The sequence below is a fragment of the Mytilus edulis genome, chromosome 3, assembly GCF_963676685.1.
Source record: "Mytilus edulis chromosome 3, xbMytEdul2.2, whole genome shotgun sequence".
In the NCBI taxonomy this organism is placed as follows: Eukaryota; Metazoa; Mollusca; class Bivalvia; order Mytilida; family Mytilidae; genus Mytilus; species Mytilus edulis.
Genome location: NC_092346.1, coordinates 68,165,196 through 68,307,967, shown reverse-complemented (window position 1 = coordinate 68,307,967; position 142,772 = coordinate 68,165,196). Strand labels below are relative to the sequence as shown.

General features: G+C 31.9%; 2 protein-coding genes across 2 annotated transcripts; both read right to left on the bottom strand.

Annotated features, from left to right (window-relative positions):
* Window positions 1–6,819: 6,819 nt before the first annotated feature.
* Window positions 6,820–8,832, bottom strand: LOC139515402 (interaptin-like). Its single transcript, XM_071304973.1, has one exon. It carries the CDS (start codon window positions 8,830–8,832, stop codon window positions 6,820–6,822), a length of 2,013 nt encoding a protein of 670 aa, XP_071161074.1.
* A 22,136-nt stretch (window positions 8,833–30,968) lies between these two features.
* LOC139517213 (follicle-stimulating hormone receptor-like) lies at window positions 30,969–116,609 on the bottom strand. Its single transcript, XM_071307967.1, has 9 exons — window positions 116,311–116,609; window positions 50,336–50,407; window positions 48,113–48,199; window positions 41,717–41,791; window positions 40,881–40,970; window positions 39,453–39,521; window positions 37,622–37,690; window positions 35,369–35,443; window positions 30,969–33,502 (listed from the first exon to the last, which is right to left on the bottom strand). The coding sequence occupies exons 1-9, from the start codon at window positions 116,484–116,486 to the stop codon at window positions 31,192–31,194; spliced, it is 3,024 nt and encodes a 1,007-aa protein (XP_071164068.1). The 5' UTR covers window positions 116,487–116,609; the 3' UTR covers window positions 30,969–31,191.
* Window positions 116,610–142,772: the final 26,163 nt, after the last annotated feature.

Genomic DNA, 142,772 nt, shown 5'->3' with positions numbered 1-142,772 from the left:
AATTTTAGAAATTAACAACTAAAGGTCACTGTACAGTTTCTGAAATAAGCATCATCTGGAACTTATTCTCTTTACCAAAAGTTTGGAAAGCCAAAATATAAAACTTAGTCGTACAAGTAGGGCAGAACAATATAAACCATCCAAGGTCATTTTTGTATGAGAACATAGGGATATCTTTGTGAGAACATAAAACTGGTTAACTTTAACCCCATCACATTTTGTGCCTGTATCAAAATTCTGACTATCTGGATCATATTTCTCATTTTTTATTCAAGGTCTGTTTTAAGGAGGACACAGGTGTTTGTTGTTATTGTTGACTATCCAATATTTTTTTGTGTAAAGAAAAATTGTTTATTACCCACCAAATTTTGTGCCTGTACAAAGTTGGGTGATTTGGACCATGTGGTGTTCATTGTTTTTTGTCCTTTTTTGTAAGTCTATTTTTAAGCAAACAAAGGATTGGTTGTAGTGTTTTGTTGTTGTATCCAATATTTAATCATTTCTATGTATGACTGTTTTATGTATAATTTGCCTGATGGGAGTAAGAACTTTACCTTAAGTTGAATTCAATTTTTTGTCGAGCCTGCAACTTTTGTTGCAGAAAGATCGACATAGGCGGCTACGGCGGCAGTGTTAGCTAACTTCTTAAAAGTACTTTATATTTTAGAAGGTAGAAGACCTGGATGCTTCATTCTTTGTAAATAGATGCCTTATGTTACGAACTTTCCGTCAGTCACATGTCCAATGTCCTTGACCTCATTTTCATGGTTCAGTGACTACTGAAAAAAAAGTTAAGATTTTTTGTAATGTTAAATTCTCTCTTATTATAAGTAATTGGATAACTATAATTGGTATGTGCGTACCTTGCAAGGTCCTCATGCCCTTCAGACAGTTTTCACTTGACCTCGACCTCATTTCATGGATCAGTGAACAAGGTTAAGTTTTGGTGGTCAAGTCCATATCTCAGATACTATAAGCAATAGGTCTAGTATATTCGGTGTATGGAAGGACTGTAAGGTGTACATGTCCAACTCGCAGGTGTCATCTGACCTTGACCTCATTTTCATGGTTCAGTGGTTATAGTTAAGTTTTTGTGTTTTGGTCTGTTTTTCTTATGCTATATGCAATACATGTCTAGCTGACAGGTGTCATCTGACCTTGACCTCATTTTCATGGTTCAGTGGTCAAAGTTAAGTTTTTGAGTTTTGGTCTATTTTTCTAATACTTTATGCATTAGGTTAACTATATTTGGTGTGTGGAAATATTTTATGATCTATGTCTGTTACTCAGGTTTTATTTGACCTTGACCTCATTTTCACGGTCCATTGCTAAGTGTTAAGTGTTTGTGTTTTGGTCTGTTTTTCTTAATTTATAAGCAATAAGTCTCCTATATTTGTTGTATTGAAGAATTGTTAGCTGTACATGTCTGCCTGGCATGGTTCATCTGACCTTGACCTCATTTTCATGGTTCATTGATCAATGTTTCGTTTTCTTCATTTCTTGGTTAATGTTGAGTTTATGTGACAGTGTAATAAAGCTTTATATTTAGGTCTATCAACATAATATCAATGATTACTAAAGAAGGCGAGCCATTTCAGTGTGTGCACGCTTGTTTTAGAAGTGAAATAAATTGAAAGTGGGAATGGTTGGATGAAGCATTTTATCAAGTTCTGCACAATATTTTTAGCAGTATATAAACTATTTTTTATAGATACCAGGATAAAAATTAGAACATCAGAGGCACTTTTCCTGTTCAAAATCATTATCACTGATTCTCAATTAAAATGCTAAATATAGCAAACGAAGTGTGAAGTTGAGCATTTAGGACCTTACATTCGAAATGTTTTGCCAGATACAGCTAATGATTTATATTCGTTGGGTGGAAAATCACAAGTATCTGGAATTGTTATGTGTCGTATATGTACAGGGGCGGATGCAGGAATTTTCGAAAGGGGGGGTGCTAACCCAGGGCAAAAGGGGGGGGGGGGGGGTGTAGGGGGTGCAAAACATATGTCCCGATACAAATGCATTGATCGGCAAAAATAAAGGGGGGGGTGCGCACCCCCGGAACCCCCCCCCCCCCCCTGGATCCGCCACTGATGTAGGTCATTTCCTAACTACTTATTTATGGTACTCTTTATCTTCATTGTTAATAATTTTTTTCAAAAGAAAATAAGAACAAAAACTGGAAATTTATACACTTTACCTTATTTGAATATGAATTATGTCAATACTGAATACCTGGCTACTGAGTGGATTATATCCTTAGAGACTGATCGTTCACCAGAAGCTGAAGAGTTCCTATAGTAACACAATTTAACTGTTTAATATTGTTTCTGTATGCACAACTCATTTTTTAAATGCATATAGGTTGCTTCGAATTGTGATTTTGTATCACACATTCTCTTTCAAATGAACTATACAATAAACTCATCAAAGATACCAGGATTGGATTTTCATATTTGCGCCAGTTTAGTTGATTTGTTATGTAATTTTGTAATTTTATTAATTACAATGTATACATGTCAGTATCCTTGCTATCCAAGAATAGAAAGACAATGCTTCCTTCTGCCCTTTCTGTGTTCCACATAACCCTTTTCTATGTTCCACTATGCCCTTTCTGTGCACCCTCTCCATATTATGCTCTCTTCTGTTACCTTGTTACCTTGTTACCTATTCTGTACTTTCCACCTTTATCAGATGAACCACTTCAGTTGGAATATCCTCTTGAAGTGTAGAATCCCTTATATTCACTATTGGATTAAAAACATCTTCTTTATACACTTATATACACCGCCACCACACTTATTTAAAAGTATTCAAACTGTATATACAGTCATATTTTAAAATCTAAAACTTGATAGATTCATCCATTGTTATTTTGTCCTTTATCTCACTTGAGTCTCTCTCCTCATCGATAGAATATATATACATCACATCTATCCACCATGCACATAGACTGTGAAACTTGCTCAGCTCAGCAAATGTCTAATTCACATTCCTTATACTTAAACATACTCATCAAATGCAAACTGTAAGTCCTAACCCTTACACTTATACCTAGTATATACCCCTAACCAAAGAGCCTCATTACAGAGTAATTTATTCTTAAACTTAAGGTAATGAACCATTACATTGTTATTTGTACTTAAAACTTAGCGACAAATAAACATTTAAAATCTAAAAATAATATGTAAAGTTATCACCTATCATATAAGCGTTAAAAAGACCACCTAACTTTAACAATCAGTTTAAATCTTTGCTTATCATTATCATCTATACCACACTCAAAAAATAAATTTCACTATATATGTCTCTTTAACTTGGAAAACTATATGAACAGTCTTTATAGTAACAAGCTAGTTCTCTTCTGATGTAGACCAAAACATAAGCTGCTTGACAGGCGCTCAATAGTTGTCCATAATTGTTTTAAAAACTGGAATTTTGTACAGTCCACTATTAATTGTAATAGATTATCTTCAAAGTTAAATAAATCATCCACAAGAAGAGCATTTATCTTATCATTTAGTAGATTTCTTAGTAGCATAATGAATTTCCTTCTCACTCCTTCCAAAGAGTTACATTTTATAAGAAAGTGCATTAAGTCTTCAGATTGTTTAAAACACAGAGGGCATAAAGAACTTGTTCTATTTCCATTAAATTTTGATCGATCAGCTTGAAGAGTGTAAATCCCACTTATTATTTTGGCTTTGACACATGCTCTTTTAACGGATAAAAGTTCTGAACCACTACTCTCCCAGATATTATGAACTACACCAACTTTAAAGTTATCAACATTTAACATTTTCATAGATACTTTTGTTCTAGCTTCAAGAATTAAAATGTTTTTCCAATAGTCATTCACTGCGTTATAAACCAATTTTTTCCAAATATGCTTTTCTGGGACTAGATCCAGTACCTCTATAGGAGATGGCAATTCATACATTTCTGTTAATTTTATAATTTGAATAAACCAGCTTTCAGAGTCTCTTGTTTTCAAAGCAAGCTGTCTTTGAGCGATACTGCGTTCAACTGACCCGTGATTATCTGCAATGTTACGAAATAGGGAAAGCATTTTTTTGTGGATTTCAGATTCTATAGGAAGCTGACCAGTCAGGACTAAGACAGCAGAATTCGCAGTGCGTGACGGCAGATGCTGGATTTGTTTCAACAATTGTATATAATAAACAGATAGTTTTGCTATATCAGTTTTTGTTAATCGAATAATATCCAGGCCATACAGTAGCCTCGGAATGACAAAGCACTTTATCATGTGAACTGAGACCTTCGGATTTATCCCATTCAGGCCATAGAGACCAGCGCCCATCAGTGCATATACTGTTTTACGAGCAGTTTGTATTCTATCTGGTACAACTTCTTTAACTCCAAATTTAGAATTTATGTCCCTTTTTATTCCTAAGTGGGTAGCATTAATTGGTGTATTTAACTTTTGGTCGTTCATATACCAGGAATGTTCTGACTTGTCTCCTATTTTCAATACACAGGATTTCTGTTCACTAATCGAATATCTAAATTTATTTGCATGGTCCATTTGAATATTAATCATAGTTTGTAGTTCATATGGATCATTAGCTATCAATGTAACATCGTCTGCTACAGTTGGAGCACCACAGTATATTGAACCTATGTACGACCCAATTTTGTTTTCCTCATAGATTTTCAGTAAAGAGTTAATAAAAACTTTATACGCAGTTGGAGACCAAACACCTCCTTGACGGACGCCTTGTTTTTCTTTAAACCCACGTGAATAATTTCCTTCCCATTTTACTTTTGTAGTTAAGTCTTCATACCATGCCCTAAATAATAGCCAATTATCTCCAGATATGTTCATTTTATGCATTTCTCTAAATAGGCCAGCATGCCATACTATATCAAACGCTTTTTTAGCATCAGTTAATCCAATATATATGGGTAAACGTTTTTCTTTAGCTTCTATTCTTAGTTCAGTTACAACCAGCCCCGCTACAGTAGGGGATTCCCCTTCAGTGAACCCTTTTTGTAATCTACTTTGCTGATTTTTAATAGAGCTTTTGTTACGGGATAAATGTAGCTTTTCTATAGTTTTTCCAATAGCACTAGTTATAGTTATACGTCTATATGAATTTGGATCTTCTTTTGGTTTTCCTCCATTTTTAAACAGAGGGCATCCTATCCCTATTTTTAAATTATTTGGGACAGCAACAGTTTTAAAAATCAAGTTTATCAATTTAGTTAGTATATTTACAACTGTCTGTCCTCCATATTTCAAGTGTTCTATGGTGAATTTATCAACATCTGGAGCTTTTCCATTTTTAAAAGATAAAATACATTTATTCAATTCGTACTCAGTCACTTCCTGAATCGGTTCTCTTGTACTTAAGAAAATATCAGTTAATATTTCAATGTCATTATTAACCAAATTGAAAAATTTACTATCGAATCTATCTTGCACAGATGGCGAGGCCAAATCTTCAAAGTATTCAGCCCAAGCTCCCAGAATAGAGGCTGAATTATTATACAGTCTATTGTTAACCTTCAAAATTGAAGTTGTGGATGACCTTGCATTTCTCTGCTTATTTACTAATGCGAAAAATTGTTTATCATTATTCTCATTTAATTCCATAATTTTGGTATACGTATTTTCTCTTTTCTCAGCAGCCAATCGTCTTTGGGCAGAACGAAGTTTTTTCTTTTGCACTTTCATTCGAATATAGTTAATGCTAGATTTATTATCTTTATTACCTTCATTTTTCCATTTCCAATAGTAAAATTTACCCTCCTTAACAATTTCAGTCATTTCTGGGGTCCAGTCCCTTTTCCTCTTACATTTCTTTTTCCTTTTTGGGCATAGACTTTCAGCAGTAGTCACAATAATGTCAGAAAATTTTGTTAAAATGTTCTCTATATTTTCAGCAGTTTCAACCACAGCCACATCACTAAATTCAGTTAATCTCTCTTGAAGTAAATTTTCATATTTTTGTTTATCAATTTTATCCCATTTTATACGTAAAGGTCTAGGATCGCTAGTGCTAATATCCATCCTTTCAATACAGCAGTTAATTGAAATCATAATTGGATCATGAGTGGATAGATTTTGAAATTCACGATTAAATGACAAATATTTCTTGACCATTGCACTAGTTTCTACAAAATAGTCAATTTGAGATTCATCTCTGTTATTGAAGTGAAAAAACGTACTCTGCTTTTTGCAAGTGGAAGGTATTGACAGTCCATTAGATTTTAAGAATTCATCAAAGACAATGTCACGAGGTATTTTACGCTCATTTCTATGCAGTGAGGCATTCATGTCACCTCCTATAATTATGTCAGAAGTAGGCAGATATTTTTTTATCATTTCACTTAGCTCATCTAGTACAGTTTTAAAATCTTCAATAGTGATATTTCCACCTCTAGTTGGCATATAGACACATATTAGCACAAGTGGCTGTTTTATGTTGAGACGTATAGCTATTACTCTATTACATCCATCCGGTAAAAGTTCAACAAGATTTTGTAATTTTTTGTTAACACAAATTGCAACCCCAGCATGCCCCCTCCTCCTTTCAGTTGGGTCATTTGTCTTATCATCATCAAAGCATTTTACAAGACATAAAAAGTCAGTTAAAAATTCCTCTAAAACTTGTTTTTCCCTATTATGTAACCAATGTTCCTGTAACATAATTATATCAGCTCTTTTCTCTAGCATAGATAGATACATATTATTAGATAAAAAACCTTCAATGTTAAAAGATAAAATGTTCAGCACGCTATCTATACTTATTTCATTATCATGAGGCTCTTGTACATGTATATCCTTTCCTACATTTTTGTGGATTGACCCATTGTGGGCATCATTAAATTGTCTCTCTGTGTGCAACCCAACTTTTCCTGTTGAAGACGTTGGAACCTCGGCGGTACTTGTTTCATTTGCTTTCTTGGGGGTATATATATTTGCTCCGATTTCTCGTGAAATCTTTTCCTTGCTTGTGTTTGACATTTTGATTTCCCCCTGGAATGAATATTCCCTAAAAAATTATCACTATTGTTTGTTTGACCATTAACCACAGAATTGGTCTCATTTTCACTACCACTAGTATCAATGTGAAGACTATTGGGTTGGGATTCATCGTGCCGAAATGACATACCCCCACTAAAATCTGCAAAATCATTCTGAAATTTACAGTGCTTGTTTTCACTATGTCTATCAAATTGAGACCTTTCGTTTCTACTGTACTTATTAGCATTATTTTGCCTCCCTCTATTTTGCCTTTGTCGAGACCGTGTTGATTGATTATTGTTGTCAAATCTCAAGTCCAACAGTTTATCACTTAGATTACTTATTTTATTATCTTGTTTACAAATTTCCAATTCCATTTGCCTCATCCTCTGTTCAAGAAACCAACTTTTTAAGTTTTCTGATTCGGATTTATTACTATTATCACTAAAAGGACTTTGCCTGTTAAAGTCCGCATTCACGCTTGAACTTTGTTTTTGTTTTTGAATTAACAAAGAGTGTTCTAAATCCCTAATGTCATTTTCCAGTTTTATAGCATACGCTCTACTTGCTGCAAGCTCTTTTTTCTGAGTGGACACTTCTGTTTGTAACTTATAAATTTGACTGTCCTTTTGCTTGATTCCTTTATCTTTATGAGTAATTTCTAATTTTAGAGAGATTATTTCTTCTTTTAAAATGTTTGAACCCATTTGTACGGAACTATAGGAGCTATCACTTCTTGAATTGTCCTTATTTATATCCTCATCATTTGTGGAATTATTATTAGAAAACAGTCTATTGTCTTTATGTATTATAGTAACACCAGAAACAACCGACCCCCGAGCCATGGGGTTAATATCAGCACTTGAGAGGGACGATCTTGGCATTTCTTCCCCCTTATTTGAGTCATTACTATTATCAGAGATAGACCCTCCTGCTACACAATCAGCCTGCAAGGCTCTCAACTGTTTGCAGCTTATACAGATATACTCTGCTGTTAAGTCATTTTCAATTACATGAATGTCACTTAGACCAAGTTTTTCACAGCTATAATGGACCCATACATTACATATGTCACACTCTACTGCCTTTGAGTCATTTCCACAGACCTTCTTACATGTTGGACATAAGATGTCACTTTGAATAGTTTTTGACTTAATATTAGAACAGGTCCCCACTGTCTGTTGTTTAGAACTAACCATTGACTTCTTACTTAAAATCTGTACCCCTTGCTCATCTTTACTTGCTGTGTCCAGATTACTTTGTTGCGTGTTATCTAAAAACATTTTACAATATTCTCTGATTTGATTGTTTATAAGACTAAATTTGGAGTTACGGTCAAGAATACACAATATGTCCCCGAGAGCAGTGGTTATAAATTCCTTTATATATGATTGGTTGCCATTCAGAAGGACTTTTGTTGTGGTATTAAAAAAGTTCAAAACAAATAATTTTGTGCTTCCATTATGGATCGCCAGTGATTCAGATACAATGGCACCTAATTTATCCTTAGTCTCAGTCTTATTTATCTGCAGACCAGTGTTGTTTACAACTGACTGTGTTATAACTTTGAATTCTTCATAAGCAGCAGCAGAGAAGATAAGGACCAGATTACCTGGACTTATTTCAGTTTTTACTGTATACAACCGTTCGGCAGCATCAAGCTTCTTGCTAACAGCCTTTCTTTTATTTAATTCATAATCAACAGTTTTTTCATTAATACTACTATTACTATTAGACTTCTTGTTTTTTGTTGCAGTATTAGATACAGTTTTACAGGGAGTAAACAATACTTTCTTGCCTTTAACTCGGTCACTTCTTCTTCTGGCAATTTCCATTTTACCCAACAAAGAATTTAATGAATGTGGTAATAGATTTACACAAAAATATTTTGAGCAAAAATAACTTATCTGCTAACATGTGCTACATCAAGGACAGTTTAAAAATTAAAAACTGATTATAAAACACTTTATAGTAACACAAACTTAAAAGTAGAATTAACAATTCAGAACAAAATATTGGAACGGGATCTGTTGTTGGCTGAACAAAACGCGCACCTTGTGGCTAAGAAAACTTTCGGTGTCGATAAAAAGAGAGGCCCCTCATGGGGGGGTCCTAGTAATCACATAATCACCATTTTTTTGCCAATATAATCACATAATCATTAAATATTTACTTATCTTTAGTAATCAAATAATCATAAACTAAAAATACAGTCCTAGGTAATCAAATAATCATGAAATATTTGGCTTAATAATCAAATAATCATTAAAAAAACGGCCAAGTAATCACATAATCAAAAACCCCATGAGGGCCCTCAAAAGACTTCATGTGATAAATCAGATAATGATAGGAATAATTGCCAAGCGAAAATTAAAGGTAAAGATTTTCCATATCTATTGTTCAAAGACAAACAAAAACGTAAAGCAGTTTCGGGTGAAGCAAGGGCCGCTAAGGATCGGGTAAAATACGATGTGCCATGGCCACATGAACATGCCCAAACCAAATCATTGAGTTATTCCGATGAAGACTTCGGATTCGTACAGTTAGTTAGCGGTGAACTATTTATTATGCACAACATAGAAGAACAAGCCATTTCAATGCTAAGACAAAAGCATTTAATTAATCTGTTATATCTTGCCGAAAAATATCCTTTTACCGAGATTAAGGATTTTCATGCCGAAGTTTTGCGTTCGGTGGAAGGGGTCACAAACATTGGTCTCATACGTTTTCAGAAGAACAAGGCCGCACTCTCGTCTCCGCCCTTAAAATTGACCTTAGAGGAAGAACTGAACGATAATAATCGCAATCCAATTTGCTGCTCCTTCCAAGCAGCAACTAGCCATTCTGTGGATCAATTTGGAGACTATTGAGATGACAAATTATTGCATATATCGCTAATTAATATTATAATTTAAAAAAAAAATTATAATACATATTAATGATGATATTGTGAAACCTCCTGTTATGTCAGGTGTGATTGCTTCCCCTGTTGTTTTTTTTTTTTTCAGGTGTGTACTATATTTATGAGTAACAACTCAAATATTTTGATATTATTTTTAACCCCCTGCAGTGTCAGGTGTGATTGCTTCCCCTGTTTTTTTTTCAGGTGTGTACTATATTTATTAGTAACAACTCGAAATATTATGATATTATTTTTAACCCCCTGCAGTGTCAGGTGTGATTACTTCCCCTGAATATTCAGGTGTGTTCTATATTTTAAGAGAGAGATCATATTCCCCTGCTAATGCGGTCGTGTTTTTGTGTGATAACTCCGAATATCATAATTTTGCAAAACTCTTGCAGTGACAGGTGTGATTGCTTCCCCTGTTTTTCAGGTGTGTACTATATGATATAAAAGAGATAATATTCCCCTGCAGATGCGGGCGTGTTACTGTGTATGATTATCCCCAAGTTCGTTTAGAATATCTTTGAGGCAGATATGTTTAGTAATATTATTATTATTTTTTATCTATAGGTGAGTTATAAGTTCACCTAGACTAAGTAGTGTTTAATAGTGTGATCACTAGTGCCATGATTGTGTAGTGTAGAAGTCCCCCCTTTCCCTCCGCTGTATTTACAAGGGTGTCTATTTATGACTGAAATTATCCATATTTTTTTTAATGCCTTTATTATGCATGATGTAGCACTGATTTTGACACTGTTGTCAAAGATAATAATTACATGAATTACACATGAATTACAATGTTGTTGATAAAAATTTAGTTTTACATATTTGTCATTTGCTTGATTAACGAAATTATTATCATGTACAATGTCAAGCTGTATGAAGGGTATCCTTCTTCTATTGAATTGTCAGACTAAACAGGATCATGATTACACACAGGTTTTTTTTTTTTTTTTTTTTTTTTTCCCTTTCTTTCCTGTTTGGCGACTTCGTTTGGGTTAAGGTGCTTCATATTCACACTTGTTCATTGTTGCTTATTGATACCATGTTTGGTATAATTGTATATTATTGCATTATTATAATAAAGCACCTTTCGCCAAACACTATTAGTTGTCAATTGCGTACAATGGGAGGCAACTCTCATTGTACCTAATTGATAACGCCGTGTACTAGATTTGCCTCCCCTTGTTGCGTCATCAGTTGTCAATTCAAACAAATCAATTTAACTTCTGCCATTAAATTTCGAGATAGAAGACTTTCAATTCTCTGAAATCCTATACTGGGCCCCAGGAGCGTAGCTGCCGTTAGGCACTTTAGGCACGTGCCTACACATAATTTTTTCACAAATATTTTTTTTGGTTAAAAAAATTAATAAACAACGTTATCTGTAAATGAATTTAACGCCAGTGAAGTTGTCAAAACTCTTTAATTATCAAATGTCATCTGTACACTAGTCTCTCGTTCTTAGTGAATGGAATATTGGAGAGAATTGAATGTTTTTATGATTTTACCCTATATAGAAACTGTAAACTAGAGCTTTGGTTCAGATCATTTCACTTCTATCAACAAAAACTTGAATAAACCACAACTTAGACACATGAGTTTTAATTAGTTGTTGTTAGTTTTCAACTAGCTTTCCACTTTGTCTTCATCCGACTTGCCAATGTTGGTCGTCCATTTGACTGCAGGATGTATAAATACGCAGTCACGTCTGGTTAGAACGGGAACATTAAATCCGATGCCTAGTAGTAGAGAGAATGCCACTATTTGAGGAGTTCGTAGTTGGTATACCGAAAGGCAAAATTTCGGCTCCTATCCAAGAATCCCTCATTTTCCAGTGCATGGCATTTTCAAATTTCCAGACCTTCGTCCTGGACGACACCTATTACAGGACCTAGCTCCCTGTTGTATTTAAATAAATATCATGAAAAAACAGAAAACGTAACCCTACGTTTAATTTGGTTTGAAGGGGACAAAATGTCGGACATTGCTATTCAACTGGGATAATAAGAATTTATTTTAAAAATTCCTGATTATTGCATGAGGCGAAAGTGTGATCTTTGTACAAAATACTAGTATAAGAATTATTTACTTTCGACATGGGGATTGCTCTGGAATTCCCTTTTTTGGGACAATTTAACCAAATTTACGGCAACCTTTCGTGTATGGGACACATAATTTGTATCATCTTGATCACTTTTTTTTTATTTCCGTCTTTTCGAGAGAAAAAAATCGACATTACGTCATCGCCCAATTATGAATTGCTTGTTCTAGACAAACTTTTATATCGTTTGGTAATAAAATTTATATGTTTTTTACGGTATTCAGAATTTTACAAAACTAAAAGTGTAACGCGGGACAAGGAAATCATATTGCAAAATAAAGGTTTTATTGATTTTTAATTAATGAAAATGGTCTGTTACATATACAAAATTGCAATAATCTGAAAGAAGAGTTTAAAAGCTATAAAATGATATACAACACTTTATAATATCAATTTTTATGTTTAAAAATTAATAAGATGAATGTGTCTTGTCCGTGATTTTACCAAAGTAACACCAGTAGCGTGCGACGTTTCATATTGTAAATTTGGGGCTTTTTTTGTCCTGAACTTGCATAAATATTTGACACTGGATGTTTAAAAATCAATCAACTAGCTTCTAGTAATTTTGAGTACTCCGATCTGCGTGTAATGACCACAATTGTTCAAATATCTAAGCAGGTAGGGATTTTACAGTAGAGGATAAAAAAAATTATAAAGAAATACGAATTTCTTGAATTTTGATACGATAGTATGAACAGAACAGAACTTTTGCATTAGGCATCGACTATATGTGTTTGTGTGGCTAGGGTTTAAGAATCAAAAGATTGATGGTTTTTGTCTAGCCAAAAGGATAGTTTTATTTAATAGTAATATCAGTGTTTACGTGCCTATTTTTTTTAAAATAAATGATTGTCACAATATGTACTGTTAATTAAGTTAAACGTATATATCAATCAGAACGGAATAAGTATGAAAATACCAAACAGGATGTACTCACTGCTTAATTAAAATGATACGCTGATCAGGAACATATATATTGTTAGGTATACTGTTCCCAGCGCTGATCTACGCTGGGCAATTATATTTTTTGTTCTTCATATTTCCGATTGTACTGCGTTTATAATTCACCAGTCAGATGTTATGATGAATTATTCATAATTAGTCGAACTTTTCATCATACATGTATATTATAATTATCACGATTAAATAACCAGTAAATTTGATATTTTTGTACATAAAATTTTGCAGCTAAAATGCTGAAACCCGTTTTCCATCGGGGGGCTTCGCCCCCCTGAACCCCCTACCAGGGCTCTGCCCTGGACCTACTGAAGGCCTTGAGCGGCCCACAGACCCCCTAATTGGTTCCTACAGTTGACTGAATACCTAGCTACGCCTTTAAGAAAAATATATCATTGAAACGTTTTAGGAGTGTTACCGTATCACTCACTATCTGTGCTTTACAATTGTATAACTTCCAATAGACACATCAGTGACGCTCTAATAAAAAAAGTAAAAAGGTCAAATAAAGTACGGAGTTGAAGAGCTTCATAAAATTCCGTACAAACAACGGTATATTGCTGGCTCATCTTCATGTTCCACTAAAGAATTGTCCATTAGATTGACTAAAATTCTGTCCGCAGTGAAAGAGGGTCTTCAGAAATACTGTGAAACTGTTTACTCGCGTAGTGGTATTAACCATATGTGGATTCTTACAAATTCTAAAGAACTTCTAGACAATTTTAAATCTCGATCTTCTTCTGAAATTAGTTCTATCAAAACTTTTGATTTTTGAACCCTGTTTACCACCATTCCCCGTGTGAAATGGAAAAAATCGCCTGAAAGAAATAATCCATAATGCCTTTCAACATAAAGATGGTAGCATACGCTATAAATTTATTACTTTGGGATATCATAAGGCATATTTTGTTAATAGTGACAAACAAAAAGGTAAAACATGCTACACAGAAGAACAAGTGATCAGTATTTTTTTGCTGGAGTTTCTTATCGACAACATATTTGTTGAGTTTGGAGGTAGACTTTTCCAACAAATTGTCGGGATTCCTATGGGAACAAACTGTGCGCCTCTTCTTGCCGACTTTTCTTATTTTCATATGAATCGGAGTTCCTTCAGACACTTGTCAAAAACAAGAGAATCAAAGAATCCAGATTATTTAATTTCACTTTCAGATATATTGATGATGTTCTTTCCATAAACAATCCGAACTTTTCTGATTGGGTTCCATTAATATATCCCCCAGAACTAGAAATTAAAGAAACAACAAACACGGCTACCTCCGCCTCATTTTTAGATTTATATCTCGTATTTAACTTATACAGTCATCACAGTACCAGAATCTATGACAAACGAGACGATTTTAATTTTGAAATTATAAATTTCCCCCACCTTAGTAGCAATATACCAACTTCACCTGCATATGGGATATATATTTCCCAACTTGTTCGATATTCAAGAGCTTGCAGGTCTTACTCAGACTTTGTAAAAAGTCACCAGTGTCTGAGCAGAAAGTTGATGAACCAGGGGTATGTCAAAGAACGTCTCGTCCTTTTTCTAAAAAAAAGTTCATCGGAAGGTACCAAGACCTTGTTGATAAATATTCTGTATCAACTTCGCAAATAATACATGATGGTCTTGATGTATAGATTCTGCGTACTGATGTTGTTTATCATCTTAACAACGTATTATATTGTTCTTTCATTTGTCTTTGTTCTATTATTAATGTTACTTTTACTGTTGGATTGTTTTATGTGATATCCATTTAACGTGGCTCGGTACTTAAACATCCCATCTGTGTGTATTATCTTTCATTTTTTGCTGGTGTGTTTTGTATATATCCCCAAGTGGGAGTTCTCAGATATATAACGGAGGAAATTACCTGAACAGAACAGAATATGCGACTTTTTGGCCGAGTTCACTTGAAACTTTCGAGTTCACTTTACTTACTCGGGTTTCAACAATACGATTTTACTTGAACCACTCGAGTTAACCCCTCGTACCCTGGTTCCAACCCTACCACTCGAGTTAACCCCTCGTACCCTGGTTCCAACCCTCACCGAGCCAGGGTTAAACTAGAGAAACTCTTGAATGACGTCAAACCAATGAGAACGTTTTATTGTTTATGCTTGGTCAGGGCCTTACCCTAGAGTTACTTAGAGTTGTTCCGAACTCTGGTGCGTTCACTTGATAATCTATTAACTCTAAAGTCGATTGTACAGTTTCAAGTGAACTCGGCCTTTGTGTTTCTTTGGTTCTTATAACGTGACTCTGTACTTCAAAAGATCCTGTCAGTATGATATTGTTCTATTATATGTCATTATGATATATTTCTATTATGAATCAGAAAATACGTTGAACCACAAACGTCAAAATTATTTAATCGCGTAGTGGAATGATCTATTTGTGGATTCTTATAAATTCTTTATAACTTTTGGACTATTTTAAATCTCGGTCTATTTCTGAAATTAATTCTTACATACTTTGGATTTTTTAACCCTGTATGCTAACATTGCCCATGTGAAATTTTAAAATTGTTTGTATAAACATAGAACGACAAAAATATGTGACGAATAAATTTTTTTGACGTCAGACACGCGAATCAATGAATGTGTTTGTAGATAGATGTTTTTGTGTTCTGTTAAATTGTCCCTTTTTAAATTGTTACAAGATAATGACTGCTGTACCCATATTTTTACTATTTTATTTATTATGTCTGTTTAGTTCACGCATCATTGAAAAAATAACGGAATTTGATGAGACTGTCAACAAAGTGAGAGGTTAAGCGCTATAAAACCAGGTTTAATCCACCATTTTCTACATTTGAAAATGCCTGTACCAAGTCAGTAATATGACAGTTCTTGTCCATTCGTTTTTGATATGTTTTGTCATTTGATTTTGCCATGTGATTATGGACTTTCCGATTAGATTTTCCTCTGAGTTAAGTATTTTTGTGATTTTTCTTTTACGGACCAAAAATTCCTAAAACTTTTGCCAAATACAGCTAAGGCAATCTATTCTTGAGGTAGAACAGTCTTATAATTTCAAAAATTTAAGTTTTGTAAACAGTTATAACCAATAATATGACCATATCAATGATAATTCATGTCAACACAGAAGTGCTGACTACTGGGCTGATGATACCCTCAAAGAATAAAATGTTCTATATACTGTGAACGAATATTTTTAAAGTAGATTTGTTAAATCGCATCACTTGCTTAAAATTTAAAGCTCAAGTACAACTGAACAATGACTTTTATTCGGTCCTTTGTCTTTATATGAAATTCAAATTTTACCGTTAAACTAGACAGATCCAACTATGAAAAAGAGGCCATCATTATGTTGCATTTAGAGCCATTTTGCAAACACTCTTTTCGTTGAAAGTTATATTACTCTTACTTAAATTACAGAGTGGTCAAGTTGTCTCCATGCCGAATTAAAGTTCTTCAAGTACAATCGAAATAAATAAAAAAAAAATCGTGGGAATGTTTACTTGCTTCAAGCATCTCCATCAATTTATTTGTATCATTTTTAGTTATTATCTCAAATTGAAACCAGGCAAACGAATTTGAAAATTTTAATATTCAGTTTAATCTGTTTTGGTTGATGCGTGTGCAAGTGTAATTTTTTTATTTGAAGGAAACATAAAAGCAACATTGGCACAGAGCTGGCCTGCTTTGATTATAACTCAAGTAAACCGTTAATGTATCTTAGCACCCCCTAGAGCTATCAGCTTTTTGATTTATCTGTAAACATGATATTAAGGTGTCCCTTTTGAGACAAATACTGATACAAATTACAGATAAACTTGCAATAATATTCCTTTATTATGCCGTATTAGTTACATAATGTTTATATTCATAATATTTCGTTTGATTGTTTATTTGAATGAAATAGTACAAACTAAGTAAACCAATAAAGGGCAAAAGTTTGTGGCATTGTCAATGCTGGGCCAATAAAGTATTAATTTATAAAGTATTGGTCTAACAATGGACTAAAAGTTAAAATTTCCATACTGAAATATGAGAGTAATTCAATTTGAAGTAGAAGAGGAACTTCTGCTAGAAACTGCTTTTTATTTCTTAGTAAAAGAAGAAGTAGATTTGCCATCAAACCTAAAGAAAGGGATATTTAACCGAAAAGTGCCATAGGAAAAATGTATGTCCAGAAAAAGGAAAGGAAAAAATAAATAAATATAATTATTAAAGAAAGTAAATTTAGAAGAACTTTAATATATACAACACAGGCAGGTTACGTCTTTTCCCAAGTTCAAATAAAAATAAAAATATCATGGGAAAGTTCATAAACGTTTGTTGTGATTATCTGCAATTTTGATTGAAATTTATAAATTAATATTTCTTGGTTTCAATCTTTTTACCGCTATCCTTGGTAGAATCGCTGAGATATAGCTCAATCAATATTTTTGACATCGTTACTATTGTATACATTGTTTTACATTCTATAAGGTGAATTTTTTCCAAAACAAAACTCCGCATGGATCCCAGTCCCATCACTTCTTCAGAACACATTTTACCTGTTTAAAATAGTATTTTCATCAACGGCATGTATTAAAAAAATATTAAAATTGATCTGTACTAAATATAATTTACTATTAAAGAATATCCATAATATACAAATAACTTGTTCGAGCTTGGTATCTAACCACTTAACACTTACAGCTAGACATTGTGTTCCTTAGTTTGTTGTGATATCCTGATGTTGTCTTGTTGTCCTTCATTATACATTTATGATATAAGGACTATTTGTAAATAGTTTCGTGGAATATTAAGAATAGTTAATGAGCAATGTTGGTCACTGCCTGATGTTTAATGGCATAACACTCATTGTCACGAAATATGATGAATGCTTTATTTTTATCCTCATAAATATAATTAGCCTTTGACATAAATACAATTATTTTTAATAAGTATCTTTGAACATTGTCGAAACCCTCCTTCAGTCTTGACTTCTTTCAAAACTACTACAAGGGAAGGTATTGATTTATCTAAAACGTATATACATTTCTGCGGTTTAACCTTATCCGCAATGCCAGGGAATTCTAAAATCATCATTCACGGAGTAAAACTTGAATAATTACATAATGAATTAAATTATTTGTATTCATAAGCCTTTAACATACTAGTTTAAGGTCGCGGCGAATATATTTTGTATAATATTTAAGCTGCAACCCATTGATATTGATTTGTCTAGGAAATAAAGGCAACAGTAGTATACCGCTGTTCAAAACTCATAAATCCATGGACAAAAAACAAAATCGGGGTAACAAACAAAAACTGAGGGAAACGCATTAAATATAAGAGGAGAACAACGACACATCGAGTGAAATAACAAAAAGTGAAATAACAAAAACTCCAAGGAAAATTCAAAACAGAAAATCCTTATTCAAACGGCAAAATCAAAAGATCAAACACATCAAACGATTGAAACACAAATTTTAAATACTGATTGATTCAGTCGACGATTATGCCAGGTATTGATTAGTCTAAACGTGAACAATTGTCTTGTTTTTGTTTTTCTCTCAACCAACCATCATTTTCAATAACGGATACAACACATACAGTTAAGTCTGCTTTAAATGTATTGACTCACCACTAGAAATTGACAATGTGGGTTGGTTGAGAAAAAAACAAATGTTATGCTCGACATAAAATTTAAGGAATTTTACAAACCAAATTTCCACTTAGGAATTTTACGGAAATAAATTTCCACTCAGGAAATATTTGATTTGATCAGATGTTCTTGAAAAACTATATCCATTGAATAATATAAATCATTAATATGATATATTATGAATTACCTCATAAAGATAAACAGACTTGTTAATAAATACGATTAACAGCAATTGATGTAGCAAAAAGCTCCTCTGAAAAAAAATATTGTACATTTGTGCCTGAATGAAAATCATTGGATCCAGGTCCTCAACGATATTTGTATACTAACGTAACTTTTCCAATCTTTGATTTAATTAAATTTTAAAGGGAATTTCAAAAGAAGTTATCACAATAAATAATGGCAACAGTAGTATACCAGTCACAGTTACAAACCAAACCCGGGGAAACACATTAACTATAAGAGAAAAACAAAGGAACAACAGGAACACAGAAGTGCTACAAAAACAAACGCAAACACACATATAAACGAACTATTTGATAACAACTGCCATATTCCGGACTTGGTACGGGACATTTTAAGAATAAAATGATGGGTTGCACCTGGTTTAATGGCATGTCAAACCTACCGCGTAATGACAACGTTAACAAATCGTTAAAACACTGCGTGACAGAAATACGGCACAAACAGACTCAAAAACATTCATAACAGAGAAACGCACACAAAAATAATATTATAATCGACACAACATGCAAACAACAGAACAACAATGTAGAAATTCAAAAAAAATACAGAAAAAAGGTTAGTCATTAAATACCATTAGCAATGCTATTTATGTTCACAAATGCATTTTAGACTGATTAATATATGGTAACACAATCTGTTTTGTTAAACTGCTACACATTCAGGACAAACACGTTCCATTGCGCATTTTTGTATAATTATGTATGCCCCACTCAGGGGCATTATGTGCTCTTCAACTTTGTACTTGTTTGGCTTTATAAATATTTTGATATGAGCGTCACTGATGAGTCTTATGTAGACGAAACGCGCGTCTGGCGTACTAAATCATAGTTCTGGTACCTTTGATAACTATTTGGTCTGTGCGTTCGTTCGTTCGTTCGTTCGTTTGTTCATTCGTTCGTGCGTCCGTTCGTTCGTGCGTCCGCTCTTTCGAGCGTCCGTTCATTCGTCTGTCGGAAGTTTTTGGTTTATATTTTTTGGTCAAGGTAGTTTTGGATGACGTTGAAGTCCAAACAACTTGAAACGTCATGTTCCCAATGGCATGGTCTTTCTAATTTTAATGCAAAATTAGGGTTTGGATCCCATTTTCATGGGCCGCTGAACATAGGAAATGATAGTGCCGGTTCAGGTGAAAGTTTCGGTTAAGGAAGTTGAAGTCCAATATACTTGAAACTTAGTACACATGTTCCCTATGATATGACCTTTCTAATTATATGCAAAATTTGAGTTTTGAACCCAATTTCACGGTCCACTGAACATCCGTGTACTATGAACACATTTTTGTTTATATCTAAGACCAATCCATGAAAAAGTTTTTAATGAAAATAAGCTTTTTCTAAATATTCGTTATTCATTTTTATTATTTTCTGTTTCCTTGAATAAAATTATTTTTCTGTAAATAAATTAAAAAGTAAAATAACCAAAATACCGTACTCAAACATTTAAAACGTAGAACTCATAAACAAATAGCAAAATCAAAACGAATGGAAAACAACTGTCACATTCTTGACTTGATAAAGGCATTTTCTCATGTTTGAAATGGTTGATTAAACATGGTTTTATAGCTAGCTAAACAAAATGAAGATAACACAAATACTATAATGTTATATCTCCTTATTTTGATTTCATGTAATACTAACAAAGAAGATAAACTTAACTTTGATACTAATTTTACACCTTATGCAATTAGTTATGTTTGCTTATTTATTAGATTTTTATCATGACAGATGTGTCTTGGGTGTAATGTAAAGGATGGAGTATACGCAAAACAACAAAATGAATATTGTAAGGAAAACTTCTGCCGCAATTACTGGAAGCAGTCGTAATTTGTTGCTGTTTTTTTTTTATTACGTTTACGTGTAAAGTGTTATGAAACGTTGAATATGAATTTTCTTTGCACGTTTATTGTCTTAAGGTTGATTAAAGAACTCGTATAATTTCAAAAAGGTCAAAACTCAAATAATTTTTATTATTAAAGGGAAATACCGAACAACATTTGACAACATTAATTTAAAAGATATTATATATAAATTACGAATTATTCTTTAAAATATTGCTATAAAGAAAATGTTATGTGCAAAACAGGTAAATGCAAATATGTGCAAAAACGTCCTTATATGAATTCGGAATATTCCTTAAAGTACTTAAGTATTTCATTTAAGTTTATAAAAGCAAATTCGATGTATGTTCTGTGTATAGCTTTATTTTTACAAAAACAAATCACATTTCGTATCTTTTACGCTATCATTTATATTATTTAGAAATTTCATCTCTTCTCTGTGAACTTCCACATTTTCTTACGGTTTCACTTCATTAACATTATATGACATGCCTGTACTAAGATCTTTTAAACAAAAGCATTAAAGTACTATCAATTTTTATTTTGAGGTATACATACAATGAAACTGTGACTTAATTGTTTTACCAGAATTTAGAAATAGCCTCCAAAATTCATATTTGACAAGCATCTTTATAAGCAAGACATCAAATAAAAAATCAACATATAAGTTAAAATATTCCTTTCAAAATTGATTTGCAGTGATCAAAATTGAGATTGACAATTTCCTAATTTGAAAGTTTTATCAAGCTAGAGAACTTTTCAAATATATATAAAAAAAGACAACAACGATAATCTTAATATAGAACATTCTTCCTAACTCACTTGTTGGCATTGAACATTTGACTTACTTTTAAAAACCATAAATGATATAACCATGCGTTTAGCTTACAAAAAAAATGTAATCATGGTATCTTTGACATTGTGAATTATTGCGTGTTAATTTTGACATTTCTAGAAATTTACCTGATAGTATAAACGTCACAAAAATACGCCACTTTTTGTTGCTTTGATCTATTCATGTAATGTGCAATTTAAAATTTGTTTGTAGTGTCCTGGTGTCTTAGCTGTCGTTAATTCATAGGTGTATGTTTTATTTATGTATTTCTCTGTACTGAACGTTCTTGCCTTTTTGTGCACTATATTCCTGACACATAGTGTTGTCTTTAGCTGTATTATTTAACATTACTATATAAGAGTTAGGTTTGGCTAGCTGTTAAACCAGGCTTAACACACTATTTGTTTTTAATGTCCTGTACAAAGTCAAAATTTGGTAGTTGTTATCTACAGTCCCCTATCTATGTTTGTTGGCATTAGCTTTTGTTGTAGTTCCGTTGTTTTCCGGTTATATTTAGGGTATCACCAGCCTAGTAGCCATTACTTCTGTGTTCACATGAAATATCGTTGATATGTTCATTTTTCTGCAAATTTACTGTCGATAAATGTTAAATTAAAGGAAACACTCAAATTTTTCTCCCTCCAGGTCTAGATTGCCTGAAGTTTATTTGGCCCATTTTTTTGGATGTGGTAATTCCAGTATGTAATGCTCTACAACCTCGTTAAAGTCATAAGAAACCTCAAATCAAAAAAAAATATGCATACGTTTTTTATAACTAAATAGATAGTTTTCATTATACAACTTATGTACATATACTTTTTTCTGAGGAAAATTCTTTAATTTGTCCACATTTAGAAGAAGTTTACTTATTTGTAATTGCTTCCTTTCAGGCAGCAATTCGCCGACATAATTTCCGTATGCATAGTGACTTGAGCGTAACCCTCGTCGTAAAAATCCGTTGATCACAATACGCATGGATCTGTCATTAAAATAAACAATTATCTGATTGTACATGTTAAACATGTGCTCAATACCCATGCTTTTTGTTATTTGTTTACTATAAGGTGACAATCGGTAACCTTCGGCTTCAAAACACGGCATTTAATGAGCAGCCATATTTTTTAAATCATAACAGACAGAGAGAAAAAAAATGACAAACGATATATTTGCGCAATAAATGATAAATTCATGCACAGAGGACTAAGTTTATGATATATACATGCATTGGTTCAAGAATTGGATAAACATTATTTTCACCACTCACTCGTTTCATATGATTTTAATGACCAATTCGTTAAAATAATCATTTTCATACGAACGGTGTTTGTTTGCTTTGTACAAAAATATTATTTCATTTATGAATCATCTGGTTAAAATTTTGTAACCCCCCAAACCCGACCCTCTATTTAAATGAAACTCAACTACGTAACTATCAATTTTTCATACTTTAGAAGTTATGAATGACAAATCAAGATTATCAAAGATATTTGTCATAGTGACCATAACTGATTGATTTTATCCAAATAGCATCTTCATACAAGTAATAAAATGAGAGATTTGAGAAAATCAATATAGGTCGAATATAGTTGGAAAATTTAACATCTTGCACGGAATGAAATTAATAGTTTAAGAAATTTGATCATCTACATTAATTCCTATAAAAAGAGTGCTATAATATGAAAATATTATATACATTGTCTTTGTAATTTTTTTTACATAAGCAGGAGGTTTGGCACGCCATAAAACCGGGTTTTACACACCATTTTTGTTTAAAAATGCCCTGTACCAAGTCAAGGATATGGCAGCTGTGATCAAAAAGTTCGTTTCTGTGTATGTTGGCGTTTGTTTTTGTTGCACTTCAGTGTTCCTGTTGTTTCTTTGTTTTCATCCTATAGTTGATGTGTTTCCCTCAGTATTAGGTTATAACCCGGATTGTTTTCTCTCTCATATAGAAAAAGAAGATGTGGTATGATTGCAAATGACATAACTCTCCACAAGAGACCAAATGACACAGAAATTAACAACTATTTATGACTTTTGAACAGCGGTATACCATTGTTGTCTTATTTCGGACGTTTTAGTAGTTACTTGTAGTTACGTTTTATTGGCTAGTTCTTATGGAGTAATTTTTCAGGTAGTTTGATAGATGAAAAAATGCAGTGACGCGTACGATTTTATCTCAACTGTTTTTATCAGTAGTAAAAGTAATTATATATGTATGAGTCTTATTATGACAGAATGATTCAGTTTACAGTATCTTAATGTAAATATTTTTCAAACATAACCTTTAAAAGTATAATTTTTTCCAAAATGTATCTGATTGAATATCTAACCTTGCTAGTCACATTATAAAGTATAATCGCTACATTGTCAACAACATCTTTAATAAAGTAAGTTCATCAAAGGTCATGTATGCCTTAAGTTATAACTTTTTTTCTATCATGGAAATAAGATACAAGCAAGACAATGTACCAGATAAAAGATACTCTCTGCCTTTCTATGTATAAAATCATCACTGAAACACAACGCCATAGAAATATGACTAAAGATATAAATAACAGAAATAAGATTTATATAAATCAGAAGAATTCCTACAAAGATTAACAGATACTCTAGCATCAATTCTATCTTTTTGTATGGTTTCGTGAGAATTGATAGCTCCTGTTTTGTAAGTTATCACAAGTCTGAATTAGTTATTATTCAATTACAATACAACATTTCAGCAAACAAGAAATCGTACAAAATAAAATAAGAACGTATTCTGTTTAACACGATGTTAACAAAATGAATGTAAGACGCCATTTCCAGCCTTTGAAACTTAAAATAAAGCTTTATCGGTTAGTCACACAAGCACACTGGATGAAGAATGAACTTAATTTGTTTTTCATTTGTTGTTTTGTACACAAATCAGGCCATTAGTTTTCTCGCTTGATATACAAAAGAAAATGTGGTATGATTGCCAGTGAGACAACTCTCCTCAAGATACCAAATAACACAGAAATTAACAACTATGGGTCACTATATGGCTTTTAACAATAAGCAAAGCCCATACCTCATAGTAAGCTATAAAAGGCCCCGGAATGACAATATAAAACAATTCAAACAAGAAAACTAACGAAAAATGAGTTGTTTTACATTTGTTATTTTGGGTGTGGGATAGTGTGTTATAATAGCTTATTGCTATGCGGTATGGGGTTTCTCGTTGTTATAGGTTGTACGCTGACCTATAGTTGCAAACCTTTTCCTATTTAGTCTCTGGTGGAGAATGGTCTCACCATACCTCATCTTCTAATTTTTATACTAAAAAGTAAAATTATCACAAAATACCGAACTCCGAAGAAAATTCTCGAAGGAAGTCTCAAATCAAATGGCAAAAAATAAATAAATTAGAAAATGTTGGATTTAACCTGGTTTTATAGCTTGCTAAACCTCTGACTTGTATGAAAGTCGCATAACATTCCATTATATTGAAACCAATGTTTAAAAAAAAACCCAGACATAATAGGTAAAAATGTCAAAATAGAGATACAAAGTTAACATTGTGTTACAAACTTAAACATTATAAAAACAAACAAATCTGTAACAAAGAAAAAAAAATATAGAATAAATAGTAAAAGTTTAAATCAAAAAGACAAATAAAAGAATACTATAAGTCAATATTAAGATGATAAACAACGTCAGTTCTCGGGATCTATACTTTTTATGTATTATTTGTGAAGTTGATACGAATTATTTATCAACAAGGTTTTGGAACCTTCCAATTATTTTTGTTTAGAAGAGGGACGCGACGTTCATTAACATACCTCTATATACTCTATGCTCAGACACTGATGATATTTCACAAAGTCTGAGTAGCAGCTGCAAAATCATGAATACTTAATAATTTGCCAAATATATATTTCATATGCAGGTGAAGTTGATATATTGCTACTTAGGAATGGGAAATTGTTAATTTCAAAATTAAAATCGTCTCCTGTGTCATAGATTCTGTTACTTAGATGACAGTGTTTGTCAAATTCGCAGTACAAGTCTTAAAATGAGGTGGAGGGAGCCGTGTCTGTTGTTTAATTGCCAACTCTAGTGAATATATTAATAGAAACCAATCAGAAAAGTTTGAATTGTTAATGAAAAGAACACCATCAATATATCTTAATGTGAAATTGAATGACCTGGTTTCTTTGCTCTTGTTGATTGTGATAAGTGTCTGAAGGAACATCGACTCATGAAAATAAGTAGAGGTCGTAAAGATGAGGCCCACATTTCGTTCCCATATATAGGAATGCCGACAATTTGATGTCAGAAAAAGCTACTAAATCAATATCAATGTCATAGTCATGGCGTTGTCAGTTTATTTTAGATTTATGAGTTTGACTGTCCCTTTCATATCTTTCGTCCCTCTTTTACGTGTAAAACATTAATGGAGCTTTTTTTTTTAAATCAAAATCCGCACAAATTAGAAATGAAATTGAAAAGATAAAAAGGGTTTCGGTCTATTTTATTTTTATTATCATGTTTATATGACAAATGTTGCGTTTACCTTGGATAAGTAAGATTCTTGACAATTCAAATATTATCACATGTATTTTCATATGTATCAATGATATCAGTCTTGAGTCTTTAAAAAAAGTCGCATTTAAGGCAAAACTGCAATAAACTGCAAGTTTGTTAGAAAATTGTATTTCTGGGGTCGGAATTTACTCATCAATTTAATTTAAACAAAGACTATGTGTAAAATGGGCATCTTTGGATGAATGTGCAAATTTACCATGTTTTTGACAAAATTGTAACAGCACAATTGTATTTCTGCCATACAAATTCCAGATTATGTCATATAAGTGATGAATCTATCAAACATTTTTTTTTCTCCATTTTTAAGAAATATACTGCTGCTTAGAATATTTCATCAACTGATGTCGTGTTCCTTTCTTTAAAGTTTTGTTACTCTATAGTGACTTTGATCTGAAAATAATGAACAAAAGTGACTAGTCTTTATGATACTTTACATGGTTCGGGCGTACCAAATCTATAAGATATTATTTCTATATAAGAAATAATTCAGGGGGGGCTTGCATATATCGTGATTGTACCACGGGTTGGCCCTTTATGACAAATATTTTACCCTGAGCGATAGTATCGCGAAGCGCTCTAGGTTAAGGCATTATTTGCCGTTCCTATAAATAAACGCACTATTAAATTGACGTAACAGAACGGAACTAACTGAAGAAGTGACATGTCTAAACTATTTACAAAAACATATTTAGATAGGTTTAGATAAATCTAAATGATAACTGTACTTTTATGTCTTATATGTATACAAAAAAAGGCTTTTATAACACGTTTTAAATAACATCATTTGCATCATTTACGTTTCCTTGTTGTGATGATTTTTGGTTTAAAAAGCGTGTATTTTCCCGTATAATGCTTATATGTTCTGACGTCATCGTTCTATGACGTTGGGTAGCTCATTCATAAAAACATATGACGTGGGAGTACGATCGGAACAGCCCAAACAATATATTCATATTTTACCACGGGTGTGTACTCAAAGCGTTTGAAGGACGTCATGTTAGAATTTCTAGTATTGGGTAGATAATGCTGCCGGTGGACTACTAGGCCCTTAACAAATTATTAGCTCAGTTTTCAATGTTTATTGAACAACACAATCTATAATATTTAATATACTTTTCTTAAATTTCCCTTTTCGTCATATGATATAGCTTTTCCGAGTATTCAAGAACTTATATAAGTACTTGGGTTTTAAATTTGTGACTTTGAGCGTTACATATTAAGGTCAAATCAGAAAAACACATCGAACGCATATATATATAAGATTATAATGAACAAAAAGGTTCCAACTCCCTCTAGTATAGTTGGCCGTAGACGGATTTAGCTATTATTTTATGAAATTTTTATTCAACTGTTTCGGTTTATTTCAAATATTCGGATTTGAGCGTTCCTGATGAAGGTAAATTTTGAAAAGTGATTCGAGCGCATTAAATGTATCAAGTGTTGTTTTCATTTTTCATAAAGTTTATATTTTGTTAGAGATTGAAATTATTGGAGTTTCATAACTCAAGTAATCAAAGTGAAGTCAGGATTTCGGGAAGTTGTATTGACCATGAACAACATTTGACAACCATTGGGCTACTCGTAAACATGGTAAGACTTATCTTAACCATCAATAAATTTATAGCAATTTAAAATTGTAGACATTATAAAGTATTTCAGTTTATTATCACTTAACCTTCAAATTTGAATTGACCGTGCTTAAATTCTCTTTTTAGAAAAATCATATTTTCAAGCATTTTGCTATAGTTTAAATCTAATGAAACCGTAGCGAAAATTAGAAAGTTCACGAAGGAAAGATCTCAATTCTAAATAATATTAACGATACTAGTAACGTAATAGACACGAAATGTAAATTATTTTGTAAAATTTAAAGCTATACATAGAACATAAATTGATTTGCTTCTATGATTATCATCTCTAATTAAGTACAAGAGTACTTTTATAAAATTTGACTGCATTTAAGGACAGTTTGTGTGCATAAATCTTCATTAAACAACTTTATAACTCATTTAATTAGATATTTTTCTTAATTTGAAATGTCTTGTTGAATTATGTTGCCAAATGTAGGTCGGGGTTCCGCTTTTTATAATTGTTTACTTTTGATCTTTCAGACAACTGTAACCAGATCAGCTAGTAGGCAATGAACGTGCAAAGGAAATTCATATTAAACCTTTTATAACGCTTAACGTGTAAACATGGTAAAACAACATCATTACCTTATATTAAGAATGCTACCAGCAATTGCAGTAGTAGATTTCATACACCATTATTTTTGCTATTATGTGTAATAAATATGTTACACCGATAGACATCTACCATGCCCTTGAAAATTGACTCATGTATGGAAAATTGACTATGTATTGGCTTCCGAAGCTACACAAAACCCCTTACAAATATAGATTTATTCGTCTTCAAGCCATTGTTCAACTACTAAATTGTCTATTCTTGTTACCAGCACACTTGGTACAATTAAAAACCTGATAATAAATTGTTCAAATAAGGCCTTCGAAAATAGTGGAATAAATTACTTTTGGAGTGTCAAGAACTCGTTGGAAGTACTTGATAAATTGCATGCTTATATTGGTGATTTTGAATCTGTTCAAAGTTTTGATTTTTCTACCCTGTAAACCACATTGCCTCACATTCTCATTAAGAAAAAATTCACACACCTAATTAAATGGGCATTCAAAAAATCAGAATGTGAATATATATGTTCAAACTCTTTTAGGTCATTTTTTAGTAGCAATAAACAAAAAAACTATGTTAATTGGACATGTTTTGATACTATATATGCCCTTGAATTTTTACTAGATAACATTTTTGTTCGCTTTGGGGATTCCGTATATCGTCAGATTATCGGAATTCCAATGGGAACTAATTGTGCACCACTTATTGCGGACCTGTTTTTGTATTGTTATGAGTTACAATTTATGACAAAAATAAGCAAAGACCCATCGAAACAACATCTGATAAACAAATTTAATAATACTTTTAGATATTTGGATGATATTTTGGCTCTCAATAATGACGACTTCAGTATGTATATTAATGAAATTTATCCTGTTGAACTTACTTTAAATAAAGCTAATACTAACAATGACCATTGCCCTTTTCTCGATCTTGATATCTATATCACTAATGGAAAGGTGAATACTAAAATTTATGATAAAAGGGATGATTTTTCATTTCCTATCGTTAATTATCCGTTTTTAGATGGTGACGTTCCCTTGTCACCATCTTACGGTGTTTATATATCTACGATTCGCTCGTGTATGTAACAATGTTTTAGATTTTAACGAGAGAAATTTATGTATTACTGAAAAATTATTACACCAGGGTTTTCGATATCACAAACTAGTCAAAACATTTACTAAATTTTATCATCGGTATAAAGATATCATTCGTAAATATAGCTCAACATGCAGACTTCTAATACGTTCAGGTATTTCACATCCAATTTTTTATGGAAATATTCTTTATAAAGCACAAAGGTGTCAGTATTCACCTCAGAAACTTACAAAACCTTTGAATAGACTTATTAAGAAGGGATATAATTACGACACTGTTGTCAAGTCATTAAAGATTGCATATTTTGGCGTTAATATTGAGTCAATGATAAGGTCTTTGCATCGGAACTAAACACATTTATTCTAAAAACAGTTGTTGGCATAACACGGGTTATGTTCTTCTCATATATGTTATGATGGTATGATACTAAACCCCTAACGGGAAGGATTGTGCTTGATGTTCATATGATGAAATCATAATCTTTCAGTCAGTTTAATTGAAGTCTGGAGCTGGCATGTCAGTTAACTGTTAGAAGTCTGTTGTTATTTATGTATTATTGTCATTTTGTTTATTTTCTTTGGTTACATCTTCTGACATCAGACTCGGACTTCTCTTGAACTGAATTTTAATGTGCGTATTGTTATGCGTTTACTTGTCTACATTGGTTAGAGGTATAGGGGGAGGGTTGAGATCTCACAAACATGTTTAACCCCGCCGCATTTTTGCGCCTGTCCCAAGTCAGGAGCCTCTGGCCGTTGTTAGTCTTGTATTATTTTAATTTTAGTTTCTTGTGTACAATTTGGAAACTAGTATATATTTGTTTAGGGGCCAGCTGAAGGACGCCTCCGGGTGCGGGAATTTCTCGCTACATTGAAGACCTGTTGGTGACCCTCTGCTGTTGTTTTTATTTGGTTGGGTTGTTGTCTCTTTGACACATTCCCCATTTCCATTCTCAATTTTATCATAAATGTTTTATTCCTTTTTTTCAATGACCAACGAGATTGGGTTGAATGTGCTCATTGTTATATCTATATTCGAGTAAAGTTGAATATAGGCCTTTTGAAAGAGATGTGACATATGAGTAAAGATACATTCAAACTCATAAGTCGAAAATAAACTGACAAGGCCATAGCTAAAAATAAACTGACAACGCCATGGCTAAAAATAAACTGACAACGCCATGGCTAAAAAATAAACTGACAACGCCATGGCTAAAAATAAACTGACAACGCCATGGCTAAAAATAAAAGAAAGAACAGACAAACAATCCAGAAAACACAACTTCGTAAAATACAAACAAAAATAGATAGTGTAAGTGATATCAGGTGCCGCGGACGGATATGCAGATCCTGCATCACATGTGGCACCAGTCATGTTTCTCATGTTTGTGAGGAAAAGTTGATGTAGAGCAATTTGATTCACTATTAAATGTCGACCTTTAGAATAAAATAGATGAAATACACTTACTTTTAATAAAATATCATTTGTTCACAAATTGAAAACAAAATAACGTTATAACATTTATTAAACAATTAACACAACATTCCAAGCACCACAATATATGAAGAAGAAAGAGAATAAAACAGTTTTTAACTTTAATTTTATGGGAAATGTATTTTTTTAATTGTTTTATTTTTAATTCTTAAATCGAATATACTGCATTCAAAAAATGAAACAGAAAATGTAATTCAAGAGACTGTAATCAGACAAAAGTATATGGTCAATGATGCAATGGTTTTTAAAAGACGAGCTTTTAAAGATGCTTTACTTAATGTTAGGTATAGACTCGGTTTCGTTTTCGTATCACAATAATATTTCATGATCAGTTCATTCAAATATAACGCGTCTGTCATCAAGTTCATCCAAAACCGGACTACTTTTCGACGGACTAGTCACCATATTGTTGAGTTCAAAATTATAATCTCTAGCTAAATCAGATAATATAGAATCACTGGGACATTTTCTATCCATCCCCGGAACAGGAGATTCTCTTAGAGTACAATGTTTCAATAATGTCTGTTGAATACTATCTTCGTCACATTCATTGTCTGTTGTGTCACCTCTAGATTTATTTTTGATATTGTCATTTCCAGTTACATCAGTCAATATTAGAACATCTGCCAACTTTGTTGTCTCGTATTCTTCTAATATTTCTTCGTCTATAGGGTTTATAGCATATTGCTGTTCAGAATCTTCCAAAAAGATACGCTTCTGAAAAACCCTTGGATTATCGTCGCTCATAGAACCGTTTGCAGTGTCTGTGAAATTACCATTTAAGGTCGTATCTACAGTTATGTGCCTAGCGCTCTGGTATTTGTATTTTGGATAGCTGTCTCTTCTAGGCGGAGGAAAAAACACAACATACTCACTAGCGCTCCGAACATAAGGAGGAGGAGAACGTAAACGCCTTTCTGTTTGTCCATCGGAAGATTCATTTAGTACTTTGTCAACTGCATTGCAATCCGGTAGGCTTATTCGTATAGATGGTTGTTTGACAGTATTGTGGAGAAAAGTTGACGTAGAACAATTTGATTCACTATTCGATGGCGACCTTGAGAATAAAGGTTTACCTGTAGATGAAGTACATTTAGTTTTTATTCCATTTCTGTTTGCTAAGCTGTTCCTTGAATTGCTTGTGAAAGTTACTCTGTATCGGTTAGCTCTTTCTGTGCAGATACCGTATTTTCCAAGCAATATGTATAAATCTTTTCGAAATTGCTTCGTTATAATGACATACAAATAAGGATTTGCAAAAGAATTTAGTGGATAGAAAAACACTAATAAAATTTTGGAATTGGTTATGTCAATCAACGGGAGTCCTGCAGACGCAGTTAGACCGAAAAAAGCAATGGGAGCCCAACAAGCAAAGTTTGTAAAGACGAGCATTGCCATACGTTTTGCAATAGAAGCATCGTTGTTACGAACATTTGCATGGCTTCCTCTCACCTTGCAATACATGTTAATGTAGCAACCAGCAATACATAAGAAAGCCACTCCATTTACTACAAGGAGGGAAACGACATAAGCAATGTCAATAGCGTCCTCAACTTTCATTGGAAGACAAATACTTACATGACCGTAACTGCTTATGCCTACTAAAGGTAAGTGCGCCATAAATAAAGCATATAGCCAACCAAATGCCATAAACATCATTGCCTGTCTAATACGCAAACGTTTGGTAAGATGAATAGCGTGACTAATGGCATACCATCTTTCAAGAGTGATTATGGTCAGTGTAAATATTGACAGTTCACATGAAAACACGGTTAGAAATCCTGCTGCTTGGCACCCTCCTTCGTTTTGCCAAATAACAGCATAATTAAAGTACTCATTTAGAGTATGTGCATCAATTGATGCAAGAAGTAACAAATAGACGCCCATCATTAAATCTGCAAACGCTAAATTACACATTAGAAATTTCGTTACATTGAATTTGCTCCTACTTTTGATCAAGACAATTAGAACAACAGAATTTCCAAATAAAGAAGCAAGAACTATAATCCACACAAATATACGTAACCAATCATAACCCATTAAATCCTCACAAGGGTTAAATGCATCTGGTTCTGGTGTACAGATGACTTGACGATAATCCTTCACAACTTGCCCACAGAAAGCATGAGGATGGGATACATTAGACGGTATATCATCAAAATATCCGATGTTTCCTTCCGTTTCAAAATGCGACGCATGGTATTTTGATTTATTGACAAAAGCAGGATTTCCAAAACCAAGATTATCATTCCATACCTCGTCATAAGTATCATTATATATAAACTGACTAGAAAACATATTTCTTTTAAATCTTTTGTTGTGCAAAGATTCATACGTAGATGACTCTACAACACTTTGGTCAAACTTAATGGGTGTCTCTGTGGAACTGACCGACGGGATTGAGCATTCTTGTTGGATACGTCTTTGAAACTCTATGTAAGCTCTCCATTCAGTAGGATTTTGCTTTTCTGGATTTTTGAAGAAGCAGCAATGGTGAGGATAATAGAGTTGTGCTGTTTGAATTCTGCTAAAATGTATAACAGGAGGAAACTGCCTCAACGATTTAGTACCTATCAAGCGTAGCTTAACTATACTCGCTAATCCTTTCCTTGGTAAGCTTTCAATAGAGGTCCTTGACAGATCTCTGTAAATTAAAGAAAAGAAACAAGATTAGTTATCATGAAAAGGTCGTTCAACTCTCAAATAGGTATTACGTAACCAAAATTTATAAATTAAATTTACTATATATGTGGTAGTCATCAGGAAATATTTTCATTCGTATATCTACATTTGATATTGACTTTACAAGAAGTCCCACAATCAATGCATGCCATTCACACAATAGTTAAAGACAGAAGAAAGCGAAATAATTTTGTAAAGAAATTTCTGAAGGTAATAATATATGCATTTAAAATGCAACAGAATCTTAGTTCATATGAGAATATATGGCAGTTTTACACATTGTACCGATTATTGTCCTACTCTTCTCCGATGATATGATTTGTCCATCACATATAATTTCCTACGTTACTATGGGGCCTAGAGGTTGTAAATTCGAATTCCGCACGGGACAGGTGCATTCGACTCCAATTGTAGTTGACTAGAATTGTCAGTTTTCCTACCGAGTTCGGTAGTTCTCTCCGGTCATTCCGGCTTCATCTACCGATAAAAACTGACCGCTACGAAATAGCGCAATAGTGTTTAAAGTGGCGATAAACACCAATGAATGAATCAATCAATCAATCAATAAACGTTATTGCTGATTTATGACCAGTTACTGCCTGCTATTTGCTTTTAGCATAAATAAGGAACGGTCACTTCTGACAAAAAACGATTTTCTTACAGTTTAACATATTGTTCTTATGTAAATGCAACGTATTGCGTCGTTTTCTATCGTCGTTTTGTTTAAATAATCATATGAAGGTGCTTGTGATGTGACTTTAGTGATTAATTGGTACATTTTAATTTCCAAAACGAGACGTTCAATACTAAGCAATATCTAAGTTTTTAGATTAAAATAACAATAATGAAATAACCTAGGTAAGTTGACGTCTTTATTTTTACCTCAATCTTACATGTTGTTGGGACGCAACACCAACGTCTCCATTTATTCATATAACTTTTTTTTCAATAAATTCCCAATCCGATTTTAACATTATTCGTTTTATACAGCAGTGAATATTGATAATTTTAAGTTACATAATCTTCCTAAAGTCATACATAAAAATGAGAGAATAACTTCCAAATTAACTTATCTGACAGAATCGTGTTAAATTAATTCAGTTTGACACATTTTCTTATCTTCTTCTCGCTTTACAAAATGCTAAGTCATAAATTATTCTTTGGTTATATAAGTTGTTTAAATATATAATAAAGAATTATAACGGATATCTAGAACTCTTGATTATACTTTGTTGATGAAATATATTTCCCAAGAAACTTTCTTTTTTGAATATGTTATAAAAATTTCTGTGAATTTCGTTTAGAACTACTGTATCATTTGGGATTAAAGATGAAATACTGTGACAATGGGACTTCATTAGCTTCACGTGGCGTATTCTTAGATTTGACTCTATAATATAGTTTTAATTTATAAAAGACATTTAAGGCACATATTGTACTCGATTGTTAAGGTTTGTCATTTGCTAGCACTGGATAGATACTGTCGGTAATGTTTCGTCATTGACATGATTAAAAAGATACTAGTACATCAACTCTACTTTTATAAATTTTGTAACAAAGAGACCATCTCCGTTAGGAAAAAAATAACCTTCAATTCAGCTTCTAGTCCCTTTAGTTATGTAGATCTTTACTTTTTAAAAGTATTTACATGTCGTTATGGCTTCTGATTTTTTATTTTACGAGCCATTCCGATGAAGGTAACGTAATAACAGCTCATCAGATAGACATAATTAATGAAGCGTGTTTCACGAAATGTTGTTTGGACAATGAATGTTATATCAAATTTTAGGAATAATTTATAGTATGTCCTTCAATTGGAAATACTTACAGATTTTCCAGGATCTCTATTGAATCGAAAGCGTTTTCTCCAATTTCAGTTAATGTCGGATTATTTTGTAGTTGCCTGCAATCAAAATAGATATATTCAGTCAAATTAAGCAGACATGAGTCAATCAAAACACAAATTGATTCAAATGAACCTGAAAATGGGTCCATAATATCAGATTAAAAAGAATTAACCATAAAATTCAAAACTGAAATTTAATGGTTACAATATAAAAAATATTAAGCAGCGGCGCCAAGTGAACACGATACGCCTTGCAGAGCATCAAATCAAAAGAGGCAAAAATAGAATTTGCATATTGGAAATACAGTTTGCCGTACATATTATAGTGCTTAAAATTATTAGTAGCAGTCTTGGTAGTTGTAAAGAATCAATAATCAAATCTGAACAATCTCAAACTTGATGAATTGTACAATAATTATTCGATTTGGTACTCAATAAATAGGATTGTGTAATGAAACTTCGTCTTAATCCCAAATATCTATACAACTCAACAGTAACCACGGGGTTGATATTAGTTGATTTGGAAGTAAACGTATTACCCTAGGTATGCATCACACACTGATATAATTCCAAGCGTTAATCATATAACAATAAGGTACTTTTCTGCACACGGAACAGATAATGCTTACTAAAGACCAAATAGTCAAAAGTAAAATCACAAAAATACTGAACTCAGAGGAAAATTCAAAACGGAAAGTCCTAAATCAAATCGAAATCAAAAGCTCAAACAGATCAAACGAATTGGTAACAACTATTATATTGAAGACTTGGTACAGATCACTTATAGAAAAAACCTCTATAAACCGAAAACATAAAGAATGAGTGCAGTCCAATGATTTTTTTTTCTGCTACAAAAATAAGTTTGTTGTGCTAGAAATATGGTTTTCAGATGGATTTTAATTTCCGTTGACTGGATGAACTTATATAAATGAAAAAAAAAATATATGTCAAAGAGAGAACAGTTGATTTTGACGTCATTATGTCATAACAAGAGAAACGTTTGGAGAAAAATGGTCCTTCGATATGCCTTTTTTAATTTGAAGAACAGTTATACAGATTGAAATCATAGGAAAGTGATGGACGCACATAGATTCTTATTTAATATAACCAAGTTGGATGTTCCTCTTATTATTAATTGTTAATTTTGGGAAAAGCTTGTTTACATGAAATGTGAGTTCATTTTTAATGTCCCCCCTTTTTATCCAATGTGTTGAAAAATCCGGTATACTGGGACTCCGGGGAAAGTCTTGATTTAAGTTTGTATATATTTGACTTTTCGTACTTCCAGTAGCATACAGATTTTTCTAAGTCATGTTTTTAGGAGGATGAGTCGAGTATCTAATCATGGATGAAGGTAATTGATAAGTAAATACTAGTACATTTTTTATTTGTTCCAAGCGTAGTGTTGTTTTGATGTAAAAAAATCATTTTAGTTTTTTATCGGGTTCCCAATGCATTCGAATATTCATTGCCTGTTCTTTTGTTCTCATGTCTCTTTGGCTGTTTTATGCTTTTTTTGCCATTACATTATTTTATTTGGTTGCCACCGATGTGTCTTACGTAGACCGAACGAGCAAGTTGCGTATCAAATAATAAGCCTGTGCTGACTAGTATCTTTGATGCAATTTACAGTTACTTGGTAGATGTCTCTGTTGGTGGAGGTTTCGTTCTTATGTGTTTCAGTGGTGATCAATTTTGTGTTGACATGAAAAATCATTTATATGTGATATTTCTAAATTCACCGTTTTATCAAATGATGGTAAATTCGAAGCACTTAGATTGGTATGTCACCAGGAATAAATTTTAAAACCGTTGCCTTTATTTAAGTCGTATTTTGTACAACAATATCGGAAATTTGTGGTTCTCTTTAAAATCGTAAATGAATTTGCCTTTGTTTTGTATCAAGCGACATAAATGAGTCTTATGTAGACATCACGCGCGTCTGTTAAATCAAATTATATGCTTGGGTACCTTTCTTGAGTTTTATATTTTTTTGCAATAGGTATATCAATCAATAAAAATGAGAATGGAAATGGGGAATATGTCAAAGAGTATAATGCATGATCAGTTTGATAATGTGTCTGATATTTAGTCAGATACAGCCCAAATTAAATAGCTTACTCTTTTCATTTTTGAAATTTACAGAGTTGTTTGCAAGAAATTTAACAATATATTATCCATTCTGTTTCTTAAATGCATTAAAGAATTTAAAAAAAATATATGTATCTTACTTACAGGGTTTTTACCTGCGATTTAAAAAATGCGCCGTCGTAGATCTTTCTTAACTTGTTGTTATCTAGTGTCCTGTAATTTAGGGAGAATAATGATTATGTCATGAAATATTAAAACATAGCGGCATCACTACGAATTAGAAAAAGACTGTATGTAATTAATAGGTACCAGCTGCGTAGCTTGCATAGATTTGAAATGAATGAATGAGATGAGGTATTTTTTTTTTAAATTGTTCTAATTGTTTGATCTTGCTAGCATATTTAATCATGACAAAGCAGAATTTACATAAAGCTTTCTTAAAAACAAACAACAATAAAAAACCTTTTAGATAATAAGATGTGTTCTTTTCCCCTTTCAAACTGAAATTTAACATAGATAATTTTCTTGGAATTGAAATTCGTGTCGAAATAATGGCGTTCACGTTTTTGGCAATTACAATTTATAACGGAGCAGATCTCTAGCTTAACACCAGAGTTTAAGACAAGCGGGATAAATGTTTGTTTGTCTATGTCAATTTCCCATTCTCGATTAGCAACTTTAAATCTGCTGCAGCAAATTGTGTTAACATATCTCAGTAAATAGGATACTTAAGAACAGATTTCACAATAAGAAGATACAATTTCAAAATCAAACACTACTTCATCCATTAAAAAAGATGTTGTATGATTGCCAATGAGAAAACACTCCCCAAGAGACCAAATTACACAAAAGTAAACAATTATAGGTCACCGTACGGCCTTCAACAATGAGCATAGCCCATACCGCATAAGCAGCTATAAAAGGCCCCGAAATAACAATGTAAACCAATTCAAACGAGAAAACTAACGGCCTAATTATATACAAAAAAATGAACGAAAAACAAATATGTAACACACAAACAAACGACAACCACTGAATTACAGGCTCCTTAGGCTGTAACTCAGTGGTTGTTGTTTGTTGCAGTGATACATATTTTTTTTTTCATTAAGCATTTTGAACATACATTAGGTCGTTAGTTTTCTTGTTAGAATTGTTTTACATTTGTCATTTTGGGCCCTTTTAATGCGGACTATGCAGTATGGGTTTTTCTCATTGTTGAAGGCTGTACGGTTAATTTCTATGTTATTTGGTATGTTGTGGAAATTTGTCTCAATAGCAATCAAACTGCAACTCCTTTAAATAGGATGTCAAATAATGACCTATAGTAGTTTGTTCTACGTCTTTTGGTGGAGAATTTGTCTCTTTGGCAATCATACCCTATCTTCTTTGTGTAGGTGAGTTTTACATTTATCATTTTATTGAATCGACTCTGGTTCTTATATTAAATTTTCAAGTACGTCCAAGAAGGGCAACTAATAAACAGATTATTAGTATATAAGTTTTGACAAACAAATCCAATGCGAAAAAAATAGGAGAGACATAACTAAGGTCGTTAATTCACACGAATTAAGTCCCCAAGGGACATTTCAAAATTATAAGATTATTTATATAAATCAGATCAAACAACTTTACATCTATTTTTGGCCAACGTGTGACGTTAATATCCTGTCTATATGATGTACATAATTCCTTTTGTATACATTTGGCCATCAATATGCATTAGAGGAACCTATTTGGAGATTTATTATTTTTCTACCATAGAAACATTATTTGATATTAGCAATGAGGTTTATATGGTAAAAGTTTTAGATCATTTGTTTGTTTTCTTTTTATATGACTTGAGTACTCTTTAAGAAGATTGTGTTTGATAATAACAGTGGACAATTTCACAAAATACCACCAGGACAATTTAAGTAAATACAAAAATGAAGAAATAATTCAAGGATTTACAAATGAAGAAATTAAAGATACTTACAGTATATTCACCTTCACACTTAGGAATGCATGTTCTTTTATTTCTTCTATTCGATTATTAGACAAGTCACTTAAAAGATGAGAAATTATTTTATTTTCTAACGTTCATCCATTAAAACAAAAGAAAAATTGTAACATCCAATTCTCTCAGACGCATAAATTTTGTAACGAGTATTATCGAAGTTAAGAAAATATCACCAATTGATCAGCTTACCACAACAGTTTGTCAACTTAAAACACAACTGACAATTAAGAATTGAACTGGTTACTTAACTTTATTGTAAGTACGAACAAATGGAATCATCAGGACAGAAATATCACTGCTATTTTGAATGAAAGTTTAACTTTTTGTTTTTACATTTGAAGGTCATAAAAAGTAGATAAATAAAGGCAACAGTAGTATACCGCTGTTCAAACTCATAAATTCATGGACAAAAAACAAAATCGGGGTAACAAACTAAAACTGAGGGAAACGCATTAAATATAAGAGGAGAACAACGAAACAACACTACAATGTAACACACACAGAAACGGACCAAGCAACAGACAAAATCCCACGAGAATAACAAATATAACATCAAAACTAAATACATGAATTTGGGATAGACAAGTACCGTGACACGTCTTATCGCAATGTGAATTTACTCAAAAATAAGAGAAAACAAACGACGCAACGTTAAAATGTAACACACACAGAAACGAACTATAATATAACAATGGTCATATTCCTGACTTGGTACAGGACATTTTTAAAGAAAAAAAATGGCGGGTTGAACCTGGTTTTGTGGCATGCCAAACCTCCCCTTTTATAGCCATGTGAAATATAACATTAAGATGACAACTCAACACCACAGGACTACAATATAAATAAATTGGAGAATAAAATGTGTTTAAAATATTATTATTGTGAAAGACTTTTTCGTCACTTAAAAATATGGTTATTTTCGATAAGTCTCATATAAAAAGCCCGAATACTTTATCTAAAAGTACCGGTGTTGTCCATTGATTGACATATTATGGGAAATATCACTGTGTAAGAATTTCCTCTATCATCCTAAGGTGCTTTATAAGTGGTTGGTCTAATAAGTGATCTTAATACTACTGATAATTTTCTTCAGTATGCTGACCAAGTATAGGTAATACGGCTCCAATGGTTCACTTATCTTTTGGTGTCCAAAATCTTGCTCTTAATATTACTAACGGAGTTCATTCCAGGGGAACACATCAGCAAATAGGTATTTGTTACATCGAGAAAAGAAAAAAATGCATGTACCAAGTAAGGAATATGACAGTTGTTATCCATTCGTTTAATGTGTTTGATGTATTTGAACTTGGGATTATGAATTTGCTTAAGGACTTATCGGTTTAATATTTTCCTCGGAGTTTGTTTCTTTTTTTTTCAATTGACCTTATACCTTGATTAACTTACATTTCATCTATTAAACCATTTTGATCTTTATTGACAGTAACAAAATTCTCAAAATTTGGCACACTTGTCAAACCACTGTGAAGTATGTGTCTAAAATAAAAGTGCATAATTATATCTATAATTATTTGTCTTAGCTTTAATATTATTAAATGTCATCTTTTTTCTGTGAGTGTATATGTTTTCTTCAATCTAGTAAGAACCTGACTGTTCAAGATTTTACAAATGTCTTCATGATTTGTAATAAACAGGAATTTAATAAGTTAAAAAAATCTATAACCGTCAGTCTTTTTTTAAAGGAAATTTACGTAATATAAACAGTAGGTATTGTAACAATCGTGCAGTGTTCTTAATAAATGAATCTCTCAAATCGGAACTCAATCCATCTGCCAATGTCATTTTGTGTTTTTGCTAAGTGACAGGAAATGGTGTATATTTTTATTTATAAGTTAACGACATGAAATAATGAATGTCTGTGATATTACAGTAAATTCATATACTAGTTTTCCGTGATTTTCATGTTTCATGCGTATACTTAACGTATACAATATGTTTCTACAACATGTGTATTCAAAGAGAGAAATGGACATATATATTGGGAAGTCTGACTGTAAATAAATATACCATATATATATTAGGGCACATATGTTGTATTCTTTATGAATATGTTTGGTATGTCGGTGGCGTTATTTGGTGATGGTGAATGTAATAACTGTGCAGTCGATGCATTCAAGGCATGAGGTTTTACGATATTGTACTCACTGCCTGATAAAACAAAAATAAATAAAATTGTAATTGTAAAATAACGATTTCTTTTTTTTTTTACTTAAACTTCTTACATTCTGTTAAGGACACGGAATCTGCCAAACACACCGGGTTCAATTGTATGCAGGCGATGGCAACCAGTTATTCCTCTGAAACATGAAAAAAAACATTCATAAAATACTGTAATAGTCAGTATTTTTTCGACGATAATGACAGAAGTTCTAATCTACACCAGTTTAAATTCTTCAAAAAACCTGTCTTTGTCCTAAAGAGGAGTAATGAATGTTACACACTCTATATGGCCTTCCCAATCAGATAGCCAACGCAGTTTATTATAACACAGTGATGACTTCTCTACCCATATTTTGACTATTTTATTTATTATGTCTGTTTTGTTCACACATCGTTGCTAATATAATGGAATTTGATGAGACTGTTGTAAAGGTGAGAGGTTTAGCGCTATAAAACCAGGTTCCATCCACCATTTTCTACATTTGAAAATGCCTGTACCAAGTCAGGAATATGACAGTTGATGTCCATTCGTTTGATGTGTTTTGTCACTTGATTTTGCCATGTGATTAGGGACTTTCCGATTGAATTTTCCTCGGAGTTCAGTATTCTTGTAATTTTACTTTTTATATATTAATTGGGATAGTACCCATCCTTATGGTGGGAGACCACGATATGCTATCTTTGTTGATGAACGTGATAAGAAACAACAATTCATTAGAATTTCAAATCTTAGAACATCAAGTGGCAATGGAAAATGGAAAAAAAGCAATATATTTATAAATATAGCACATGAAGCCTTGGCCAAGAGCAAGATGGAACCGGTTGACAGTCTTATGCAACACCCAAAATCAAAGGGAATATAGAAAAGGATAGTAAGATATCATAAGTATGATAGTTGTTATCCGTTCGTTTAATGTGTTTGAGCTTTTGATTTTGCCATTTCATTAGGGATTTCCGTTTTGATTTTTCTTCGGAGTTCAGTATTTTTGTGATTCTACTTTTTATAAATACTGGCATGAAATATGCCTAGACGATCAGTACATCAAAAAGTATTAGAAAACTTTCTTATACAACTATACTTTATTCTTCATGATATCTGGCAGTGTACAGGAAACAACTCGATTAATGGGGAAAATGAAATACGGAAAGTTTTACAATACGGTTCGTATTAACAGAGTCATTCGAAGGCATGTCAATTTGATTAATTGTGACAATACGTCCTTTTTTCAATAGTTACTGAGCTGAAATAATGAACTTAAAATCTGTACACAGGATGCATAGATCGGGTAAGAGACATAATCCTTTTTTCAAAAGAGCTGTTTATGCATATGTCGCTTTTAATTTCATGGCTAATAAAAATACAATAATCATCGAGATTTGACTAGAAATCATCGTATCAAAGAGTAAAATAACAAAAAACAAATCCGATATACAAGGAACATTTCATACGGAAAGTATCTTAACAAATGACAAAATCGAAAGCTTCAAACATAAAACGAATGGAAACAACTATCATATGCATGAATTGGTACAAACATTTCCTTATGTTGAAAATGGTGGAATAAAACTGTTTTATAGCTACCTAAACCTCTCACTTGTATGACCTTCTAACACGTTATTCAGATAATAAACAACGTCAGTTGCTAGAATCTATATTTCATGACCATTATGTAATATTTGTGAAGTTGCTACGGAATATTTATCCGCAAGATCTTGGTATCTTCCGATGAAGTTTTTTTTTTTTAGAAAAAGGTAGAGACGATCTTTGAAATGACATTGGTTCATCAGTCTTCTTCACAGACACTGGTGACATTTCATAAAGTATGAATAGCAGTTGCAAGCTCTTGAATACCCAATGAGTTGGGAAATGCACATTACATATGCAGGTAATGAGTTGAAAATTTTTCTCGGTATTAATCATTGCAGTTAGAAGAATATATCGGCTATGTGTGCTTTAAAATTAAACATATTGGCTTGAACATTTGATTTCATTATAAAAGAAGCCTTAGGTGCTTGATTGTACGTTCTGTTGAACATGTCACTTGCCTGAATGAACTAATCTCCTTAATGACATTTTATGTAGTCTAGAATATATCTTTGTCACAAAGTTTAGATGTACAAAATAAGTGAAACGCAAAGATGCAGAAATTAGAACGAATGTTCTAATAGATATGGATTCTGTAAAATTTACAAGGACTGAAAAATAAATTTACATGTTAATTACTATATTTCTACTGTCAGTGACGTCAATTATTCTCACGGATGTTCTCTAAAAGCAATGTAAATTGACGTATATGATGTCCCATTCATAATATAACATGATTTAATATGGTTATGCAGAAATAGAAATAAATAGACTATAATATCATTCGCCAACAAGAGTTATTGTGAAATATATTTTATTACATGTAATTGCGCTGTCAAACAGATTAGCATTGGGATTCATATTTTAATATTTTTTCTGACAATAGCCAAAAAATCAACATTCAATTTATTTAGGCGCGGATAAGTTTGAAAATAAATTGCAAATGAACAGCATCTGATTTTACCGGGTTGGGTGCACCCTCCTGACGAGTATAATTGTTGAGCTAAATATTGCGTGAATATATAAATTATAACAACTATTTTCATAACACTAATTAGCGTGTTAGTTACATTCCTAGGCATTTATAAATATATATATCTCCTTGCATATATATGAACATTATTAGCTCTTCGCGTGTTCAGGTACTGATATATGTTTCCTTGGCTTTCAAGTGTTTGAGTTTACACATTCGTAACGCAGACAAAACATGAAAAGCACATCGGACACAAAACATTTATAAATTGCATTATGATAAAAAAAATTGATTATTGTATATTCTTTGGGAGATCTGCTTACCCTTCCGGAGCACATGAGATCACCCCCATTTTTGGCGGGGTTCATGTTGTATCATGTGTACTATTATTTGTCTGTTTATTTTCTATCTACGAGTTTGACTGTCCCTCTGGTATCTTTCACAATCAAACATAAACTGCATTCACAATAAATTCGTACTGCCGGCGTCACACATTGGCGTATACACCGGCGTGCACTAAACGTACAGAGAATATTGACAAAGTCGGTTTACGTTAGCTGCACGCCAGAGGAACGCTATGCAACCGTTAAAAGCACGTTGCATAAGTTTGAAGTACGTCGAAATACAACGGTATACGCTTGGTGAATGCTACAACTCGAGGAAATTTTTCGGAAGCATAAACATTTTCATCCAGCTCAAGCGTGTGTCTAGCGTATACCTTCGAAATCGTTCGACTTTAACTAAAACGTATGCGGCTGTGTTTGTACTTAATGAAATTAAGGTGATCAATCAAATGAGGTTTTACGGTCGTTTTAAACGGCTCCAACTTGTATTAAAATTCATATCATCGAACGAAATTAATTTTAAAATACTGCGTGTAAGAGTTAATTTCAGATATGTATCTATGAATTTCTTATATGCTCTGTAGTACAAAAACACTATTTCATACAACTGTCATACAAGTAAAAGGTTAAGCTAGCTATAAAACCAAGTTTATTCCACCATTTTCTACATATGAAAATGACTGTACCAAGTCAGTTATATGACAGTAGTTATCCATTTGTCTAATGTGTTAGAGAGTTTTATTTTGACATTTCATTAGGGATTTCACTTTTTGAATTTTCCTCGGAGTAGTATTTTTGTGATTTTACTTTTTAGCCTCCATAAACTGAATAACTGAGTTTTATGTCTTACCATTTAAGAAATAACATCAGAATAAACTAGTCACATGTGATAGAAAGCAATTTATTATTCAGTTTTAGAAATTTGAAGTCTACTTAATGCATAATAATCATAAATTTAGCTTTTCCTCCATTCATAGCTACCGTCATTTTAAATCATTTTAATAAAATGTCAGAAGACTTTTTTCTAAATATTCCCAATAACATTCCTACTTTTATTGTTAATGAATCTGTGAAGAACATTACACTCATACATTGATTCATAATTCTCCAAAGTTGACATCTGCATCAGAGCAACCTAATGCTATGAAAAAGAAAATGATACTTTTCCTTGGTAGTTTAATTGAGATCTGATCCGAGCATTTGTTAAGCTTAGTTTGGCAGCGAAACCCCCCCAGAAAATGTCCATCATGATTTAATAAGCGTTGGTGATATGACGTCTGAACAGTAGCATGTTATTTGCCATTAGATCCAATGACATGTCATGGTAACTATTATAGACATGCATTATCTCTAAATTTATTCTATGAACGACAGATATTCCATAAATCACGATTAAACTAAATCTATTTCTAGATTTTAACAAATGCGCGTATTTTCAAAATACGAATTATTTTAGGAAGTTGTAATTTGGTGATATTTCATAACAAATTTATATGTCAAACCTTATTTGAAAATGTCAGATTATTAACGATCACTCTAATGAACGCCTGCATTTGACATTAAAAATAAAGATAGCGCATTTGCTGTGGCATGCAACAACAATTATATTTGATATTGTTATCCGTAAGAACCAAGTGCAAACATAGTTTGATTTAGATAAATAAGAAACCATACTGTTTATCGCTTTTTGTTGTGATTTAGACCTACCTTAATCTAATTAGCTTTAAAGAAAAATAACAGTTGCGTGTTAACGTTTATGTACGATAACTTAACAAGCTTAAACATCCTTTACCAAGATATTTAAATAACCAGCGAACGACATTGACAATATAAAAGGCGGTAGATACCAAGTGGACACCCAAAATAAATGAATCGAAGAATCACTATCAACCGTTTTGGGAAATACGAAATACGACGAAACAATGAACTTATATTTTCTTAAAACTACTTATATTTTCAAAAAACTCTACATAGAAAACTTCAGATCGAGCGACACTAACAGTATCAAAAACTGATGGTGAACGTAGGTCTCCTGGAAGGGTAAGAATTTCCTGCTCCACATGTGTCAATCGTCGATTTGCGCATGCAAAATCAAATCAGTTGATGTCACAATAGGTGTGACTACCAACTACAACTGAAACACAGTTATTCCGTGTGTAAAATTTCAAGTCAAAGAGTTGACTCCAACTTCTCACTTAGTGGTGGCCGAGTGGAATAAGTAGTCGAACAACTGTATCGCTTAACAATCCATTCGTTTGATGTGTTTGAGCTTAAGATTTTGACATTTTATTAGGGATTTTCCGTTTTAAATTTTCCTCTGAGTTCGGTATTTTTGTTGTTTTACTATTCTCTAGGCTGGCAATATTAAGGTTTTGTGTTCGAATCCCACACTTTGCAGGTGCGCTAGACTACAATCTTAACTATAATTTTAAGTTTTTCTACCGAAGGTCAGTGGTTCTCTCTGTGCACTCCGGACGGACTCGTTCATAAATAGCACAACTGTGTAGATAGTGGTGGCGTTAAACACCACCAATCAATCAATCAACACTTGGAATGAAATGAAATCAAACAAAACAAATATTCTACTTTGTGTTCAAAATGATTTATACAGTGTGCCAAAATATTGAATATCGGTCTATCCTTCTTTCCTACCTGATCAAAAATCCAAATCGAAATACACTGTATGTAACAAGATTATGGAAACAACAAGTTCTACAATCTTAAATATTTAATTATCAAAGGAAAGGGATATTCCAATGGGTAGGACATATTGAATAACAATATGTCTTAAAAAATGTACTTTTATAACGATTGATTTCTGTTTTTTTTTTATCATACTGTGAAAAAAAATAAACATATCAATATACGTTGGGTTCTACAAACTGTTGAAGGTTTGACATTTAGACAGACACTGATGGTAAATTATGACGGATTGGGGCATCAATTTAGCCTAAAACAGGTCACCTATGGCACCCTAAAAGAGCTTCAAAATGAAAAGAACGATGCGTTACCCGTCATGAGGCACTGAATTTAAAATTGCAGTATAGACTATTTGTGACTGCATATTTATGCATCCCGCATGAGTACTATTTTGCATCGGTAAAATTAAAATTTGAATATGAACCTAAGTTTTCCTTATCTGTTTGAAATCCATTTTCAATGTCAATGTTCTCTCCTTTGGAATTATTAAATAGAATAAATATTCCGATGGGAAATCAAAATCTAAATGAATTATTAATATTTGGAGTAAAATTATGCATATTCTTTATATTTTAATGGAAGTTAAATATGACTAACATCTCTTACATAACATAGAGTTAAAAGTATTGGTATGCATATGTTTTCACGGAAAGGCAGTACCATGCCACCTATATAACATTAAATATATGGAATCAATGGTGTACTGTCGATAAAATTAACAACGTTAGCAGTTATAGTCAACACAAACAACATTGTTTTTACTTCAGTGGTGCATTTACAAATTCTATATTTTACATAAAGATAAAAAATAATGAAACGATTTAAATTTAATTGTTCAAGTATATATTATACTTACATCACTTTTAGAAAATCTAAATCATCAAAACACGAAGGTGTTAGTTTCTCAAGCACACACGGGCTCTCGTCCAAATATCTAAAAAATCTGAAAATAGTAAAATAAAATTATAAAAGTACAACGGTATTAAAATCCTTGAATATGAGATGATTTAGTGAAACGAACTGTATAATGAGAGCAATTATTTCACTATTGAAATGAGCTGGCATGTCAGTAACCGCTTTTTATCCTTCGTTAATTTATGTTGATTTTGTCATTTTGCTTAGTTTCTTCTGTAACCTGTTCTAGCATCATGCATATTTCTATGTTTTATCTCATTCTACGTTGGCTAGATGTATTAAGGGGGGTTAGATTTCCTAAAACATGTTAAACACCTCCGCATTGTTACCTGGAACCTCTGGCCTTTGTTAGTCTCGTAGTTTTTTTTTTCATTTTGGTTCATCAATGTTTCGGAGTTTATTGTGATGTTCATTTTCTCTTAACTAGTAGACAGTTTGATTTTTGCTGTGTTGAAGACCCATTTATTAACTTGGGCTGTTTTCTGCCCTGTAGTCAGCTTCTTGTCTCTTTGACACTTTCCCTGATTCCATTCTAAATTTCATTTGGTGATAGAAAATTTTTGAGAACTGTTATTTTATCTAAGTTTTGTGAAATAGACCAAGAGAATCAAGTTGACACCGCAAATATCAAAATGACTATTATTTTAAAAAGACAAAATTGGAAAAAGATTTTATAATTATCGGGTGTCTGTTTTAGATATTTTATAACAAATTAGGAGGTGTCAATATCAGTTCTTTTCGGTGAAAAATATAAGCGACATTATCGTAACAATACTACGTTAGAATTTTGAGATAAAGAGAATACTTCAAATGCTAAACGAAAATAGACGGTTTCATATTATTGGGACATGATAATTATAAGAATAAGTGAGGTATTTTACTTTCATTAAATACTGTGTATTTAACGAATTTCCTTTAAAAAATGCATATATATGATACAACTGTATATTTGTCTTAAACGATTGTGGTGACGTCAACCTATTCATTTACCGTGGATTCTTTTCTAGAATCAACGCGTCCGAAATTGTCGCTGAAATGGACTCACCAAATTATATTCAATTGTTTTCTTTGTGTGTCTAATTTCATTAAGTTTGAATTGGCCAATTTACTGATTTCTATTCACTAATGGAATTATTTTAAAACTTTTTTTTTTTGTAAATTCTATATACCTTCACTGGGAATCGAACCCGTCCATGAATTCTGTTACGTGTGACATCAACATCAACGTATCAACGAAACCTCTCGGCTACCAATAGGTTACGATTTAAATGTCTGATTTATATATATAAATGAATATATGATATACATCGGTACAACGGACACACAGGGGTTGTACGTTTATATATACAATAATATGCAATCGTATAGTATGATTGGTAGCCGCGATGTTTCATAGTTAAGCTCAATGAGTTAGAACTTTTCGGTTTAGGTTCGAATCCTTGTGTTCTTTTTGTTGTCCCTATTCGCTAGTTTTCCTGTTTTTGTTTCTTGTTTTGCAAGTTATTGTGGATATTTTGTTTAATAAAAGCGAGTTTGGTCGTTTATTATCGGATCATTGTTGGCTATTCCACATGTTTAAAACAAAAATGTTTACATTCTAGGTGTCCAGTTTTGTTTTGTAAATTAAAATAGTATGATTTTATCTGTTTATCTGTATATTCCTATGCTAGAAAATCGTGATGTGCCTAGAATAAGGCTTCTTGTTAGAAAATCCGGACAAATGCTTTATAATATTTGTTCTTTGTCAAGTTATTGTCCCCGGCTTTGACACATTCCCCATTTTTATTCTCAATCTTATTAGTAATCAGATCGATTATGTCTCATTTTGTCAAAACAGATAATATTCAGATGCCTGATAAATAAAGATCTTTAAGGGCAGACGTGTTGTGTAATATTTGTATTGTTTTGACGATTTATTTGGGATATATAATTTATTGATATGCATCGTTTGTCACGATAACTTGGTTATTTAAACTCACTTACAATACCTTCTAATTAAGAATAGGCTTTAATTTTGAAAAGACATTAACACAATAGTTTAAGTTATATATACAATGGATAAGCGTTGATTCATGAAAAACAAACCATTCGCCCTCCGGGCTCATGGTATTTTTTTCAAGAATCAACGCTTATCCATTGTATCTATATCACTTCACATACTTACATTCTCGAAACCAGAGGAAACGCTTCAAATGCTTTTTCAGGAACTATTCTTATCAATGTTCCACTGAAATATCTGTAAAATGAAGCACAAAGGAACGTTAATATAATAGAAATGTCGCCAAACCAGAGGTCAAAGACTCGCATATCTAATGATCAGTTACAAGCATCAAACCTTCATTGATTTGAACATTTCCTTTTTATCTAAACTTCAATGAATCAGTCGGCTATCCATACTGTCAGAAGTCTTGACTAAATAGAAAACTACAGGTAACCTACGACCTTGTGATATGGACAAGTATCCGCAATAAAAAAAAATTAAAAGGAAATACAGAAGAAGGCAATTCCAAGGACATTCAATTCTAGAACAACAAAATAAACACCAAAATTACGGTGCACATGCTCTGCATTGCCGAAAGTTGATATAAGTGGTAATTAAATTCAAAGGAGTTTCCATCAAATAACTTGCATAGACTTCCATGGCATTTGGTCTCTTGTGGTGAGATGTCTCAATGACAATTATACCATATCTTTTTATATTTATATTAAGGTTCTGATGTTTCTCGAGAGGCGTTTAAACATAATCCATTTCTTCATATAAATATAAGTATAAATAGTATAATTACCAATGAGATACTGTTAATGCTAAAAATAGTATTCTATCCTATAATAAATTAATTATACTTATGCCAGATACTTCAAATTAGTAATGACACTTGTTAGGCAAAATTGCGTGAAAATTTGTATTGACGAGGTTCCTGATTTTGGACAAGGACGTAGTCAAAACTTAGAATAGATAGTATTTTGTAAATACTGTCCCTCTCTTTAAATGGCAATCTGTTGAAGATCAATAGACACTTATATGCAGACTTAAAGCGTCACAGAAATATTTAAAAACAAATAATAATGAATTGAAATATGCTATTTCCGTCAATTGGACAGGAACTTCAATATGAAAATCACCTACAAACATATAGGTGGCTACTTAAGTCTAAACATCTAAACAGGTATCTTGTTAAATCATGTTAATTAAATGATTCTGTATTAAGTGTCCATTTTAATATCTGTAAAAATATACAATTTCTCCTTGTTTAGATGTAACTAGGAATATATTCCTATTTTGACAATCGTTTTTCCTCAATAAATCGTTATCATTAGTTTCTGTTACTTTTTCATCGGACCATTTTCGTTATTTATAGTTTATAATATGCAGTTATAGCATTGATATTTTCAAGATACCAATATATTTAAATTAGTAAAATTCTTTCTTAAATCACAAAAGCCATAAACAATGACAAAATGATATAGTTATTGTATTTTCAGTAGATTACAATAAAGATGCTTTTAATTCCACTGGAATTAATAGTATTCTCTTAACATGTTATACAGCCATGCCTTTCATGTAGCATTGCACAAAAAGTTTAATTATCTGAACTACTAAAATGAGAAACAAAAGGAAAGATATTCAGATTTTTGTGTACTTCAGAGATTGAAACATAAAATGAAACAAGTAATTAAAACAACTGAACATTTCCAAGAATCTGCCAAAATTTATTGTCATCCATATTGACTAAAATTTTCAAATGCATTTGTCAACATTGTTTTATTCATCAAAAGTCTTGACATGCCAGTTATGCGAGAAGTAGAAAATGAGGCCGCAGCATCCTATTAGAATGATGGCGTTATAACGTTATTATGAATATATGCAACAATTGTTCGACGGTCCATGGGAACCCTTTGGCAAATCGAAATTACTATCTTACATACATTTTTCCAATCGTCAGTTTTCTGCTCTTCAAGCCGATCAACCCTCTTATATACTACTATTGCTTATTTAAAAAAATATTGACAAGATTCCATAATTAGTTGGTACCGTGATAACGTGCTCGTCTTAAGTTCCGGGAGACTTTCTGAAACTTGATCAAATTATCTATTTTAAAAAGGGTTAATATTGCTGTATTTTCTTCTAAAGAAGACTGAAATAACATTAATATGATGAAATTCAAATTAGAAATACTGATATGTAACAAATGTCTAGAATTACATCTAATACAACTGTCATACTTTTAAGAGTTATGAATTCAAGGGACCAAAGAGTCCCGTATTGTATGCCATTCAATTAAAAAATCATTGATGCAAGGCTAGCGAATTGTAAAAGAAAGTCATTATTATTTTCAATAGAGCAAATATAGAATCTAGTGACACATTTGAACTTAATTATTTTTCATCTTGTTTGACACAAATAGGATAATTAGTCTATGGAATTCTATGAAATGAAAATAATGATTTTGTTTAGTATTTTGATACATATTATGTAAAGTACTATCATATATAGATTAGACTTAAGTCTTGTCGCATTGTAATAACAATTGTTAGAACCACACCAGTTGATTACAAACACTATGTTGCTTAACAAATGTACGTTACTTTCTTCCATCCCGTCGGATATAAAAATAACAGTTGTGGCATTTTACTTAATACTGCGGCTTTATTTGTCACAAAGATTAATCTGAACAATCTCTATATTTCAAATTGTTTATTCTTTTTAATGCGTAGGCCAATTGACTGATGGATTATAATCTCCTGGTTCCACTACCAGGGACAAATATTTCATAGTAATCGAGGAGAAAAATAATAAAGAAAGTCATCGAAAGGGGAGAATTGTAAACGGTCATATGAAAAATTTATCCTATATATATATATAGAAGATCTGCATTTAAATAAGTTCTCTTTTGTGCTCTTCATTTTATGAATATCTGTCTTTATATTGACAATGAAAAACATCTTTTAAAATTGTATATGACAGTCCCACAAACATGTCGAAAATGCGTCCATTTCATTTTATTCCCTAGATTCTCTCATGCGATAGCGGTACCTTTTTGGTCACTATCTATGTGTTGCGTCTAAATATGAATTGTAACACTTTATTGTGACTGAACAGGTAAATCAAATACTTCTCAAGAAGCAGAAAAAGAAAACTATACTTGGAACAGAACTAGGCTATGTATTGGTATTTTATGAATAAAAACTCAGATTGGAACAGCATGAACGTAATGTAACTGTTAGTTGTACGTCCTTGTGAATAGCAAAGAAAGCTTGGATTTCATTTATCAATAATAGTGTAGATAACGTGTTTTTTATAAGTTTATCGGGGTTTTCATACATTTTCTGTCCATGGCATATTTTCACAACAATCGTTCAAAAAGGCTAAACTAACTTTGTGGGAGCTTCAAACAATGACAAGTGTTTCATTCCGAATTTCACCAAAAAACTCGTGCATTTCTGCGAAAAAAAAATCACGCGCAATTTTGAGAATGAAAAGAGAAAGTAGATCCTTACGCGTTGCATTCGCGCATGTCATTTGCGTACTGACCCGATAATTTTTATATCACGGCCAGTCTACTGATACTGACATTATCAGCGAGGACACATCATAGGACACATACTTACCGATAAATCTTTATATTGCAGTTTGTTGCACATTGTAAATATGAAAAAAAACTTAGTATAGAAATTATTCCATTTATTGTTTAAAACATGATACACGGTGATATTCTAAATACAGCATATCAAAATCCTACTTGATCCTCTTACACTTGCCTAATACAAACATAATATGATTTTTGTCTGGAACACATCTCAACAATATTGAATGTTATGAAAAGTGTTTATTGCAATACCTTCACATCTAGGCTTGACAAGCATGGTCATAAGAAATCCAGAGATCGAAATTGTATCTTGTATGGGTGATCATTGTGTATGTGATAATTAATATTTTTTGCTTGTATGTATGATTGATTTGTTAGGATTGAATTTTTGAAATATAAAAACGAATTTGACTAATTTAATATATTTTTTAAATTTGAATAAAAAAAATTGACAGCATTTTAATGTATAGAAAATAAGTCACATACATACATATTTTCTTTATATATTTTTTTAGCACAGACCATTACAGCTTTATTAATCAAGAAAAGCTCAAAAGATTTGCAAATATAAGTTTACTTACATCTCAACATCATAACTATAGGTGCATAGGTGCTCATGGAAGGACAAATGCCACACAACCACGATATATGGCAGCAGAAACGTTTTGTTCACAAACGATTAGTATTTTACCCGAAACATTTGAAAAATCTGATTGCAAATGTGTTCGTTTTTATGGCTCTTAAAAAAATACATCCACACACTGATTTAAACAAAAAGCGATCTACATGCAAAAGGTTTTATCCCACTTATGACAGCAAATCAAGTACAGGTTTACTTGACATAAAGTGTTAAGCACACACTGGCAACATGGAGTTTTTTCCTGCACATCGACTCTTGTTAAGTAAAGCGATTGTCTAGATGTTTTGGTATTAAGATACAAAGAAAAGTTCGACTGATTTACGAACGTTGAATCCAGAGTCGTTTATAGAAAATAGTAATCCTTCTGCATTTAAAAAAATAATCCGTGGGAAATGTTATGAAAAGGTTTTCTTTTTACCCGTTGCAAGGCTGAAGATGAACAAAATTAAGATGTTTTTTATACATTAACTCCGATACTTAATTTTAAGAATGTACTTGACTTTGCAGTATTGTGGCGGTTGCAGGTCTTGTAATTTAATATGCGTTTTTTTGTTTGTTTTGCATTTGAGATCGTAGATTAATTGAAACTGGAAGACATGTTGTTAGCTGAACACCAATTCATACAAATTAAGGACGACAACAAATGAAAAAATCCAATACTAGATTTAAAATGCCGTTTCATTTGTTTGGGCTCTTAACGAATGCATTCACACACTGATTTAAACAAAAAAGTTATTACATGCAATTTTTTGAATCCCACTTATGACCGCAAATCAAGTACAGGTTTACTTGACGTTAAGTGTTTTAAGCACAAACTGGCTGAATGTTTTTTTAATGCAAATCCACTATTAAATTGAGAATGGAAATGGGGAATGTAGTCAAAGAGACAACAACCCGACCAAATAAAAAACAAAAAACAAAAAACAACAGCAGAGGGTCACCAACAGGTCTTCAATGTAGCGAGAAATTCCCGCACCCGGAGGCGTCCTTCAGCTGGCCCCTAAACAAATATATACTAGTCCAGTAATAATGAACGCCATACTAATTTCCAAATTGTACACAAGAAACTAGAACAAAGCGATTGTCTAGATGTTTGGGTATTAAAATACAAAGAAGAGTTCGACTGAACGTTGAATTCAGAGTCGTTTTTAGAAAAATAGTAAGCCTTCCGCATTTAAACAATTTCCGTGGGAAATGTTTTGAAAAGGTTTATTTATTACCCGTTGCAAGTCTGAAGATGTACAAAATTAAGATTTCATGTTTTTACATTTACTCCTATACTTGATTTTAAGTATGTTCTTGACTTTGCAGTATTGTTGAGGTTGTAAGTCTTGTGGTTTTAATTTTTTTAGTTTTTTTGTTTTGCATTTGATATCATAGATTAATTGAAACTGGAAGGCGCGATGTTGCCTAAACACCAGTTCATGCATATTCAGGTCGAGAAAAAAATGAATAAATCCAATAGGTATATGTATTTAGTGTAGTATTTTCAAAGTAGATTAAATATGGCGTTTGATTTTAACTCACCTGACAAAAGCTGCATTTTTAGATTTTGCAGACCTTTTAGGAATTTTTGATGCTCAATGATCTTCGACTTCGTCCTTTTTGTTTTTGCCTTTTAATTTTTTTTTATTCGAGCGTCACTGGTGAGTCTTTTGTAGACGAAATGCGCGTCTGGCGTAAATATAAAATTTCAATCCTTGTATCTATGATGAGTTTATTTACAACCAGTGGCTCGATGCCACTGCTGGTGGAGTTTTAATTCCCCGAGGGTATCAACAGTTCAGTAGTCAGCACTTCTGTGTTTACTTTAATTGTCATTGATATGTTTATAATTATAAATTAACTGTTAACAAAACTTTGAATTTTTGAAATACTAATACTTTTCTACATCAGGAATAGATTACCTCATTTGGCAAAACTTCTTAGGAATTTTTGGTCCTCAATGCTCTTCAAATCTGGGTTTTTTGTTGCAGCTAATTATTTGACATACATTTCTTCCGTGAATTATGCAACTGAAAAAGCACTTATGCCATAATAATTTTGTCTAACTATAATTGATGCTGTTAATGGTTTGATATTCATCTGGACACGTTTTAGTGCTAAGTAAATTGTCTGTAATGGCTTCTATTATTTAAATGTTGATTTAAGCTTCATGGACATTTTAAAGGAGATTTATGCAAATAGTTTTAATCAAACAAATGCATGTCGCAATGTACGCCATTTATTATGATTTTTGAGAAAAATGATTACTCAATGAAACTTGCATATCAGCCTACTTTGGTATGACTTGTTAATAATAGAATGAATATAAAACATCTATACCAATAATAGCCGTGAATCAATTGTCACATTATATACCATGTCTGATTCCTTGGTTACATATAATATTTATTTGAATATATATGCAATAGACATTCTTACTACTAACAAAACCCCTTTTGTCAATTATTTTGTGTAGAGTTTTTCGTGTCAAACTTCACTTAATCTAGTGTGAAGGATATAGTTTGCTAGTATTCTGATTTAACAATGTGTACAAAGTCAAACGTCCAATGGTTGCATCGCATTGCTCTTACTAACGGAGAGGGATCAGGAATTAGCTGCCAAGCGTTTGTTTAGGGTACGCGAACGAATAGCAACTCTTTGCTTTTGCGAACATGTCTTCAATCGCAAAAGGGATAGTTACCCGAATATTTCTTCATAGACGTAACATTAACAACTGCTAACCATATGGTAGTGAATTACTAACAAATGAAAATAGTTTCCAAATAGATCCTTTTTTAAAGGAGACATCACGAAGTTATTGAGAGATACTGGAGTCTTACAACAACCGAATAACTTTTTAACACTGATGTACTCTCTTATCTTTTGAAACTTTTTTTTAGATGATCTTGATATTTTCTTTAATTGATCAGGGTACTGTCCCATATCTCATTTATCTTTTCCAAATATACATCCTTATTAGTCAAGAAACATAACGTCATTAACTTTTTAGAATTGGAATATGGTAAAATTTGATAAAAGATTTACAGTTTGTAATTTGCTTATATTCGATATCAAGTCAAATACTGTTTCTTGTCATAGTTAATTGCAGGAAATGCTATTATTTAATTTATTGCTATTTGTGAAAAGCAAATATTCCCCTTTTTCAATTTGCAACAACTTAATGAAATGGACAGTCACATGATAAAATACAATTAATTTAAATGTTAGCCGAATAAAACAAACTGAAATAAAATATTGCTTAATCAAGTCAATGAAATTACAACTTTAAGATTATCATAACAAATCACTAAAGGTTTCCTAGGCTAAGAAAAGGTGATACGTCTTACTGTATAAACAGATAAACATGAGAGATGAAAAACGTAGAATGGCTAACTTTCAAAATTCTGGGTCCTCAATAATGCTCTTGAACATCGAATTTATTTTTTGACGTTTTTACTTTTTTATTCGAGCGTCACTGATAAGTCTTTTGAAGACGAAACGCGCGTATGGGGTACACACTTTTAATTCTTATATATGCTGAGTTTGTTAACTTAGCATCTTTATGTGTGAATTGTGACAATAGATATAAGAAATAGTTTCATGCTTAGAAGATATCTTTTAATCTTATTTTATACTTTTAAGATGATTATGATATCTAAGAAGCTGAATTTTATTTTAAATACCTGATGATATTTTAGGTAACCAAACATGACAAATAAGACATTTAATTTTGCATGACACTCGGGGATCATATTACTCAATCAAAACTTTTCGGTGTTTTGTATATGATACATGTATTTGAGGGAGAGGTTTTGGTACCATTAAAACGTTTAATGCTGCTGCAAATGTTTGCACCCGTCCTAAGTCAGGAATCTGATGTACAGTAGTTGTCGTTTGTTTATGTAATTCATACATGTTTCTCGTTTCGAGTTTTTTATATAGATTAGATCGTTGGTTTTACCGTTTGAATGGTTTTACACTTGTAATTTGGGGGCCCTTTATAGCTTATTAATCGGTGTGAGCCAATGCTCCGTGTAGAAGGCCGTACATTGACCTATAACGGTTTACTTTTATAAATTATATTTTTAGATGGAGAGTTGTCTCATTGGCACTCACACCACATCCTCCTTTATATGGGATTATCAAAAAGTATTTTGCATTTTTACGAATTTAGGGATTCCACGTGAGGTTTGTCGTATATGGGGACAAACATGCAGTATGTCGTATCAAGGTATCATACTTGCAGTTTTTCGTATCTAGGGATTATAGATGCAGTTTTTCGTATTTAGGGATTGCCGTATCTAGGGATTATAGATGCAAGTTGACGTATCTAGGGATTATAGATGCAAGTTGTCGTATCTAGGGATTATAGACGCAAGTTGTCGTATCTAGGTATTATAGACGCAAGTTGTCGTATCTAGGGATTATAGACGCAATTTGTCGTATCTAGGGATTATAGACGCAAGTTGTCGTTGTGCTTTCATACTCTCGAACACTAGCACTGTCCTTGTATGTAACAGTTTTGACACAACCAATCTTCCTCAAAGTTCGTAATGATTTCAAATACGTTTGTTACAAAAAAAAACATAAAACATAATTGATGAGAAATAAGAAATAAACTTTTCTTAATATTGTAATAGTTCTTATTGTCTTTAAAAGTACATTTGTCGTAACAATAGATTAACAGATGTACTTAACTTTGAATGTCGAACTGGGAATACTCTTGAACTGATGGAGCAATTTGATGTTGACTGTCACATTTCTCAAAAGAAGTTTTGTTTGCGCTGTTGTTGTATAATCATTGAGATCTTATTATGCAATTCACAAACATACTATTTCTTAAAGAAATATATTCAAATATACAATTACGAACAAACTTTAAATTAAAAAAAAAAGTATGGTGTATATGTAGACCCATGTATATAAGGAGTCGCATCATATTCTGTAGATTTTCAGTTATAGTCATATTTCCCAAATATTAATTGATTGTACTCCTGAAATTGTAAATATCGCTTAGCTTATTAGAGTTACATAATGCTTATTTACATATAGGTCCGTATGACGAAGAAACCTGTCATAAATGGCTGATTTCTATTAGACATCAAAATAAATGTCATTGTCTGGCATCACAACAATTGTTGCTCCAAAGTTCCTAACTTTGTATTCTTTGTTAATGATACGATAGGTTATGTTTCTGTAGATATGTTAACATTGTTTCAATTTACGTCTTGTGAGAGTGCTCACTTCATATCACAAAGGGATGACTCGGATATTGAAATATGTCTGAAAGAATTTCTGGCCAAAATTGGCGTTCGTTTGGGTGTATAGGATGAATAAATATGCAGCTATGCCATCCCGTTGTCATGTAGCCATTCCCCACTTTCTAATCTTTCCGGGGGAACACTGGATCGATCTTGCTGCCTCACAGAACAATTGGCAAGTCATAGTTTTCCTCCTTAGCTTGATGGGGAGGGGAAACAGGCTCAGGCCTATTCTTACCATTTGGTGGCACAAGGAGCTAATTTCCTCTCTTTTGTAGTAAAGTTTGAGTTGGAAATTAATTCTTCATTAAATTATAGTAACCCGTCCTTTGATTATCTTAGCGTAAATGAAATAATAATCGTATAAATTTTATATTTAGTATCAGAAGATTTTATCTGATGTGGTGATCTCTTCTGTGAAATTGTCAGTTATTTTTGTTTTGTCTTGTTTTTGTTTGAAATATTTGATAGATGTTTACCCTTTGTTGTAATTTTGATGAAATCTATAATGGATAGACAGCAACTTTCAACACCAGAAGGATCAGCGAGATCAAATTTGCAAATAACTTAAATGGCTAAACTTGATATCAAATCCTTGCGTTATTTTCCAAAAAGAAAGATTTTGGAGCAAACTTTAGTGTAACCTAAGGGGTAAAATCTTGAAAATAAATTATATTCAACCCAACACTTTGAGTAGTAAATGACCAGCAAGTCAAACATTTATTAGAGCACGATTTCCATTCAACAGATATATTCTAGCATCGAGGCTCTATTTTTATTTGCTTCAAATGTGGAACATGTGTAGAGTGGAGAACGAACGCTTATCCTAGCCTTCCTCGTACATAGTGTAAAAAGGGGTTGTTTTGCTCAACTGTGGCGTTTTCTGTCCTTTAATTGATAACTTCTGCCGTCTTTGACTGTTCTTCAATCAATAACTATGATTGAACGTGGTAATATTTCAGGTGTCACCTAGTTATGTACTTAGTACTGAGTTATGTACACTCCGTTGATCAAAATCACGTTTTATTTGGAAATCAATTTTTTTTAAATGTTTAATTGGGACACCACATCTGGTGAGCTACTTATTCCAAAGAACATCATCCTCTTATACCTATAGATCTTTGACACTGACATAAGTTAACTTGACAACAGAATTCTAAATATAGTTTTTTCTTGAATTTGAAAAAAATACAAACAAATTCTTCAAAAATATACAGTATAAAAGGCAAACATAATGTAAAATATTTTGTCCTTGTTCATTGTTGAAGGCCATACAGTTCTCCATAGTTATTGTCGTTGGAAATTAGCTCTTCATTAAATGATAGTAAGTAAAGGCAACAGTATTATACCGCTGTTCGAAACTCATAAATCGAAAGAAAAAAAACAAATCCGGGTTACAAACTAAAACTGAGGAAAACACATTAAATATAAGAGGAGAACAAAAAATATAACGTCAAAACTAAATACATGAATTTGGGATAGAAAAGTACCCTGTCCTTTTAATTATTTTAGCGGAAACCACCAAATCATCTATTTTATATTTAATATCAGATGATTCATAACCTGAGTCCGGTATATTACATGGATGAAGACCTGGGCACATGTACCTTCCACTCAAAGAGTGTAAGTGGGGTGTGGTGTAGGGACTTTCCGTTTTGAATTTTCCTCGGAGTTCAGTATTTTTTTTATTTTTATTTTTAGTTTTCATAGTAATATTTTGCGGATATTTGTCTTATCTGTTCCATTTTTTGTCCTTTCATTGATAAATTCTGCTGTCTTTGACATGTTCTTAAATCAATAATTATGATTGAATAGTTCATATGGCACTCAGTGGATAAAATTCTCGTTTTGTCTGGAAATAAATCATTTTTTAATGCTTAATTGGGATACCACATCTACAAAGCTACTCATCCCAAAAAACATCACCCTCTTATAACTATATAGCTCATTGACACTGACATTAGTATAACTTGACAATAGACTTTTAAGTACAGTTTTTCTTGAATTAAAAAAAAATACATACAAATTCTTAAAATATATATTTAGCATAAAAGGCAAATTTAATGTAAAATATTGTGTTCTGCCGCGGCCATTTATAGCTTACTATACATTATGGTTTTTTCTTCATTGTTGAAGGCCATACAGTGCCCCATATTTGTTAAAAATCTCATACTTTTATCTCCAATCTCAAATTGACAGTCTATTCTATATTTTCCTTATTTTTATATTTTCCTAATACAGAAAAGCCGGAACAATTCAAGCAAAGTAAATAACGAAACACGGATGGATAGGGAACATACACATTTGAAAAAGACATACAAATAGTGAATCTAAGGTGATTGCTTAAAAAAAAAACCTTACGAAGGATTCATTTTGCTCCAAATTGTTACGTTTTTTTTTTTTTTTTTTTTTTTTTTTTTTTTAAAGATTTTGGATTTCAAATCCTTTAGTCTCGAGCGCACGAAAGAGACATTGATTATTGAAATCCGCGTCTGGTGTAGTAAAATCGGTAACTACAATTGTACTAGAGAAACAAATAGACTCATTGTAAACCATAACTCTATTACATTTATTCTATGGAAATGATACTGACAAATCTGAACAGGTTTCATATTTATTTTGAAACCTCTGTATATATAAATTATTTTTTTACAGCATAATATATTAGTTGTTTTCTTTTCGTATCTGGTATTGTTTGGAAATCGATAGAGTCATTAACACCACAGTTTGGTGTAGTTTAAGAGTTAATAATTTAAATTCATGATTGTTATTTTGCGCTTATAATAACACTTCTGACGCTTTTTTTGAATATGAATATAAAGTTATGCAATGACCATATGAAAATGTATGAAGCACAATTTCAAAATAAACAAATTATATACCCTGACCTTGATGTCTCTAGCCAATACGTCTTTCTTGTTTTTTCTCCTAATATTGTGAAATTCTTTGCATTTCAGTTACTCGATATTAGCAGAGAAAACCACACCAATTTCCCAAGTCTACTTGATTATGACGGTGATATTTTAACAACAGTCATATAGGAAAATAACCCAGAAAACATTGAAAGAAGTTATACTCAGTTCTAAGATTACGCTGTGTAGTTATGAACAAGTATGAGAAAAAATGGTCAAAAGGTATAGTAATATGCAAGACTTATTTTGTTGAGTGTTTATTTTTATTTTTAAATAGAAATTCACTTAAAACTTTGTCTGACCAAAACTTTTATCAGGCAATTTTCTTGTGACATTTTTGCACTCAAATAAGTACACAAAGTTACTGTAACACAATAAGATCGGCTGTCAAAAAAAGGAAATACCATCAACCCCATTCTAATGACGTCGTTATATTTATTTTTCTATAAAACTGAGACTACTACGAGACAGTATAGTCGCTAATAATAAAACAGACTCTTTGATCAAAAAGAATTTTCAAAAGAATTAATCTTACTGCGCAAAACACATCAAAGAATGGAACGCTTGCTAAAACTTAAAAGATATATTTCAATAAATGACGATCAGTTCAAATTGAAATTGTCACAAATATAAAAGTTGTGTTGTTTGACATTTCAATACGTTTCGCTTATCCCGATTCATCTTCATTTTGAATTGAACATTTTGAACATATTATAGTCTTGGAGTAAATAACATATTATGATAAATGAACAGTTATCATCGTACACCAAAGATGTCATTTATTGAATTTCTATCAAACAAAACAAAAAAAAAGTAGAAATTGTGATATTTGTTTGCTTCCAATCATCACTATTCTTTATGTGTATTTTTGTTTCTCTTTGTAGTTACATGACTTTTTGCGTATTTATTTGACAAAATTGCTTAGCAGATAATTCACACATGGAATATAAATGTAATAAAAAAACTAAGCAAATTCAAATCAGAATTTTACAAATCTTTAATCAAATCAAATCAAATCAAATATTTTATTGTCATGTAAACTTTACAGTTTGTGACCAACATATATTATTACAATAAACACAATAAACATATATACATACATATTAAACATACAAAATATCAACAGCATTAAAATGTATAACAACAAACAAGTTGTTAAGAGTCCCCTGCCCTCAGTTCTAATGACTTTTTCAAGAAGGATCCTAACTTATTTGTTTGTAAAGGCGATGATGGATTTAGTAAATAATGAATTTTTTCTTCTTCATTTAAATTATTAAAGTTATTATTTTCTGTACATATGTGATGAAAAAATTCATTTCTTAGAGTTTTATTATACTCACAATATAGTAAAAAATGTTTCTCATCCTCTAGTATTTTACATTTATGGCAAAGACGTTCCTCTCTTGGGATTTTAAAATATCTCCCCTTTTCAATCAAGAGGGAGTGATCACTTATTCTAAATTTAGTGATTAATCTCCTTATCTGAAAATTAGATGTATTTAGATAATATTCTAGTTTGTAATCTTTTTTAAGTTTTTTATAGAGAAAAAATTTACTTTTATCATCGATGTTTTGAAATTTATTTTGAATTAAATCTTCATATCTATTTTTCATTTTTAACTTTATATCGTTTTTTATTTTATTTACATCTTTTATGTCCTTACAAGTAGAAAGAATATTAAGGTCAACGTTAGTCTCTTTGACAATATTTTTAGCATATGTATACCATGAGTAAGTTCCTGTCAAATCTAGAGACTGTGCTAGAGAAAAAGCTTCCTTTAACAATGGATTAATATTATTATTATATAGTCTAGCTAAATATAAAAGGGTTTGTGTTTTAATAAAACATTCTATAGGCAATCTTCCTAATTCAACTCTTGCTCCTATGTATAATGCACATACTGATGCCGATATTCACGTATGATTTTGAGGTCAATGGATGAGAGGTAAAGGTCAAAATAGTTTTTGAAAACATGCAGTCCAGGCATGTTTTACATTTCAATGATATATTTTCAACCAAACAATCAATCATATCATAATAATGATAATTTTTGGGAAAATAGATAACTCCACAGTGATTATAGTGTAATTACGATTAGTGATCCTTGGAAATAGTTAAAAAAAAAAAATAGTGTAAGTTTTGTGATCATAGATATATTTCAATGAATAGTATTTTGTTTCAAGAGAAGAACAATTTGTTGAATGTCTGTGACATCAGCTATACATATTTTGGTAAACTTTACATGTCCAAAATATACAAACAAGCACCAGACACAAACATACATACACGAAAACCCCAGGTAAACAAACCAACCCTGAGAAAGTTTCTCCTATAACAAATATGAATCGCAACTAATATACAACTGATCTAACAGGTGAAGCAGGTGCTTTTTCATATCTATACTATAGTAGACAAGTCTTTCTTGAATCATAAAAGGAAATCTATTAACTAGATATATACAAAACTATTTTCGACATCTACAGAAATATTCCGTCGTTTTCTTCATTATATGTTTCAAAATACCTTTTATTTGAGATTTGATACACTCTGTGAACATTCAACTTTTATTGCCTCTCCTCATTTGATACTCTTTAAAATTTTATTGAAGTAATAATGATCCAAGATAACATTAAATCACATGATATTGAACTATTATCATGACACCATGACCTGGAAAAGATTTAGCCCAAATGCTTATATGGCAAACCATGTACAGTTGCTTTCTAAATTGTGTTTTCCGATTGATGCAGATTGTAAATAGTTATCAAAAGTACCAGGATTATAATTTAGTACGCCAGACGCGCGTTTCGTCTACATAAGACTCATCAGTGACGCTCATATCAAAATATTTATAAAGCCAAACAAGTACAAAGTTGAAGAGCATTGAGGATCCAAAATTCCAAAAAGTTGTGCCAAATACGGCTAAGGTAATCTATGCCTGGGATAAGAAAATCCTTAGTTTTAGTAAAGTCATTTCAATGTCTATTGCCTCCGTTATTAATGAATATCTCTAGAATCGAGAAGGCATGTATTGCTCTTTTCAATCTAATTAAGATCCACTAAAATATTTTCTACAGCATTCCTTATTACCCAACAGCAATTGCATACCAAATGTATATTACCTTGATAATACATTACGCTTTAGCTTATTTTTAATTGCTACTGAGACGGAAGGTATGCAATATAAGGTTAAGTTATATCTATTTATTTCAAAATTTTATGGGTTAAATGTTCAGTAGACTGTGTCACAAGCAAAACATAAAATAATAGAATAAAATACTGAATCTAGTGACACATATGAACTGAATTATTTTTTCATTTTGTTTGATACAAATATGATATTGGTTTATGGAATTCTATGAATGAAAATAATGATTTTGTTTTAGTATTTTAATATATATTATGTAAAGTACTATCCTATATAGATTATACTTAAGCCTTGTCGCATTGTAATAGCAACTGTTAGAACCACACTAGTTGATTACAAAAACCATGTTGCTAATCAAATGTACGTTACTTTCTTCCATCTATTCGGATATAAAAATAATAGTTGTGGTATTTTACATAATACTACGGCTTATGATTTGTCACAAAAATTAACCTGTAAAATCCCTTTATTTCAAATTGGTTATTTTTTTAATGCGTAGACTAATTGACTGATTGATTGTTATGTCCTTATTCCACTACCAGTGACATATATTCCATTGAAATCGCGGACAAAAAACATAAATGAGGTACAATGAAAGGTGGGAAATTTTATACGGTCACATGAAAAAGTGTGCTTCGGATAGAATTCGAAGGTTGTACCCAAAAACAAATCGTTTGCAAGGATTCTTAAACGCGAAAATACCTTGATACGCTTCCAACGTTGGGGATTGGACATCGTCTAAGTTTTCTGCTATCAGACTTCTTTCAAACAAATATCTTTCGGACAACAACATTTAATAGATAACATGTTTAAGGCAATTATTTCCAACATATCTTTATTATATTGCAATTTGTTTCACGTTGTAAACATAAAATAAAAAGCTTGCATAATTTTAAAATGAACTTGGTATGGAAATTATTCTATTTATTGTTTAAGAAATTCTACACGGTAATATTATAAATACAGCATATCAAAATCCTACTTGATCCTCTTACACTTGTCTTATAATATATAATGTGATTTTGTCTGGAAAAACTAGTTCACTATGATTTAAACAATATATGGACAATAACGTTGACAAGTACAAATCATATTTTCATCAAATTTCACACCTACGATAACATATCTCAACAATATTGGATAAAACAGAAATGTTATGAAAAGTGTTTATTGCAATGCATTCACATCTAGGCTTGACAAGCATGATCATACGAAATCCAGAGATCGAAATTTAATCTTGTGTAGGTGTGCTAATGAAGACTTTTTTGCTTGAATTTATGATTGATCTGTTAGGATTAAATTTTTGTTAGGATTGAAATATGAAAATGAATTTTATTACTTCAATTTTTTTTTTTTAAATTTGAATTAAAAAAGATTCAACACGTTTTTATGTAGAGAAAAAAGGTCCCATAAATATATATTTTCTTTATAACTTGTTTTTTTTTTAGCATAGACCATACCAGCTTCATTAATGAAGAAAAGCTCAAAAGATTTGAAAATATAACTTTACTTAAATCTCAACATCATAACCATAATCTTGCAGAGCTTAATCTGGAAGGACAAATGCCACACAACTATGATATATGACAGCAGAAACGTTTTGTTCACAAACGGTTAGTGTTTTACCCGAAACATTTCAATAATCTGATTGCAAGGGTGTTCGTTTTTAGGGCTCTTAAAGAATGCATCCACACACTGATTTAAACAAGCATGCACATTTTTGTATCCCAATTATGACAGCAAATCAAGTCCAGGTTTACTTGACATAAAGTGTCAAGTACACACTGGCAAAATGGATTTTTTTTTCTGCACATCGACTCTTATTAAGTAAAGCGATTGTCTAGATGTTTATTTATTAATATACCAAGAAGAGTTCGACTGATTTACGAACATTGAATCCAGAGTCGCCTTTCCAGAGAATAATAAGCCTTCCGCATTAAAAAATGATACGTACAAAATGTTTTGAAAAGGTTTACATTTTTACTCGTTGCAAGGCTGAAGATGTTTAAAATTAAGATTTGATGTTTTTACATTTACTCCGATACTTAATTTTAAGTATGTTCTTGACTTTGCAGTAGTGTGGAGATTGTTACTTTTGTAGTTTTAATTACGTTTTTTTTTGTTTGTTTTGCATTTGATATCATAAATTAATTGAAACTGGGCGTGAGACTTTCCAAATACAATACCTAAGATTTAACAGCTCCATTCCTAACATACGTGGATGCTTATTTACCAATAACCCAAAGACAAAACAGACTGACAGTTTAATGTCTAATGTCCATTCGTTTGATGTGTTTGGACTTTTGATTTTGCCTTTTGATTTTTGATTTTCCTTTTTGAATTTTCCTCGGAGTTCAGTATTTTTGTGTTTTTACTTTTTTTGAGAAGTTCAGATTATTATAGTTCTACACTTTAGTCGACACTAGGAGTATTTGATAGTTTTGTTTCATTCGTGTACTACTTTAATCGAAAAAAATTAGTTGTAACAGTATTCTTTTCTTGAATTGTATCTTACTTCAGAGATGCTACATTTTTATTAGTAAAACAAGTATTAGATTCTTTAAATTTATCTAATGGTTGATTAACATGCTGAAAGCGTTTGATTATATACCCCTTTTTGACTGAACGTTTCTACATACTCAGCCTAGTGTGTTGTACATTTCCAACATCCAAACGGACGATTATCTAATGCAATAGTTTACTGTCAGGTGGTTTGATACTAGTGCGTCCAAGTTTGACAAAGACATAACTATTGTCGATATACAAATGAATTCTAGAGAGGTATGGGTTTTTTTTGTGGTAAATGATTTGACGAACATTTCTTCCGTGAAATATGCAACTGAAAAAGCGTTTATGCCATAGTAATTTTGTCTAACTATAGATTCTGTTAATGGTTTGATATTCATCTCAACACGTTTTAGTGCTAAGTAAATTGTCTGTAATGGCTTATTTTATTTAAATGTTGAATAAGGCTTCATGGACATTTAAAAGGAGATTTATGCAAATAGTTTTATTCAAACAAATGCATTTTGAGGTGTACGCCAATTATTATGAATTTTGAGAATTCTCATTTTTCAAAACATGCAAATCAAGCCTAGTCTAATATGAATTTATATAAATGAAATTAGTATAAAATGTCTACACCATAAACCGTGAATGTCACATTAGATACCATGACTACGGCCATGGTAACACATAATGTTTATTTGAATATGTATGCATCGGACATAATTGCTACTGACTAAAAAAAACCCGAAAGTATTTTGATCAACTTTAGTCAATTGCAGTAAACACTGCATATAGATAGGAATTATTACATATCTAATACGCTATGATTGAGTAAAAGAAGGGACAAACAGAATCATCAATGAATGCGTATCAATTTGTCCGCGTATCTTTGTTTAACGCGTTATAGTTTGTTAACGGTCTAATTTATAACAAAATAATTTAATCAACAACAAATATGAGATACATGACCTAACAACTAAACTACAGGCTTCTGACTTTGGACAGACACACACAGAATTTGGCGAGGTTAAACATATTTGAAGGGGTCAGCACTCCCATTAAATGAGAACCAGATGGCAGTGACTTACTAACGATTGACAGTCGTGTCTGAATAGATCCTATTTGAAGGAAGCCATCAAGAACTTGTTGTGATTACTGGAGTCTTACAACAGCTGAATAACCTGTAGTTAGTTTGGACTATTTAACGCTAATGTATTCGCTTATCTTTTCTATCTTTTTAAAGATGATCTTGGTATTTTTTTTAATTGATAAGGGTCATGTCCCATATCTCATTTATCTTTTCTAAATATACATCCTTATTAGTCAAGAAACATAAAACGTCATTAACTTTTTAACATTTGTAGAATTTGAATATTGTAAAATTTGATAAAAGATTTTCAGATTGTAAATTGCTTATTCAGTATCAAGTCAAATACTGTTTCTTGTCATTGTTAATTGGAGAAAGTGTTATTATTTAATTTATTGCTACTTGTGAAAAGCAAATATTCTCAGTTTCAATTTGCAACAACTTAATGAAATGGACAGTCACATGATAAATTGCAATTAATGTAAATGTTAGAATAAAACAAACCGAAATAAAATATTGCTTAATCAAGTTAATGAAATGACAACTGTAAGATTATCGTAACAAATCACTAAAGGTTTCCTAGGCTAAGCAAAGATTATACGTCATACTGTATATGCAGGCGAACATATAAGAGAGATGAACCACATAGAATGGTAAATACTTTCGAAATTCGTGGTCCTCGACGCCCTTTTATTCCGTTCTTTGTTTTGGCTTTTTATTTTTTTTATTCGTGCGTCACTGATGAGTCTTTTGAAACCGAAACGCGCGTATGAGGTACACAATTTTAATCCTTGTATATATGGTGAGTATGTTAAGTTATAATCTTAATGTGTAAATTGTAACAATAAATATTCGAAATAGATTCATGCTTGTTATAAAATATTTTTTTTATCTTATTTTACACTTTGAGATGATTTCTATACCTAAGAAGCTGAATTCAATTTAAATCCATGATGATGATATTTTAAGAAAGCAAACATGGCAAAAAAAGTCATTTTATCTTACATGATACACAAGGATCATATTACCCAATCAAAACTTCTCGGTATTTTGTATATGATACATGGATTTTGTCGTATTCTTGCATTTTGACGTTTTTAAAGGGGCTGACACGTGCACTTTGTCGCATCTAGGGATCATACATGCACTTTGTCGTATCTTAGGATTATATATTCGGTTTGTCGTATATAAGAAATTTGCAGGCAGTTTGTCGTTCTAAATATTACACATGCAGTTTTTCGTATTGATGAAAAAAACCATGCAGTTTATCGTTTTTAGAAATGATACATGCTGTTTGACGTATTAAGGGATTATACATGCAAGTTGTCGACTTGTCGTATTAAGGAATTTGACATGCAGTTTTTCGTATTTAGGGATTTTACATGCAAGTTGTCGTATCTAGGGATTATAGATGCAGTTTTTCATATTTAGATATTACAGATGCAGTATGTCGTATTAAGAGATTAAAGATGCAATTTGTCGTATCTAGGGATTGTACATGCAGTTTGTCGTATTAAGGGATGATACATGCAGTTTTTCGTATTTAGGATTACACATGCAAGTCGTACCTAGGGATTAAAGGTGCAATTTGTTGTTGTGCTTTCATACTCACGAAAACTAGCAGTGTCCCTGTACGTAACAGTTTTGGCCCAACCAACCTTCCTCAAAAGTCGTAATGATTTCAAATACGTTTGTTACAAAAAGATATAAAACTGTAACAAATGAGAAATCTTTGAATAGGAAATAATCGATAGTTAAATACTTTTCTAAATATTGTAATCGTTCTTATTGTGTTTTAAAGTACATTTGTCGTAACAATAGATTAACAGATGCACTTTACTTTGAATGTCGAACTGGGAATACTCTTGAACTGATGGAACAATTTGAAGTTGACTGTCACATTTCTGACTTGATAAATTATATAACATCAGAAGTTTTGTTTGCGCTGTTGTTGTATAATCTTTAATTTACTGTTGTGATCTTATTATCTACTTTACCAAAATACCATTTCTTCAAGAAATATATTCAAATATACAATTACGAGCGATGTTTTAAAGTTGTCAAATAATATTATTTTTTTTAGACCCATGTACACCAATAATGCATGCACAGCTCTATAAAAACGTATTTAGTGGGGAATAAACAGTTAATTGATATGAGGATGAATTTCAAAACATTGTCTGATGTGGATTGTTTTTATAAATCCTTCCTTCAATATAAATTTTAAGAAATAACTGCTGACTCAATTCATTTTACGGTCAATTTCATGAGAGAGAGAGAAAACAGGATAAGTATCAAGGTTCTTTCTCTTTTATATCATCAATATATTTGGTAATAAAATATACACATATTCGAAATCGTATGCTCCTTGTGTGTATTGAAATTGCCATAAAGATCAGAAACCGCCAAAAGGTTATCGCCACCATGTTGTGGAAGTGTCAATTTTAACGATAGAAAAATTGCATGGGTCACTGGGTTCTCTTTTGCAAACGGTACCATTTGAATACTACACTACCAAGAATTTACCCACGTTTTTTGGTATATTTCTACCGTTCTACATATCAGTTCTGTTAGGAAAGACTAAAAAACTTATGTGATGTATGAAAAGGTACAAATTTCGATACCAAGACCCCATCATGACGAAACGATGGTTTTGTTGCACTGTACATATCGAGATTTATTGATTTCTATTGGAAAACGATTCTGTTGACCCCCTATTTTTTATATCATCAAATTGGAAAATATTATTACGACAAAGTCATACATTTGCCCTATATCCGTTTTAATGAAAACGTAATTTATAGGAAAAAACTTATATTTCAAGCCGTTATTTATATTCTGTAGATTTTCATTTAAAGTCCTATTTCCCAATTATTAATTGATTGTACCTGAAATTGTAAATATCGCTTAACTATTTAAAGTTACATAACGTTTATTTACATATAAGTCTGTATGACGAAGAAACCTGTCATAAATGACATTGTCTGGCACCACAACAGTTTTTGCTTCAAAGTTCGTGAGGTTTTTTTCTTAGTACATGATACGATAGGTTAAGTTTCTATAGATATGTTAACATTGTTTCAATTCACGTCTTGTGAGAGTGCTCCCTTCATTTTTAAAGATACAAAGGGCTGACTCGGACATCAAAATATCCTCATCCCTAAACCTCTCCCTTCCGACAAAACAAATTCTGCATAAGTGGGGACCCGTTAAGGTGTACGGGATGTATGAATATGTAGTCACGTCCACCGGTTTCCTAAAGTAATCCCCCTCCCCGCAATTCCAATCTTACTGGGGTAAAACATTAGAAAAAAATGGCAAAGTCCCAGTTTTCCCCCTCAGTGGATGGGAGACAGGATCAGGCCTATTTTTTTAGATTCACGAGAAGCTAAGTTTTCCACATTTGTAGTAATGTCGGCGTTGAAAATTATTCTAAATTGAATGATAGTAACTATTTGATGAGATTTTGATGAAATCTATATTAGATAGACGGCAACTTTTAACATAAAAAAGATCAGCGAGACAAAATTTTGAAAAGTCAAATGGCTAACATTGTATCCGATCATTGCGTTATTTCCCCCAAAATAACGATTTAGGAGCAAAATTAGTGTAACTCAGTACAAGTGAGAGATTTAGCGTTGTAAAACCAGGTTCAATCCACCATTTTCTACATTTGAAATTGCCTGTACCAAGTCAGGAATATGACAGTTGTTGTCCATTCGTGATGTGTTTTGTCATTGTGATTTTGCCATGTGATTAGGGACTTTCCGATTTGATTTTCCTCTGAGTTCAGTATTTTTGTGATTTTTCTTCTTAGATCTTGAAAATAAATAATAAATAGACCGAAACCTTGAATAGTTAACTATCAGCAAGTAAAATTGTTTTTAACACGATTTCTATTCATCCGAAATATACTTGCATTGAGCCTCTTTTTTATTTGCTTGATTGCTTCACGCTTATCCTAGACCATCCTCATCCAGAGTGTAAGTCGGTTCGTTTTGCTCAACTTTTATTTTCATTATTACATTTTGCGTACAATTTATTTTATCTGTTTTTTGTCAATTGATTGTTTACTTATGTTGTCTTTGACCTGTCCTTAACTCAATATAGTTGAACATGGTAATATTTCATATGTCACCTAGTTATGTACTTGGTATTGAATTTCTTACATTCAGGTGATCAAAATCACGTTTTGTCTGGAAATCAATTATTTTTAAATATGTTATTGGGACACCACATCTGCTAAGCTACTTATTCCATAGAACATCATCCTCTTATACCTATAGATCTTTGACACTTGACAACATAATTCTAAATATAGATTTTCCTTGATTTTGAAAGAAATACATACAAATTCGTAAAAACATTTACCGTATAAAAGGTAAACTTAATGTAAAATATTTTGTCCTGTTGGGGCATTCATAGCTTACTATTCGGTTTAGTTCATTGTTGAAGCCCATACTTGTTATCATTTTCGTACAATTATCTCCGATCTGTAATTGGTAATGTTATTATACATTTCCTTATCTATACATTTTCATGAGACAGGAAAGCAGGAACAATCAGATAAAGAAAATAGCGAAAAAATGATGGATAGAGAACATGTTCATTTCAAAAGAAATTAAGACCTACAAATAATGAATCGAAGGTAAACCAAATTGGGCAGAGGTTTTTTGATAAGATTCTGGATGTCAAATACGTTTGACTTGAGCGATCTGAAGAGACATTAATCATCGAAATCTGCATCTGGTGCAGTAAAATCTGTAACGTTAAATATACTGCAGAAAACGAAAAGACTCTTTGTAAAGTATACTTTTTTGCCGGACTTTAAACAAGCACATTTATTGTATGGAAATGATGCTGAAAATTCTAAACAGGTTTGACATTTATTTTGGATCCTCTGTACATTTAAATCGTTGGTGTTTTTTTTACAGCAGAGTATCTTAGTTGTTCAGCCTTTTTGTTTCTGATATAATTTGGAAATAGATAATGATATAGTCACGAACACTACAGTTGAATACAATTTAAGTGTTAATTATTTTTAAATGTGTGATTGTTTTCGCTAGTTCTATTTTGAGCTGCTAATAATTCTTCTGACGCTTTTTTTTTTAAATTATGAAAATAAGGATATATAATGACAAATGAAAATGTATTTCAAATGAACAAAGAGTAACATCCCTGAGCTTGATGTCTCAATGATATTTCAATTAATCGATATCAGTAGAAAAAAAACCCAGTCTATTAGAGGGATTACATAAAGTTCAATATAACATGCTTAGAGTGCATTTCTTTCTAACACAAACGATAAAAACGGTTCAGTGAGCACACGTTTAGATCATTAGTTTCTAACATACGTTTTAAAGTTTGCATAAACTTTGACAAACTATACATTCACTTAAAATGCGTCTACAGTTTGTCGTTTGTCGTCTATTGGTACAAATGCTGCATTTCTTTCTAACTTTAACATTGAATCAATTATCTATTTATATTTTTCCAACTAAAACAAGATTGATTCCGACGAAAGAAAAAGATTATTACCCTGATTGTCTTAACTAAAAACAATGTGAACAATTACTCAAATTAAGTTTCTTAGGTATATGCCCTCCTTTCTTTCAGTGATACTGTTTAAAATTCGTCTGATGAAGACGAAGAACTGACAATAAAACTATATATGCACAGAACTCCTGTGTGTTTAAAAGGGGTAAATTCAGTAAAAAATCTCCCATTGACTTTGATGCTAATCTATGTCTTCAATTGAATTTATACCTGATTTACCTTTAGAAATGAGAAAATTTCATATATCATCCATGAAAGTACAAATGTAGCCCTATCTTTTGCAACAATAAAAACATAGGGTCAAAACGATGCATTTGTTTCTACTTTTGTAACGTTTAACAAACTATAACAAACGTCACACAACGTTAACAAAAACGTTAGTTAGAAAGAAATACACTCTTACACTCGCTAAGAATGCGTCTACAGTTTGTCGTTCGTCGTTTATTAGTACAAATTCTGCCTTTCTTTCAAACTTTCACATTGAATCAATTATCTATTCATATTTTCACCACTTTTGTGGATAGTTTTCTCATTGTCAACCATACCACATCTCCCTATTTTAATATAGATATTAAGTTAAAGCTAGACGTAATGATTGACTATTTACAAAAGAAAAAAGAACCTGAAAACATGTCGATTTTAACGATGTGAAATTGTAAGGGTCACCGGGTTCTTTTTTGCAAACGTTAGTGATGTATGGAAAGTAACAACTTTTGGGTTGAAAGACCCCGTCATTATGATACGATTATTATGTCTTTGACCCTTCTATTTCACGCTAAATATCGAGATTTATTGATTTCTACTGGCAAATGATTACGTCGACCCCTTATTATTTTTTATCATTAAATATGAAAATATTTTCAATGCCGTGCATTTGCCATAATTATATCCTTTTTAATGAAAGCACCATTTATAGAAGATATTTTTAAAGCCGTTATTTACATCTTTGATATAAGCTTTGGATTTTACATATTTTGGCCACGAACATCACTGAAGAGACATTATTTGTCTAAATGCGCATCTGGTGCAGAAAAATTGGTACCGTTAATGTTATTACTACCACTGGGTCGATGCCTCTGCTGGTGAACTGTTAGTCCCCGAAGGTATCACCAGCCCAGTAGTCAGTACTCCGGTACTGGCATGAAAAAACGGATTTTTTTTGTGTTATTAAATTTGCTGTTACAAAATGTTAAAAATTATTATAAATTAAGGAATGTATCTCCCTCATGCAAAGCTCTGATTCCTTTCACGGATTTGGCTATACTTTTTGGAACTTTTGGATTATAGCTCTACATCTTTGATATAAGCTTTGGATTTTACATATTTTGGCCACGAGCATCACTAAAGAGACAATATTTGTCGAAATGCGCATCTAGTACAGAAAAATTGGTACTGTTAATGTTATTACTACCACTGGGTCGATGCCTCTGCTGGTGGACTGTTAGTCCCCGAGGGTATCACCAGCCCAGTAGCCTGTACTGGCATGAAAATACGGATTTTTTTGTCTTATTAAATTTGCTGTTACAAAAGTTAAAAATTATTATAAATAAAGGAATGTATCTCCCTCATGCAAAGCTCTGATTCCTTTCACGGATTTGGCTATACTTTTTGGAACTTTTGAATTATAGCTCTTCATCTTTGATATAAGCTTTGAATTTTACATATTTTGGCCACGAGCATCACTGAAGAGACATTATTTGTCTAAATGCGCATCTGGTGCAGAAAAATTGGCACCGTTAAAGTTATTATAGATATTCATTTAAAGTACTATTTCCCAATTATTAATTGATTGAACTCCTGAAATTGTAAACATCGCTTAACTTATTAAAGTTACATAACGTTTAATTACATATAAGTCTGTATGACGGAGAAACCTGTCATAAATGGCAGATTTCTATTAGATATCAAAATAAATGTCATTGTCTGGCACCACAACAGTTTTTGCTCAGAAGTTCGTGAGTTTTTATTCTTTGTACATGATACGATAGGTTATGTTCCTGTAGATATTTTAACATTGTTACGTTGTGAGAGTGCTCCCTTCATATCTAAAGACCCAAAGTGCTGACTCTGACATAGAAATATCCTCATCCCTGAACTTCTCCCCTCCAGAAGAATTTCTGGCCAAAATTTGGGTTCGTTTGGGTGTAAAGGATGAATAAATATGCAGCTATTACAAGCCGATGTCCTGTAACCTTTCCCCACATTCCAATCTTTCTGGGGGAAACACTGGATCGATCCTGTTTGCCTCACAGAAAAAAATTGGCACGTTTATAGTTTTCCTCCTTAGTTTGATGGGAGAGGGGGAACAGGCTAGGGCCTTTTTTACCCTTTGGTTGCACAAGGAGCTATTTTTTATGCCCCACCTACGATAGTAGAGGGACATTATGTTTTCTGGTCTGTGCCTCCGTTCGTGCGTTCGTTCGTCCTTCCGTTCGTTCGTCTGTGCGTCCGTTCAGGTTAAAGTTTTTGGTCAAGGTAGTTTTTGATGAAGCTGAAGTTCAATCAACTTGAAACTTAGTACACTTGTTGCTTATGATATGATCTTTCTAATTTTAAAGCCAAATTAGACTTTTGACCCCAATTTCAAGGTCCACTGAACATAGAAAATGAAAGGGGGAGTTTCAGGTTAAAGTTTTTGGTCAAAGAAGTTTTTGATGAAGCTGAAGTCCAATCAACTTGAAACTTAGTACACTTGTTGCTTATGATATGATCTTTCTAACTTTAGCGCCAAATTAGACTTTTGACCCCGATTCCATGGTTCACTAAACATAGAAAATGAAAGTGGGAGTTTCAGGTTAAAGTTTTTGGTCAAGGTAGTTTTTGATGAAGCTGAAGTCCAATCAACTTGAAACTTAGTATACTTGTTGCTTATGATATGATCTTTCTAATTTTAAAGCCAAATTAAACTTTTGACCCCAATTTCACGGTTCACTAAACATAGAAAATGAAAGTGGGAGTTTCAGGTTAATGTTTTTGGTCAAGGTAATTTTTGATGAAATTGAGGTCCAATCAACTTGAAACTTAGTACATATGTTCCCTATAGTATAATCTTTCTAATTTTAATGCCAAATTAAATTATTACCCAATTTCACAGTCCTTGGAACATGGAAAAGGATAGTGCGAGTGGGACATCCGCGTACTTTGGACACATTCTTGTTTCTCTTGTTGTAAAGTCTGAGTTGGAAATTAATTCTTCATTAAATAAAAGTTACCCGTCATTTTGATTATCTTAGCGTAAATCAAATAAAAATCGTATACATTTTATATTTTGTATTAGAAGATTTTATCTGATGTGCTGATCTCCTCTGTGAAATTGTCAGTTATTTTTGTTCTGTCTTGTTTTGGTTTGAAATATGTGATAGATATTGACTATTTGTTTTAATTTTGATGAAATCTATAATAGATAGACAGCAACTTTTAACATCAGAAGGATCAGTGAGACAATATTTGCAAATAAGTCAAAAGGCAAAACAAGTTGTCATTTCAAAAGAAAAAAAGACATACAAATAATGATTCGAAGATGGTTGCCTTAAAAAAATAACCCCTTACTAAGGGTTCCTTTTGAACCAAATTTGACACATTTTATATTGTTTTGAATTTCAATTACAATGGTCTCAAGCGCACTGTAGAGATATTGTTTATCGAAATCCTCATGTGGTTCAGTACAATCGGTAACTTTAATTGTACTGCAGAAAACGAGGAATCTCATTGTAAAGTAAACTTCTATTTGCAGGAATTAAAAAAAAAATGTTAATTTCAATAACTAGTAAGTACTAGCATATTTATTTTATGAAAATGATGCTGACAAATCTAATATTAAAAAAGATGTGGTATGATTACCAATGAGACAACTCTCTACAACAGAGACCAAATGACACAGAAATTAACAAATAAAGGTCACTGTACGGCCTTCAACAATGGCCTCAACAGGTTTTACCTTTTTCTTGGAATCATCTGTACATGATGCATCAATTCATTACAGCATAATATCTTAATTGATAAAATATTTTAATATCTGGTATTGTTTGGAAATTGATAATGATATAGTCATGAACAGCACAGTTTGATGTAGTTTAAGGTCTAATAACATGAATTTTTGATTTTTTTTCTCTGGTTCCATTTTGCGCTTCTTATAACACTTATGCCGCTTTTTTAAAATGAATATAAAGTTATGCAACGACCATGTGAAAATGTATGAAGCACAATTTCAAAATAAAAAAGTAATATACCCTGACCTTGATGTCTCCAGCCAATGCGTCTTTCTTGTTTTTTTCCCTAATATTGTGAAATTCTTTGCATTTCAGTTACTCGATATTAGCAGAGAAATCCACACCGATTTCCGAAGTCTACTTGATTATGACGGTGATGTTGTAACAACAGTCATACAGGAGTTATACTCAGTTCTAAGATTACGCTGAGTAGTTATGAACAAGTATGAGAAAAATGGTCGAAAGTTATAGTAATATGCCAGAATTATTTTGTTTAGTGTTTATCTTTATTTTCGTCAAATTGTCTGACCAAAACTTTTATCCGGCAATTTTCTTGTGACATATTTGCACTCAAATAAGTACACAAAGTTACTGTAACACAATACGATCGGCTATAAAAAAAAAAGAAGGTAATACCATCAACCCCATCCTAATGACGTCGTTATGTTTATTCTTCTATAAAGCTGAGACTACTACGAGACAGTATAGTTGCTAATAATAAAACAGACTCTTTGACCAAAAAGAATTTTCAAAAGAATCAATCTTACTGCACAAAACACATTAAAGAATGGCACGCTTGCTAAAACTTAAAAGATATATTTCAATTAATGACGATCCGTTCAAATTGAAATTGTCACGAATATACAAGTTGTGTTGTTTGACATTTCAATACGTTTTGCTTATCCCGATTCATCTTCATTTTGAATTGAACATATTATAGTCTTGGAGTAAATAACATATTATGATAGATGAACAGTTATCATCGAACACCAAAGATGTCATTTATTGAATTTCTATCAAACAAAACAAAACAAAAAGTAGAAATTGTGATTTTTATTTGCTTCCAATCATTCACTATTCTTAATGGGTATTTTTGTTTCTCTTTGTAGTTTTTTTAATGAACTAAGCAAATTCAACAATTAAACAATATTGCTTGGAATCCAATAACTTTGCAACCCTAAAACTTAATTTAATTTGATTAATATGCATATATGGATATACAAAAACCAATATGAAAATTAATGAAGCACAATTTCAAAATGAACTTATAAATAATCATTAGAAATTCAAAGTCATATTTTGAACGCGCAGCATATGACAACCCAAGTTAAACATACAATGTGCATCTTTTTTGGTTCCAAAACCTATATAAAATATCATTTAATCGGTTTATTTTACAACGTAGTAGGCTCGGCTTGTAATATGAGGATTGTTGTACGATCGTCTGAACTAAAACAATACGGTATTTGTACAATATTGTTTGAGGCATACATTGCATACACTGGTTTACAAAGTTCAATATGGCTTTTGATAGGCCAAAGTGAAGGTCAGCTATCAATAGACTGAAATTGAGACGCTATTTGTTTTCGAATGCTAGCTGTTTAATGATATATTCAAAATTTTCCTAAACTATCTGTAATGATGAAATATGGGATGAAAAAGACAGCTTTATATTATGTGTCAACTGAGTTTTAAAAAAACAAGCTCATAGCAGCAATTGGTGACTAAAATTTTGATTTCCGGATGATATCTTTCGGAGCATATGTGAGTCAATGATTTGTATTGCCTTTGAAATAGAGTTAAATTTGGGAATTTAATGTTTCTCATTTCCGGCCAATGAAGGCAACAGTAATTCATAAATCGATAGAGAAAATCAAATTCGGGTTACAAACTAAATTTGAGGGAAACGTTCCAAATATAAGAGAACTACTACACAACAGAGACACAACACCAAAACGTAACACACACAGAAACGAACTATAATGTAACAATGTCCATTTTCCTGACTTGGTATAGGGCATTTTATGAAAAAATGGTGGGTTGAACCTGGTTTTGAGGTCATTGGATGAGAGGTAAAAGTCAGAATAGTTTTTGAAAATCTGCAATCGTGGCATGTTTTACATTTCAATGATATATTTTTAACCATACAATCAATCATAATAATGATTATATTTGGGAATAAAAAAATAACTCTGCAGTAATTATAGTGTAATAATGATTAGTGATCCTTGGAAAGAGTTAAATAAAATAGTGGAAGTTTTGTGATCATAGATGTATTTCAATGAATAGTAATTTTTTTAAGAGAAGAACAATTTGTAACATCTGCTATACATATGTTGGTAAACCTAACATGTCCAAAATATACAAAACAAGCACCAGACACAAACACACATTAACGAAAACCCCAGGAAAACAAACCAACCCTGAAAAAGTTTCTTCTAAAACATATATGAATCGCAACTAATATACAACTGAGCTAATATGTGAACCAGGTGTTTCTTCATATCTATATTATAGTAGACAAGTCTTACTTGAATCCTGAAAGGAAACCTATAAACTAGATATGTACAAAACTATTTTCGACATTTACAGTAATATTCCGTCGTTTTCTTCATTATACGTTTCAAAATACCTTTTATTTGAGATGTAATACACTCTGTGAACATTCAACTTTTAATGCCCCTCCTCATTTGATACTCTTAAAAAATTTATTGAAGTAATAATGATCCAAGATAATATTAAATCACATGATATTGAACTATTATCATGATACCGTGAACTGGAAAAGATTTAGCACAAATGCTTATATGACAAACCATGTACAGTTGCTTTCTAAATTATGTTTTCCGATTGATGCAGATTGTAAAGTCATTTCAATGTCTATTGCCTCCGTTATTAATGAATATCTCTAGAATCGAGTAGGCATTTATTGCTCTTTTCAATCTTATTAAGCTCCACTAAAATGTTTTCTTCAGCATTTCTCTATATGACATAACAGCACTTGCATACCAAATGTGTACTTCCATGATAATATAATACTCTTTAGCCTGTTTTGAATTGCTACTGAGACGGACGGTCTGCAATATAAGGTTAAAGTTATATCTATTTACTTCAAAATGTAATGGGTTGAATGTTCAGTAGACTGTGTCACAAGTAAAAAATAAAATGATAGAACCAATGAATTAGTACAAGACCGGAATCAGAAAAAATTTGGAGTGATCCCAGAAATATGTTAAAAGGGTTGAGCACCGGTACAAAATGTAATAAAAGGAGTATAACGTGTTTACGGGGACTTAAACATATTTTAAACTTGAATTATTAAAAGTGAATGATGTCTAAAACTCTTTATTGTTTTTGTTTATTTTTGGTAATTTTCCATTGGTTATTATGTACCATTATCCTCCTATGACTGACTCTTTTTTCAATCCACTCTTATAAAGTTTTATTTTGACATTCTTTTAAATCTGGCATGGAGAATTAAAAAAAAGTAGGGACAAGTCGAAGTCAGACATACTTAATTAAACATTTTTATAATTAGTACACGAGAAAAAAGAGACACCAACGCACAGAACAATTCATAGAACCTAAAATAAAATGATACACGAAACTTATTTACACATGATTCTTTTTAAACTTACTACAGAGGGTTAGCAGTCCCATGACATCAGAACTGTTGTAATGACTAATTATACTGTATCAACTGGTTTTATGAAAGCAGTATTTTGATTAAAGTTAATTGTGTTATTAGCTGTGTCGGTATCATATGACATAACATTTTGTCTAACAAATTTAAAACGCTTCTGTAGGGTATTATTCTATACTGAAGTGTGATTAAAAAGTGATTATTCTCTTGAATGCAAGTGTAGAAATTATAATAGTCGTTATTAGTATACCTCTACATTTATAACGCACAAGTTTACTTTGTCAATGGTTTCACATACAACATTCAAATTGCATATCAGAATTGTTTTGGTAATAATATACAAATATTGCAATATATATATATATATATTTCCTTAAAGGAGATAATTTTTACGTGGGGAATGGAAAAATTATTGAATAGGAAAATTCTTGATAATTTACGATATACATATTTCCTATAAAATTCATCGTCTGTAAGATCAAATATATCTTATAAAGAATAAAGTCTTCTTTGTTATCTCAACTGAAAGTGGGAGCATAAATTCGTATACATACAATGAGCATGATATAAGTAGCAGATACCAATTAATTTTCTTAGACATACGTCAAATGCTGATCATGATAACAGTTACATCAGAATCAAGAATTTCTTAGAATTACTACGTGGACAGTCTTTACTCTTAGATGCATGATTTCTTTTTTTTAGTTATTGGCTTTCATGTTCTAATGCTGTACTTAAACACCACTGTCCCAAGTATTTTTTGGGTGGGTGGGGGGGGGGGGGGGGGGGGGCTGGAGCTGTGCTCGCTAACATTTTTAATATCCCCACATTCTTTGTCTGTCCCAAGTCAGAAGCCTGTAATTCAGTTGTTGTCGTTTGTTGCTGTGTAACATCTTTGTTTTTCGTTTATTATTTTGTACAAAAATTAGGCCGTATATTTTTTCGTTTAGGAATCATTTCAAATTTGTAATTTCGGGGCCATTTATAGGTGTCAATGCGGTATGGAATTTGCTCATAGTTAAAGACCGTACGGTGACATATAGTTGGTTATTTCTTTGTCATTTGGTAGACTATCTTGTGGAGAATTGTCAATCATACATCGTTTGTTTATGTAATATATACGTGTTTCTCGTTTCTCGTTTTTTTTATATAAATTAGACCGTTGGTTTTCCCGTTTGAATGGTTTTACACTAGTAATTTTGGGGCCCTTTATAGCTTGTTGTTCGGTGTGAGCCAAGGCTCCGTGTTGAAGGCAATACTTTAACCTATAATGGTTTACTTTTTAAATTGTTATTTGTATGGAGAGATGTCTCATTGGCACTCACACCACATCTTCCTATATCTATTTTTATATCTACTTTTTTATATTTGACCTCGTTTTCAGTATTTTGAAAGACATTAAAACATTGTAATAAGACAGCAAGTGAAAGTGGACTTCAATATTAAAAATTACAGCATACACTTACAACAGTCTATAAATTTTATCATTTTACTAGTCCTTCATTTTACAAGATTGCCAATTCAGTATGTTTATTCATCATTTTTTATTTATTGCGCTTTGTAATCTTTGACTTTGGTGCTAGAGCAACACCATGCAAAGTATTGCAAAACACATTTGAAGTGGTTAAGATATCCAATTGATACGAACATTAAAAGATCTTGCCGAACTTGAACAGACCATTAAGCTTAGCGTTTGTCCATCATTTTGTTCTTTTTGAGACTTTCATCCTTTTGTTTTAGTTTTGAATTTACCTGTACTTTCTAAATGTTTCTCGAGCATCGTATATCGTATCTTCGCAAGCCAAGGTTACGATCCACTCCCATGCTCTGCGATGATGGCTAGCGAAGATGCGTATATCGAAGTATCGTTCGTAGTGTTCGCTTCTAGGACGCTGAAAGCAGTGCAGATGTTGTACCATTATGTCTCAGAAGCAAGGGTTCGAATCTTGCTGACAAAAGTAAAATAACAGAAATACCGAACTTCAACACAGAAGGTTCCTTATATAGTTATCAATGGTACCAGGATTATAATTTGATAAACCAGAATCGCATATCGTCCACATAAGACTCGTCAGTGGCGCTCAGATCAAAATAAATATAAAGCCAAACAAGTACAAAGTTGAAGAGCATTGAGGACGCAAAAATTCCAAAACGTTTTGCCAAACACGGCTAAGGTAATCTTATCAAATGTCAAAAATCAAAAGCTCAAAAACAACAAAAACGGAAAACAAGTGTCATATTCCTGACTTGGTAAACTTAAGACGAGGAAAGTGTTTATTATGGTGTTAGCCCTATATAAGGTTTTTTAATATTGATGTGACTGCATGATAATTTACATTATCTTTTGCGCCAGACAGTTGATCTGCAAGTTATAGCATCTACTAGCCACTATATATCAGTAAGATAACGACGACGACGAAATGCATGTGTCAACTCACTATAGCTGTAGTTTATATAGATTAGTCAATCGAATTGTGAAGGGGTGCTGTGGTATATGCATGCTCATATACATAGAAAAAGCTCAACAGTGTTATCTGAACTGAGTCTCTTAAACGTAACTTTTATTAATAATCCTCAAAATGATAGTACATGTTTACCCATTTTCTCTCAGATTATGTGTGAAAATACCAAGGATTGTCCCTGACAGATAATTGGTTAAATTGATGTACTTTTATTGATGATGCCCTTTGCCGGACCAGTATCCTGAACATTTTTAATTTTATTTCAATGAATTATCTATATAATGAAATTTGAAATTCAAGAAAGTATTTGATTTAAGATCTAAAGATAACCACATAAAAGACCTCACTGTAAGTAACATTATAGAGTACACATGCAGTGCCTATAAGTAGTCTTAAATATTTTAAGGGGATAGAGAGGTATGCTGCCACACAAAATCTTTTGAGCTTTAAAATCAATCTTGACCAAGGTGTGCTAGAAGATGTTTATGTCGTAGTCTCATGTAAGGTACATAATATTAACTTAATGCGACAGAGGAGTTCTTCTAATGCTACATTTAAATACCTATCAAACATTGCACACCTTTTGATTCCATTGAAAACTAATCGAACATTTCATACCTGTTGTTTCCTCTAAAAATAATTATCATGTACATACAGATTATCGAAATATAAACAATCAGCTTATTTGGTAAACTGGTCTGACCAATGAATACCGAGTCTAAGGAACACATAAATCTGATTAATTGATTTGTTTAGTTAGATGACGAAACGTTTTAAGTGATGACAGAATGAACAGATTTGACAAAAGTTCAAGTAAGTTCTATATCGTCAATGGAACTAGTGGGTTTATTATTAAACAAGGGGCTTGGATGATAGCACTAAACTGACTGAAGACAATATCAGTGCGATTGTTTTGTTTGGGGAAGAGGAGGGTGGTAGGAACCTTTTTCTTTCCAAATATCAATGTTCATCTGTGCGAAATTTATTGAAGGATAGATATTAATACAAAATTGTAATATAGAATTGATATGTTTAAAAAAAAAACAATTGCACATATAGTATGAACATTTACTAAATGTTTTTTTAACATTTATAGCAAAGATACATGTAAGTTTAAATTACACTGTAAATAAACTCATCATGGATACCAGGTTTATAACTTATGTACGCCAGACGAAAATGTCGTCATCAGTGGCGATCTAATAAAAAAAGTTGAATAGGCCAAATTGGAATACGAAGTTGAAGAGCACCGAGGAACCAAAATGACGAAACGTTTTGCCAAATACGGCTTAGGTAATCTTTTCCTGGGAAAGTAACTCTTAGTGTTTAGAAGAATTTAAAGTTTTTTAAACAGTTAATTCATAATTATGACCATAATGATATTGAAATTTCATCAAGTTCGTCTAAAGCTGAAAAATACAAAAGATCAGTAAGACATGCGGAACTATAAACCCCAATGGACCAACAATTAGCCGAAAGCATTTACTTGGGAAGTTGACATTAAGTTTTGCAAAAAAATTGATATATAAAGGTCATTTAGCGCAATTGTTTTGTATCCCTTTGATTATAAGGTTAACAAGTCTTGTGTTTTAATGAATAAATTATGCATTTGATTTTTTTAACTTTTTATCTACAGTCATTGTTGTAACCAACGAAATCTTGACTTGATGGGACATAGCTCGTATTTGATTATTTAAGACTTAGAGACAAACAAGAAGAAACAAGACAAATTATGGGAATGGGCTGTGGTAGCTATCAAACTATAGCTCTTAGGGCCGGTTGCTTTTTATTTTAACAATTTGGGGACCAGATGTCTAAAAAAATCATAAGCACATAAGACCATCGGTTCCACAGCTATGGCTAATTGAGATAATGATATCTTATAACAGATTTCAATTGAAAAGTACAAAAACGTTTAAAGAAGTAATTATTTTCGGCAGGTATAGAGGATGAGTTTTTCAGCATGTGATGAACTCAATTTTGCTTGTCAAAGATCAATTATATGTTAGGTTTAAGATAAAATAACAAAAATATCGAGCTCCCAGAAAAATTCAAAACGGAAAGTCCGTAATCAAATTGCAAAATTACAAGTTCAACACACCAAACGAATGGATACCAACTTTCATATTCTAGACTTGGTACAGGCATTTTCTTATGCAACAAATGGAGGGTCGAACCGGGTTTTATTGCTAGCTAAACCTCTCACTTGAAGACAGTCGCATTAAATTCATTTATATTGACAACGATGTGAAAAGGCGTTTTAACTGATGCGCTTTTTATGCTCCATTTATGTGCAATATGTTTTCTGGTTTGTGCGTCCGTTCGTTCGTTCGTTCGTCCGTCCTTCCGTCCGTCCGTCCGTCCGTCCGTCCGTTCGTTCGTTCGTTCGTTCGTTCGTTCGTTCGTCTGTTCCGTTTCAGGTTAAAGTTTTTGGTCAAGGTAGTTTTTGATGAAGATGAAGTCCAATCAACTTGAAACTTAGTAAACATGTTTCCTATGATATGATCTTTCATATTTTAATGGCAAATTAAAAAATTTTACCCTATTTTCACGGTCCACTGAACATAGAAAATGATAGTGCGGATTGGGCATCCGTGTACTTAGTGTCTTTCTATTTGCTTAAATGGGAAACAGAATTATTAACATTATTCTGAATTGTATCCTAATCTGATAACATAAAAATCATCATTGATAAAAAGAACTTTCTATTCACCACAATTTCAAGGCTAATCCAAGCTCAATGATGAAAACTAAACTATATTTGCGATCTTCAGAACACAAAAGCCGCCAAGATCAATATAATCTGGAAAGTGTCATAATCTAGCCTTCAATTTCTGGATACTTGGAAGTATTTCTGAAGACTTTTTGTATCAGGTTGAATTAAGTTGCATATCAATTATTCACCCTTTCATATTTTGAATATTGAATCATCTGACTTTGCAATTTAAACTGTCCAAGTCATGTTCTGCGCCTGTGAATTTGGATGTGGATGAAATAATTCTATCTTTTTCATTGATGGCAAAAGTGATATTGAACGCATTGCAGGCAGGCTAACGTAAATTTAATATTTTGTTGATGGTCAAATTGAAGTATTCATAGTAAAGTCAAATTACTATTGGACATGTTTATATTACAGATCTGATGTTTAATATACATTCAGGTATTTCACATCCAATTTTTTATGGAAATATTCTTTATAAATCACAAAGGTGTCAGTATTCAACTCAAAAACTAACAAAACCTTTGAATAGACTTATTAAGAAAGGATATAGTTACGATACTGTTGTCAGGTCATTAAAGATTGCATATTTTGGCGTTAATATTGATTCACTTATAGGGTCTTTGCATCGGAACTAAACACATTTATTCAAAAACCAGATGTTGGCATGACATGGGTTATGTTCTTCTCATATATGTTATGATGGTATGATACTAAACCCTTAAAGTGCCTGATGTTCATATGATGAAATCATAATCTTTCAGTCAGTTTAATTGAAGTCTGGAGCTGGCATGTCAGTTAACTGCTAGTAGTCTGTTGTTATTTATGTATTATTGTCATTTTGTTTATTTTCTTTGGTTACATCTTCTGACATCAGACTAGACTCGGACTTCTCTTGAACTGAATTTTAATGTGCGTATTGTTATGCGTTTACTTTTCTAAATTGAGTAGAGGTATAGGGGGAGGGTTGAGATCTCACAAACATTTTTAACCCTGCCACATTTTTGCGCCTGTCCCAAGTCAGGAGCCTCTGGCCTTTGTTAGTCTTTTATTATTTTAATTTTAGTTTCTTGTGTACAATTTGGAAATTAGTATGGCGTTCATTATCACTGAACTAGTATATATTTGTTTATGGGCCAGCTGAAGGACGCATCCGGGTGCGGGAATTTCTCGCTACATTGAAGACCTGTTGGTGACCTTCTGCTGTTGTTTTTTTCTATGATCGAGTTGTTGTCTCTTTGGCACATTCCCCATTTCCATTCTCAATTTTATTGGAAGTTAATTATAGTCATTGTAATTAATTAGCTGTTTACCAACTTTCAATTTCTTCTTAACGTTAGGATTTTCTACCCCAGGAATAGATCATTGGTAAAATCTTTCGTAGTTTTAGTTCCTTAATACTCTTTAACTTTGTACAATATTTTGCATTTTTAACTCTTTTTTTCGAGCGTCACTCATGTGTCTTTTGTAGACAAAACGCGCGTTTGGCGCAAAATTTTCACTCGGGTATCTATGATGAGTGTATGTAATAATTACATTTTTCCGTTGATGACCTCACATTTCAACAAATTATTCACGCTAAAGCTATACAATCATTAATTCATTTTGAAAAATAATCAGAAAGAGCGGATATTTTATCTGATGGTGCAAAAAGTAAATATTATTATTTCGGTTCTTCCTCTTATGGTCACGGCCATATTTAGTTTTTGTACTATATATATACCAATATAAGCTATAGTAATATCAATTTCCATCATACAATTGAAAAAGAATACAGAAAAAAAAAATGTTAGAACAAAATTTGTTTTCTTTCTTTATATTTTATCATATTTAACAGTACAGGGCGAAAGTATCACAGATTGTTTATCATGTGCACAGCATTTCAACGATTTTTGATTATCTCACATCTTTCTTGGAAGGAAATATTCTACCGACCTACAATCAGGTCATCTCTTGAACATTATTCTGAAGAGTTGCTTAAGTTTTTAATTTTCTACGTATTGCATTGTAAACTTGGTTGTCTTTTTGTCGTATTAATTTTTTTTGGCTATGATGCTGTCAGTTAATCTAGACTTATGAGTGTTCCGGCTCCCTTTTGTTTTACATACATTCAGTTAGCACTCAATACATTAAATGATACATGTGATTTTCTTTTATAATTTTGATTGATGAGCATTTTAGCATTAAGATACTCTAATTATTTAGAAGTTATGTAAAATATCTTCAACCCCAAAAATGGCTTTTTGATATGGACGACAGTATCAAATTGATATATTTATAATTGGTTCTTACATAAAGCGATATATAATGAAAATCTTGTTATCCAAAACAATAAAAAATCATAGACTAGACCAAGTTCGATTTGATTCTTTATAGTTATTCAATTAAAAGAAAAAAATTATCTTTGAGGCTATTTTGACTAGACTTAAGCTTTTTACAATACAAACATTATACGAAAAAGGATATGTGGCATAATTGCCGATGAGACTTCAACGAAAGACAATATGACACGGCTGTTAGCAACTACAGTTCAACGTACGACATTCAACAATGAGCATTTTCATATCTTAAAGTAGGCTAAAAAATATCATAAAATAAGCTAAAAAATATCCAGAATAAAACAATAAAATTAAAGCTTTTGTATAAAAATGTTAAAAACAGAGTATGCATCAGTAAGACATTAATACAACAAAACAATAAAACGATGCATAAAATGAATGAAATTTGCCTTATCCATGACTATTCACTGAATGGAATTATGTGTGCTTCAAAATGTTCTTACACTGTGTTATGTTGCAATCTTAATTAATTAAAAAAATAACCGTGAACCTTTACTATCAAGCACAGTCATATAGATAAGTGTTGAAATAAGTTATAATAAGTGATTCAAAAGGGACTCCCGTCATAAATCATAGAATTAGGTTTCGATAAATTACTTTGTTAAAGAATGATTATTTGTGAGAATTACATAATACATTAAGGCAGATCTTCGGATGTTTCTCCTAAATGATTCACAACTTTTGAAGACTATTGCCAATTGAAATCATATCATATTGTTCAGATACATGCCTTGTTGATACTGCATGTTGCCTTCTTTGCAGATTAAAAAATATACAAAAAAATCAAAAACTCGGTCTTCCTATTTTACGTGAAATGTATTTCATCAACAATCACAATCGGGTTTTTGGTGTAAATGCTAACTCTGGAAGCAATGTAAATAAGACGTGATCACTCAAATGATTACACAAACATTGTAAAGAGTCTATGCACTGTAAGTCCATGTCTATTCTCAACATTTAACTTCTCCAACGTTTACACAAATAATCGTAACAGTTTGTATATAGGAAAATTTAAAAAAAACTCTGATTCAATTAAAAAGTTATATTTAACTGACATCGTCAAGATGTTTTATTCAGTTAGTGACAGCATGTTTGTTATATTTGATAAATGTGGTTTTCAAACAGCGAAATTCCTTCGGGATCGATGCTCCTTTATGCTCCTTTTTTCGTCGACTTTTTTTCATTTATCCGTATAATGAAAACTGTATGCAGTGGCTTCTTGAGAGGGATTTAACGACGCCAGCGTTTTCCTTAACCTCAAGTTCGGCTTAATAGATAATACTCGTTCTGAACAAATCAAAGTGTGGTTACTATGTCGGGTGTATTTAAAAGAATTAATCTTAAAGTGAAAAGTTATACCACATATATAGTGAGGAACTCATATAAATTTCAAATGGTTAAATTTAGATTTTTCTTGAAGATATATTCCGACAACACCTACTAGCGAAGTATACATCTCCCAGAACTATATGACTTGTGTTTCCTTTCCATATTTATCTAATGGAAGGTTGGTGCGTCAAAGGAACCAAAACACATGAGTTCATCCCAGTTTTTCTATACTTTTCAGTACTAGGAATAATTGTGAAAAAAGTATGACGATACCAGGAAGGCCAATCAACAACAAAGAGTAACAGAATAAAAAATAGATAATTCCAAATAATTCTGCACAGAAAAGATAAAATTCGTAGAACACGAACCAAACTTATAACAAGGTCTATGTATGTTGTCTGTTGCATGACAGTTACTGGCTTGTGGACATGTTTTAATAACAATCATCTCTGTAATCCTTTTTGATTCCGTTTGACAATTGTTTCCCCTGGATAACAATCTGCTCTATCCACCGGTTACGGTCGGTTGGCAATGATTTCCCCTGGATAACAACCTGCTCTATCTCCCCATTACTCTCGGTTAGCAATGATTTCCCCTGGATAACAACCTGCTCTATCTCCCTATTACTCTCGGTTAGCAATGATTTCCCCTGGATAACAACCTGCTCTATATCCCTATTACTTTCGGTTAGCAATGATTTCCCCTGGATAACAACCTGCTCTATCTCCCTATTACTCTCGGTTGGCAATGATTTCCCCTGGATAACAACCTGCTCTATCTCCCCATTACTCTCGGTTGGCAATGATTTCCCCTGGATAACAACCTGCTCTATCTCCCCATTACTCTCGGTTAGCAATGATTTCCCCTGGATAACAACCTGCTCTAAGCCTATAACCCTATTACTCTCGGTTAGCAATGATTTCCCCTGGATAACAACCTGCTCTATCTCCCTATTACTCTCGGTTAGCAATGATTTCCCCTGGATAACAACCTGCTCTATCTCCCTATTACTCTCGGTTAGCAATGATTTCCCCTGGATAACAACCTGCTCTATCTCCCCATTACTCTCGGTTAGCAATGATTTCCCCTGGATAACAACCTGCTCTATCTCCCTATTACTCTCGGTTAGCAATGATTTTCCCTGGATAACAACCTGCTCTATCTCCCTATTACTCTCGGTTAGCAATGATTTCCCCTGGATAACAACCTGCTATATCTCCCTATTACTCTCGGTTGGCAATGATTTTCCCTGGATAACAACCTGCTCTATATCCCTATTACTCTCGGTTGGCAATGATTTCCCCTGGATAACAACCTGCTCTATCTCCCTATTACTCTCGGTTAGCAATGATTTCCCCTGGATAACAACCTGCTCTATCTCCCTATTACTCTCGGTTGGCAATGATTTCCCCTGGATAACAACCTGCTCTATCTCCCCATTACTCTCGGTTGGCAATGATTTCCCCTGGATAACAACCTGCTCTATCTCCCCATTACTCTCGGTTAGCAATGATTTCCCCTGGATAACAACCTGCTCTATATCCCCATTACTCTCGGTTAGCAATGATTTCCCCTGGATAACAACCTGCTCTATATCCCTATTACTCTCGGTTGGCAATGATTTCCCCTGGATAACAACCTGCTCTATCTCCCCATTACTCTCGGTTGGCAATGATTTCCCCTGGATAACAACCTGCTCTATCTCCCCATTACTCTCGGTTGGCAATGATTTCCCTGGATAACAACCTGCTCTATCTCCCCATTACTCTCGGTTAGCAATGATTTCCCCTGGATAACAACCTGCTCTATATCCCCATTACTCTCGGTTAGCAATGATTTCCCCTGGATAACAACCTGCTCTATCTCCCCATTACTCTCGGTTGGCAATGATTTCCCCTGGATAACAACCTGCTCTATCTCCCCATTACTCTCGGTTGGCAATGATTTCCCCTGGATAACAACCTGCTCTATCTCCCCATTACTCTCGGTTAGCAATGATTTCCCCTTGATAACAACCTGCTCTATCTCCCCATTACTCTCGGTCAGCAATGATTTCCCCTGGATAACAACCTGCTCTATCTCCCCATTACTCTCGGTCAGCAATGATTTCCCCTGGATAACAACCTGCTCTATCTCCCCATTACTCTCGGTTAGCAATGATTTCCCCTGGATAACAACCTGCTCTATCTCCCTATTACTCTCGGTTAGCAATGATTTCCCCTGGATAACAACCTGCTCTATCTCCCCATTACTCTCGGTTAGCAATGATTTTCCCTGGATAACAACCTGCTCTATATCCCTATTACTCTCGGTTAGCAATGATTTCCCCTGGATAACAACCTGCTCTATCTCCCTATTACTCTCGGTTAGCAATGATTTCCCGTGGATAACAATCTGCTTTATAAGCCTCTCAGCTATGTGTTATTTAATACAATATCTATGTAGAAAACTCTCCTTATTCTCGCTTGTCAACTGATAAATTGAGTATAACCTCTGACGCTGATCCCAATGTGAATTTGTTTCCGAGAAGATAGCAGTAAACAGACGGAATTAACATTGCACAAAAGAAAGTGTCAGTTTTGAAAAATGACAATATAAATGAATTATATTGTGGTTATATTTTCCGAATGGTGTTATTGTTGTACATGTTTTCAATAACAACAAATCGGAAGGATATTTATAATCATTGTTTCACTCCTTAATAGGAGGATTTTCGGAGTAATCGGTCCTAAACAACAAATGTTACATAACAAGTTGTTTTTGGATTTTATATTTTATAACTGAAAAAATGACGTTTCTCTCAATTTATTTATTCAAATGTTTTGCAGTTAGTTTCATATTTTCTTTAATCGGTCAGATTTTACATTTATCACTGAATGATAACATACAAGAATACTATGCTGAAATCTAAAGCCCAAAATTCCAAAACAGAAAACTTTTGTTTCAAAGTAAGAACTTTGATTTTGAACTAGTTGGTTCAATTATGAATATTGGGCCAAGTGGTGAAAGTATTGTTTCAATCAATAAAAGTCATCAAACGTTAAACTTATTATATTGTACTGCAACTCAATGGTTGATCATGTCTTCATCTTACCGGAGGTTTTTTTGTTGTTGTTTTTTTTAAATATTATAATATTTTTTCCCCTCGATAGGGATGTATTAAGAAACTCCTAAAAATAAATCCTTTATATTAGGCTAAAAATTGGATATGAATAGACTTGATCAACACAAAGTCTCTGTAGTGCACAATTCCTTGATCAACGGATGTTTTTCAATGCTGATAATCAAACAAAATTGAAATCTCAACGGATAACGAACTGTTTTATTTGACATTTCAATATTTACTCAATTATAGGAAAATGCATCTTTCTTGTGCATGTGTTAACAGATGATAACGATGAAATAACATTTAAATGATACTCAGGACCTATCCCGACCGTACAATTTTACTTTTGTTAATCGGATATTGGTACTACGATAAATCTTCTACAAATGTATTATTCGCTTCTATAATTTTAGGTATACGTGAAATATACAGTGCTTAATTTTAAGGTTTTTAAGAATTAAATATTATTCTATATTAAATACATGGTTTACAAAGCAATATATCCTTTTATTGCAAATTTAAGTGCACATTTTATTATCATATCATTTAATTAATTCTTGTCAATATCGTCACCTCATTACCAGAGCTATGATTTTGTTGTTGCAATGCAATAACTCTTTTTAGCCTCTTAAGTAAAAAAATAGTCTCAGTCACCTTTTATTCTTTGCTCTCAACATATTTTTACATGTTCTAATATCATTATTAAGCAACGGGGTGTAAGAATGACTTTTGGTTGACGGATTCATTTCAAAATATGAATCATTGACAATTTGCAAAGACAAAAAACTCGCTATTTCATAGTTTGAAGCTTAATTAAACGTTTGTTAATTCTGCATTAAAAAAATATATATTTTGCTCCGGGCATTGTATAAGATTGTGTTTGCCATTTGTATGAAAGTTTTATAAAATACAGCAACCGATATTACAGTTTGAGTAGGCATGATTGATATTGGCAAGTAGTATACTTTGAGATGGCTTACTCGCAATTGATAATGCACTAGGAGATATTCATGTTATATGTTGTTTTGATAGGCAAGTATCTTTTTTGCTTTCATAAGTAATGGTCTTGAAATCCAGGTTGCAATGCGCAAATTTAAACAAATTTATAGAAAAAAAGGTTGTGAAAGTATGTAAGCAATAAGTGACTAGTTTTCTAACGTAAAGAATGCGTTATTTATCAAAACTTTAAAATAGAGAACCATCTAACAAACTTAAAGTTGCCACTATAGAGTTAAGTCATAAAAGATATTGAACAAACGAACTTTATTTACATGATTACGTCTAAAAAAAAACACAATAGGTCGTCTACATTTTAAAAAAACATCACAAAAATACTTAACTCCGAGGAAAATTCAATCGGAAATCCCTAATCAAATGGCAAAAATCAAATGACAAAACACATCAAACGAATGGACAACAACTGTCATATATCCTTTTGAATTACATCCAATATGACGACTGAAGAGAATGGAGTTTTGATTTGGCTTCTTTCCGCTTTTAAACAGTCTTTTTCTAATTTGCTTCGAAAGGCATCTGTTCCAGTTCTAAGGTTTTCTTTTCAATTCAATAGAAATCAGAAATTTAGGAAGCCAAATACAAAAATCTCATAGACACGGTCTTGTAGTCATTCAAAAGTTTTAATAATCAGATATTGTACAAACCGTTAGATGTCCAATTCTAATTTTGTATACATGCAAGATGTGTGTGTCATTTTTATGCCCCCTTTATAGGCATTATGTTTTCTGGTCTGTGCGTCCGTCTGTTCATTGGTTCGTCCGGCCGTCCGTTCGTTCGTCCCGTTTCAGATTAAAGTTTTTGGTCGAGGTAGTTTTTGATGAAGTTGAAGTCCGATCAAGTTGAAACTTAGTAAACATGTTCCCTATGATATGATCTTTCCGATTGTAATGCCAAATTAGAGATTTTATCCCATTTTCACGGTCCACTGAACATAGAAAATGATAATGCGGATGAGGCATCCGTGAACTTGGGACACATTCTTGTGTATACATACAAATATGCAATTGCATTTTTTTTTGTTCAACTGTGATGAAGAGAAACACCTAACCCTTCACTGTTATTTTTCTCTTTTCAACTCCCTATGGTAAAATTGGCCATAGATGGATTCCGCTATCAATTGACAGATTCTTTGTGAGTATATAGCTCTTCAAATCTTTCTATTCATGTTCATTATTGGCTTTCAAATATTCAGCCTTTGAGCGTTCCCGATGAAGTCAAATCCAAAAAAGCACTTAAGACGCATGGAATTAATAAATTGTTATTTAATTTTTTTGACATTTTGGTGATGCTTTTTCATTTCATGAAACACACCTAGCCGGTTTCGTTTTGTAATATCATTATAGAGCTATGTTCGTAAGAAGAGGACAGGTACACATAATTTGAAAATTAGGCCTACGAATCAATAAATTGATATTGAAATTTATTCTGTATCTTATTGTATTTTGACAGAAAATGTCAGAATATAAAGTAAGGAGTTAATTAAAACATTTCTTCGTCATAGAACAGTAGTTTGTTTACTACCTGTGTTATAGTGTACTTTTGAGTACTTGTAACTATCATTCGTTGATATGTAATATCGTACCAGTATGACTGTTTTAATCGATCAAAAGAAATCTCTAATTAAAAGGTTAATTTTATAAATGTGACGGGAACCAATCTTCTTTAAACATTAAGTTATCAGCGAATAAGGACATGGCAAATTACATCTTTAGCTTTGTCATCCGATTTTTAATGAACTGAAATATATTTTTGTGACGTGATTTGTATTTTCATAATGTTACCACAACACTAGTTAAAACATCTATACCGCTATCAATCACCTAGGTGATCATTATACTCACAGAATAAGCATTTTTTTGTTACATTTTTTATTCACTTTAATTGTCCAGAATTCTAAGCTAGTAAAAAAATAGTAAATAAATGTTTCGTAACTTTTGTAATATATTCACTGAAATATCGCACTAATACTTCACTCAATAGTAATATATGAAGCTCAAATGAACTACTGGTATTATGTAAACATTTCAATTACGAATCATTCAGAATTAGTTTGTGAACTATTACTTCCTTATTGTCCTAATCTACGTGTCGTGGGTTGGTTTAATGGATTATTTTAACTATTGTATCATCTTCGAGTTTAGTACCTTTCTTCCTACTTCATTAAGTTTTGTACTTTCATTTAATAGATTTCATTTTTTTAAAAGATTATATCTAGTCATTATTTTTCATGTATGTATGTGTTTTTATCGTCACTCACTTTACGTCATATCTCATTTGTGAAAACCGCTAATAGTGTAAATTTCATATATAAGATGTTAGCACGCATTGACGTATAGGTTATTGAGTAACAGAACATCAGCAAAATGTCTGAGAGTGAAATTAAACAACTTTGTAAGATTCTTTTTATTAGGTCTTTCCACCTTTCCGTGGAAAGACCTATTGCTTTTGTTCCGATTATTATTTTTTTTTCTTCCGCCTAAATTTTTTCTTGCGTATTGTTAATGTTTCAAAAGATGTCGCTTAGGTATTTGGCATATGATATTGTATAGTTTATACGTTTTAAAAATTTTCAACCGCGTAACAAAATACTTTACGTTGTAAGAGTTATCTCCCCAAACACTGTTTTTCTTGTGGCCACTACTCCTTCGCAACCGTAAAAGATTACGACAAATTTATTTTACCAAATTGCTAGTTACATCTTCAGAATTAGGCAATTCATTTGGACCGAAGCTTTCCAGAGACTCCATATGAGAGTTATTTCCCCTTATGTAAATGATATAAGTATTATGCATTTTTAACTGGTAAACCATAAGTGATAGAGACCTAGGGTCTTCAGATTTGAGGTCCTTGGTCCAAAAAAATGAAAATGAGGTCAAGGTCAAAGGTCAAGGTCATGTTCTAAATTTATTTTTGCTTATTTTCACTGATTTTCAAATACCGTATGACATATCGACAAATAATTTTTCATAAATTGTTAGTTGCGACATGTCCTTACTTGTATATTTTGGGTGAAAGGGTGCGCAGACAATGAATGGGAGTTTTTGCCCATCTTATTTTTAGGTTTACCCGTAAAGTGATATTACTCTTTAACCAAACATATTAAAGACCTAGGGTCTTTTGATTTAAGATCCTTGGTTTGTGACCTTGAAATTGAGGTCAAGGTCATAGGTTAATAGGACGTTCTAGATTTTGATCTTTGCTTTAAATTGATATTAATACATCATAAAGCCATAAAGTCAAAATAGATCTTTACTAGTGGAAAGACCTTCAATTGTTCTCTGACCAATTGGTTTTGAATTTTGCCTTAAGATTGTTCTGTATGAATTCTGGTTCATATATATAATGTGTATGTGAATTAAAAAACAAGTCGATCAGCAGTGGTGCACAATATGTACCCATTGGAATACCGATTGTGTGATTAAATATCACTAACCCCAACACAGAGTTTAGTATTTTGCTGATATCAACTTTAGTGTTTTTTTTTCTATAAAAATCAGTGTTGTTCTTTACAAAGTAAGATTTTCAATGTCCTTTACAAGGAATTTGTATCTACGTGTCCCATTTTTTGTAGAAAAGGCTCTATCTAATGAGACAATGAATTTGTTCTTTCAAATGAGCATGGAGAATAGTAGTGTGATAAGTAGAAAAAGATCAAAGGTTTTGATATTACTGCAAACTGTAAAGATTGTTATTGTCATTGAGCTTTAGATCTTTGTGATATTTACATCAGATTGACACCACAGGTTGAATATACTTCATCAACATAATTTTGAAGGCCTAATTTTACTGTATGAAGAATAATGATATGAACTATATAATGATACTTAGTGTAATATTTTAACAAACTGCCTATATGTCATATAAAAGATTTGTATGAAGTTAAGCAATCCGGTAGAGAGATGGGAGATTTTCATCGTCTGTCTGATATTAATACAAAGAAGAGAAACAGACTTGTGATCTTTTCAAATCTCTTTTGTGTAAACCGTTACGTGATATCTGTTTCATACGAACATACGACCACGAATATTTATAACTCATCGTGAGTTATACTGGGAAATATGTGATGCAATCGCTCGAAATAGATATCAACAACGTTGCTGACATAAATCGCTTGCATTAAGGAGACAGACTCAAGCCCTTGTTGCATGTTTCTGAAACCTAATTATTGTGTATGTGTTTATAAAATGTACTTGTATAATTCATAATAAAATATTGTTTAAATCAAATCACTTGCATATCATATATCGCATTGGGCATACCATTAAGAACAGTATTGAAACTAAATGGTCTGGTTAATATCTGAAACGTTTTCTACAAACTAACCAAGTAGACAATTTTAAACATAGATAAACGAGAAAAACAACTGTTATACTCCTGGATAGGTACAGGGTTGTATCCCACTAAACGATAGTGTTTATTTGTTGAATTGTTGTATATGTTGAGTTAAAAAAACATTATCTTTATTTAGTGCAAAATCATTTCGGTAAAACATCTTGAATTAATGATTATTAATGAAATCTCAACATACTCAGAACACAATAACAAAGTAAACTGTCTGCAACTATAAATTTCCTCCAACTTGTATCGTTTATTGCTTGAAGGAATGTTTCTTTCTACTACTAACTAGTCTACATATTTTGGCTTTTCAAAAGAAAACAGTCATGTGGTGTAAACGGGGAAAATCTGATAAAAAATCTCTTGATTCTTATTTAAAAAAATGTATGAATTTGGTAGATAATAGAATACTACAAATTTGAAAATTATTTAGGAGTAAATAAAAGAGTACATTATACACCTATTTCCAGAATAAGAAATAAACTTCAAGAACTTTCAAAGCGGATTGTGTTTGTAACGGCCGACACAGCAGCCAACAATGTGGTGGGGGTATGCCGTAATTACTTCACGGACGTTCTTAAGAATGAAATCTGAAATTCATCTGCATTCAAGTCCATGCGCTCCACAGAGAGTCATACAGTAAACAAACATATCATAACCACATCAAAGCTTAAGGCTTCTTCTGAACATTTGAAGGTCCCTACTATGTATTAGCTACCTAAACTACTCAAAAAACATTTAAATATCGTTTCATCTCGGCATCTAGTAAGTGTTCTACAACTAATCTTTCAGTGCGTTTAACAAGTTCATTAACTACTATTAAAGAGCTTATCATAAACTATTGTAATAAGATATATGAACATAGTGGAATAAACTATTTGGAGTGTAAAAAATTATTTCGATGTTTTAGATAAAATACTAGCTTTTGATGGTCCTTTTGACAGTTTTGATTTTTCTACTCTTTACACTACACTTCCACACTATCTTATCAAACAAAAGTTTTCCTATTTAATAAAAATGGTCGTTTGGTAAATCTGAATGAAAATATGTTTGCTGCAACTCATTTAAAGCCTTCTTCTCTAATGAGAAAGGTAAATATGCTAAATATACTTACTGGAGGTGTGATGAGATGATTGAAGCTGTTAATTTTCTCTTTGATAATATTTATGTACGTTTTGGCAACATGTTTATCGACAGGTGTAGGTATCCCTATGGGCACTTATTAATAGTAGACTTGTTTTTGTACTGTAACGAATCAGTTTATGACTAAACGCAGTAAAGACCCGTCGAAATTGCATTTAATTGATAAATACAACAACACTAAACCGTTTTCATGATGATATTTTTTCGTTAAATAATCACGAATTTTCTCAATATACTGCTGAAATTTACTACAAAGAACTTACTTTAAAAAATCAAATTAAAATGGTAACAACTGCCTTTTCCTAGATTTAGCTATTTAGGTCTAAAACGGGAAAGTCCACACTAAAATTTACGAAAAAGGGACGATTTTTCGTTCCCTTTTGTTATTTTGTTATTTTTAGATGGTGATGTTCCTTTGGCACCATCTTACGGTGTTTATATTTCACAGCTCGTTCGCTATGCCCGTGTCTGTTGTGACGTTTTTGATTTTAACGAACGTAATCTATGTATTACTGGTAAATCTTTAAACCAGGGATATCGTTACCATAAATTACTTAAAACCTTTCCTAAATTTTTCCATAGATATAAAGATTTGGTTTTGAAGTTTGGTAGTACCTGTAGGAAATCTATATATTTAAGATATAATAGGCATACAATTCGTGTATTCTCATCCATTAGCTATATTTTCATATGTTACATGTTACTTGCAACAACGCAGTTGGAACACAACAAAACAAGTATTAAAAAAAATATCGATGTCATATTCCAATGTTTTAATCGCAATAATTCTTGATACATGGAAAAACATAATTTCAAAAGGATCAATTATAAAAAAAAAAAACAAGTCGCAGGACAAACAGCTGGACCAAAGCAAAAATATACTAAATAATTGTCCACAAAACATTACACATATACCGGAGATATATTAACACTAACTCCATGTGTTTTTTACTAACCAACATTTATTATTCTACTGATGTTTTTTTTAAATGGGATTTTTTACCAGATAGTAGCAAGTTTTTCACTTTTTTTTCTGATAACAGCTCCTGATTGCCCTATTGATATCTTTCCTTTGACAAGACTGTCATTTGAAAGACATCAGTTGACATTTGTTTTCATTAATATTTGTATGGCCGTATGTTATTTGTTACAATGCATACGTAAGTTGCAGATTTATCAACGTTCCCACTGATCATGCTAATTTGTGATATAATTCTTGTGACGCAGACACAGTATTTGCAAGCTTTAACTACTGCAGAAGTCATTACATAGTTATGTGACAATATCCAAGTGATTTATAGATATAAAATGTAAAAGGTATAGCCTAATACCCTTTACTCATGGCCAATAACTTAAATGCAGTATTGGTCCAAGCCTTGATTGATCATTTTAGTTTAATGTGAAATTATATTCATTAATTAATATTAAAATTTTGTCAAAACTTTGAAACGATCTAAGTGACTGTTTCGGTTACGAGAATTGTCATTTCATTCAGAACTTCTTTCAATTTTTTTTTTCATTTTTAGACAATTACTGGACAAAAGATACCAGAGGGACAGTCAAACTCATAAATCGAAAATAAACTGACAACGCCATGGCTAAAATTGAAAAAGACAAACAAAAGTACACATGACACAAAAGAGGGACGAAATAACCAAAGGGACAGTCAAACTCAGAAATCTAAAATAAACTGACAACGCCATGGCTAAAAATGAAAAAGACAAACAGACAAACAATAGTACACATGACACAACATAGAAAACTAAAGAATAAACAACACGAACCCCACCAAAAACTAGGCGTGATCTCAGGTGTTCCGGAAGGGTAAGCAGATCCTGCTCCACATGTGGCACCCGTCCTGTTGCTTATGTGTTCTCCAATTTATTTATATTGTAGTCCTGTGTTGTCATTTTGATGTTATATTTCACATGGCCATAAAAGTGCGAGGTTTGGCATGCCACAAAACCAGCTTCAACCCACCATTTTTCCTTTAAAAATGCCCTGTACCAAGTCAGGAATATGGCCATTGTTATATTATAGTTCGTTTCTGTGTGTATTACATTATAACGTTGTGTCGTTTGTTTTCTCTTATTTTTGAGTGTAAATTCACATTGCGATAAGACGTGTCACGGTACTTGTCTATCCCAAATTCATGTATTTGGTTTTGATGTTATATATATATATATGTTGTACTTGTTATTCTCGTGGGATTTTGTCTATGTGTGTTACATTTTAGTGTTATGTCGTTGTTCTCCTCTTATATTTAATGCTTTTCCCTCGGTTTTAGTTTGTTAACCCGATTTTGTTATTTGTCCATGGATTTATGAGTTTTGAACAGCGGTATACTACTGTTGCCTTTATTTATGTGATAACAAATCCGGTAAATAGTCTAATTCGGTAGATCACATTCATAGAAAACAAGAAGTAATTATAACAGGATGTTGTTACGAAGTCTCCCAAAAAAAGTTCACATAATTTGCCATTCCCATGATTCCATATATCATTTGATTTGTTTTATTATCCCATACAAGAATATATATGGTTTAGGGGTGGGGATCTTTACCGCTTACAAGTTTTCAAACAGATGGGTGTGGGTGACCCCTGGGACTTCACCTATACTTCCTTTGATTTGTTTTGTTGGCCCATGCAAGAATATATATGGTTTAGGGGTGGGGATCTCAACCGTTTACAAGTTTTCAAAAACTAGGGGTGATCTCAGGTGCTACGGAAGAGTAAGCAGATCCTGCTCCACATGTGGCACCCATCTTGTTGCTCATGTTAGATAGATAGTCTAATTCGGTAGGTCAATTTCATGAAAGGGAAGGGGATAGTAGTTACGACGTAAGGAACATATCCGATATCATCTGTGAAACGGTTAATCCATAACTGTCTTTGAACTCGTGATGGCGTCTGTGCAATTTACGAAGGGATGATTTCAACTTCACAATTTGGAACTCTTGGCTTAATAGCTTCCTTGTGAGCAGCAACCCTCTATCAAGAAAATCATGATAGAAATACAAGCACGGGAATATCGTATACCCCGTATATAGGTGCTGCTAGAATGTTGCTACTTAGGAATGGAAAGTTCACAATTGGAAAGCTGAAATCATCTTTTTTGTCGTAAAGAATTGTTTTCAACCGACCCTCATTGTCAATTTCTAGATGTAAGTCTAAAGGTTGGTTTGTCTTCTTTTCATTGTATAAGTTGTTTTTGTTTTTGTTTTGTGAGTCTTCTTTTCATTGTATAAATATGTTTTTGTTTTTGTTTTGTGGGTCTTCTTTTTATTGACATTCACCGATTAACTTCTATTTTTATATTTTCTTTAACAGTGTTATTTACTCTAAGGAAGAATTATTTGAACATTTAAATTGTAAGTTTTGTTTTACTCAAGAACCAGTTAACCTTTTATTAACGAGATATAATAGATTCATTTCTAAAACGATGAATGTTTTGATATATATGTTTGCCCCCGTAAATAAAAGAGTGCTATTTCACGTTATAATTTTTGAAACGATGTGTTTTAAGCTACGTTGTAATAACGCATTCGAGAAAAATTGTATTTTATGATTGGAAGTAACGGATTTATGAATTATTCAACAGGAATACTATTGGTAAATTTTGACGTGTCGTTTAAAACTTTTGACAATGGTGATATTGTCCTATTATAGGTTTTCGACACACTTCTCCACGAACTTTATGTTTTTCTATATAATTATAAGTTGGCCGCGAGCACCATATCTTGAACATCTGGATTTGACTTATTCAGGTTAGTATTAAATGACTCGAAGTCTTTCGACAAAAGAGGCTAGTTACTTTATTACAAAGAAACTTATGACACTGCTGTTCTCAACTAAATTTTGTTCGACATCTTTATATTACAAATCGGTTTAAAGACGATCATAGCTACGTTTCATTTCACGTAGTTATATTTCCGATGTTATGACACCACTAATAGAAAACAAAAATTATAGAAGTATATTAACAATATTTAGTACTTGTTGAACTGTACCAGAGACATGTATACACATATTTGCTCTGACTGTACATTTTATTAATTAGAAATCGTAGGTTGAATCTAGATTATCAGATATAACTTATAAGGGACAAAATTTTCATTAAGCTAAAAGCTAGGACAGGTATCATTGGTGGAACATGCATTGATTTTTCTTTCATAGCACCTGCATTTTATCAGATCTTAAAATCGGTTAACTAGTGTAACCTCTATCATACCAACATTTTAAGTGAGCATCCTACCTCAGGCATAGATTACCTTAGCTGTATTTGGCAAAACTTTTAGGAATTTTTGTTTTCAATGCTCGTCAACTTCGTACTTTATTTGACCTTTTTAATTTTTTGGATTCGAGCGTCACTCGTCTTTTGTAGACGAAACGCGCGTCTGGCGTATATACTAAATGCAATCCTGGTATCTATGATGAGTTTATCTACTGCTGTTTGTATGAAGTATAAAAGATTCCAAACATGTTATTTGAACAAAGTCGCATCGTTGTAAATATAATGGAATTAGATGCGACTGTCATACAAGTGAGAGGTTTAGCGCTATCAAACCAGGTTCAATCCACCATGTTCTACATTTGAAAATGCCTGTACCAAGTCAGCACAGTTGTTGTTCATTCGTTTGATGCGTTTTATCATTTCATTTTGCCATTTGATTAGGGACTTTCCGTTATGAATTTTCCTCAGAGTTCAGTATTTTTGTGATTTTCCTTTTTTCTCCTACGTTTTTTTTTCTTCTAAAATTTGAGAACATGATTACTCAATTTCCTAAAATAAAGTCTTCAATGACTTCAATTAAATTTCTGATATCGCTAGTTCTAGTTTTGTAATACAAACCTTAATCTATAGTTTTAAATTCTATTTCATTTGGATATCTGGTGGTGAGTTGTTCAGAAAAGTTTTATTGGTTCCAATTATCAATGTCATGTTATATCCCAATCTGTTCACTATTTTCATTCTTAGTGAAAGACAATTTTATTCGACATGTAGTAATAGTTTAGTGTTCATTCGACATTTTTCTTATATCTTAATCTATGAGTTTGAATGTCTTATCGCTTGATGTCGCTCTTGTGCTTTGTATTAATATTAATAATACTAAACTCGATGAAAAGTAAAAAAACCAACTCCAAGGAAAATTCAAAACGAAAAGTCTCTTATCAAATTGCAAAATCAAAAGCTCTAGCACATCAAACGAATGGAGAACAACTGCTATATTCCGGACTTGACACATGCATTTCCTTATGTAGAAAATTGTGGATCAAACCAGATTAACGCTCGTTTATTATTAAATTGAAATTGAATAATTCGATTTGAAATAAAGCGGTATCGAAATTTCACTCATTATGTAACATATAATACCCGATATGATTTATGAGATTTTAGCTGCAATTTTGAAAGTAATAAAAAATGTTGATGTGATTTATTTCCATTTATTTAATTATATCCTTTGTATTATTTTTTTTGTCAAAAGAAGCATTATAACCAGATTTGGAAAAAGTTTGAAAAATAGTCCATCAGGAAAATTTATGATAATTTTAAGACACTTAAATGCTAAACATAACAATCGAGTCCTTGTTGCACTGAATATGAATAAAAGAAATTGTAGGTTAACACATACATTGACTATACAAACTAAAGAAAACCAGGAAGGGCTAACACTACAAACCATTAAAAGTCTGAAATGGCCTATATCTGTACTCGACTGTACTGATTTTTACTCGACCAGTCTGAATTCGTCTGAGATTTACTTAATAATACTCGACTGTAGTCTGAACCATACTTAACAGTCTGAATGTGTACTTGACCAGTACTTAACCATTTTATACGAGTCTGATCCGTACTCGACCTAGTCTGAACCGTACTCGACCTAGTCTGAACCGTACTCGACCTAGTCTGAACCATACTCGACCTAGTCTGAACCACACTCGACCAAGTCTTAACCAAACTAGACCTATTCTTTGTATCTTTCAACTGGATTTTATCAATTTAGGATTTTTTTTTAATAAAAATGAAATTTGAACAACAACTTGAAATTAAAAATGTATTCAATACAGTATTGAAATTAAAATTTCACAATAATCAATCATAATATAACTTCAACTCAATATTAATCAACACTTACATAATAATATGTAACAGCTTTTAAAATATAAATAAAACAAGCTGATCAAATAATCTAAAAAAATGAATTGTGACTAATATTTTCAATATTATTCAAAATGTTATGAATATTTTGGAAGTATTTTATGGTAACTGGACTATTTTCACCATTAACTTAGTATAGATTTATGGTGTCAGTTGAGTTCAGGTAATAATACAGTGAATGTTTTTTTTTATTAAGATATATATAAAATAGTATATAAAACAACTTAATAATTTTTTTTTTTAAATGAGAGCTTAATTGTTTTGTATTATTAAACCAAGAATTTAATATAATCAAGATAATAGAATTTCCATAGCAATCCTTGATAACCTTTTTAAAAAAGGAAATGTATTCCAAAGTAACAGTAAAAAAACATTTCAATTAATTTTAGTATTTTTTTGTCAAATTAACATGCACTTTAATATGTTCTATTTACCTCAGTACATGTGTGTTTTACAGGTAAAAAGAAAGCCCTATTTTCTTAAATTCGTGTATTACTTATCTAGTACATACATGTATATTCGAAAGGCCTTGTTATTTAATTTAAACAGGATGTTGCAATTTTGAATTAATGTAATTTAGAATTTAATACCTCTGACCAGGTGTGATCTTATTTATGAGTTTGCCCCCAAGCAGAGGTTATACTTTATATTTCACCACTAATCAGAAAAACAATTTTATTTATTTATTTAATTTTATCCCTTTTTGATATAAGTTATATATATAATATATTTTTTTTATCCTAAATATAATATATATTTTTTATAAATTTTGTTGGCTGTTGTTATATATGTCAGTTAAAAAGAAATTTATTTTAACAGTTAAAAAAGTAGAGGTTTTTTGGTCTAGTATGGTTCAGACTGGTCGAGTATTGTTCAGACCTTTGGTTAAGTATGGTTTAGACTGGGAAAATAGGTCCAGTACATGTCGAGAATGGGTTAAGACTGTTTCAGACTGGTCGAGTAATAGTTCAGACTATTTTCAACGGCAAAGATAAGGGTCAAGTACGATTCAGTACAGTCAAGTATGGTTCAGACTGGGGTCGAGTAATGTCAAGTAAAAGTCAGACAAATTCAGACTGGTCGAGTAAAAATCAGTACAGTCGAGTACAGATATAGGCCATTTCAGACTTTAATGGTTTGTAGTGTAAGGTATTCACTGTGTTTCAATATAATGCAAACGATTAGTTTCAGGCAATGTTAGAAAATTACTATTCGGGTTATGTATCGCTTGCGTTTTAATGATAACTGGGTATACATTATCCCTTGTTATCTATTGACTTATGTTGATATATCATTGTAGTTATAGATCAAGAAGTGTCTTATATAGAAATAATACAGAATAAAATCTGTAACAAAACAAACTGTTTAATCAAAACTTATATACCTAAGATATTTGTTAATAATAACCTCCCAAGGATTATTTCTGATAGAATCAAATTGTAAGCTAATAACATTATTTTACAAACAGTTGATAAATCATTTTATGATTACAGACGTCCTATCGGTTTTTTGATGAAGAAACCGGACATACATTCTATCTCAATAGTTGACAAATAAAAACGATAGACTGCTATCAGCTTGACTCTCAGACATTATTATCAAAATATAAAGAAAATATATTTTGCACTCATTCAACGACACAAAATTTAATCCACGAAAGGATTCAGCTTTCCATAAATTTCCTTTCTACTCCAACACAATGCTCGTTTTGCATGTGAGAACATATTCTGTACTAGTTAATTTGATGTAAATAAGTCGAGATCTTTCTTTTTTAAAATTATGATTCCCCTTTTTTTGGCTCATATTTAGTTTGAAACAACCCTAGTCACACCTAAGGATGATGGATGAAATTTGAAATAACTCAAACCACAATCGGAAAGTAAATTGACTGTTTAACAATGTATTATTTACCTGCTTTATAAAAGAGATGCAAAAGATACCAAATGGACATATAAATTTTCTTAGCCATATTTTTTAGAATTCTGAAGAATTTTTGTTGTTTTTTCATTTGAATTTTAAAACTCCAACCTTCACTCATTATTTCGATATAATATGCAAACACTTCGTTACAAGATTTTACATTTCGTACTAAAACAAGCTGAAGTAGATGTATTTTAACAATTCTAATCCGGTACATACCAGGGCCTCTGGATTGGAAAATAAAGCACCATTCAATAATTTTAATAGATTTTAATATTTAAAAAAGCACACACATTTAATATGATGTCATCCGTGAGTCCACAACAATTATGGTTGTCACTTTCTTTGATTTTTTATTATAATGATCGAATGAGGGGATTTTCTCAAAACTAACTAGTATATATTGGCATTTTTTGGCAGAATATACCTCATAGTTAAAAACGTATGATCGATATTGTTTGTTTTTACTTAATTCGGCGTTCAGCCGGAGGTACAACTAGTGTGCGAGTTACTGTTCTGAATGAACATAAGGATTTTCAGCATTTAAAAACATGATAGCTTAAATTCGGGGTTTTTAAAACTTGAAATGATACAACATTCCTTCTTACTTGTTAGAAAATTATCTGCATTAAAGATTAATTCGTTTATACACAAGGCAAAACTTGTCTGTAACAAGTCGTGTTAAGAACTGCCTCTTTGTATGCGTCTTGAAATTTAATAAAGATGCTTGCAATATTGCATTCTTATTTCAACTACAAGTACGTTCTATTATCAAACAAACGCAAGATTGGTCAACATTTTTTGTCTGATAGATACATCCTGGTTATGATCATTTTCTTAATTGTAATTTAGCAATAATATTTAAGTACAATCAAGTATGTTAATTTCATTATGTTCGTTTTATTATTCTATATCCTAATGGTCCTCCAGTAATACCGTGCATTTCGTTGACAAGTAAAATGAACGGACTTGCCGGACGAATTGTATTTCCGTCAGGTGACACATATATCATCAGAAGGAAGTGCCTATAGACATGCAAATGTCAACCTTACTTAGGCGATCGAAGATGAGAATATATATACATATGTAAGATTGCTTCTTTCCACGAACATGCAAATGATGATAACTGATACAATTTATGAGATAGGAAAGCACAGAATTTCTTAACTGAGTTGTCGACTTGTATTGTGCTTAGTAACTGGAGCAAAAATAAAGTTAATCATCATGATAATTCGTTTGCTCTTAGTATATCATCATCTGATTTTGCAATCAATTGGATTCCTGTAGGTCACTGCAGACTTGCTATAGAATAAAAAATTCTTCCTAGTCGTAGTTTCGTTGTTACTTCTATTGGATATACACAGACTGTTGACATTTCGCCCGATATTCACTTAATATTATACTTGCAAACACAACAAAACGCCAATATGTTGTTATCACTTGAAACCCTATCAGTTCGACCATACGCTTCTTTTTTTTTTATTTCTATTGGAAAAAAAGATTTTTAACTGATATCTATGTATGCAAATATTTATGCCGCCCAGTCCAATATACTGCATACGTGTTTATAATCCGTTTCTGTGAATGTTGGCGTTTTTTTTTAACACTTCAATGCTTCTGTTGCTCCGTTGTTTTCCTCTAATAGTTGAGATGTTTCTACTGCATTTATTTTCTCTCAATCGATTTATGACTTTTAATTAGTGGTATACTACTGTTGCCTTTATTTACAAAATGAGACAGTAATTGAAGTCATTTACTAAATAGAATAATGTTAACATGAAAAAACAAAGCCTTTTACTATACTATTTTAATGCAATTTCCTTATTAACAATCTAGTATTTTGATGTATGCATTCAGTTAAAATGGTTAAAATATTTACGATATCTAAAAAGTGATAAGTACTATGCAATTAACTATCCGATTCTTTATTCTATATTTATGTAGATATAGGAAGATGTGGTATGAGTGGCAATGAGACAACTCTCCATTCAAGTAACAATTTAAAAAAGGAAACCTCTATAGGTCAAAGTTTGGCCTTCAACATGGAGCCTTGGCTCACACCGAACAACAAGCTTTTAATGTGCATATATATATATATATAATTTAAAAGTAAAAAACACAAAAAATCACATCATAAATCGAACATTTTTCTGTTAGCGCTTTCACCGCATCTCCAGCGGTTCATCAGACAGAATTGTTATCGTTAATAGTAACGACTTGTGACGTTACGTTATAGTAACGACTTGTGACGTTACGTTATAGTAACGTCATGCGGTAGTTGTATATATCTTACGGAATTTTAAAAATGTTCGATTTATGATGTGATTTTTTGTGTTTTTTACTTTTAAATTATATTTTCTGTACCAAGGACTTTTTATTTATCAAAATATATATATATATATATATATATATCAAACGTCTGAATAATAGTCAACGATTTTTCCCACGTGGGAGCTGGATCGTTACAAGTAACGATACATGTACACAATAAAATAAATTATATAAACGCCTAAAAAGTGTACATAACAACAGCAATGATATAAAAAGGAACTATAAATGTAATTATTTATAAATATTTCGGATAACAGATATCCTTCGTCGGTCAGATTCTGATGTTAAATGAATCATCTTTAAGTCTTCTTAGATTAAACATTTACTAAATCTTGAAATTTATACAATAAAAAAGGCAAACCGAACATCAGTTAAGACGCTTGCACCATTCTAAAAATTTGTTGAATATGACATAGGTTATATGACTAATTACATCAGACAGTTCACATATATGCTTTAAATAAACATAATAATGTGCGATGTGAACTAGCACAATTTTAAAGCTTTAACGGTGTCGATATTATGTTGTTGCAAGAAAGATTGCGTCAATAAGAATTCCAAATAAACAGCACTGAACGGTCTAAATTTCTAAATATTTCAGATTTGACAACTGTAGTGTAGTTACATTAGTCTGCGATGTTTAAAACAAACGGCCGGTAAAATATAATAACAAATTTTGACTAAAGTAAAATAGTTGGACGTGGTTTGGTACTTATACATCCCTCAAAAAATTAAGCAATTTAAATTGTTATGTTCAATCTTTCTTGCAACAACATAATATCGACACCGTTAAAGCTTTAAAATTGTGCTAGTTCACATCGCACATTATTATGTTTATTTAAAGCATATATGTGAACTGTCTGATGTAATTAGTCATATAACCTATGTCATATTCAACAAATTTTTAGAATGGTGCAAGCGTCTTAACTGATGTTCGGTTTGCCTTTTTTATTGTATAAATTTCAAGATTTAGTAAATGTTTAATCTAAGAAGACTTAAAGATGATTCATTTAACATCAGAATCTGACCGACGAAGGATATCTGTTATCCGAAATATTTATAAATAATTACATTTATAGTTCCTTTTTATATCATTGGTGTTGTTATGTACACTTTTTAGGCGCTTATATATATATATATATATATATATAAGTACGTCTGAGTCAGTGACAACCCTACAACAGATGTATCCATCGGATCGCCATCAATGATGGTGATACATGGCTGTGTACATAATGTATATGTAGGACTCGGAGGTGCGATTGGGACGCTGAAGTGCGATGGTCACGCTGAAGTGCGATGGTCCACGCCGACGTACGATGGTCCTTTCGCTGAAGTGCGATGGTTTTGTGTATGACGTTTGAATAATATAACGTTTTCAAAATACAACATGGATTCACAGGCAGGAGAATAGGGTTTTGTAGATGAAGGTTTTATGCTAACAAAGAAAAGTAAGAAAATAAGAAAGAAACAAACAATTCAAGTCCCGATCAGTTTTAAGCATTACATGTTGAGGTTAAAAAAATATGTTAAAACATTTTAGGCAGCAAAGCGGCTGAAAGATGAACTTGGTCACCAAATGGGCTAACTAGTATTCTGAATTATGCTGCACACTTTTTGTACGATAAATACAGTATACTAATTTAAATATTAATCTTAATTTATCTTACGGTAAGCGTCACATGATTTTATGTGGGTAATTTAAAAAATAAAAAAAATATGATAGTATTAGCAATGTTTCAATGATTTTGTTATATCAAGTTCATATAATGTTGTTTTATTCCCGAGATATTTTTGTTTTGTTTTGAAGGAACACCGTCGCTCTTGGTTTTTTTATGGTTTCAGTCTAAAACATGTCAGACAGAAATTAACCTGACTAAACCCTACGTGTACTTCCCAATTTATCATCCTCATCTTCGCTATTAATGAAGCATAAATTTACTTGTCGGTATTTTTACTTCGTGGATACTGTTCCGACATTGGAAAATTAGATTTAAACAAAAATTAAAGTCTTTGGTTTGATCTAAACAGAAGTTAAAACATCTTCCAAATAAGAGGCTAGCAGCCAAATATTAATGGTGTTATTTTATTACAACAGACCATGTGCATTTTGCTTTTACTCAAAGTCTTAAGTTGGCCATCGCACTACAGCGTAACCACCATCGCACTTCAGCGTAAATATCAACAAGTTAACGTCACAATGTTACCATCGCACTTTAGCGTGTTAACCATCGCACTTCAGCGTGTTAACCATCGCACTTCAGCGTAGACCATCGCACTTCAGCGTGACCATCGCGGTTCGGAGTACCATCGCGGTTCCGAGTCCTACATATATACAACTCGTCTAAACATCAACCCAACAATGTTAGATCTGTAAATTTGCTTTCGCAAATTTTTGGTTCTTCCCTCGCCGGGATTCGAACCCATGCGTTCGAATCCCGGCGAGGGAAGAACCAAAAATTTGCGAAAGCAAATTTACAGATCTAACATTGTTGGGTTGATGTTTAGACGAGTTATATATATATTTAGGCACCATATTTAAAACCAAACATTGGAAAGGATTTAGACGGTTTAACGTTCTATTAAATAGAACAGCAAAAGGACTAAAAATTACACTTTCGAATGGAGTAAATCTTTTTTTCAGTAAAAATGCATGATAATAAAAAACACAGTATCAAAACAAAAAGAAAAAAAAACAACCGTCTTCAAGACACGACACTAAAACCAATAAAAATTGATCAATCCAAAGCTAGGTTAGCAATTTATATAGTGACACTTATCGCTTACTCCTACTATTATCCGTTTAGGAGTTAAAAGCGGTGGTAACGCGTCCCATAATAGCGGATTGGTAAATGTCTCTTATCTATCTCTAGGACATTACCATATTTATCAACCATCGGTATATTTTAATTATCTTACCTTTGTTCATGACTAAATATAAAATTTAAGACAAAAGATTTCTGCACAAATATATCAACATTTGCATGGGGGAATTTAAGTCATCTATTTTGACTTAATATAAAATTAAAAAAAAATTTTCCCGGCACAAGCATGTCAACATTTGCATGTCTAATTAAACAATGGGGAAAATTGAAGTCATCGATTTTGTCGTGAAGTATCATTATCAGAAGTGTTCCTTTTACTGTCAATTTCGAGATATAATATATAAATATCAAGCATACTAGTATATGTGGTATCTATTAACTTCGAATGTTTAATGGATAAATGCGTTCACCCTGGTCGCTCAGCTTTGAAATATCAATTGAGATGGTATCATCTGTATACAGAAAAGTAGTTAAATGATATTACGTAAAGTCCCTGTATGACGTCATTGGTATGAATGAATGAACAAGTCAGCCAGAAAGTGCCCAATTGATATTCCCATAGAAATTACCGGTATTTGTTGAAAATAACAACTATCACATAATTCTCAAAATCAAACATCTTCATAGTGAGAACTTTTTTGATTGAATTAGAGAATATATTTCTTTTTTTTTTTTAATTTATACTGAATACTATTTATTAGAAATACTAACTTTTAGTACAATATTATCCAATCAAATTTCTCTTACCATATTAAGGTATTATACGAATTATTGAATGATTTAAAGATTTTCTTTGTAATTATATATGGAATAGATATTTCTATTATATGACTATAAAAAGTTCCCTTTTTTTCTCATCGGCTAGAAGCACATATGATCTTCTTTGAATAACATTGTATTAAACGCGGGAATGAACGTGAGAGGTTTATATAAGATATGGAACAGCTAACATGTTCCTGAATAGTTATTGTTCAAGATTACGTCAATGACGTAGGTTTGCAACGTCATGCTCATTTCTCGTTTCTTCTTTTCGATGATATTATTTTTTATGTAATTTATATAGTATACAAGTTTTTCAACTTAAAAAAGTTTACTAGTGCCAAAAGCAGAGAATATTTAGTTAGTATAAAAACATGGAGAAGTTAGACATTTTTCATTAACAGCAAATACTAAGAATTTTAAAAACAAACTTGTCATACAAACTATGTTGAAAGAAATGAAACGGTAAATACTAAATCAAAGCGCAAGTAATAATATCAATAAACTCATCATACATATTAATTAAAACTGGCAAAGAAGATGTTTCTACATAAACGACACAAAAACGGAAAAGAATTTAGTATATACACTTTCAAGATAAAAAATGGACTACTATCAGATCTACGATGGTCGAAAATAAGACTTCCAAAGCTCTAGATTGCTCTTCGGAAAACCCGTAAAACTAAATTGAAAATGACTACACATTTAATTGAACTATATTCACACATTAATATGAAGATAATTATAAAAACAGCATATAGCAATACATCAAAGATAAATGGCCAGGGGTGGAATACACATTGATCAGAAACAAAACAGTCTTCCATTTAAAATATTAACATCCATACAAACTTTAAAAAAAATATGCTACAACAGTCTCGTATTTAAAAAGCATATACATCATTTATAATAGTGGCACTGAATGTCTACTCCAGATTGCGCTGATTTTCCAGAATGGAAACGTTCTATAAAAAAAACTTTTAATCGTCATAAACACAGCCTAGATACCAGGATTAAAATTTTGTAAGCCAGATGTGCGTTTCTTCTAAATTTGAACACTTAAAAAAATCTAAGAAACATCTGCTATCTTTTTATACCGAATGAGTAGTGAGATGCAGACCAATATGCAAGAAAGAAAAAATAAAACAATTCTTTGAATTTTATGGATCTGGTCATTTCGCTTGAAAATATTATTAAATAATAAATATACCTTATTCTTTATATTTTTTAAAGTGCATAAAAAAACCTAAAGTATGTTTAAAACATCCCTTTTCTACATCAGACGATAAATATTGATTTTTCTTAATCGTTTTAATGCTATTAACTTAAACATACCCGTAATCATAATGAAAGAAAGTAAATAAACTTTAACTTACAGTTTTGTTGTGTTACTTGGTAGATGTTTCGGAATTTCGTGGATATGCGCTCCCATGCATTTAACTATTGTATCTCTTGGGTAAAACTCACATTTACAAAGTCTCCCACAATCGTATAACGTCTCTTCTGATACGGTAGAAACAAGTATAGTACATAGAATAAATACCACTTTCATTCTAAATATGTATTCGTATCTTCTACTATTGTTAGATTCACTATGAGATAAAATGGTAAATACTGTTCATTCCGACTGTCATCAACTATTTGGTATTCATTGAATGCTCAATGCATCTTTATTCAGAAATCGTAAAATATTAATCAATAACAACCATACATTGTTTTTAATCATATAAAACTTTATTTTACAAATGAAAAGGTCTTGTCAGTGTTTTTGACTTTATCACAAAGCAAATATCACATTATACTTAATTTCTATACTTCTATATAAGCAGACGTACTCTTTACACTATGTAAAGCGATAACACTCACTATGTCTGAAGACTACTGTGCGTTTGATGTAACATATCATTTCTATTTGAGCCAAACAACATCCAACAAAGGCAAACTGCTGTGGAGGTTAGAAGGTGTTTATTCCTTGACAACGTAGAAATCATGTTGACCAATTAGAAAGTTTAATAGTGAGTGACATCAAAAATTGTGATTTATCAGTATCGTATTTGTTCCTAAGTTAAATGAATTGTATATCTTTGTGATGATAAAACGAATCAAAATAAAATCAAGCAGGAAACATAGAGAAGAGATTATATCCGATTTATCCCGGGTTATATTGGTTTTAATTTAGTATTATAAGATTATCGTTTAGACAGACAAAAACAGAAGTCAATGATTTGTCTTAATAGGGAAAATGTTCCGTTTGATGTTTGTATATAAAGTCATTTGAGGCAATAACAGATGGATTCTCAGGCAATTTGACTTACATTTACATTGAATTTTATTTCTTACTCTACCAGTTTCTTTTAAATATAGACCATGGGAGTGGGTAGCAGAGCTCGAAGAGGAAATGCTACAAAACTAAACGGATTATTTATGTTTTATAGCTACTTTTCGAAACATGTTAATATTAATTTAGAACTTTTAGAAGTAGTCAGATTATTTTTTTTACCACGTCTTTTCAACCAAGGAAAATTGTTTCCATGTGATTGAAAGTTGTTCTCTTAATGTTACGATTGCACTTTTCAAGGAGGGAATGGCAATTACTTTCTGTTGAATTTTTAGGTCAATACATAAAGTTGTAATTTTGTATTCTAAATTAAGCTAATGCATTATCCAAAAATGGCGGTGTTAATTTGCGCAAAAAAAAATTCGTAACCATTTCCATTTCGTTAATAAAAAAAACTATGTGTACAATTGTTTTTTAAGTTCAACTATGTTAATTTCCACATTTTTATAACATCATAGTCACATCACAAGTGGCATATTTGCTCTTAGGTGTACATGTTATACTAACCTGTTCAATATAAATAAAAATTGACATAATTTTGAATGCTTCAAAGCTTTTACTATTTTTGCCAAATATTTTCTCTTATCGTACCTCTTCTGTAAACGTTTAGGGGAATTTTATTTTAAAATCTGTTATAGATACAAAATTTATTAATGATACAAGATCAACAATAAAGATGATAAGCCTAAAACAGATGTCTTTAGTCTCTTGTATGAGTCTCTGTTAATTAAATGACAATTGCTGATCAATTTAATAGTTCATACCTATTATTTTAAAAACTATAATAGATGAACAGGAAACTCAAACAGCCAAAATTATCAGCAAAAGACTGTTCTTCAGAAATGTTAATAATAAATGTAGATGATATAAACAATAAATTGACTCGCGTTAAAAGTTATCACTTTAATACACTTGAATGACGATTTGGGGAAATTTGTTATGTATTATGATAATATCTTTTTCATGTAACTGTGAAGATATGATAATAGAAGGCTGATATCAAAAACCACCAATACACATATGTCAAAGAAAAAGAGACTTTGTCACTGCTAAAAGACGACAGACAATCAACTGTCCATACAACAAATAATAAGATATTGAGCAACACAAAAATCATTAAAAAATATGTGGCAACACAGGTGTTCCAGAAGGGTAATTAGTTCTTGCTCCATAAGTAATATATGCCATTTTCTAATGGCAAGGAAAATATTTATATAATGGCATTCCGTAAAGAGGGCGGAATTTTGACTAAAAGTTGTCCATTTCTGCATAAAAATAACCAGACGTGGTACGATCGCAAATGAGACAACTATACATAAAGTCCAAAAAGAACTTATAATATGTGAACAATTACAGTTAACTGTTTGGCTTTCAACAATAAACAACAATGATATCGTATCGTAAGCTAAAAAAACCACAGTATGGCAAACTGTGATCAATCCAAATGAAAAAAATAAAACGACCGATTTTCTACTATTACATTGAACCAAAAATTTAAGATTATGATTACTTTTTCCTGACTTTGAAACTTTGAACCAGTATATAAATAATAAAAAGATAAAAAAAAAAATGTTTTAGAGCTCTTATTCTTCTAACTCAGCTGGAGCAGGGGTCTAACAAGACAGACATAGATATTTCATAACGAATAATCAAACCATAATCTTGCGGTGAAATGTGTAAAGCTATGGCTTTAATTTTATCATCAAGAACATTTAGTTCAGCCAACCAAGGAAGTCATTATAAAATACACGAGCCTCGGAATATTGTTTAAACTTTAAAATGTGCTTCATATGCAACAATTAAAAAGGCCAATTAAATGGTTATATCACCAGGTACACTAAATAAGTATAGAAAAATACCGAACTTAGGTTAAATAAAATAGGGGGAGTCCATGAAATCTGACACAATCAAACGTTATCGACGAACGGAACGAGTGAAAAAACAACTATCAAATTCCTGATCAGTGTAGTTTCCGACAAAAATGATGGGCTAAACCTGCTATTATAGCTAGCTTAATCTTCAACTCGTATGAAAGCGCATTGACAAAATTAAATGAGCAACCAAAACAGATATAATACGTTAATGTGACGACTAAACTACCAAGATTTTTTTTTGTACAATTTTTGTAATGCATTCAAATCTAGCAGCAAAAACTCAGCGGTATACTACTGTTGCAATTACTGTAAACGAACATCACAGAAAAACTAAATAACTGACTAAAAACTTTAAAAAAAAAAATGTATATACATTTAAATCTAACAAAAACGCCAACAAAATTTCGTAGAGAATATTTCATGGGTAAATTGCAGCCATTTCTTTTTTCTTAAAGTTTAAGTCTCATCCTACCATCATTAGTAATAGGTAGTTTAATGGAGTATGGTTGCGGAAAAAAACACACTTCAGTGAGATGACTTCATCTATATCTAGTAAAGTCAATTGATGATGATATATCTATTTACTCTTTTGGGAAACCTCTGTATGAAGTTCGTCTAAAATATCACAGGGCCTGCTTAATCATGAACAATCTAGTTTGAAAGGAATATTGGATTCCAAAAATTGTTTTCTTCGAATTTTTTCACTGATAAATCATGTGAAACTTTCGCTGACTGACAAATGTCTTCCCTTGAATGCTGCCAAACAGCTGTTTATTTTGGAATAAATAATTCTTTCCTAAAATCAAAATTGAATACTGAAATTTAGATTTGAATAATTTTGCCAGGTGTCTTAGAACTTTTGACAAGAATTAAAATCAAATCGAACAATAAACAATACGGAATATTTGGCTACGATATTTATGCAATCAAAAAACTAATTAAAAGCCTAAATGTAATATAAGAAGTACAGCTGGTGTCGAGTGATTTTTGGTTTATAAGTAAGAAGGAGAAATCTGAACAAGCTTCAAATGAACAATAGAAGTAACGCTTATCGTTATCTAGCATTCTTGAAGATATCAACTAAAAAATAACAAAAAGAAACATTTGCAACCATTCAGAGAGTTCGTACCAATTATTTCCTATTTCTATGCATAGTTGTATCGCGAACATGAATCGGCATTCCTATATTGATTTATAGCAATACATATTAAGTAATTATCGTGTTAGTAGTTATCAAGTGGTAGTGCCATTTGTCCTAGAATTTATTTCACACAATTGTCATTTTCACAAAGTCTCAATCTGTACTTTAATTTAAATAACCTCAGCTTCATATCAATGTAATCGTCATTTTTCATATTGGGGCATATTACCCGACCATATAGTTAGAGTTTTGTTCGCCGTTAAAGGCCATACGATATATAGCTTAAACTGCTTAAGCTGGTGGATGGTTGTGGTTGGGTCATTGACAATCATATTACATCTCTTAATTTTTTTATTTTTTTATAAGGTTCTTAAAGAATTCTGGATTTTATTCGAGCATTTGAAAAAAAATGAGAGAGAAAAAAAAACAGAAATCCTAACTTAACTGAAACTGACTGAAGAATAGAGCAATGAGTTGCATTTGAAATTGTCTTAGATGCCCTTATATGCAATTTTTTTTTAACGAAAAAAACATTAATTTTGCAATACTGTTTCAGAAAAAATGTCTTTAACAGATAGGTAATGGCAAAACGAATTTACTTTTATGGATAAATTTCCAAGTTAATGTTGTGCTTAGTATAGTATAATTATCAAAACGTCCGATAAGTTTCCACAATTTTGAACCTGTGAGTAATTCGTGGTGTGTGCGCACATAAATATTTTTTTTTAACCCATCCCATTATGTGTCTGTTCAAGTCAGGCTTTGTGGATCATACGTTGTTCTTTGTTCTATGTAGTTGTTTGTACATCTTTTTTTCTTTCAAGGAATTGGTGTATTATCTTATTTCTGTATCTGCTTAACTATTTTTTGTTAATTAGTAATGCCTCTTTAGAATTACACGTAAATAAAAATAACTCATAAGTGTCGTTTGAGGATCTTATCTGGATTAAGAAATGTTTACGGTATTCATACAAGTGAGAGGTGTAGCTAGCTATAAAACCTGGTTTGATCTGGGAAACAAAATGCCTGTTCCAAGTCAAGAATATGACAGTTGTTATCCATTCGGTTGATGTATTTAAGTTTTTGCTTTTGATTTTGCCATTTAATTAGGGAATTCCCGTTTAGAATGTTCTTCTTGGTTCTGTATTTTCTATTTTTTTAACTTATATTTTTTCCGGTTTTTTTTCAAACAATCCAGCATTTTTAAATTTCTTGATCAAGTAAGACGTCGTTATTATGATAGTTGTGCCTTGCAAGTTTCTTATTCTGTGTTTCACTTTTACGACATATCGTCTAGGTAGGTGTAGGAAGGTGTTGTAGACATGATGGTTTTAGAACAAATTTAAGTATTTTAGTTTTTTCCGATCCATACAAATAATCATATATTAGGAATATTTTTGGTAGCATATTTTTTCATTGATTTTTCATTTTGTATCCCAAGTGTCTTGAATACCAAAGTCACATATCTTTTATAAGTTTTTCTAACTAGCGAACGATACCTATACAACATGATGTCATCCGCTTGTTACTGGAATTCTTCGTTAAAATAGGTGAATAGCTGAATAAATAAAACATTATACATATTTCCAAAAAGCGTTAATCTTGACGATAGCGATAAAATATTTTTCAAAATAAGGTTACAGTTTTGTCTACTGTTTATACTCTAATCCAACTGGGTATTCTTACATGCGATAACTTGTATCTAAGATAATCTTTACAAAATACATTCGTTTATGAACTTTATAAAAACAAATTACGATGTCTGTTTTATACTGATGGGGATTTACCCGATTTTTACAAAGATCACATTTAGTTACATGTCGATGGTGATTTGGTAAATACTTTAAGCCTTAAGGTCTAAACCAAAATTGATCTCAGCCTTGATCCTTGCAGAACATTTGCAGACACGCAGAGGTTGGTATTTCAAATGGAACGAAAGAGCTACTTCCTATCAAAAACAGGAACATTGAAAAAGCTATGAAAAGATCGCAACTACTCTGGAGTGAGTGTCAATTACAATAAAGTATATGCACGACCTCTTTAATCGAATTGACATAAAGTTTGCAATTTCAGCGTATTGTTTTGGCAATGCACTAACATTAGAAAATTTAATGATAGCAATGTTTTTTATTTTAAATGTTTTATCGTATCAAGCGTTAGAATGTCAAATTGCTATGTGAAATATACTTGATAATACATTTAAGGGTCATTAAGGCATACATTCCAGTGGTACTGATGTCTGATGATGTTTAATTGAACATTATGTGAAGTCTTAAATAATCAGAGCCAGTAATAGTCAGAAAATTTTCTCGCAAGGTCAAATGTTTTTGGACCTAATATCAAATATAGAACATCTCTTCTGGTCTGGTGATAATATGCTCTGGTTCAAGGCTTATTTAGACAACAGAAGTTTACTTATAGATCGAAAAGTCGGAAATTAAGATCAAAATATTACATTGAAAGTACTGCAGTGAAATTTCACTTATGTCTCGCCTCAATTTGCCCGATAAGGGTCGAATTTCCCCATCCATAATAAAGTATATAAAGAACGGATTTCAAAGTATTTTTTACATATGACTTTAAATGAGTTCATTTTTTGAAAATGGGAAGATCAATAGCAATAGAATTCAGCATAGTTTATGAAATCAAAATTTTCATTCAAAAATCTGGTTTTGTATTTAAAATTATAAATAATAAACAAAACAAAAAAAGACAAACAAACAAAAAACGAATGGTAGTTCTCTTTTTGTGAGATGATGAAAGCATTGTAATGTTAAGTTATCTTAGATTTTATTTGTACAGTTTATTAAGCGTATGGTGAATTTGGATATATGTTTTCTTTCTTTTATTTAGTTCTTAAACGAATGTTTGTTATATCACACTCTTCATACTAGTAGGCATTGTAATTTTCTGACCGTCGTCTGTTGCATCTTTTACATTCACAATTTTGCCCTTTAAAATTGTCATGCTGAACAATTAAATGCGGAATAAAAAAGTATGAAACTGAAAACACCTGATGTTCTGTTATTACAAAACATTTATTGGCAGTTCTAAGAAGCAATATTTCAAATTCATAGAAAACGTGTCATGTGGGATGGTGCATTAAAAGTTTTGGCATTAAGAGACACCAACGTAATGATGATATTGCGCATAATATATAGATAAGAAGATGCGGTATGAATGATTGCCAATGAGACAACTCTCAACAAAAATCGAATAACGCAGAAGTTAGAAACGATAGCTCAATGTACAGCCTTTGACAATGTGAAACACACATATCGCATTGAAAGCATTAAAAGCATTAAAAGCTCCCCCCCCCCTCTCCCGGAAAAGTGAATGAAACAATTTCAATGATGAAAACTAATGGCCTTATTAATGCACCAAAAACACTGAATTGCAGGCTCCTGACTTAAGACAAGCGCTAACATGATTTGATGAGGTTGACGTTTTTGCAAGAAGCCAACCAATCCAGTAATAGAATTCCTTAAAACAACACAATATAAAACACAACAACAACTAGCAAAACCACCGAAAACACAAAGTACAGATCTAAAAGTACTTGAAGTAACTGCAAGTTAGTTCAAAGCCATGTTCAATTGATTACATATTAATCACTTATATTAAAAAAATCGATAAGTTTACACATATCGTTTCTTAGTTTACGGGGTCGATAAACAACATCATTGTAAAAATTAGGATTTGCTATATTCTCCCTTAGAAAAAGTTTTAAACAGGTGCTTCCAAACCTCAAAACCAAATTTTGTATCAGCAAAGGATTTTAGTAATTTGTTGTAACAAAATCCGTGACTTAAGAATTTAGCTGTAATGCATGGATTCGTTCATTGAAATCCAAAACGTCACTTTCGACACGTCTGTTTCTATTACATTATCTTTTTGAAGATTGTTGGAGAAATTGGAAATTTGATTAATTACTCTTAACGTGATATGAATCATATGGTTTAATTAAGAGCGCAATTAATACGAAGTGCAATTATAATCTAATGAATATTTCTGACGAACTGTACACGAGATGTATTCTATCGTATTGGTTTGTGGTTTCTGAAAGTTACAAAAAGTGACAGAAAAACATTTTTTTTATTACCCGCATTTCAAAACAATGAACGTGAAAGCATTACTTAAAATCTCCTGAGAAGCAGGTTGAATTATTGATGTCGACGCAACAAGTCTACCTCCATTTGGAGGTGATTTCCCCTCCGCTCCCCCAATCCCCATCCCGTAGAAATATGAGGCAACGAAAAGTTTGAAAATATCTTTACCTCAAAAGTGAGTTTTCCTACTTGATGTGCTAAAAACTGAAAAATGTAAGATAAAAATGATACATAGGTATGTTTTTTTACCAAAAAAAAAAGTTTTAGAGTTACTTAAAATATGCACATAATACAGCAAAATGCATATTTCAGATAAAGAAATAAATATAAGATACAAAAGATTAACAATGTTTGAGGAACAAGAAATGCATATCCTTCTAAATTACCAAAGATTAACCCCGGTTTTTATGGTAATTGTGTTGCCTTGTTTTTAGTTTTATATGTTGTGTTTTGAATACCGTTGTGACTCTATCATTGTTATGTTATTGTTTTTTTTTTAGCTAAGGCGTTATCAGTTTTTTTTCCACAGCTGAGATGAATATATCTTTGTTAATTTTTGCCTCTCTTTAAACAATCATTATCACGTAATGTAAAGTGCATACAAACAAAATAAAAACCTGCCACCAACAATAAGCTTTAATTTGTTTGAGCTTATACTGATTCAATCATAACATTATCAAAAGTAGTGTGATAAGAGACAAGGAATATAAAAAAAAAATTTACAAAACATCATGAGTTGTTGCCCTGTTCACTCGTCAATTGTTACATTTGTCTTCATTAACTGAAACTCTAATACTTAAGTCATGTAAGAGCAAATGTATAAATTTTTTTATTGTTATTTTTGAATCTGCAATTATTTTTTAAAACAAATATGGACATGATTGACCCTTTTGCGTTTTAAATATTTTGCTGCTTACGAGACGAAATCTGTTCATTCTTATTTTGAAAAAAAATAAATTGTTATACACTTTCAAGTAAATGAAAATTTCTACATGGTATATAAAAATGGGAAATAATATGTACAGTGTTTTAAGATAATCACCAAATGGCAATGTTTACTCATATGAATTTTTAAAGAAGCTTAGGAAATGTTTAATGCGGAAGACGTTTAATCATTTATATCTAAATGATTTTCATATGATGCTATATATAAAATAAGTCTGTAGACTTTTTTGCAGTTTGTATACTTTAAAGGATATATGAAATCCCTTGGTACCCCGTAATGATCATAAACACGTGATTAGTGACAGGAATCTAATCATCCTTTTGTCATCAGTAATGTGCGGTTAATGAGAAGTCGTCTTTATGTTGTCAGTTAAGAAGAGGTAAAACATCGTGAGACATTCTCTAAATGGATGTTAACCATTCATTCATTTATTTACCAACTTTGATAAACACAAATAAAGTAGTAAAGAATGACATAATTGAGTGAATGCTACTGTTATAATTTATCTCGGCTATTCTATACACTGGGTGTTTATATGAACGCAGCACATGACTTAGTTCCAACCTCTGGATAGTCATATGAAGAGGAGGACCAATATTGGAATATGCATCCTAAACATATATGGCAATTTTGATAGCTTTCCTATTTTAAAATCCTTACATTTAACTTTTACAATTTTATTATAAACACATGGATATGTTTCCCTTCTGATGGCAAATATCAATTATAATTAATCATTTTCAAAAACGTGGTGCATTCACATTTTTTATTAATTGCAATTGACGACCTCATTGACTCTTTGATACTTTTTTGATCACACTAAAGCCTCATTTTAAGAAGTACGGTATAAAAAGGACGCACTTCGTGCCAAACTAGCTGTACCGTATATACTAAGTAATCTTCAAAGCAGTCTGTTGATTAACTTGTTGTCTTTTTGTAGATAAATTGGTTTCCTAATACAGATCCCTTGAGGAACATTGCGTAGATATGCCTCATACACAGCTAATACATATGTTTAATAGACCCCTGCCTTATACTTCTATATCTTTTTCAATAATGTTGTAAGAAAGAATATAATAAGTTTATAGTGTCAATTTCATGGACGTTTTTCGACAATGCAGGGACAGCATTACAATCAACAACTTCGGCAAGTCAAGCTGTGCTATTGAAAGCATTGATATCTCAAACGACCATCCTTTTAATTTCATCATAAAGAAATCAATTCAATGCTTTATCGGAACAAATAGTTTATAGTGTCATTTATATTGTATGTCTACGTTAGCAGCTTTATAATCATCCGTTCGTTCGTTTATATGTCGGTTAATGATAACTTGATTCCTTAATAAGTATGCCTTCATTTTGTTCACATAATCGAAAGTTTAATACAGTGTTTTCAGAAAGAAAATAATTTGATGTGTCAATAATCAGATTTTTCACAGCCTTAGAATCTTTAATTTTATCATAAATATCAGGTGGATTGGTTGGACTTTGTCCCTCTTCAATTTGTCTTCAATGTCTTTATACTCATAAAGAAGATTTGTGAACAACTGTATTTTGAATTATCATTGGTATTGTCATAATTATAAATTAACTGTTTACATACACTTTGAATTTTTGATCTACTAAGCCTTTTCTACCCCAGAAATAGATCACCTTGGTTATATTTGGTGAAACTTTTAGGAATTTGTGGTCCTCAATGCTCTTCAAATTTCTCGATTCAAACGTCACTGATGAGTCTTTTGTAAATACAAAATTTCAATCCTGGTATTTATGATAAGTTTTATTATCACGGTTTTCACAGCTGTAATGACAACCTCATCATCGCAAATTCATCAGGTGAATAATATAGTCTACAGAGTGTACTTGGTTCCAAACCAACAACGCCTTCATTTTCCTTATTTTCTTCATCTTAAATACATCCTTCAATAAAATGACAGAAATACAAGGAAATTCAAAACGGAAAGTCTCTTATCAAATAACAAAATCAAAAGGTCAAACACATCAAACGAATGTACTACAACTGTCACATCCCTGACTTGTATTTATGTAGAAATTGTGGATTAAAATCATTTGGGTTATAGTGACACTATAAGTATATTATTTCTGCAATAAAAAACTTTAAATCTTAATTTGTGATACATGTATTGGTAGCGTTTGGTTTATCAGCCCCTTTTTTTTCTTTCAGCAAATCATGAAAATTTACTTCAATAAAATAAGATAAGATGTAAGATCAAAACAAGTTCTTGAAATGACATCTATAGTGTTTTTCTCGGAAGTTTTATTTACACACAAAAGTAACAAATATGTCCAAATAGAAAAAAAATAGTTACAACCAGTCCTTCGTTAATGATTAAAAGCCATATTGAGGTGTTACGATTTGGATTATTATCCTTATATATGGATGCATCATCAGCTGCGATACGAATTGATATTTAGTCGTAAAAACATAATCGGGAATAAAACACAATTTGAGCATTTAGATCAGACGACTTTTCTTATATCTACAATTTTGACCTCGAAGGAAATCGTATTGGTGAACCCATTTGAGGTGATGATAGTAAAAATTATGTAGGGTTGGTTTCATTATTTCTACCTTGTAACTCTGTGTTAACAGAAATGCGATCGTCGCTGTTTGTTAAGACGTGAAGTGTGAACATCCCCGAGCGAAAAGGGTTTATTGAGAAAGTATGTGAATGATATACGATATACACAGGATGTGTTACTATTGAGAGATGGGAAAGGAAGAGGAGTGGCAATTGAAGAGTAGAATTTTTCGCTTTTGCATAGGATTTCTTTTGAAGTCGGTCATTTGCGTTAATATGGAAGAAATTATCAAGAAATGAAGCAGACCTTCTAGTTTCGACAGCATCCTCTTTCTCAGGCTCACTAAAATATATGAGATGCAAAACAACCACTACAATACACCAATCTTGAGTTGTTTTTATGAATGAGTTACATTGATTGACTTGAGAGCAATCGGTGGAAACAATGTCATTGAAAAATATCTTCTTACCATAAAGTGACAAAATTTGTGCACTTTCAATTTCTAAGTAGCAACATTCCAGCAGCACCTGCATACGGGGTATATATCTCTAAATTGATACGATATTCTCGTACATGTATTTAACATCATGATTTTCTTGATAGAGGGTTGCTGCTAACAAGGAAGCTATTAAACCAAGAGTTCCAAATAGTGAAGTTGAAATCATCCTTTCGTAAATTGTACGGACGTCATCACGAGTTGTATGACCGTTATGGAGAAACCGTTTCACAAATGATATCGGATATGTTCTTTACGTCGTAACTACAATCCCCTTCCCTTTCATGAATGTGACCTACCGAATTAGACTATTTACCGGATTTGTTATAGCATGAGCAACTCGACGGGTGCCACATGTGGACCAGGATCTACCTACCCTTTCAGAGCACCTGAGATCACCCCCATTTTTTGGTGGGGTTTGTGTTGCTTATCCTTTAGTTTTCTATGTTGGGTCATGTGTACTATTGTTTGTCTGTTTGACTTTTTCATTTTTAGCCATGGCGTTGTCAGTTTCTTTTCAATTTATGAGTTTGACTGTCCCTTTGGTACCTTTCGTCCATCTTTTATAGTATAAGCATTGTGATTAAGGAAATTTACAGAAAAGAACACAAATTCGAATTTGAAAGTCATCAATGTGGGTTATTCAAAGACAGTACTAAATATATCATCAATGATTTTAAAGTAAAATAATAGAACTTTGCAGATTTCACAAAAAAAGTTCTGACGAAATCTGCCTTACATTTGCGTTAAAGCTAGTGGGCTAGTGGGTGTGAACAACTAGTACCTATTTAAACACCCCCAACTGTCTGTTGAAATACTAATCTACCAATTTTAACAAATACGTTGTCGATCAAATGTCAAGCGTTTTCATAGAATCGTGATTTTTCAAATTTTTATTTTATTTAATGTTGTATTTCACTAAGTAAGATTTTCAGTTACCTACATTTAGGCAACAGTAAAATACAGATGTTCAAATTTCATAACTAAAATAAGCAGATATATATCAAGGTAGCAAAAAAAGCTGATGGAACCGCATAAACTCCAAAAGGAGCGATACCGGATCTACCGACAGGGTAACCATCCCTTGCTACACATGCATCTCCGCCATGCAAATCCATACCTACAAAAAAATCACAATTTTGAAAAGGCCACAATCCAAGTAATGATAGACAAGACAACTATTCCTGTATTTAAAGATCTATAATTATATCCAATTTTTTGTAGAATATGCCATTTTGATTTAGAATGTGTGGGTATCTAATATAATAAATATTAAAGTCACTTTATAAGACTTAACACTCATGTACAATGTCGACAATAAATCTTGACATTTGATTTGTAACTTAAACTTATCCCTCGATGTAATGAAAGCTTGATTTTCCTGGTTCAAAACATTCATTTGTCATATATATATTTAGGAGACATTTATCCTGAAATGTCTTTAAATGTTATATTCTTTTGACCTTTCTTCAATGGAAATAATATTATTTTCATTCAGAAAGAGAAGATGCAGCATTTGAAAAAGTTTATTTATTCGTAATAGAAGATATGTCTTTTACTAGACCTTTTCAACAACTCTCGACACCGACTTATGACACCTACAGTTTATAGGTAAAATGGAGGGGTCGTCTCAAAGACAAAAACGTTTGATTATCATTACGCAAATTCGATTTGGTTATATTTAGCTACAGAAAATATATATATATAAAGTAAACTACAACTATTTCTCTATCATTTAATGTTATTATTACATGTATTTAAAGGATATTTCACGTTGAATTTATTATAATTAAAAAAAATACTGCAATCATTCCGTATCCTGATCAGCGTTCTCTTCAACTTTATGATTCAGTCGCATGCGAATAACGATAAATGTGTATCTGTAAAAGTTTTTCTTATAATTTATGAAACGCAATTAGTGGACACTTGTAAACACAGTCGAGTTTGTGTTTTTCAAACGATCTAAACCCTACACGATGTACATTACAATTTCTGGAGGGGTAAAACATTGATTTCAAAGGTCGAAGGAAAAGATCACATCGCCATTTTTATCTACGAGGGACTAAACCACCTGAAGATACCATGTAAAAGTTGATGTATTTCCTTCATGAATTGGGGGATAACATATCAACATTTAAGCAGTACATACCTGCGTATTGAATTTATAATTCAACAAGCTAGTTACTATAGAGCTTTGTCATTGTAAATTCTTTTTGGACAGTGCTAAGCAGGGGTTGGGATTTCAATGACTTAGGTTATGCCACATTGAATAATATGGTCGTCCTCACAAACTGATTAACTGATACAGTTGCCCGTGGTCCGAAAAACAACAATGTTGTCCCTTTATCATAGACCCATACCACAGTTCTCGAAAATAACCCTTGGGTTGTTTACAAGAAGAGGGATAGAGTTTGATGGGGTCCGAGTTGATCAAGTATCGTTGGTTTTATTTGTTACACTGTCAATTGCTATAATTTATTTTGTTGTCAGAAATTGTTATTTTTTTTCTCTTCTATTTTTAAGTAAAGTTAATCCCTTTATTCATTCTAAAAAATTTTTAAATCCATCTCATTTAGACTGTTGGAAAGTTGAATCAATGCCAATCATATAAATTTCCAGCAATAAATCCAATAGTGATCAATATAATTATTTTTATTTTTTATTTTTGAGACGACCTCTCAAATTTTACCTGTTGTAGTTGTGCTCAACTGTAGGTGAAAATAATTGTTGAAAAGGTCTAATAAACTTTGCAAGAAAGAAGCCTTTTGTTTATTGGTAGATTGTTGGTGTTTTATGTCACTTCCAGTGTTACTTGTGGTCAATGAATAAACCTGTGTGTCTGGAGCGAACTCCAAAGAATCTTCGGCAGGAAAACATGTTCTTTTAACAGTAGAATAATAGTAGTTTAAGTTAATAAAACTAACATGGCGGAAATAAAACAATATTTGATGTTAACTCATTTTTAAAGTTATCAACTTAACATTGTCGGAAGATATTTGAATATTTACTTTAATAGTACTCACATGTGTGTAATGTTCAATATCTAATTAATTAACAAACATTTATTGCTTTTCCGGTACTTAACAGGTATGTGATGCCTTCTAGTGGTAATTATGTTATGACAATGCACAAGGTCTTTCTTTTTTTAAACTGTCTATTTCGTCTTTACACTCCACCCGTTTGATGTAATTTTATCTCGGAATACATAGTCTGTAGTTTAGTTAGCTTTAATTCTCTTGGTTCTTAATTTGTGTCTTTCGTAATTTTGCTAGTTGTTAATGCTTCAGATGCCCTTTAAACTATTTTTTCACAGTTTGATGGACTGTTGTACCTAACACAAATGTAAATTCTATAATTTAAGACGATTAATTAACACGGTTATTAACAATAACTTGTATTCTATGAGTACCTTAAATGTCCCTGTTTCGGGGTGTATATGCGCTTACAAAACAAATGTTGTAAACCCTGCAATGTATGTCCCTAGACCTGATGCTCTAGTCCAAACAGAAGTTTTCGTTGGCTGGTGTTTTCTAAAATGTGTTTTATTTTAATTCATGTTCTTAAGTCAGGCTGTCGGTTTCTATTTTGAACTGTTTTAAATGAATGTTTGTATCGCGTGTCCTTTTTAAGCTTACTGTGAGGTATTTGTGTTGTCTATGGTTGACGACCGAACAGTGACCTGCAGTGTAATCCTTTCCTTATGTGATTTAGAGGATAGTGGTCATATTGTCAGCTCTACATTGGACGTACAGTAATCCTTTCCTTATGTGATTTAAAGGATAGTGGTCATATTGTCAGCTCTACATTGGACGTACAGTAATCCTTTCCTTATGTGATTTAGAGGATAGTGGTCATATTGTCAGCTCTACATTGGACGTACAGTAATCCTTTCCTTATGTGATTTAGAGGATAGTGGTCATATTGTCAGCTCTACATTGGACGTACAGTAATCCTTTCCTTATGTGATTTAGAGGATAGTGGTCATATTGTCAGCTCTACATTGGACGTACAGTAATCCTTTCCTTATATGATTTAGAGGATAGTGGTCATATTGTCAGCTCTACATTGGACGTACAGTAATCCTTTCCTTATGTGATTTAGAGGATAGTGGTCATATTGTCAGCTCTACATTGGACGTACAGTAATCCTTTCCTTATGTGATTTAGAGGATAGTGGTCACATTGTCAGCTCTACATTGGACGTACAGTAATCCTTTCCTTATGTGATTTAGAGGATAGTGGTCATATTGTCAGCTCTACATTGGACGTACAGTAAAATTGCACTTTCACCTGATTAATTGTAATATTAATGAATTGTTCATTTGCCATTCATTAGAAAGTCACTCTTATTCTCTTCATATCAGCAATGGGTTAATATCAACATGTTTGTTAACTTGTCAAAGCAAGTATGTATATATCTGAACAGAAACCTTTGTTTTAAATTCAAAACAAATTAAGACGGAAGGTATTAAAGGGAGAATAAAAACTTATTAGCCGAAGAGAGGCTGTCTAAATCATGGCAAAAAGCAAAGAAAAAAAATTAATAGTATACAAAACACTACATAACAAAGTTGGTTTTGTGTAAAAACCTAGTACGATATGTCATTCGGTATCGGTATTTTGTCTATATACACCAGTACATTAGATACATTTGTAGATAAGCTTCGAGTTTAATTATTTGTTTTAACATGTATTCCGTATTGACCTTTTATTTTGTGATAGGCATTTTTTTATTTCAGTATTTGAATCTGACACGATGTTTTATGTTTTTGTCATTGGTTTGTTTTATTACTATGTGAGTGTACAGCGCCTTGGAGTAATTTTTATTGTTTTATATAGGGCGCTTCATAAATTTTCATTATTAGGTCTTTCCACTTTTCTGTGGAAAGACCTATTGTTTTTCTTCTGATTTTTTTTTTTTTCTTCCGCCTAATTTTGTTCTTGCGATAAACATTTGTTTCGCAATATGTCGCTTAGATATTTGGTATATGATATCGAACAGTTTATGCACTTTTGAAATTTACCCTGCGTAAACGAATACTTTTCTTTGTAGGAGTTATCTCCCCAAACACTGTTTTCCTTGTTAGCGCATCTCCTTCGCAACCGTAAAAGATTATGACAAATTTATTTTACAAAATTGCTCGTTATATCCTTCGCATGATTTGTCCTATTTTGACCGAAGCGATATGACCGCTCCATATGAGAGTTATTTCCCCTTATGCATCTGATATAAGAGATATGAATTTCTATCTTATAAATCATAAGTGATAGAGACCTAGGATCTTTTGATTTGAGGTCCTTGGTCCCAAAAAATGAAAATTAGGTCAAGGTCAAAGGTCAAGGTCATATTCTAATATTTGAATTTTGCTTATTTTCACTTATATCCAAAGACTGAATAAGATATCAACAAATTATTTTTACTAAATTGTTAGTTGCGACATGTCGTAAGATGTAAATTTTGATTGCAAGCGTACGTTGAATGTAAAAGGGAGTTTTCTCCCCTCTTGTATTTAAAAATACGCGTTTGGTGATATAACTCATTAATTAAATATAATAAAGACCTATGGTCTTTTGATTTGAGGTCCTTGGTTTATGACCTTGAAACTGATCTCAAGGTCATAGCTTAATTTGACGTTCTAGATTTTGACCTTTGCTTTTATTCTATATGTATACATGATAAAGATATACAACTTTTAGAAAAAGATATCAAACCATTTAACCTTGTAAAAAACAACCGGAAGTGACCTTTTGTAAACCGGAAATAGCTATTTTTTTGTACTTTTTAATATAAAAGTATATAGAACCAGATATTTTTGGAATCAGTGTCAAGTAAATATTCAAATATAATCGGAAGTAACATTTTTCAAACCGGAAGTAACAAATTATCTCCCTTATTTAAAAAAAATGTATGGAAACAATATATTTTTGGAATCAGCTTACTAGGAGCTATCATTTGACGATTGAAATGACATTTTAAACTTAGTTTCACAACTTTTCATATCAAAATACATTGTTTTGATGGAAAGACCTTCAATTGTTCTCTGAACAATTGGTTTTTAATTATTATTATTATTATTATCATTATTGAGTTCAATATGAATGACTAATAAAATTATATTTGTGTCCAAACTTCTCTTGTTCCCTTTTTGTGTGTATGATTTACTACTTTTACGTTACCCAAATCTTTGAAGTATAACTGTTGATCACCGCCAGTAACAACAATTTTCTAACGAGTTTGAAAACTAGACCCAATAAAATTTTGTACGGGAACTTTGTCACTTGATAATGTAACCTCGTTTGACCAAACAAAATAGACATGATTGATAACCATTTGCTTTGATCAAGCAAAAATACAAGTTTCTTGTAGTATGTTATATATGTTCATTTAACAGTTAACATATCACACAACGATGTAAAATAATAACCCCTTTTCACGCCTGATAACTGGAATAAAATATATATGCTTTATGGAAAGATTTTTTTTCTATTTTGTCTTCTCGATATCCTTCATTTTTTTTTAATGCAATATAACTCTACTGGTTGTTGTGATTGCAAAAATAATCCTACGTTTTTATTGAGAAAAAGTCAAATGTCGAACGTTTATGATACTCCTTAAGTTAACAAGGAACGCGAACAATGATTAAATAAGACATAAATGAAAACAATAATAGAAAAAAAAGAAATACTATACATATAAGATATATGAAAAACAAAAGTTTTATGAGACAGCAATGCAATTTGTTGCCTTGTATTGACACGAACTACCAATTAAGCGCTTAAAGTGTCTCAGTTATCATATATTTTATTTCAGCAGGTAGAGTTGTATTCTGCAAATATTGCAGAGTATGATGAGTATTGAAGAAAAATACGCGCAAGTACAATACTTATATAAACAGTGTACTTTGTTATGGTTGTGAAATGTGGGGTGCTCACAAGGCACCTGTTATAGGAAAGGATACATCTGGGCTATTGTAAAAATATTATGAAAATAAAAAGCTGTACTAGTATTGTCATGGTGTACTATGAGCTAGGTAGGTTGCCATTATTGGACACCAGAAAATGTCGCATTTTTAAATACTGGTTTAAGCTGTTATTGTACTACAAACTGTATTTATATTCCGTGCACAAAAATTACGATCTAACATGATGTAATATGTTTCACACATTACCTTCTGCTATCTATGTATACTTTGTGTAGTTTATATGTTGTATGCCTATAGTTATTATGACTTTTAAATTAGTAAATACAGATATAATGTTAATCCTTAAATTTAAAATTCGTTTCTGAGCGATGAAAAGTTTGTAAATAAAAAGTTAAAAGTTAGACGGTAAAGTATTTTCAGTGTTCCGTTGATTCTGGAAAAATTTAACTACTGTAAGAACAATGGATTAAAACTATATAAATTAGTACACAGTAAACAAAAACACCGGTCATTGGATCTATGGCGAAGAACTGCAGAAATCAGAGATTGCAATAAAGACATTTTAAAGAAGTAATTAATTCCAGAATACAACTAGAAAATCAAACGAAGAATTTCGATCGGATTATTCGTAGAAATACATATACCATCAATCTAATCATAAAAACATGGCCAATGAAATAACATGTCACGACTACAAAAAGAAAGTAGGGGCAAACTATTCAAAAATCAATCCACACCTAATGCATATCCAAACCTTGAAATAAAATTCCTGTCAAATTATCGAAAGTCATATGTGACATGTTCATTTAAAATCAGAGCATTTCAACCTGCAGACTTTGTGTACACATTAGCATGTGTATGAAGCCTGGAATTTTCATAACCTATCTGAATAATGGAAAAGCATGTGGTGAATATGAACCCTATGCTGGTCAGGCTGGAGATGTTATTGTTTCAAAACCTGGTTCCACTATATGATATAATTATTGTTTGGCGAAAAATGTTAATCTTAAGTGCTGTATATAAGAAAAAGATGAATGGCGAAATACTAGATAATTAAAAAGGAATTTTCGACTTGTCAATTACTGGGAACTTTTTTGAACATATCATCCGCAACAGATTTTTATCATAATGAGATGCAAAGTCGGATTTGCAATTTTTTCACTAGAGACCTCTTATTAGCAACGATAGAAATAACAATTTCTAAATCAGAAAAAATGTTGATCTTGTTGATAAAGCCATAAAGCAATGAGACAAATTATTTCACAAAATACTGTTAATGATAATATTTATAAATAAATGATTTTTTGATATACATGTACAACCACTATGTAAAGGTCAAATACTGTACATACAAGGTATAGTGACCACCAAGGGAAAATACTCTGTGCTTACCTATATAAGCTATACATGAAAAATCGGCTTTAAACGAAAAAGGGGAGCAATCAACTGTTACACCAACAAACCTGTGCGGACAATATCCTATTAGCATTGCGGGGGAAGGGGTTCGTATTTGATCGACGTACCAAAGTAGATAATTTAATCTAATAAATATAATCAATGATCCAGCAGCAGACGCGCAACGCAGTATGAGCAACATATTATGTACCTTCCAACACAATGTTGTCACGTGTCAGCTCGTTCTTGCTTATCTTACTCCCCAAAAAGGTAAACAAGAATGATGTTTTACGATATCATTCTGCAGAAAGTCCGATAATCTATACTTTTATTTTCTATACCTTTAAAACAAAAGAGATTGTTTCAGTACCGGCATGTTATTTAGGAGATAACTGTATTGTATTTTAAGCTCCGACGGCATCAATTGGGGCTTTGATGGTCGCAAATTAAGTTTACTGGCGACGCGTTAGCGGAGACAGTAAACGGGTATTTGCGACCATCAAATCCCGAATTGATGCCGTCGGAGCTTAAAATACAATATTGTTATCTCCATTCTAATGAAATTGACAGAAAATAACGTTAAAACATGGATTTAAAATCTGTCATATGCCGTCTGCGCTTGCGCGTACGTCCCATAGCATCAATTGTCAATTGATGCCATGTAAGAAAGTGACGTTATCCAATCAAAATGAACATTACAAACGTTGTTGCATTAGAATATGTATTTTTAAATTATTAAGAAGCTTATGTTTGAGTCCCTCATGATAATTATCCTGAGGGGAATTTAAAGATCCGTCTGGTTCATACTACTCCTGAATGATGGAGTACTTGTACATTTAAGCCTTTCAAAGTTTGGAATTTAAGTGTTCCTGATTAAGGTTGATTCATACAAGAACTCCCGACGCGCCAAAATTTACAAAGTACTTAAAGTTATTTATTTATTTTGATTAGTTATATGAAGAGGGATGGCCATCTGAATAAGGTAAGGAAACTTTCATTTTCATATTAGAACAGTTGTTTCGACTCTAAAAACTGACTCGTAAGTATATTCTCGGTATGATATTTTTATCAATACATTGGGGAAGCAAAGCAGACATTATGGTATACATCAGAAAAGATCAATCTTTATATAAATAGACATCATCATTGTTGTTATGCGCTACAAATTGTATTATTTTCTTTAACTTTTATCCTTAGTTTAACGTCGTTAGAAATAATATGTCACAGTAAGTTCGATTGTTCCGTACTATGTCAGCTGTTCATTTTTTTTTTATTCTCATCTAAATGTTGAAGGAGATATAAGAAATGTCTTAACAAAATTATATAGTTATCAGCATGGTTCCGGGCTATAAAGAATATCTATGTATACTTACAATATATAAACTTATTATATAGTTTCAAAATATATATTTTAGAATAATTGATGTTCTACATGGCGTGTATCCATGAATGTTTAGCCAATTGTGTTAAAATATAAAAAAAATTAACATCAACAGGCCAGATGTTTGGCGCTGTTCCATATTTCATACCAAAATTTCATAACAATTGTATTGCTTACCACAGGCATATTTTAACTTTACCACTACTTCTAAAAATTATGAAAACATGGCTTTTTTTCAAAGTAAAATTCCTATTTAGGGTGTGGATGCTATCAATAGCAGCATTGTCTTCCACAAAAAGCTTGTTCTGAAAACAATTCTTGATTCCTTGATCATGCCAAATCTGAATACTGAACATTACTTTAAGTTCTCACCACTTTTCTTTCTACATTTAAAGAAGGCCATCAGAAGTATTGTGATGCAACTTGTTGTGTCAATCAATTGTGGATTCTAATAATTCTAACGATCTTGTCAAAATCTTTACAATTAGCAGAAATATCAACACTTAGGAATTTCTTCGTTTTACATTAATATTACCCATGTTCAATGGAGTAATAAACTACACCGTTATAAATTAACTTTTACTTCATATTCGGACACTAAGTTCGTAAAATTATTGGACTCCTTTTTTATTGACAATATACTTAAGATAAATAAACTCATCATAGATACCAGGATTGACATTTTTTATATTTGCGCCAGTCGCGCGTTTCCTCTACAAAAAAACACTCATCAGTGACGCTCACTTAAAGTTTAAAAAGGCAAAATAAAGTATGAAGTTGAAGAGCACTGAGGACCAAACTTCCTAAAAGTTGTGCCAAATACAGCTTAGGTAAACTATTCCTGCGATAGAAAAGCCTTAGGATTATTCAATAATTCAAAGTTGTGTAAACAGTTAATTTACAATTATGAACATAAATGATAACTCAAGTCAACACAGAAGTGCTGACTACTGGGCTGGTGATACCCTCGGGAATTAAAACTCCACCAGCTGAGGCATCGACCCAGTGGTTGTAAATAAACTCATCATAGATACCAGGATTGAAATTTTATATTTGCGCCAGCCACGAGTGTCGTCTTCAAAAGATTTATCAGTGATGCTTGAATAAGTAAGGGTAAAAAGGCCAAAAAACGTACGAAGTTAAAGAGTACTGAGGACCAAATATTTTTCAAGTTTTGCCAAATACAGCTAAGGTAAACTATTCCTGAGGTAGAAAATCCTCAGAATAATTCAAAAATTCAAAGTTTGGTAATCAGTTAATTTATCATTATGAACACATCAATGATAACTCAAGTCAACACAGAAGTGCTGACTAGTTGGCTGAGGATACCCTCAGGAAATTAAAACTCCACCAGCAGAGGCATCAAACCAGTGGTTATAAATAAACTTATCATAGATTCCAGGATTGAAATTTTGTATATTTGCACCAGACGCACGTTTTGTCTACAAAAGAATCATCAGTGACGCTCCAATAAACCAGGTGCTCCGCAGGGCGCAGCTTTATACGACCGCAGAGGTCGATCCCTGAACAGTTGGGGCAGGTATGGACAAAACATTTAAGCGTGATACAGCTTTGAATTTGGATTGTGATCAAATTTTTGACATTATATGGTTTTTTTTACACAAAACAAATGTCAAGATTTTACAAATCAATTAAAGATTTCTTCTTCAAACTTATTTAAATCTAAAATTTAAAAGTTGACACAGCATAGGTTTCTGACACAGAATGAATGTGGTCTAATGAACTTAAAATTTTTTTTGCCTTTGAGCAATTCACTATGCTGTTGAATATTAATCCTGTCAAAAAAAATGTTTGAAGAAATTTTCTTTTTATTTATGAAATCTGAAATGAGAACAAGTATGGACACAACTTTTAAGCTAAAAATATTTTAGATAAGATAAGGGAAAAAAAACTTCATCAGCAACATTTTATATTGGCAAATTTCCAATGAAGTTATTTACATAAAGTTATTGGCAAATAAAAATAGAAAATGACATCATAGTCATGTCTGGCAAATGTCCAACATACATTATCTAAAAACATTTTAGATAAGATAAGGAAAAAAAGCTTCATCAGCAACATTTTATATTGGCAAATTTCCAATGAAGTTATTTACATAAAGTTATTGGCAAATAAAAATAGAAAATGACATCATAGTCATGTCTGGCAAATTTCCATCATATATTATCATCTACTATTCTATACAAAGAAAGATAACTCCAATTGAAAATTAATTGCTATTGCACAATATTGTGCAATTAGATATTTCTTGCTATTGTGCAATACTGTGCAATTGAAAATTTCTTGCTATTGCACAATACTTGATATGGAATCCTGATTTGGACCAACTTGAAAACTGGGCCCATAATCAAAAATCAATGTACATGTTTAGATAAAGCATATCAAATAAGCCCAATAATTTAATTTTTGTTAAAATCAAACTTAGTTTAATTTTGGACCCTTTGGACCTTAATGTAGACCAATTTGAAAACGGGACCAAAAATTAAGAATCTACATACACAGTTAGATTTGGCATATCAAAGAACCCATTTATTCAATTTTTGATGAAATCAAACAAAGTTTAATTTTGGACCCCCATTTGGACCAACTTGAAAACTAGGCCAATATTTAAAAATCTAAGTACATTTTTAAGTTCAGCATATCAAAGAACCCGAAGGATTCAATTTTTGTTAAAATCAAACTAAGTTTAATTTTGGACCCTTTGGACCTTAATGTAGACCAATTTGAAAACGGGACCAAAAATTAAGAATCTACATACATAGTTAGATTCGGCATATCAAAGAACCCCAATTATTCAATTTTTGATGAAATCACACAAAGTTCAATTTTGGACTGCCAAACTCAAACCCAACCTTCCTTTAGTGGTCATAGACCTTGTGTTTAAATTTCATAGATTTCTATTTACTTATACTAAAGTTATGGTGCAAAAACCAAAAATAATGCTTATTTGGGCCCCTCTTTGGCCCCTAATTCATAAACTGTTGAAACCTAAACTCCCAAAATCAATCCCAACCTTCCTTTTGTGGTCATAAACCTTGTGTTTAAATTTCATAGATTTCTATTCACTTAAACTAAAGTTATAGTGCGAAAAACCAAGAAAATGCTTTTTTGGGCCCTTTTTGGCCCCTAATTCCTAAAATGTTGGGACCAAAACTCACAAAATCAATCCCAACCGTCCTTTTGTGGTCATATACCTTGTGTTAAAATTTCATTGATTTCTATTCACTTTTACTAAAGTTAGAGTGCGAAAACTAAAAGTATTCGGACGACGACGACGACGCAGGAAGACGACGCCAACGTGATAGCAATATACGACCAAAATATTGAAATTTTTGCGGTCGTATAAAAAGGGTAAAAATCCAAATAAAGTACGCAGTTGAAGAGCACTGAGGACCAATAATAGATTGTCAGTGCAATAGTCGGTATTCCCATGGATGCGTATATGGCGCTCGTATTAGCAGACTTGTTTTCATACAGAAACTTCATAAAAATCAAAAAATATTGCAAGGTTCTTTCATTTCCCTTTCTGACATATTGATGTTGTCCTGTCACTTAATAATGCATTATGTCTCATGAAGTCCTCTATGCATAACAAACTAGAACTCTGAGGAAACTCTTAACGGAAAGTCCCTAATCAAATAGAAAAATCAAAAGATCAAACACATCAAACGAATGGGCAACTGTCATATTCTGACTTGATAAAGGCATTTTCTGATACACAAAATGGTGGATTGAACCTGGTTTTACCTCTAGCTAAACCTCCCATTTGTAATAGTCGTATAATATTCGAGCAATGATTATCTAAATGCATTTGGATTTTATTTTCCATTTGTTAATTAAACTTCGTTGTATCAGTAGTTTTAAAAAGGTTTTAATTTTTTCTTTGGGAATCTATTTGAATGATTGATGTACATTCTTCATTTATCAGCACATTTGATCATGTCACTCTTCATAGCTGGGTTTGAATCTCATTTAGCAATGTTATAACTGGTGTAAGATACCATCAAATGTGTTCAGAATGAAATAGAATGAAATAGAAATGTTAATGGATAAAACATGAAGTCAAAATCTGATTAATTCACTGAAAGATGAGCATATATTCAGCACATACAAAAGTATGACAAACCATAGCAGATAGTGAATTAGATGTCTTCATATTCATATTAGTTCTAAGTTCTGCAAATTGTAAGTTAGAAATTCCATCTTAAATTATTCCTTCCTACAAAAACAAAACTGTATATATTAAATACACAAAACTGTATAAAACAAGGTTATACTTCCTTTTTTAACAGCAGCTGCTGGTTGAGGGTAACAGTTGTAATATAAAATTATATATTTCACAAATGGGAACATGCTTACTTACAGCAATTATAAGTCTTTTTTTTTTACAGTTTCATTTTTAACTCATTTGTAAATAATGCAAATGTAATTGGAGATACTATTATGCTTATAAGAATAGTATAGCCAACAAAGTATGAAACAGATATAAGAAGAGGTGGTATGAGTGCCAATACCAACTATGATAGTCTTTGAAGAAGGGTTAACAATTCAAAACCATCTTTTTTGTCACAATTTTGATTTGTCTACAAATTATATATATAAATATTACCAGAAAATAATGTTTAGTGATTATAAAACTCATCAAAGATTTGTTTTAAATTTGTCTATCTG

Coding starts and splice junctions, on each gene's coding strand:
- LOC139515402 (XM_071304973.1), bottom strand. CDS start 8,832: ATGGAAATTGCCAGAAGAAGAAGTGACCGAGTTAAAGGCAAGAAAGTA.
- LOC139517213 (XM_071307967.1), bottom strand. CDS start 116,486: ATGAAAGTGGTATTTATTCTATGTACTATACTTGTTTCTACCGTATCA. Junction 41,792..48,112: donor TTAGATTTTCTAAAAGTGAT/GTAAGTATAATA, acceptor TTCATGTTTCAG/AGGAATAACTGGTTGCCATC. Junction 39,522..40,880: donor AATGGTTTAATAGATGAAAT/GTAAGTTAATCA, acceptor TCATCTTTTAAG/TGACTTGTCTAATAATCGAA.